Genomic DNA, 125,744 nt, shown 5'->3' with positions numbered 1-125,744 from the left:
TTCGTTCTGGGGCTTGCCCTGGCTGGGCTGCAGCCTGCGCCGTTCTTTCCGCGGTCAGGACCACTGGTCTTCGGGCTAAGCGGGAACGGACAGAGTGGGCCGCCGCTCCGGCCCTGAGGTAGCTGGGAAGAACAGAGGAGCCGGCTTCCCACGCTCTATAAATCATTCCTCTGAACTGGTGTTACTCAGACTGTGATGTGTTCATCCCTGGGATACCTTAAGACTAAAGTTAAGAGCGGGACTAGGCATTATAAGTGTGTTTTGGCCTCTATTGGGCTGTTCTGAATTCAGGCATATTAGAGAGTGGGTAATGAGTTTAGTTTTTGTTTTGAACCCCTCGTGCAGCTTGCAGGTCTTAGTTCCCCCACCAGGGATTGAACCCGGGGCCGCGGTAGTGAAAGCCCAGAGTCCTAACCACTGGACCTCCAGGGAAGTCCCGTAGGCAACATTTTTTGTTTACTGAAATGGCAGGCAGCATTTTTTTTTTGTCCACAAAACCAAAGAATTGATTAGTATTCTAACAAAACTACAAGTATTATCATACATTAATGTGAGTAATATTTCTCGGCACCGTATCTACTAAAACAAAATAATAAAATTGAAAGTGGACCCTGCTTATCTAACAGTAAGAAATAGTCATTCAGATACATGAATTAATTGGTGGAGAGGCCCCATCTGTCTCACTGAGAGATGCATTTCCAGTAGAATTTTACCTTTTATATTTATGTATTATCGAATTTGTAATCGTGTCAAAAGAGCAGCCACATGTTAAAAGGTAATTGTAAAATTACTTAGTTCAGAGGAATTCTAATATGTGGAGCCATACAATTACAGGAAAAAATTTTAAATTTTACTTTAATACATTTTTATTGCAAAGATGTGATCAATAAAATGTTTTTCAAACATAAAAAGTGTTACATTTGGATAACATTTTATGGGGAAGTGGAACATAAGTATAAGTTATAAAGGAACAGTGTAGAATTATCGAATGTTAAAGAGCTCATTCATGTACTTTTAAATGGGTGATGGTTATTCAATTGTTATGTAGATTCTGTTGGACACACTATGAAGAATGATTTAACAGTTTTATCTTAAATTGTCATTATTTACAATTTGCGAGAATTTACATCCATTGCAACTATTTCAATTTATGATGAAAACTTTTAGATACCAACTTAAAAATATGAGGGGATAAACATTTTTTCAGAATGCTCACTTGGACTATCACTGCTATGTCCTCTTCAGTCTTGTCTTCTCCTATCTGGGTCCATCCAGCCTGCTGCAGTTGGTCCAAATCCTCACAAAGCCCCTGCCACCCAAACTGTGTGGCTAAGGGCACAGGTTTAGAGTCATTGTTTACGTTCTAGTCACAGCTGCACCACATATTAACAGCTTAACCCCTCTGTGCATCACTTCCTCATCAGTAAAATGAGAATAATAGTATTTACCCCCTCACACTGTGAGGATCAAATGAGAAAAATCATATAAAACTCTTAGTCATGTGTCTGGCTCTGAATAAGTGCCCAATAAAGATGAGCTACTAGCTCACCATACTTGGGAAAATTGCACCATAGTTGATCTGTCACCATGTGTCTGAGGAGATAAGGGATCAGGAAGCTGGTATGAGGTTTCTAAAAGTCAAAACTGGAATTCACTCATTTATTCAACAAATACTGTGTGTCTGCTAAGTACCAGACAGGGTTCTAGGTGCTGGGGATATAGCAGTGAACCAAAGCCCCTTCCTCTCCTGAAACTTAACATTCATAGTGGGCTAGGGTGGATGAGGAGTTGACAGATAAGAAGCATATATGTAACAGTAAAAGCGGAGGACGTGACAAGTGCTATGAAGAAAAAGCAGGGAAAGAGGGATGCAGTGTGTTGGCAGGGGCACTGTAAGGTGGTCAAGGAAGACCTCTCAGGTTGTTACTCAGAGACTGGGTCACCTCTTGGTGGGTATCGAGCCACAAAACACAACCAATGGGAATTCCCTGGCGGTCCAGTGGTTAGGACTCCGTGCTTTCACTGCCGAGGGCCTGGGTTCAGTCCCTAGTCGGGGAACTAAGATATTGCAAGCCGCATGGCACAGCCAAAAACAAAAACAAAAGACACAACCTAGCCAAAGAGTGGGAGAAGGAAGGATTTACTACTTGCAGCAAGTAAGGAGAACACCAAGGATCTTTCCCAAAGCAGTCTCCCCGAACAGCAAAATTGGGGGAGTTTAAGCATATTCATGAAGGAGCTTGAGCAGAGGAGAATTCAGCATAGAATTGGGGCAAAGGTTGCCAGAGCCCGAGCTCTAGTTGACTGAAGTCATGAGGGTCAGAAAAGGTCAGCACCATCATTCCTTAGGTTCCACCCAGTTTGGGATCTTTGCATGTAGTTACCATCCTTCACCTGGGTGGGAACTTAAGTTCCTGAAGAACAGCTCAAAGATATGTACCAGATTGTTATAGGACTCTGTTTTAGCGCTGAACTATTGTTTCTTTTCTTTCTTTCTTTCTTTTTTTTTTTACTGGTGTATAGTTGTTTTACAATGTTGTATTAGTTTCTACTGGACAGCAAAGTGGAGTTCCCTGTGCTATACAGCAGGTTCTCATTAATTATCTGTTTTATACATATTAGTGTATATACGTCAATCCCAATCTCCCAATTCATCCCACCTCTCTTTTCCCCCATTGGTGTCCATACGTTTGTTCTCTACGTCTGCATCTCTATTTCTGCCTTGCAAACCAGTTCATCTGTACCATTTTTCTATATTCCACAAATATGCGTTAATATACGATATTTTGAACTATTGCTTCTTGACTGCTTTTCCTTTGTTCCTGCCTTCTTTTGTTCCCTTAAGCTCATTAATTACTGAGACCTGTTCAAGGGCAAGCATTGTGGCCAGGCTTAGATCACAAAATGGCATAGGCCTAAAATGGCTTCTCTTCTATCAAGAAAGCCATGCCTGGTTCTTTTTCTCTGGGGACCCCTACCCTATCTGCTTACAAGATTAGCTGACAGTTGAGTACAGACCCAAAGAAAGTAAGAGAAGAAGCCAAGGCGTGTCGGCCTGGGAAAAGTATGCCATGCACAGTGAACAGCAAGAGCAAAGGCCCTGAGGTGTGACGATGCTTAGCATATTTGAGGAGTAGTTAGAGAGTGGGGAAAGAGTGGAAAAAATAAGAAGGAGGGGTATGCAGATCATACCGTAATGCAAAGTCTTTTAGTTAAGAACTTGACCTTTACTCAGAGGGAAATAATAAGCCATTGGAAGGTTTTGAACAGAGAAGTAAAATGATCTTTTCAGCTACTCTGTAGAGAATAAATTGAAAGGGGACACAGATGGAAGCAGGGAGTCCAGTTAGGAGGCCAATTCATAAATCCAGGTGAGACATGCTGGTGGCTTGGACTAGGGTGGTAGGGGTGGAGGGAGAAGGGAATCATGGAAAGTGAGTAATAACTTGTTCCCCTTTGCAGAAAGATAGTGTTAATAGATGGGCTGGTCCATGTGGAGACTGACATGAGAGCCTCAAAACAGGGTATTGTCAGGGTTTTGCCAAAGAAGAGGATAAGGATGCTTCTCCCTAGAGTGGTGGCCACTGGTGTAAGGTAGTTCATCTATCGCATCTAACCTGAATGATAAAATGGCTCTCAAACCCTTTCCCTATTTTGCCTTGATTCTCTGTTCGCCAGGCATCCAAGATCGCTTAATTGATGCCTTGGACATAAGTGATCTGATCAAGAAAATAATGACCCCCCCACTAGGAATGAATACTTGGTATCAATCTCTTATGATTGTGGTGAGAATCATGTATCTTTTCTGGGGAACTGAGGGCCAGGAACAAGGTGACCCCGAAACCGTGTAACAGATTGGGACTTGAACCCACGGTCTTTTAACTGAGATCACACCTGGTCTCAGGACTTAATGAAGCTCAGGTTCTTGATGTCTCATCACAGCAAGAATTCAGTGAGAGACAAAGTGATAGGTAAGAAGTGGATTTATTTAGGGAGAAACACGCTCCACAGACAGTGTGGGCCATCTCAGAAGGTGAGAGTGGCCCCAGGGTATGGGGTTGTCAGTTGTTATAGGGGTGGGTAATTTCATAGGCTAATGAGTGGGAGGAGTATTCCAGCTATTTTGGGGAAGGGGTGGGGATTTTCAGGAATTGGGCCACTGCCCACTTTTTAAAAAAATTTTTTAATTTAATTTTTTTATACAGCAGGTTCTTATTAGTCATCATTTTATACACATCAGTATATACATGTCAATCCCAATCTCCCAATTCATCACATCACCACCACCCACCCACACCACTTTCCCCCCTTGGTGTCCCTACGTTTGTCCTCTACATCTGTCTCTCTATTTCTGCCCTGCAAACTGGTTCATTTTTCTAGGTTCCACATATATGCATTAATATACGATATTTGTTTTTCTCTTTCTGACTTACTTCATTCTGTATGACAGTCTCTAGATCCATCCACGTCTCAACAAATGACCCAATTTCGTTCCTTTTTATGGTTGAGTAATATTCCATTGTATATATGTACCACATCTTCTTTATCCATTCGTTTGTTGATGGGCATTTAGGTTGCTTCCATGACCTGGCTATTGTAAATAGTGCTGCAATGAACATTGGGGTACATGTGTCTTTTTGAATTATGGTTTTCTCTGGGTATATGTCCAGTAGTGGGATTGCTGGGTCATATGGTAATTCTATTTTTAGTTTTTTAAGGAACCTCCATACTGTTCTCCATAGTGGCTGTATCAATTTACATTCCCACCAACAGTGCAAGAGGGTTCCCTTTTCTCCACACCCTCTCCAGCATTTGTTGTTTGTAGATTTTCTGATGATGCCCATTCTAACTGGTGTGAGGCAATACCTCATTGTAGTTTTATTTTTTAATTAATTAATTTATTTATTTATTTATTTTTATTTTTGGCTGTGTTGGGTCTTCGTTGCTGCATGCGGGCTTTCTCTGGTTGTGGCGAGCAGGGGCTACTGTTCGTTGAGGTGCACGGGCTTCTTATTGCGGTGGCTTCTCTTGTTGTGGAGCACTTTTTGACCTTTATGGTCGGCCTTGGAATGGTCATGGTGCCTCTGGGTGTGTCATTTAGCGCGCTGTATTACAATGAGTGTATACTGAGGCTCAAGGTCTAGTGGAAGTCGACTTGTCTGCCATCTTGGACCTATTTGCTTCTAATCAGTTTATGTCGTGTCCTCAGACTATGTCATTCTTTTAAAGGTTGTGCCCTGCCCCCTTCCCTCCTGTTTCAACCCCATCAGTTTCTTTTGCATCTAACTCATTCTATCCTCTGTCTCGCACACAAACTACCAAATCTATGTTACTCCCCTGTTTAAAAACCTTCACTGGGCCATTACCAACAGTATGGCATGAACTTTAAGGCCCTTCATTACCTGACATCACGCTACTCTTCTAGACCTTCTTCTGATACTTTCCTTTTTTTTTTGCGGTACGCGGGCCTCTCACTGTTGTGGCCTCTCCCGTTGCAGAGCACAGGCTCCGGATGCGCAGGCTCAGCGGCCATGGCTCACGGGCCTAGCCGCTCCGCGGCATGTGGGATCTTCCCGGACCGGGGCACGAACCCGTGTCCCCTGCATCGGCAGGCGGACCCTCAACCACTGCGCCCAGGGAAGCCCTGACACTTTCCTTTGATATATCCCAGAGCGGTAACCAAGACAAGAAGACTGGAACTATGCATGAAGGCACTGAAATTTAGCACAAAAAATTGAGACACTGACTTTAAAAGATTGCATGGCACTCCTTCAGCAGCACAGTTAAAAAACTTCCCACCTACACTGTCAGATAATGCACATTGTTGATAACTCCCATCTGTTCTGTTCACATCATAAATTAAAGCTGATTTGAGGATGAGGTTAGTGTGTCCTTCCCTGAGGCCAAAATCCTTCATTGTCGCTCTGGAAATAGGCAGTTCTCAGTCACCCTGAAACTCTCCTTGCCCTCCAAGTAGGCCATCCTCTTTTTCACATGGCTCTGTGGTAAGCCCACCAGCAGGAATACTTTCCATTTCAGTGTCTGCCTGTGTAACCCCTTATGGGACAACTCAGTGTCACCTCCTCTGCCAAGGCTTTCCTGGCCCCGCCCTGTATTCACCAGCCTGTTTTTGCACTACACAGTGAAGTCTCATCTTTATTCAGGAGCTGCATTTTAACTCCCATGCACTGGACAATAATTATGATCAGAATTACCTGCAGCAATCCCTTAGGAAGATGTCACTTGTCATGCCAAAACCTTGGTTCTCTGTACACTGATGCCAAACAGAAATATAGAGACAGAGTTATGGAGGAGAAAGAAAGAGTGGCTTTATTTCTTTGCCAGGCAAAGAGGGAACACAGCAGGCCAGTGCCTCAAGAACTGTGTCCCCCCTCGTCCGGGGTAGTGGTCAGAGGTATGTGATAAGGATCAAGGCAGCGACAGTCTTGCATTCTTTCTTCAGCAAAGTTGCAAAAGGGTGGGGTTGCTGACAGGATTAGGGTGTGTGCAGGGTCTCTGGTGGTCTCCTAATCTTGATGAGCTTCTCTGGCCCCTTTAATCCTGCCTCAGATGGTTTCCTGGCTGCTCCTCCCTAGATTAGCAACTGTTCGAATCTGCCCTTTGGAACTCAGGGAAGGTCATGGAGGCTGGAATCTTGCCTACAAGAAATGGGGGACAAAAAACCCTCCATGCCCGGGAACCCCACAGGGCCCTGCTCGGCATCACTTGGGAGACGGCTGTGTTGTCTCCTGTGGAACAAGGCAGCCAGTTTTCCTCCAGCATGGCAACAAACCACTGTTTATAAAGTATTTCATTTAGGTGTCAGATGGTTACAAACTGTTTCAATGACTGTAATCACATTTACTGTGGCAAAATGCACACACTATAAGGTTTGTGCAATCTGAGACACACTGAGACGACCATCTACCACCATCTCCCCAGTATGCCATCTTTCTCAGCAGGGGACACACTCATTGAGTGGAATGGCAGGTAGGTGCCTCCTTCCCTTCTTCCCTCCCTGCTAAGCTAGGATTCACATGAGGAGAATTCACCTAAGCTAAGATATGACCCTTGTTCTGTATTATCTTTTTTTTTTTTTTTTTTTTGGCTGCACAGCTTGCGGGATCTTAGTTCCCTGACCAGAGATTGAACCCACGACCTCGGCAGTGAAAGCGCGGAGTCCTAACCACTGGACGGCCAGGGAATTCCCTGTATTATTTTATTTATTTATTTATTTTGCGGTACGCGGGCCTCTCACTGTTGTGGCCTCTCCCGTTGCAGAGCACAGGCTCCGGACGCGCAGGCTCAGCGGCCATGGCTCACAGGCCTAGCCGCTCCGCAGCATGTGGGATCTTCCCGGACCGGGGCACAAACCCGTGTCCCCTGCATCGGCAGGTGGACTCTCAACCACGGTGCCACCAGGGAAGCCCTCCCGGTATTATTTTTATAATTCTTTGTTCTGAAATGACCTGTCCAACCAACCAGAGTGCTCCAGAAGCACTCAGAACAGATTCCCAAGGATGATCACAATGCTTTCTTAGCACAGAATAAGAATTAGTAAAAGTTGGATAAAATCAAACAATCTCCTTTATGTCCAGCCCCACCCTTGCCCACCTCTGAATAATTAATGCAGGGAGACTCCAGGCCACATATTTATCTTTAGGCCAAAAACCAGCACAAGAGCCAGCCTCCCTCTCTATAGGACAGTCCACAGCATCACCCTTAACAGCACTTTCTTGCTGTTTTTATTATATCAAATCCAACCTCTTCAGCATGGAGCTCAAGGCCACATCGCTGACCACTCTCCCTTCTTTTCCCACTCCCATGATTCCTTTTCTATATGGCTGCTTAGGGTCTCCACCCTGCCAAGTGGGCACCACAATCTCAGATATTTTTAACCACCACGATCCCCCACGTAACCCCACCACACACACAAGTGGAAGCTGGGCCCTGCTGAATAGAGAGCCAGTCCTGGCTGGGTAATTTCAATATAGTTCTCTGTCTTTATTGATACACCACTGCACACATGAGGGAAACAGTGCTTTTCTAGAAAAGATTGGAGTCCATCACATTTCAGATGTGGATGTAAACCCTGATGTAAGCAAGGGACTCTGTCAGTCAGAGCAGCTGCAGTAGCGCTCAGAGGAGCAATCCCTCTCTGTGGCAGGTTTTTGGGAAATGATCATCCTTTCCAGGTCCTTCATTTTGTCTTCCACTGTCTGAAGTTTCTTCAGAATTTTCTCTTGCAGATCCAAAGATAGGAAGATATTATTGTCTTGAAATGGGAGACCATTCCCTTCTGGGTTGACCAGCAAAGCCTGAAAAAAATCTGAGCCTTTCTTGTAAAGTTTGTAGAGTGTGATTGCAAACAACAATATTTTCTAAAATAAAACAACAGAAGTTGAATGTTACTTGTTTGTTCATGTGAAATGCCACAGTTTACTGTAGATGCAAAAGCAAAAGATGACTCTAAAAGTAATAATAATCCCTTATTCCTATGCCAAGGCTTCTGTCTAACAAAACATCTTCACACCTATTTTGTCTTTTGATCTTTATCACAAAATGGAGTGGTAGGCAGGTCAGGGATTATTATAATTAATATAATTAATAAAGATTATAACAGTAGATACTGTTTGCTGAAAGTCTGCCTCATGCAAGGCTCTGTGCTAGGAGTTTCCTTCCCTATGCAGGACCTATTTATGTAGTAAAAAACAGAGCTGGATAACCATTTAGATGCCTTCCAGTTTGGACTTGGTCATTGTCCAAGGTCATATACTTGGAAATGGTAGAGCCAGGACTGGAATCCAGGAATTCTGATTTCCATGTATATTCTCTTAGGACACAGTGGTCTGAAACACTGGATTTCCTGGTCATAGAAAAAAAAATTTTTTAATGTTCTAGGACAGAGTCCTGGTAGGAAAAGAAAAAAAAATCATCCTTTTTCCTTATAATAACTAGCACTGCTTATTGAGTACTACTGTGTGCTAAGCTTTATACATACAAGATCTCCTTTAATCCTCACCAAAACCTGAGGGAGACACTGTTAGCAAACCGATTTCACAGATAAGGAAACCGGGGTTTACAGGCTAAGTAACTGCTCTCAGATCACACAGCAAGTGACAGAATGAAGAAGCCCCCGTAGTCTGACTCCAGAGCTTATTAACCACTCTGTTATACTACCTCTTTTTCTTGGCTGAGGTGTCTGGAGGGCTGCGAATTTATCTTTCTGATTGAATTAAACAATAACCAAACAAGAGCAGAACCCGGAAGTACAGATAAGAGTTTGGTGTTTTGCCTTCTATTCTTCTATATTCTAATTGAAATACATGTATATGAACATGTAGACACACAAATCCCTGTTGGGGATTTAGGTCAGTTGCACTATATTAAATGAGATTTTTGGAGAAGAATTTAATTTAGAATCCTAAAAATTGGGTTCAAATCTCAGCTTTGCCAGCTTTTACAATCTATGTCACCTTGGGTCAGTGATAACCAAGTTCCCTCACCTACAAAATGGAGATAATAATCCCTGCCCTGCCTACCATGCAAGGTTTTGAGAGGTTAAGAGAATGCATGTGACTGATTTCTCAACAGTAGTGACATGAAAATAAGTGAATGCTACAAAATAATCCAGTAATAACTTATCTCAGCATTTACCAAGTAAACCAGTCACCCTTTAACAAAGCCCTCTTTAAATCCTGTCTCCTTAAATTTAGGCTGAACTTCAATGCACCTCAGTTTCCTTGTTCGTCATATGAAAATAACCTCTATTTCATGGAATTGTTGGGATTCTCAAAGCATTTTAACTATATTGTCAATATAGCTATTATTGGTAATTAAACAGAGGTATGTATGTAAAATCCTAAATGTTTTTCATAATCCTAGCTAATTGTACTCCTATTCCCAAAAAGAGCCCCTGTATATTCATTGTGATGTCTAAATAAATATACATGCTTCCTCATCAGTTACAGAGCAAAGGCACAGTAAGAACAGAAAGGCGAAACCCAAGATCCCAGTTATACTTGCAGTGCTATTCTATAAGAGGTACTCCACACGGTGTCTGGCACACGGTTAGACATTCAAAGATGAATACAAATATATGATCAAATAAATTTGGAGGTAAGGCTGCCTTCTCAGATTATGAACTTCTTTAATGTGTTTTATTATAAGACAAGCCAAAGATCATTGTGAGAAAGACCATTTTTATGCCAAAAACCTAACTGATGGAAGTTTTTAAGGATAACATAGTTTCAACCAACTTCAGAGACAAAGGTTCACTCTGCTTTATCTGCGTGGTCTTAAAACTGGGTGGCAGCAATATGGGAGAGAACTGACCAAATTTCAATGTAAAACTATTTAAATTTCTCTGTAACAAAAGAGTATAACCTGAATTGACTGAACACTTCGTTTCCATAAGGCATATACTCCTATTCCGAACAAAATCCAAAAGGAAATCCCCAGGATAACTTGCACAGCCGGAGCAAGATTATCTAGTAGCCCCAAATTTGTTTGCTGAGGCACACTAGTCTCTCCCAGAAAAGTTGCTTGTAGATAATTCCATATCGAGCTCAGAGAGAGATAATCTATTATGATGTCCCACATAGAAGACAAAGATGACATTTTAATATAACAGCAGCTCCAGGAACTGCATGTGCGGAGACTTTAGGAACCTAGATACAAGTTAGGAAGAGTGGTCTGGGAGTCCAGTTCTGAAGCCATTGTGAGCTGTGCTTTGTGATATCACTGTTCTGAAGCTCAGCTTGTTTCCCACTCACCCACCGAACCTTCTCACTCAAAACCAAGCAGACAGTGGCCTGAGTTTTCAGTTCAGTCATAGCACTCTCTCTAATCTTCGGCAAGTCCTAGCTCTAACACAGCACTGTCCAACAGAACTTTCTGCAATGATGGAAATGTTCTCTATTTGCTCTGTCCAACATGGAAGCCACTAGTCACTTGAAATGTGGACAGTGTGGCTGAGGAACTGAATTATATATATATATATATATATATATATATATATATATAAATTTTTTTTTTTTTTTTTTTTTTTTGCAGTACGCGGGCCTCTCACTGTTGTGGCCTCTCCCGTTGCAGAGAACAGGCTCCGGACGCGCAGGCTCAGCAACCATGGCGCACGGGCCCAGCCGCTCCACGGCATGTGGGGTCCTCCCGGACCGGGGCATGAACCCGTGTCCCCTGCATCGGCAGGCGGATTCTCAACCACTGCGCCACCAGGGAAGCCCCTGAATTTTATATTTTATTAAATGTAAATTTAAGTAGTCACATGTGGCTAGTGGTTACCCTCTTAAACAGTGTATAGAACATTTCCAACAATCCATGGGATGGAGAGCAATTATTTTCACATTTCAACTGAGAAAACTGAGGTTAAGTGGAGATGAGAGGAGACAGGATTTGAATGACTTTTTTCTTTTTGGCCACATTGCACAGCATGTGGGATCCTAGTTCCCCAACCAGGGATTGAACCCAAGCCCCCTGCTTTGGAAGCATGGAGTCTTAACCAGTGGACCACCAGGGAAGTCCCGAGGAGACAGGATTTGAAAAGGACTTTCCTAAAGAGTGAATAGTTTACTCGGTAAATGTGGAGGGAGGTTATTACTGGATCATTTTGTAGCATTTCCTTTTTCATATGTCACTACTGCTTAGAAATCGTGATCTTTGGAAAAGCTTTTGACATATTTGAGCCTCATTTTGCTCATCTGTTTACATCTCCTTCATAAGATTTATATTAGGAACAAATGATATAATTTCCTAAGCACTTTGTAAACAGGAGCATGCTGTACCATAACCTCTATGCCATGTTATCAAATCCATTATTTACTGACTAGTACCTATCTACTCAACAAGGAGGTATGAAAGTATAAAATATAAGGTCTGTTCCCAAAAATCTTACATGAAAAAAGGTAGTTCACACACAAGCATATAATATAAATTGTGAGATCATTTACCAAGACAGCAAGAATCCAAAAGAGGGTTTGCACCAAGAGGAGGGGAGGGGCATGATAAGTAAGGAGAGAAAGGGTCAGTTATGACAACTTTTAGAAAAATATCATCTGACACTATTCTGATTTGTTCATCTGGTTGACTGAAAGAAAGAAAATGAATAGGGAAGCCTGGTGGAGAAAGAATAACTGTTTTGTTCTTGTAGGAAACAGAGGTATGGCAAGTTGCTTGAGGTGTCAGGGACACGTCCAGAAAGAGGAGTCTAGAATGTTGTTGGATATATAGTACCATGTCGGGGTGAAATGATCTACTGATTTAGGAGCGACTACTAATGATGTTAAACCCATAGTCTGCTAGTGACTGACCACAACCAGAATCTTTTCTAGAAAGGAATACAAATTACTCAGATAAGACTTGGGATTTTACTATAACAAGTTAAACATATGTCAGAAACCATTAAAGAATGATAACCAAAAACTTTTTGGAGAAAAATATGGTTGTGACAACTGAATCATTACCCAAGACTTCCTATACTAGAGGAGATCTCCCTGTTACATGACACCTTAGACTTTACTTTCAAAGCACTTAACATGATTAAGGTTATTTGTGCAATTTTGGGTTTAATATATCTTTGCTGACTATTGTAAACTCAAGGAAGACAGGGACCATGTCCATTTTATTGACTACTGTATCCCTAGTGCTTAGTATTTAGCAGGCATTCGAATATTTTTAAGTAAATACAAAGTCCCCTAGAAGAATTCCAAATATCTTTATAGCCTAAACTGTTCAATCATCAAGTGCCTATTACCATATTTGTGTACTCGTTTCTATAGAAGCTTTATAGAGTAGCTGTTAAGAGGATAGGCCTTTGGGAGTATAATGGATCTGGGTTCAAATTTTGGCTGTACTATTCACTAACTTTGTTACCTTGGGCAGGTTACTTAACTTGAGGCTCAATATCTTCATTGGTAAAGTGAGAGTAATTCCTACCTTGTAGGGCTACTGTAATGAGAATTTGATAATTTGTGTAAAAGAGGGCAACTATTATTTATAGTGATGTTTATGACCAAATGCAAGGTATTGTGGATCTCAATAGTATAAAGTCCCTCAAAGAGAATCTAGTCTGAAAACCCATTTATTGTTTGACTCCCCTCTTGGACACCTGAACACCTCCAGTGATGAATTTATCACCATGCAAGCTATCTCAGCCCACCTTTAGTTTCATCCATCCATCCCTCAGTCACTTCCACATTGTGCCCTGTTAGGACTTCTTGACTTACTCTGCAACTTATGATTTATGCAGTGCCTACTTTCAAACCTTCACTAGGTTCTTCACTTTCAAACAAAATCCAAAATCTAGACCATGGTTACAGGCACTAAAATACCTGGCTCCTGCTGACCTATCCAATCCTCTCTCCTACCCCTTTCCCTTTTATTCTCTTAACTCTATTGCTCTACTAGATTTGTCAATGTCACTAACACAACAAGCTGTTGTACCACAAAGCCTTGGCACATAATTGGATTATCCTAACTCCTATTATTTCTTCAGGTTTAAACATTGCTTCCTTTAAGGAAGATTTTCCTGTCCTCTTTTTTGGTTCCCTCAGTCAGGGCATCTTTTGTAGCACTTTTATTTAACTAATTATTTGTAGTGTTTTGTTTAATGTCTGTCTTCCTGACTAGACTCTAATCTCCAGGATGCAGGAAACTTACCCTGTCATGTTCAACATTCTCCCCAGGAGCTGGCAGAAGGTGTGTGCCTAGTAAATATTTGGCTATAGCTTTCCCATGCCTCTTGTCTTCTCTTTTCCAGCTAAACCTGCCAAATACAGGTTGACAGGTTTTTAAATCTCCTGACTATCCCAGTTACTTCCTCAGAGAGGTTCAGGGCTCCAAATGCAGGCCGTCACAGACTATATTTCTGCAAGTGTAGACAAAGCAGGCCTGCTAGCACAGTGGGCCACTCTTTGCAGACTCAGCTGTACAGAATAGGAGGCTGTGTCCCGAATCAGGAGTATAAAGCCGCGAGGCCTCACGGTCTACCATGGGGGTGAAGAGGGGACCAAGCAACTTTTCTGACTTTCAGAAGTTTCTTTCCGAAAGAAAAACTGACTTTTTCATAGGTCACACGATATTCAGAGAAACAAGTTTCTCCTTTCCACCTCTTTCTCAAATGAGTAACTGTCAACACTGGACATATGACTGGAGTTGTATTTGCATGACCTGGCTTTTACCTATGCTTCAAACTTTATTTCCCACTACTCACTTTCACAAAAAATACAGCTTAATTACAGAACTGTGGTATTTTTGGTACTTTAAATACCACCTGCCACTTTCCACCTTTCTTCCTTCACATTACGTTCCCCTCCCTGATATTTTTCCAGTCAGATGAGATTGGAAACTGGGCTCCACCTCTTCCTAGCCTTTATCAGCTAGGCAAGACACTTCATCCCTCTCAAGTTTTTATCTGTCAAATAAGCATACTAACAGTACTGACTTCATGGAGTTATGAAAATTCAACAAGATAATTTTATGTAAAGTGCTAAAAAAAAGTGTAATTATCCTGCATTCTCACAGCACTTCCCACTTCGTATTCTGGGCCACTGCTTCTGTAACTTTTCTGTGCCTATGAATCATCTGGAGATCTTACTGAAAAGCAGATTTTGGACCAGGAGGTCTGGACTTGACATTCTACATTTTGAACAAGCTCCTAGGTGATGCCCATGCTGCTGATCCATGACACTTTGATTAAAATGTTTAAGCTACCCCAGCTCTCACATTAAAGCTCCATGATAGCAGATCCTGTAACAAATCTGCTTTGTAACTTTTATCTCCCCAAACATCTGGAATTATCTTTAAATATTTGGCTAATGACTAACTCTGTTCTCCAGTGACTGTCCTTCGCAGTGCAGGTCAAAAGTAGGTAACCTGGGACCTAGAGGATAGATTAGGGATGAAATCCCTAGGAAGGCTCATCAAAACCTTTCTTCTCCATCATTCCCCGCTCGCTCTCTTTCACACATGTGCTCATGAACATGGGGAAACATGGAAGCAAGAGAATTCTGGGTAAAATTCAAGAATCAAAGTGTCTGGCATTCTTGACTTCCACCTATCATTTTAGGGGGCACAAACTCAGTGCTTCCAGGTCTGTGTCAGGGGCTGGGGACAAACCCCAAAGAGACATCAAGTAAAAATGACAGTACTAAAAACTTCAAAAATAACCCTCTGATCTTCTGTATTATCATATAATCACACATGCTGGTTTTTAACAGAACACTGTCTTCAATAAAGATCAAAGGAAGCAAGCCGCTACAACTGGAACAGAAAATGATCTTAGGGTCATCTTAAAGCAAACTTTCAATTGGGTTCTGAAAATTAGGGTTTGGTTCCACTGCAAATGGACTCACTTGGTCCTTCCAGGAGGTAGGAGTTAGAGGTGGTTGAATGGATATAGTTGAGTCTATTTTATTTTGGCCGAACTGGGCGGCATGCGGGATCTTAGTTCCCTGACCAGGGATCGAAACTGCCCCCTGCAGCTGGAGTGCAGAGCCCTACCCACTGGATGACCAGGGAATTCCCCTATATTTTTATTATTTATTTATTTATTTTAAAAATTCGTTTTATTTTTGGCTGCGTTGAGTCTTCGTTGCTGCGTGCAGGCTTTCTCTAGTTGCAGCGAGCCGAAGCTACTCTTTGTTGCGGTGTGCAGGCTTCTCATTGTGGTGGCTTCTCGTTGCAGAGCACAGGCTCCAGGTGTGCGGGCTCAGTAGTTGTGGCTCGCGGGCTCTAGGGCACAGGCTCTGTAGTTGTGGCTCACTGGCTTAGTTGCTCCGCGGCATGTGGGATCTTCCTGGACCAGGGCTCGAACCCATGTCCCCTGAACTGGCAGGCGGATTCTTAACCATTGTGCCACCAGGGAAGCCCTCCCCTTTATTTTTAAATTTTTACAATTTGTTTTTGGCTGGATATAGTTGAGTCTTAAACAAATTAGCAGCTTTCTCTTGGTCTGATCTAAAAATCTCTAGTATTAGGAATTTTAACAATGAGGCCACTGGTTATTTCTCATGCTCAGATCACAGATAAGGACCTTTCAAAATGATCACCTACACCTCCTCACTTCATAAGTGAGGAAACTGAAGGTCACAGAAGAAATTAGCCAAAGATCCCAAAGGAGTCAGTAGTGACCTCAACCTCTAAGATGTTCCACTCTGTCACTTTTTCTTTCAACAGAATCTTGTTTGAGAATCCTGTTACCTACTAGGATCTGAGCCAAGAAATGACTTGGGCTTGGGGGGTGCTTTAGACTCTTAGGGTGAGGAGGTGGCAGAATGAAATCCCTGAAGAGCTGATAAAACAAGGTTTAAGGGTCAGAGAAAAGATCTTAAAATCTTAACCAGAGGCATAAGAAAGGGATATTAGGAGTATGAGTCGTTTCATTGCTAGCTAATGAAAGTGGCTGAAAACTTTAAAAGGAACAGAGAATAAAGCTGCTGTATTTATAAGAATACATTCCATCCTCTTCCCCCAAATCCATTTCTTCCTTTTGTAGTCCCACCTCAATTGGTTGTATCACTACTGAACCTTAAGATTTCCTCAAAACGTTTTCTTCACCCTCCAACATCCAATAATCCTCTTGAATTTTGCAATTTCATCTACTCACCCCTCTGCTGCAGTTGTCAGTACAGACTCTCACCAAGTTTGCCTCAATTACTTCAATAGTCTTAATATCTACTGTTTCCATTCTCAGCCCCTCAAATCACACTCATTTCAAGTGATCTATAGATTAATATGAATGTTTTGTTTAAAATTCTTCAAAGGCTCTCAGCTGCCTATGGACTCAAGTCCAAAGTCCTTAGTGTTCACAGTTTGGTTCCTGCCTATCTCTACAATAATCTCATCCGCTCCAGTGCTCCCCTTTTACTGCCAGCCTATCAAATTATTTGTAGTTGCCTGGAAACATGACTTTACATCTCTGAATTTGCTGTGCCCTTCACATTATGCTCGGCATACGCTCTCCTTTCTACCTGGACAACTCCCGGCCATCCTCTTCTGGGAGCTATCTTGACTCCCAGAGCTAATTATTCTATCTCAGAATTTTCTTTCCACAAAAATTTTAAGACAATAGTCATTCAAAAGGAAGCTTCATCTGAATGGTTTGGTTAATAAGAAACAAAAAACTACTGGGGTAAAATATAAGTGCACATTCCAGAAAATATAAGTGCAATTCCAATTTATGTGTGGCATGAAAACTCATTATGACTAAACAAAAAATGGGTGAAAAATTGTAATTTATTGAAACTCAACTCAAAAAATATAAGATGCTGTAGTGTACAATATATTACACAGAGCACCCTCAGGTGCACATTCAAGTCAAGTAAGAACATATCCCTTTCCCTAGCCCTCCCACCCTGGGATCTTAGTATTTGTTCCATATACAATCATGCACACTTAATTTGAAAAAGGAAGCCCCAATATATTTTGATGTATTAATTAGCACCAAACAAGAATACAGTTCCATTTTTTTAATAAACAAACAAAAAAACCCCAATCAATAAACCAACTGGAGAGCTAATGGACTCAGCCAATACTGCTGACATAGATATTATACATTCATGTAAATACACAGCCTATTCTACCCTAAACAATGGTGTGGCTGGTTCTCAGCCTTTGTTCGAGTTGGCAATTGTCCCCATGTTGCAGTGTTGGAGCCAGTCTGTTTCTAAAACAAAATATTTAGGAACTTCCTACACAAAGCTCATCTGTCTTTTTTGTTGGAAACAACTCTAAAATTGGTGTGGAAAACTTAGATCTTTCAAGGACAACCACTGGCCGAAGATAATGAAGCTGTTTTAAGGCAAGTTCTCCACAGTCTGTTAATGCTTTGTCCAATACGACCCTCAGGTTTTCCAAGGGAGGAACTGCTGTCGTCTCAGCTACTATTAAAGGTGGGATTGCAGTCAGGTTCTCATGAATTGCAGAGTCACTGGAAGAATGAGGTATGTCAACTTCAGGGTCATTGTCATTCACCATATTATTTGCCATAACACTCCCTGTTAAGTCATTACTGGGTTGTGAAGAATTACTTAATGGTAAGTGCTCTGAAGGCTCCCAATCATCAAAATCATCTTCTTTCTCTTCACTTTCCTGAATAAATTTCAGAAATGAAGATTCAAATCCCATAGGTTTGTAAGTCTTCAAATCAAATGACCTGGGATGTGGATGCTTCCTAAAATTCTCTTTTGGGACATGGGTTGAATTTTTTACAGTGTTTTCTTGCCCTGAACTTTGCTGCCCCGTTTCTGAGTCCTTGATCCTTGGTAAAGGCAGCTGGAAACTTGTGAAATAAGTCCCACTTTCAGTCCCATCAGGATTAGGTATGGAATTTTCTATTTTACAAGGAGGAGGCTGAACTGTATTACATTGTTCCAAAGAAGTGGTTTCTGAACTATGGTTACATTTCAAAGTTCCTCTGTAGAGCAGAGTATCTGCATCAAAAACTGGGTTGCTTTCTGTACATCCTTTCTGACCTCCATCCCTTTCACCTGGATAAAGGGAATCGGCGGCCTGGACAGGTATGCTACTGTCACCTGGGGAATGGCTGTGCTTTGTGAGCTCTGATTCACAGCTTCTATCTTCTTCTTTCTTTATACAGGGCTCTACTTCAGAAGGGGGCTCCTCCTTAATTTTGGTACCGTACTTAACACAAACAACAAGATTTTCCATCTGTTGCTCTAAATAGGCACTACTCATCTGATGGGTACGTTTGTAATGCCTCACTATGCTGCTCTCCAACTTCACCACAGATAAGCATCCTTGAACCATGCAAGGGTACTGCGTGTGCTCAGAATGCTCCACACACATATGGAGGGCTTCAGCTCTTGTTTTGAAACTAATCGGAGCTTTCTTTTCTTTGATTAAGCTACATTTTTTAGCCTTAGCATTAAACGATCTCCTGGTAGTCTGATGTTCATGCCCCTGAGTGTGAGTTGTCTGACACACCTTTTCACTCCTTAGTAGCCTTTCATTTGCCACTTTCTGGCTTCTAAACAGATCATCATAATAGTCCTTATGTCGATAATATACATGTTGAGAATAATTACTGCGATGGGTGAAAATCTGGCCACAGCCATTAAGATCACAATGAATTTCATAATCTGAATGTATTTCTCCTTCAATATTATGCTGTTCCATCAAGTGGTGCTTCAACTTGCTGAATGTATAAAAAACAGCAGGGCACTGAGGCTGGTTACAGGAAAACCTGGCCGCTGACTCAGCTTCAGAAAGCACTTTCGGCTCTTCAACGTGGTCTAGGTTATGAGAGTCACTACAGTGCTTAGCAAGAGCTTTGGAACACAGGAAACGCTTGTTACATTCCTTATATTTGCAAGCAAATATCTTTTTGCATTTGACAAGTTCCCTTTTGGTTCTCGCTTTGTCTTTCTCTAAACATAACTGTTCTTTGTTGTATTGATGTACAGTCCTGTAATGGCGAATCAAGCCTTTTAGATTGGTGAATGAGGAGTTGCAAGTTTTATGGATACAATGGAATGGTTTGTGGTATTTATTCAAAATATAGCAGAGATTTCCTTTAGCAACAGTTCTCCTGCTACCTCTCCCCTCTCTTCCTTCTCCTTCTTCTCTATGGCTACCTATTGGTGATGAAATATCAGATGTTTTACTTTCTGTTTCTTCGCAGGATGACTCCAAATCTGTTTCTGAACTGCATTCATCCTTTTTAGAATGACAGTGTGGCTTCTCAGAGTTACTGTTGGGATCACGTCCAAGTTCCACGGAACAATCACCTTTCAACCTGTCTACTGAGCATGGGCCTTCATGACCACATTTTTCATTATCTAATAGTTTTTGAGTTACTCTGTCGCTGCCAATTTGATGTTTATTTTTATAATGAATCCTAAGGTGTGTTTTTCTCGTAAATGACCTTTGGCAGATATGACACTGGAACGGGGAATACCGATGTTGAAACATGGTTAGCTGAAGGACTTTTTCTTTTGAATAATTATGTTTTTTAAGATAATGCATTAACAAAGCCTCTCTGGTCACAAATTCATATTTGCATCCTTGAAGTTCACAGAAAAAAGGCTTGGCTGCCAGCTGTGCCAGGTACTGACTTGGCATATTTTCATCTTGATTCTGAAAATTAAGGTCTGAGATGGTAGATGACACCGCTTGAAGAGACTTAGCACCACTGGATGGGTACCCCTGCAATGACCCTGAGAAAGATCCATGTGTTATTGAGTTTTTCAAGCTTAAATGCTTCAAGCGTAACAGAAGTTCCAACATGGTATCCTCTGTACAAGGCCTTTTAGAAGCACAAATGGAGGCTTCTGAGGAATAACCCTGATGTTCTCGTTTACATTTAGTATGAATATTGTGATCTAGACCTTCATCTGGGGAGTCACTGTTTGTATCCGAGATAGGTTTAGGTTCTGTATCAAACTTTTCAGTTGTCGGATTATGTTCATTACCCAAACAGGGAAAGAGATCTTTTGTCTTTACCTTTTTGGGTTTGAAATGGTATGGATGAACCTTCCTTAGATGCTTCTGCATGCCTCTTGCGTTTTTGTATGTGGAACCACAGCCATCAAAACCACAGGTAAACTTAGTCCCATCAAAACAAACTGCCACATTGGAACATTTTTCTTTTAAACTGGAGGGCACAAAGACTTTCTCGTGAGACAATAATATATCCTGCATGGTTTCAGAGTGATCCAGTGTGTCAATTAACTCTTCATTCATGGAAGCTGGAGAGCTATGACTTAACTGATCACTAGAATTACTGTCACTGTTTTCTTTCAGATTTTCTGCAGTTTCTATTTGAGAACTAGCTGATCCTGCACAGAAAAGAAGATCCTCTGGTAAATGTGATTTATCAGTTTGGTCAAGTAGATGGGGCTGACCAATATAACCTTGCTTTTCTCCTGCTGCAGGCTCAAGTTTCACTGATTTCTTCACATCTCCATTTGAACTTTCAACATTATGCATTGAGAGGTGATTCTGGTATTCAATTTTGGAATAATAGAACTTTTTACAGCCAACGAAGTTGCATGTGTAAGATGCATCCCTAAAGTGTTGTGCTTCATGGTGGTAAAGCTGTCCCAAGTCACTGAAAACAATATTACAGCCATTTAATTCACATTTATAACGCAGATCATCATGTTTTTGTTTATGGTTAAGCAGTTCATTCACTGATCCAAACCTAGCATAGCAATCTATAGATACACACATATAAGGCTGAGGACCACAATGCACTTGTTCATGCTCTCGCAGGTGAAAAGCAGACATGAAATGTCGTCGACAGTAAGTACACTTCTCTCTTCTATTTTTCATATCTAAGTAGTGCTTGGCATTTTCATCATTATTTTGGTGTTCAGCTTTAAGATGCACACTTAAGTATTTAAACTGCTTAAACACACGGGAACAGTCTGTGCCAGGACATGGGTACAAATCTCTGTCTTGCAGGTGGCAATCTTCTAATTTGCTGAATGTGACATATTCATGTGACTCTCCTTTGGCTTGTTCATTCAATGACTGACCTTGCTCCAGGGTTGCAGAAGGGCTCTTGGGACAAACTCCCTTTTGAGAGCCTTTCAACAGTAACTTCTTTCTAGAGCGGTCCCTTCTGCTTGGTGGCATTTTAACATGTTCCATCACATGAGGAACAAATATTTCTTTTCTCTTGAATTTTTTAATACAAACCGGACAGGTGTAAATTCCATCTTCCATATGCATCTTAGAATGATGAAGAATCCTGGCCTCTATACATTCCCGCTTACATAACAAACAGAAAAATTTATACTGAAGCCATCTCTGGTATCTTTCAGAAGAACCAATGGGTTTTTTGTCTCTTTTCTCTTTATGCTGATCTGTCAAATCTCTTCTTCTATATTGTTTATCTTCTTTACTTTCCTCATAATCACTAAGAAATGACTCTAAAACATCGGTGTCATTGATAGACAGTTCATAGCCACTTAGGTCATCATCAGAATCTGAGGCTTCTTGTCCTAGAAGTTGGTGGCAGTGTCGTTTTAAAGTTTTCCAGTCCCAAAATTCAGGATCAAAAGGCCAGTGGGCTTTTAAAGCTAGTAAAAGCTCACATCGGAGAGAATTCGGAACTGGTGCATTTTCTTCATCAAATTTTTGATCTGGTTGGGAATACAGTTCTTCCAACATATTAAATCCATCCAAACTGGGTTCAATTAAGAATTCTGTAAGCTGACAGGCTCGTCTAACTTCTAAATCTTCTGGTAAAAGACAAGCAATTGTTTTACAAACTGATGCCTTCATTTCTTCATCCTCACTTGATCTGAGTTGAAGAGCTCTGACACATAGTAAAATCGACACCCCAAGACCAGCATCTTGTGCCTGTTAAGAAAAATAGGGAAGAAAAGGTTTTTTTTCCCCAGTTTGGAAACATTACATAACTTTCACTGATAAGATACATACACACACACACACACACACACACACACACACACACACACACACACACACACACACTTACTTCTTAAAGTTCTTAAATCTTTCTTCCTGCAAGTTACATTTAGATCCTCCTTCTTTCAACATGCAAAGGACTGGATTAGAGGTTACAACCATGAACAACAACAATGTACATTTATAGAGTATCCAACTTTATAAGGCACTGCATATTAAAGCAGTCCTTAACCCTCAAGGAATTTATCTGTGTGCCAAATGTATAAAGGCACATAAATTCAAAGGAGCTCAGTCAGGATAAATAAGGTCACTGAAGGATTCAAAAAAGAATTGTCTCAAGCTGGGCAGCAAGGATAGGGCCTAAATAAATGGGTGCAAGAGGAAACACATGTATAAAAGTGAGTCTAAGACTGAATTCAATTTAAAAAACTCATATGTCTATGTCATGAACAGTTGGGTGTTTTCAAAACCTCAAGGCTTAGAATAAATGATCCTTTCCACTTCCTCCTAAAAGAATTAATACTCACTCTATAGTTACAGGTGTACTGAAATCTCAGTTTCCCACAGGAAAACAACAGAAAATTTCTTTATAGCAGCAGGTTCTCAGAAATCGTCAAAAATCACAAAAAAGATCTGGTCGTATATGATAAAAGGCAAGTGCATTTAAGATGATTCTTTCATGTGAGAGGCTGAAAGGGTGCGTGAAAATAATATAAACCAAGAAAAGCAGGATCTTATGGCAGAGTGGCTTAAAATACGGTACTTAAGAGCGCAGAATTTTGAGTATGACTTTGAATCCCAGCTTCACTACAGTGAGAAGTTTTTAACTCCTCTAAGCCTCAGTTTCCTCATCTGTACAATGATAATTATAGTGGCAGTACTGGATTTTCCTCCTAATGCTGTTGTAAAAATGAAATAAGGTAACACAAAATGAGTATTACAATGTTGGCACATAGTAAAAATTCAACAGAACCCCATGTAAAATATTTGAGGATAAATTCCACTGTTCAAACATCAATTTGCTAAGCAATTATTCCCGTTGGGCACCATTCTAAATGCTGAGAACACAAAGAAATAACTGCCATCAATTTACAGACTCCTTACTACATCCTAGGCACTATTCTAAATAAACTTTTTGCATACATCATCCTCATTTTATAGATGAAGAAACCAAGGCTCAGAAAATTAGTTGCCAGTGTCACCAGCTAGTGAGCAGAGGAGCAAGAATTTAAACTTAAAGCATCTTTTCCCAGCGTCTGAGTCTTAACCACTTTACACTCTATACCAACTCCAAAGTTAATTGACTTGGCTATATGCCATGTGCCCTTGATACAATATGCCAAGGTACTTCTTCAGCTTCCTGGTTTAAAACCTATCAAATTATTCATATCTATCAGTTTCTTCAAAATTCAGCTCCACATTCCATATCCTAATTCTAATTTATTCATCACTCCTTTAACAAGTAACTTCTTGGTATATCTGTTCAGAATGTATAATGGTAGTTATTTTTTTTTGAAAAGTGTTCTTAATGATTTCACAAATTTTACCATTTCAACTAGATTATGGTGTTTAAGAAAGAACATTCTTTGCTGTTTATCTCACAGAGTCTTCCAAAGGGGTTAAGTAACTTGTTAAGAACCTATGATTTTAAAACTTAACAGACTTTCTCCAAGTCCTCTGTGCTCTGACTTACAAATGATAACCTTACATCACATTATGCCATTTGTCAAGATACCCATGGTCTAGATCCTTACAAGTCAAGCATCTCTAATATTCAGCTTCTTTATTACTAAAGAGAAGGGATTAAACTAAACAAAGTCATGTTTTGCAAAACAGTACTACTTATATGTTCCACCAAAAAGGGCCCTAAGGCCAAATAAACTGGCTTCAAGGTTATCCCTCTTCTTATGCCTTCTACTTCAAATATAACCACAGCCACATCTTTTCTTCTGTCGTACTATTTTTGAAGTCTTGAGAGAGACCCTGGATTTTTTAAAGTTATCCCTTCCAATATGACTTTCTCAAGTCACAGAATCAAAATTTAACAACTCTGAGCACTTTTTTTTTTTTTTTTTTTTTGCGGTACGCGGGTCTCTCACTGCTGTGGCCTCTCTCGTTGCGGAGCACAGGCTCCAGACGCGCAGGCTCAGCGGCCATGGCTCATGGGCCCAGCCGCTCCACGGCATGTGGGATCTTCCCGGACCGGGGCACGAACCCGTGTCCCCTGCATCGGCAGGCGGACTCTCAACCACTGCGCCCCCAGGGAAGCCCCTGAGCACTTTTAATTGATCATTTGGTTTAAGCTCTTTGTTTATAGGAAACTGAAGCCCAGAAAATAAGGAGGTTCTATTACAAGGCCCTCCTTCCGCAAGAGACCCAACGCCCACAAAAGCTTTTCAGCATCATTAACCTTTTCCTTCCCAAGGGCTATGTGACTGGTTGCTAGTTGTGCTAATATCGTTTCACCTCTTCTTTTATAAAAACAGAACACCTGGTTTTATCTGGTTACAAAGTCACCTGGAATAATCAAATAATCAACATATCTCCTAGCTCTCCCCTGCAGCAGCTAGATGTAACCGCGCGCGCGCGCACGTGTGTGTGTGTGTGTGTGTGTGTGTGTGTGTGTGTGTGTTGGAAGGAGTGGGGGAAAAGGTGTGTCGTAGTGTGGTTTGCTCTCCACTCCACTTCTCGCTATCTGGAATGGAGACATTATAGCTGGGATTGGAATATGAGATGGAAGCTAAGTGTTAACAGCAGATAAAAGGAACCTGGGTTTCTGATATGTGGAGCCATGACAGCAACCCTGGCCTGTCTACCTGGGTTATCTACCTGTATAGGAGAGGGAGAAACTTCTATCTTCTTTACACCACTATCACTGTGGGATATCTACCATTCACAGTAGAACTAGATCCCAACTGATACAGGTTAGATCACCTCTCTTTTAAAAAGCTAGAGGTAAGTCTCTCAATTTGAAAAGAATTCCACATTCACTCCCCTTCCACCTACCAGTCCATAACTTTCCTACCCTTCAGGACAAATATAAACAAGGATTACAGTGGAAAATGTCCTAGACTGAGATGAGAAAGAAATGGGTTCTGGTTATACAAATGGACAGCAAATTCCTTGTCTGTGTCAGAAGCCCACCTTTCCTAATCCTCTAGCAGCTTTCCCATTTTTTGTGGTTCCTTGAGGTAAACAGAAATCTAAGATGACCCCCACTGACCTTCACTTTTGTATAATCCCCTTGCTTTGAGTATAAGCAGAACCTATAAACATCATTCCTATAATTATGTTACGTTACATGGCAAAAGGGGCTTTGCAGATGTAATTAAAGCCTCAAATCCACTGATCTTAAGACAAGTGGATTACCTAGACCTGACCTAATCACTCAAGCCCTTTAAACCTAGATCTGGAAGTCAGAGGTAGAGGAGGTCAGATTTGAAGAATTCCTAGTGCCTTTGCTGGATTGAAAATGAAGGCATGGCATGAGGGTGGCTTCTAGGAGCTGAAAACAGACCGTGGCTGACAGCCAGCAAGAAAATGAGGACTTCAGCTCTACAACTGAAAGGAACTGAATTCTGTCAACAATAAAAATGAGCTTAGAAGTGGATTTTCCACAGAGCCTCCAGATAAAAACTCAGCCTGGCCAACACCTCAATTTCAGCCTTGTGATACTGAGCAGTGAACCGTGCCATACTGTGCTGGACTTCTGCCCTACAAAACTGTGAGCTAATAAATGGGTGTTAACTGAAGTGCTAAGTTGTGGTAATCTGTTATGCAGCAACAGAAAACTCATACTTCCCTTAAAGATTGGAAAAAAAAAACACACAACTTTTTAAAGGCCAGTTGTACTAATTTTTTTTAAACAAGGCAAGTTCTGTAATTACTTGAACATGTTCCCTATGAGATAGGAGACACAACTTCATTTGCAGTGATTAGAAATAATTATCACCTAGCTTATCTGACCATGAATTTGCTTCAGACAACTTTTACCTTTTCCTATCTTCACTGGAGAAGACTAGATACACGTATTTCAAATAAAGTATAGGATATGGAAGGTTACATTAAAGGAGATGGGAGGTATCAAAGATACAACTGTGCCTTGACTTTAGTATAAACAATCCCTGGATGCTGTCAAAGATGTAACCCATAAAACATACGCATAAACCATTATAGATATGGGTATATAGAGATCTCAGTCATGAGTAGGTATTAAAAACAAAACAGAAACAGAACATAGCATAAGAATCATCTCAAATCTCCAGGCTGGCAGTCTTAGCATACATTTATGGGGCTGAACTAAAAAAACAAGGCACTTCATTTCATTTTAGGAAATATTTATTTCTTTAAGAAAAACAAAAAATGAAAAAAACCTAACTTGTTTCCTAATTTGCACAGAAGTTTATAATTTGTGTACAGTCGATTCTGGAACTGTTCTGTTACTCCAAAACCTAATCTATCACTCCATCCTGAAGGAGATGAAAAATACAATTTTACTTTCTTTATTTATAATTATTATGTTAACTTGCAAACAAACATGCCTGTATAAAATACAGAACACTGTTCTAGGAAAAGCAGATATAGGGTGGTTGAGGTAACAACCAAGAAACATAATCTTTCCCTCCTCCAGTGGTCTGTCAAGTCAATCACTATTTCCCATGAAAAAATATTGTAGATTCCTAGGAAGTAAGTCTGTAGAAACAGCTAGATATGTCCCATTCCATAACCTTATTAAACCCCATTATTTCTCATTTTCCCTTATTTAAAAGGAGTTGCCTGAGAAGTTATCTGCCCACTCATTTCTTCCCTCCAAAACAATCAGCATAAAAAGCATAAATTACTCACTTCAGTTTGTATAACTCTAATCAGGCAAAATAAATGCTGCTGTGTTTTAGCTATGACACCAAACTGACGACAGCGCTCCAAAAAAGTGTCTACAGAAGGATCAATTCTTCTTTGCAGTTTACTCCAAAAGAGAGTCAATTCCCTATAAAAAGAAAGATTACGGTAAAACATTTAAAGCAACTGGTATTTGCTACCCCAATTTTTTGGTTTGTGACAAAAAGGTGACAGTAAGTAAAAACTAGAAGAAAAAAAACTGTCTATATTCTGCTTCCTCTCAAACTAGTAAAATTATTAAGAAGAATCCTCCTTGAAAATTCCCCCACTTCTTTCTTCTTTGTACCTGGGCAAAAATAAAAACAACAAAAGACTACTTCCTTTATGCTGACCTTTTCAAAGACTTACTTAGATCCCATCTTGTTCCAAAAGGTTTTACCCCCTACATTGGTAATTATACTGACTGAATTAAGCCCTGTCCTAGTGGGCAAGGATCATCAGACATCAATACGCTGCCAACAAAGTGTATACAACTATGAAATATTCTAATGGTATAGTACTTCACCACGTTAATCTCATGGGCCCTTTCCATCTCTAAAATGTCATGATGCTACTTAGGCCTGTATCTTGGAATGATAATATCTTAAATATTACTAATAAAACTATTAAAATGGCACTCTTGGAAATGGCTAAAATACAAGAAATCCCCACAAATATTCATTATCCCCACAAATGGCTAAAATACAAGAAATATCCCACAAATATTCATTATGAAAACAAAGAAAAGCTTGAAAAGAATAAGTTGAATAAAAGTACTGAATGGGCTAAGAGAAAACTCTAAAGGAAAAGCACTAGAAACTCAACAAATGCCCAGAATAGAAATGCTAATGTTAATATGAAATGTGAATTCAAGGAAAGTTCCTTAGCAAAACAGAAGAGAATGTTATCACTTTAAAAAATGTGACTGGGGACTTCCCTGGTGGGGCAGTGGTTAAGAATCCACCTGCCAATGAAGGCGACACGGTTCGAGCACTGGTCTGGGAAGATCCCACATGCCACGGAGCAACCAAGCTTGTGCGCCACAACTACTGAAGCCTGCACACCTAGAGCCCGCGCTCTGCAACAAGAGAAGCCACCGCAATGAGAAGCCCGCGCACTGCAGCCCAGAGTAGCGCCCGCTCGCTGCAACTAGAGAAAGCCCTTGCACAGCAACGAAGACCCAACGCAGCCAAAAATAAATAAATAAATTTATTAAAAAAATTTTTTAAGTGACTCTTTTCTGTACAACCTCAATGGATACTGTGTATTTGTTAAATGACTTCCATTAAAAAATAATATTATTTTCACGAGCCAGTTTTAGAACACTAATATCCTAGATTTGCTATTAACACAGACTATTCCAGGAAACAATACAAATCCAAAGCTTAAGAAATGAATACACCTCTTTTTATAATAGATTTAAAAACAAACATATTTAACAGAACGTATTTTCTTATACTTTTAAGGAGGTAACTGGGATTCTCATATGGTAAAATTCTTACGTAGATATAAAACTTGCTTCAAAGATTGAAATAAATATATGTCTCAAGACATATATGATTAAAGCTTACAATATTTAATGATGGAAAATTTGAGCTATATATAACAAGTAAAATTAACTTAAAATGCCTTTAAATATTTGTGTTTGGTGACTAGCATTGCTTTCCTAACCAGAAAAAGTAAAAACTGAGAACAGCTACCAGGCAGGCAAGTAACTGGGATGACTGTTCATTTCTAAACTTAGAAGACTGCTTCATTCACATGTAAGCATGTTACTAATAAAACTTTAGAGAATAATGCAAAATTCTGAATAACAAAGGAAATGGAGAATTACATATGCTCTGAGATAAAATAAGTACCTACCAAAATATATGTGAAATCTATGCTATTTGAAAAGAATAAAATTATCAAAGCTAGTAAAACCTGATTATGAAGATAAAAGGGTAAAGGATATCTACTATCTAAAATTCACCAACTAGCTACAAGTTTAAAGTTAGGTAAATCTGATAAAGTGATAAAAGGCAGGTTGAGAATTAAAGTCTCTCAAAATTATTTTTTAAAAAAAATCAGAATGTCTAGGGCTTGATTTATTCCAAATTAAATATTTCAAACTCTAGTTACCTTAACTCCAAATAAACATGATCAAAAAAGAACATTTCTATCATGTATTTTATATTTGTACACTTATTTCCACAGTTACAATTGAGTGATTTAAAACTATTACCAATACAAACTAAAACTACTATTACCCACCCAAACATACAAACATGCCTGACACCATGAAAACCGGTGGATTACTAGTGAGAATGCCAAGATGTCACTTTAATCATCCATTCAAATCTGCACACTGGAACAATGAAACCACCAACAGCAACTTATAGCCTCCTGGATCATACATGCACTAGGACAATACTTCTTCAACCACTACAATGATGTGATTTTTTAAAAAATGGACAACGATTAAAGAATGTACTGAAAATGATTCTACTATATGGATGCTTCCAATGTTCAGATGATTTACTGCACCCTCAAATTAGCCCACCGCCTACCTCAAGACAACAAATTATGTACAAATTCATAAAAATTGGAAAGGAAATTTAGTTCTATTAATAATAGGAAACACATTTTGGCAGACATCTAGCTACCAAGCAAGAACCTTAAACTGCACTGTTTCTGCAAAGCAGGAGGCCCACAATGTCACACTGTGATCCACAATTTAGGTATTTTAGAAATGAGGCAAAGGGGCTTCCCTGGTGGCGCAGTGGTTGAGAGTCCGCCTGCCGATGCAGGGGACATGGGTTCATGCCCCGGGCCGGGAGGATCCCACATGCCGCAGAGCGGCTGGGCCCGTGAGCCATGGCCGCTGAGCCTGCGCGTCCGGAGCCTGTGCTCCGCAACGGGAGAGGCCACAACAGTGAGAGGCCTGCGTACCGCAAAAAAAAGAAGAAATGAGGCAAAGAAAACTTTGTGGAGTTAAGGAATGACCATTCCCTAAAGAGGGCTCCTGCAAATATAGATGATTCTCATGACTTCATTTTTCCTCTAAAAAATTCAGTTAAATAAAACATGAATGGATATCTGGATCTGGTCTTTGCCAGGTGCTGGGGACTGAACTGTAAATTAGACAACATACATGACGACCCTGGTATATCACAGTCTAGTTGGGAGAGAAGAGACACGAAATTACATCTGAAGAAACACAAATATACAACATAAAAGATTTAAAGCTCAGAGGTGTTACAGAAACCAAACGTCAACCTATCAAATACTCACTGAAAGCTTAGTGTGGAGGTTTAACGTTCAACTGTATCATTTTATTTTAAAGAAGCAGCAACTACACATCTGTATGTACACTGTCCCATTCAAAAGGGTTATCTTTCTTACTTGCATGGCTACTCTAATTATGTTACCATTGCTAGACATATATAGGGAACTCATTCCTCCAGCACTTCTTTGATTTTTGCAAATAGCCAAAAATCTTTTGGGGTTAAGCTTAATGAATAAGCTGAGTGATATACCTTTTGAGATCAGTAATATGGTAATTGCTATAAAGTAATGATATATTTTATTGTAATTTGTAAATGTCTCTGAAGGAAATTTAAAAGAATAAAAAACTGTTTTGGGTGACAGTTACATAGTTTACCTTTCAAATATCTTCAATGGTGACCAAATTCGAGAATGACACTTAATAAATTCTAATATGTGTATTTAAAATAAGTGCCTGCTTTTATTATCATATTCCAACTTTATTGTCATCAATAAAATACCAATTAATAAAATTTTTTTTCTTTTCTAGACAAATACTCCCATATAGCCTACTATCTTCAACACAGGACACCTCTAGCACAACAAAAGAATCTATCCTATTTGAACAGAATTCCTGGGACTCATTTTCCTCAGTAAAATTAACTGTTTTTATGTTATGGCTATGCTAACTCCAATATCCCACTACCACCGCCTCCCCACCCACCCAACCCCAAAGCCTTTGAAAACAACAGAAGGGTGAAAAGAAATGTTTTAAAATTCTAAAATTTTATATTCTATTTCCCTCTGAATTGCTTGGAAGAAGCTTACTTTTAACAAAGTGTGAAGTGATTTAAGATTTTCTTTCCTCTCCTTTACTCATTATAGCTCCTCAGGAGGCCAATAAGAGGGAAATCCCTTTTAATCCTTTCCTGCTGCAGAACAACATTAATCCTAGACTCACTAAAAAAAAGGGAAGCTATATCAAGAATATTAAAAGAACTGTGTGACTGTAGTTTGAAAAACACTTTATAATCCGTAACACATCCCATATGTGATTTAATGTATTCTTTGCACTAAAAACCTCGCTATAGCTACCAGATATTTTCTCATTATAGGCAAAGAAAACAACTGTAAAAAGAAAAAAATGGGGGTTATTCCACAAGTAAATACATCTGCTTTACTGAGGTTAAATCTCTAATTTCTAATGCATGAAAAACAAATTCTTCTACTTGATAGTGATTGAAAATCTCACTGCTCTGCTAAAATTCTTTTTACTTATAGCACCTTTTTTTTTTTTTTTGGTTAGCTAACAAAATGCCCACAATGATATTTAAGCCCCTATCCCAGTATCTCCTTTCTCAGAGGAGATATAAGTCTGGCACAGAGGACTTGGTAGAAGACTGTGATGTGAATTCTGTCCCTGTACCAAGAAAACAACTGCACAGAAGAAAAGCACTGTATTAGGGGTCAAAACGCCTGGGCTTTACTCTCTACCACTTTAGCTCTGAGACTGTGGGCAATTATAAGACTTCTCAGATCCTCCACTGCTTTATCTGTACAATGATTATTAGGAGGATTGGGAGAGATAATTTAAGGAACTCAAATAGTATTTCTATAAAAAGCAGTAAATAAAAAGAAATACAGCAACATAAAAAATGCTAATAACTATAAAACTTTATAGATATACACCGATGCTCCAAAGGAAGATCAATAAGGGCTGAAGTATATGAAAGGTTTTATTAGGTTTTCCTATAAACAAAATGCTTACTTCCAACTTCAAGCCATTCTTACAAGCTCCTCTAATCAAGGTTATGCAAATCCAACCCATTCTTTGAAATAAAGCTCAAATACTACCTCCTCCCTGACATCTTCCTTAAACACTGGTGTACAGTGAGCCCCCTTCTCTAATCTCTTACAGTGTTTTCCATACCACTAATCTGATACTTATCGATAGAGTCTTGCATTTTAAAGGTTTCCTGTGTACCACATTTGTTCTGCTGTCCTAAATAGTTTCAATACAGTTAGGATGAAAGAACCAAGGGTTACACTTACTGTGACCTTTTTAGCAACTAAGTACTCTGTAGGCAAACAAGATATAAATTGAATTAAAACCAAATAATGCAATTGTGCTAAATAGTACCAAAGTTGCAAAAAAAGATTACAATTCAAATGGGTTTCCTTCTCTAGTGCAAGTTTGACCTAGAAACCTAGATAATTAGTGAGTTTCCAAATAAGAGGGGAAAAGTGACTATCAGAAGATGTAATAAATGTAAAGGAAAACAACCTAACAACAATTTGGTTTATACTGCCATAATTTTATCTTCAAAGAAGATATATATTGAAGTTAACAGACAACTCTCCATGGAATAATCGAGAGGAGCTCAGACTTTTTACTCTTTCTTTATTTTTGGACTCTCCTGGAAAAGACTAAACCAATAATATTTTTAATTAAATGGTTTAGCTTTTAAGAAAGATTTAATTCTCATGTCATCATTTAATCTGCTTAGTCTTCAAGTTTGAAATAAACCAACATTACATAAACCCTAAATGCTATATACTATGTACTAACAAATAAAGGGAATAAAAACTAAATATACTTACCAAGAACAATATACACTTGCAGTTTGGAGCTGCTGGGTAAGGTAAGTCGTACAAAGAACAAATGCTGTGTTATCCTGACCTTCGGATTCCAGATTACATATGATGTCTAGTACCTCCTTGCAGTCGACCTTTGCAATCTATCAAAAATGAGATGACTAAGTCAAAAAGAAAATGGTGACTTTTCTGTAAACTTTGTTATATAACATGAAACTTCTTTATAAACATTTTCTATCTTTGGTAATTGATGAGGCAAGAATTAGGGAGATATAATTTTCTTCTACTAACTAATAGCTGAGTCTTCTGGAATAAAAATTTCATATAAGAAAGTATTAAACAGAGAAGAGAACAGATGCTATGAGGAAGTTCCACTGCAGTCCCAACACAGATAAAACATTTTTGTACAGTTAAAAAAATTACTCATGAACATTGTTACTATATAAAAGAATCAAATTATGTATAACTTCAGGTTATTTTCAGCTGAAGTACCATCAACTTTTTTCCCGTTTTTTGTTTCTTTTTTTCTTTTTCAATTTAATTCAAGTCCCTCTAGTTATAGACAGAAAACTAACAAGCTTACCCTTACTCCCAGTAGGGCTAAAGGAGGCCAGATGAGAAACTGTTTTAAATATAAATACTATATCAACGTATCATTTTCTCATGTAATTAAGGAAAAACTATTTTGTATAACTGAGTTTTTCACACAACTAAAACACTTATAGAAACACATCTTTTTCATTTACACTATTTATAGGAATCTTAAAAAAAAACAAAAACAACCAACCTCTGGGCAAATCAGTAGAATTTTCCGGGGCTCTTTTTGTATAGTGGTAAAATAGTAGATTAAGACTTCTGAAGACCCTTTCTCACTCTCTATTTTATCATTTCCCTGTCTTAATAAACAGACTATGAAGAACATAGTCTATTTCATGACTGTCAGCATTATAAATGTCAATTATACTAGGCACCAAATATACAAAACAGTGATACTTTCAGGACAAATGAAGTGTGTGTAAGGGCAAATGAGGCATATAGAGTTTAGCTCATCTCCTTCCAGAGTGCTATGCAGAACCACTCTGGTGGTTCTAAGTCTCTAATTTTAGTTATACCCTCAGGTAGGCACAGAAAGGCTCCTTTCTCAGCTTAGCTCAAATGCCATTTTCTCACTGAATCCTTCCCTAACTGCTAAAAGCACGTTAGAATCCCTGGCAAAAACTCTACTCTCAAATTCTCCTTTGTAGCATTTACCACACTGCAATTCAATCATTAGTTGAACAACTTATTAGCATGTCTTCTCTGCTAGAATATAAAATCCATGTGGTCAGGATTATGTACATCTTGTTCAAAACTCAGCACTTATCACAGTGTCTGGAACATAGAAGACACTCAGTAAATACATGCTGCTAAATGGAATAAATGAATCAAGTTTAACTTAAAGATAAAAAGTTCGTGTTTAAAAAGCGCAACTTATTTAATACTGTGTTTTCTAATCTTTGGAAAGGCAACGCAATGACATAATAAGCAGTGTAGTGCAGTGGTTAAAAGCAATTATTGTAGAACCAGACTGTATACATTCTCTTCCCAGCTCTATAGCTACTAGCTATGTGATCCTGGAGAAGTTACGTAACTTCTCAGTAACTTAGTGCCTCAGTTTCCTCATCTTTAAAATGGGAATAACAGAACCTTCCTCATAGTTATTATAAGAATTTTTAACATGTTTCAGTACAGCACAGTGACTATAGTTAATAATACCATATTGCATATCTGAAAGTTGCTGAGAGTTTATCTTAAAAGTTCTCATCACAAGAAAAAAATTTTTTGTAACTATGTATGGTGACAGATGTTATCTAGCTTTATTGTGATGATCATTTCACAATATATACAAGTACTGAATCACGATGCACACTTAAAACTAATATATGTCAATTATACCTCAATTTCTAAAAAATGTGCTATGTGTACCTATTAGAGCTAAGTTAAAAAAAAATATGTTTTAAAAGGGATTGGCAGGGCTTCCCTAGTGGTGCAGTGGTTAAGAATCCACCTGCCGGGCTTCCCTGGTGGCACAGTGGTTGGGAGCCCGCCTGCCGATGCAGGGGACACGGGTTCGTGCCCCGGTCTGGGAGGATCCCACATGCCGCGGAGCGGCTGGGCCCGTGAGCCATGGCCGCTGAGCCTGTGCGTCCGGAGCCTGTGCTCCACCACAGGAGAGGCCACAACGGTGAGAGGCCCGCGTACCGCAAAAAAAAAAAAGAAAAAAAAAGAATCCACCTGCCAATGCAGGGGACACGGGTTCCAGCCCTGGTCCGGGATGATCCCACATGCCGTGGAGCAACTAAGCCCGTGCGCTACAACCACTGAGCCTGCGCTCTAGAGTCCGCGAGCCACAACTACTGAAGCCCACATGCCTAGAGCCCACGCTCCGCAACAAGAGAAGCCACCGCAATGAGAAGCTGGCGCACCACAACGAAGAATAACCCCCGTTTGCTGCAACTAGAGAAAGCCCGTGCGCAGCAACGAAGACCCAGCACAGCCAAAAATAAATAAAATTAAATTTTAAAAAAAGGGATTGGCAGAAAGGAAGCACTTTAAAAGTGCTGTTAAAAATTGTTTTCATTAAAAGTAATAAATAAAATGCTAGACAAAAGAATTGTTTTCACAAAATATATAAATTTTAAAAAGAAAAAATAAAAAAGAAAGTGAACCTTAAGAATACTAGAAAGTATTTCACAAGATCACTCTCAGATGCAAAATCACTCGATGTAAATTTGTATCTAACGAGTATTGGGAGGGAAAGTTAAGTTGTTAAAGCCTAAACATAATTAAAGTTAAACTCAGGTTTCAGGGAAAAAAATAAAATCATACATTATGAAGATGGAATTTTACTGATGCCCTAAACAACCATATCCTCATCCATAGCTGAATGAATCAGAAGGGTCATCCAGAGAGGAAATGCTCACCACAGAGCCACTTAAAATTGTACTGATTGAAAGACCAAAGTGAGAATTCCACAGCAAGTAAAACCAGCTGTTCCAGAACCACCACCACCTACCATCCACACCATGTTAAAGCTTCTGCTGAAAACCAAGAATTCTAAAATTCAATTTTGGCAGCAATATAACATCTCCAAGCTGAGAAATAGCATGAGAAGCTCTCTATGCCAGACATAGAAATCAGAATGGAAATAACACACAACTTATATTTCTAGAATATTTTTTATCCATTTCAAATAACTTTTATTGTATTTTCTCATTTTATCAACATGGTAAGGTCTGTAAGACTGGCAAGGCTTTCTGGATATATATCTGAAAGGAATGACTTGAAATCAGTATAGTTTTTAGTTTGATTAACTTCTATTTATTAGATTTCTCCTGATTATAAAAATGTTTATAATAGAAAACCTGAAAAATATAGAGAATAAAAATTAGCCTTAGATCTTACAACTCAATAATAACCAATGTGAGTTTTACTCCAGTATTCTGTCTATACACACTAACTGTATAGCAAACAATACATGACTACTACAAATATGTACCTATTTTAAAGAAAGGTTGGATTGTGTTGATTGTATATCTGTTCTTTTACCCTAATATTCTGGTGTGACTTAAGCAAGAGTTTTTATCAGTCCACAAGATAGACAGGAGAGGGTAAGCTGATTGTCGAGGCAGAGAGAGCAATAAGGAGATGTGAAGAAGAAAAAAAAAGGCAGTGAAAAAGTAATAATAATGATAATAATACTTCTAAATCTTATACAGCATTACTATATGTCAGGTACTGTTCTACAAATTTACATAAACATCCCCAGATCTACCCCAGATGGTCTGGCTCCAGAGTCCATACTCTTAGCCACTATGCTACAGTGAGATGCTCTAACAGTGGAAATGATAATACCTTATTACTGTGTGCTCTTTGAAGGCTAGGAATATGGTGACTGTTTTATGTCCAAAGGTAGTCAATAAACGTTTACTGAATTGAAATGAATAGATAGTGAGCAGAACCAGCCAAGAACTCAGAAGCATGTGAAAGACTATTCAGGCTCATTCATTCCACACCATGTTCTCACCTTAAGCCTCTTTCAAATCCTCACCAGTCCCCTCAGATCTTTCCTTATCAAGGTCTACCTCATAACGAAAGTCTGATAAACTTAATGATACAAAAATATAAATCATGCATAAGCACTATCAGTGACATTTGAATTTACCAGAATCAAAAATTTTTAGGATAGGGCTTCCCTGGTGGCGCCGTGGTTGAGAGTCCGCCTGCCAATGCAGGGGACACGGGTTCGTGCCCTGGTCGGGGAAGATCCCGCATGCCGCGGAGCGGCTGGGCCCGTGAGCCATGGACGCTGGGCCTGTGCGTCCGGAGCCTGTGCTCCGCAACGGGAGAGGCCACAGCAGTGAGAGGTCCGCGTAACGAAGGAAAAAAAAAATTTTTAGGATAAAGACAAGAAGTGGCTAATGCTGGGAACTCAGGTATCAAAGATGAAAACATACCATCTTACCCTATGAATTTTATATATAATGGTTACATACTTTCCTGCCAGCCCTGGTGCTGAACAGGGAATAAAAACAAAGAGCTGGACTTAATAAGAATAATGGCTTAAAATTCTCCTGTGGCAAAGCACTTAGAAATCCTGGATAAAACACAACAAATACAAATATTTCCTAAATACATAGCTGAAAACTCAAGAAAGAAGTTTAAGTGTGAATGGACAACTGCCTTAACTTGCTGGGTTGTAGAATTTCACGAAGAGGCTTGGGTTTTACAAGTCGTGGTTAGGAGATGATAAAGCCTGAACCTGAGAAGTTGGCACTGAGCCCTTTGGCATAAAGTTGGAACCCCTGAAGAGCTAAAAACTCAGAGAAAGTGTAGACTAAAAAAAAGGTGGGCAGGGGGGCAGGGATATAACAGGAAAATGTATTTGTCCATTGCAACCTGGGTTCTTGTGGGATCAAAAACATTCTGAGAATTTATAATCTTTCCTCGTTCAAACTTGGAGTCTGATATAATACTATTCTATTGTCTAAAAAACCCAAACTGAGAAAAACAAATAAAATAAAAAGAAGATTCTGGCTGGTAATATCTTTAAATCGCCTGGCAGAAGCAAACGTAAACATGATTTATACAGATATATGCTAACTAAGGCCTATGAGAATTCTCAGACATAAAGTATTCCCTACCCCCACTCAACTCGCCAAAACTGAGGCTCACAATCCCAAACTATAAAAAGCACAAATAAACAAGCCACTCCAGAAAATGTCAGCACACACAATAAACAGCAGTATTAGACTCCTGAGAATTCCAGGTTACAGAATGCACAGCACAAAGATTGAACCAACCATGGACTTTGGTTGGTTTAAAAAAATTAAATAAGGGCAATATGAGTTTGATAATAACTCGGGAAAAAGAGAGAGAGAGACAAAAACATGGAGGAACTTTTAATGCCAATCTGAAGCCAATCTGAAAAGGCTACGTACTATATGATTCCAACTACGTAATATTCTGGAAAAGGTAAAACTATGGAAGCAGTAAAAAGATCAGTGGTTGCCAGGGGCCTGAGAGGAGAGAGTGAGGGATGAATAGGCAGAGCATAGGAAATCTTTAGGGCAGTGACACTATTCTATATGATACTGTGATGGTAGATACATGTCATTATACGTTTGTCAAAAGCCATAGAATGTACAACACCAAGAGTGAAGCCTAATGTAAACTACGGATTTTAGTAAATAATAATGTACTGGCTCACCTACTGTAACAAATCTAACACACCAACCGCAAGACGTCAATAGGTGACTCTGGGGTGAGGGAGAACATATGGGAACTCCGTACTTTCCACTCAATTTTTCTGTAAACCTAAAACTGCTCAAAAAAAAAAAAAAATCTAACGATTAAAAAAACACTTTGATCATTTAAAAAATTAAATTATTTGTCTTTTGATTACTGATTTTTAAAGAGCTCTACATGTATTCTGGGCTCAAGTCCTTTATCAGATTATATTACATATATATGGTTTGCAAATATTTTCTCCCCTTCTGTGGATCAACTTTTCACTTTCTTGACTTTGACACACAAAGTTGGATGAAGTCCTATTTACTTTTCCTTTTGTCACCTGTGTTTTTGGTGTCACATATAAGAAACAACTGCCTAATCCAGGGTCTTAAAGATTTATTCCTATATTTCCTTCTAACATGTTACAGTTTTAGCTATTACATTTAAGTCTATGATTCATTTGGAGTTAATCTCTACGTGTGGTATTAAGGGTCAAACTTCATTCTGTTACAAATAGATATCCATTTGTTAAAGAACCAACTACTGAAAAGATTATCCTTTCCCCCACTGAATTATCTTGGCATCCATGTAGAAAATCAACTGGCTGTAAGTGTGAGGGCTTATTTTTGGACTCTCTCTCTTTTGTTCTTTGGCTGCGCCACACAGTACGTGGAACTTCCTCGACCAGGGATCAAACCCATGCCCCCTGCATTGGAAGCACAGAGTCTTAACCACTGGACCACCAAGGAAGTCCTATTTCTGGACTTTCATTTTTTTTTTTTTTTTTGCGGTACGCGGGCCTCTCACTGCCGTGGCCTCTCCCGTTGCAGAGCACAGGCTCCGGACGCACAGGCTCAGCGGCCATGGCTCACGGGCCCAGCCGCTCCGCGGCATGTGGGATCTTCCCGGACCGGGGCACGAACCCGTGTCCCCCGCATCGGCAGGCGGACTCTCAACCACTGCACCACCAGGGAAGCCCTGGACTTTCAATTTTAGTCTATTGATCTTTTCGCTTACCCTTTTGCCGGGAAAACACCGGCTTGATTACTGAAAATTTTTAGTGAGCTTTGAAATAAAGAAGTGAGTCCTCCTACTTTGTTCTTTTTACAATATTGTTTTGGCTATCCAGGGTCCCTTGAATTTCCACATGAATTTTAGCATCATCTTATCAATTTCTGCAAGAGAGGAAGGTAGAATTTTGACAGAGATGTCACTGAATCTGAGGATCAATTTGGGGAATACTGCCATTTAACAATACTGTCTTCTGGACCAACAACATGGGATGTTGTTCCATTTACTTAGTTTCTTTCAACAATGTTTTAAAGTCTTCAGTATACAAACAAGTCTTGTACTTCTTTTAAAAAATTTATTCTAAATATTTTATTCTTTATGATGCTATTGTACACCGAATTGTTTCCTTAATTACATTTTTTGTACTGTTCATTGCTAGATGTATATAAATAAAAATGATTTTTGTATATTGATCTTATTAGGATCATTTATATACAAGATCATGATATATGCAATTAGAAATACTTATACATCTTGCTTTCCAATCTAGATGCCTTTTAACTATTTTCTTGCCTAACTGCTCTGGCTAAACCTTCCAGCACAATATTGAATAGAAATGTCAAAAGCAGACATTCTTGTTTTGTCCCTGATCTTTGGGGAAAACCACTCAATCTTTCATCACTAAGTATTATGTCAGCCGTGGGTTTCCACAAATGCTCTTAATCAGGGTGAGGAAGTTTCCAGCTTATTCCTAGTTTGCTGAGTGCTTTTAACACGAAAGGGTGTAGGATCTAGTTAAATGCTTTTTCTGTCTCTTGTGACAAACATGTAGCTTTTGTCCTTTATTCTATGGCACAGCATTTACATATAACCTACGCACATCCTCTGTATACTTTAAATCACTTCAAGAGTACTTATAATACCTAATACAATGTAAATGCTATATAAATAGTTGTTGCAGGGGGCAAATTCAAGTTTTGCTTTCTGGAACTTTCTGGAAATTTTTCCCCTGAATATTTTCAATCCACAGTTGGAGGCGGAACCCATGGATACAGAGGGCAGACAGCACTCCTTTTTCTATATTGCTGGATTTGTTTTGCTGGATTTTGTTGAGGATTTTTGCATCCATATTTGTTACAGATATTGGTCTGTACCTCTCTTTCTCTTGATATCTTAGTCTGGTTGTGGTTATTGGATAATAATGGCCTCACTGCATGAGTTTGGAAGGATTCCCTCCTCTTTTATTTTCTGGAAGACGTTGCGAGGGACTGGTGTAAATTCTTCTGTATATGTTTTGTACAATTGACCAGTGAAGCCATGTGGGTGTGGGCTTCTCTTGGTGGGAAGTTTTTAAATTACCTACTCGATCTCTTTACTAGTCATAGGTATATTCAGTTTTTCTATTTCTTCGTGAGTTAATTTCAGTAGTTTGTTTCATTCTAAGATTTGTCCATTTCATCTAAGTAAATATAACATTTTGGTGTATAGTTGTTCATGGTATGCTCTTATAATCCTTTTTATTCCTGTAATATCAGTAGTCATGTCCTCTCTTTCATTCCTGATTTTAGTAATTTGAGTATTCTTTTTTTCATGTTCAGCCTAACTAAAAGTTTATCAATTTTGTCGATCTTTAAAAACAAACTTTTATTAGTTTTTGCTATTGATTTTGTATTCTCTATTTCATTTATTTATACTCTAATCATTATTATCTCCTTCCTTCTGCTAGCTTTGGGTTTAGTTTGCTCTTCTTTCTAGTCTTTTAGGGTAGATGGTTAAGTTATTAATTTGAGATCTTTTTTTTTTTTTTTTTTTGGCCACACTGCACAGCTTGCAGGGGGATCTTAGTTCTCCGACCAGGGGGATCTTAGTTCTCCGACCAGGGATTGAACCTGGGCCACAGCAGTAAAAGCCCAGAATCTTAATCACTACGCCACCAGGGAACTCCCAAGATCCTTCTCTTTTTAAGATTGACATTTTACAACCGTAAATTTCCCCTAAATGCTGCTTTAGTTGCATCCCATAAATTTCAGTATGTTGTGTTTTCATCATTCATCCCAATGTGTTTTCTAACTTCTCATTTTTTTTCTTTGATCAATTGCTTATTCTGAGGTGTTGTTTAATCTCCACATATCTGTGACTTTCCCAAATTTCCTTCTGCTACTAATTTCTAATTTCATTCCATTGTGGCCGAAAAACATACTTTGTATGATTTCAATCCTTTTAAATTTATCAGTTTGTTTTATGGCCTAACATATGTCTATCCTGGAGAACGTTCCATGTGCATTTGAGAAGAAATGTATATTCTGCTGCTCTTGGATATTCTATAAACGTCTGCTAGGTCCAGTTGGTTTATAGTACTGCTCAAGCCTTCCATTTCCTTGTTGTCTAGTTGGTTTATCCACTATTGAAAGTGGGGTATTAAAGTCTCCAACTATTGTATTTGAATTGTCTATTTCCCCCTTCAATGCTGCCAGCTCATGTATTTTGGGGCTCTTCTGTTCCTCAGATTGAGTAATCTCAATCGACTTCTTTTAAGTTTGCTAATTCTTTCTTCTGTTAATTCAAATCTGATGTTGAGCCTCTTCAGTGAATTAATTTCAATTATTGTACTTTTTCACTCCACAGTCTCTATTTGGTTCTTTTTTTCTATTTCTTTACTTCTATTGTCTACATCTTGAGACACTTTTCTCATACTTTTCTTTAGTTGCTTTAGTTCTTTGAATATACAGTTAATCTTCATTATTTGCAGATTCTGTACTTACAAATTAGCCTACTTGATGAAATTTATTTTTAACCCCCAAATTCAATACTCACAGTGCTCTCCCAGTCATTCATGAACATGCATATAATGGCAAAAAATTTGAATCCTCTCTTGAGCAGGTTCCCAGCTAAGGTCAAACAAGGTGTTGCTCTTTTTGTTTCAGTTCTCATACTGTAACAACTATCTTTTTCATGTTCTATTTATTGCCACTCTTCAATGTTTTTGTATTTTTCATTGGTGATTTCACTGTTTAGAATAGCCCCTAGTTGTAGTGCCGAAGTGCTGCCTAATTTCCTAAGTGCAAGAGACTGTGATGTGCCTTATGGAGAAAATACATGTGTTAAATAAGTTTCATGCAGGCATGAGTTACACTGCTGTTGGCTATGAGTTCAATGTTAATAAATCAGTAATATAAATTAAATAAGGTATCTTTAAACAGAAGCACACATAAAACAAGGTTATGTATTGATCAGTTGACAAAAATTATGTGACCAGAGGCTTGAAGGAACCTAACCTTGTATTTCCCCTAGGAGCAATGGATTCAGTATAAGCTAATTCAGTGTTTGCAGTGACTCTATAGAACATAACTACCACGAATTGAGTGTATTTGCAATAACTGATTTAAAGTTCCTTTTCTAGTAAGTCCAGCACCTGGGCATCCTAAGTTTCTGTTGGCTGCCTTTTTCCCTGTGTATGGACTACCATATTTCTTTATAATGATAAGTGGATATTTTAAATAATATATTGTGGCAACTCTGGAAATCAGAATCTTTCACCTCTTTGGGGTTTATTATTGTTACTGTTTGTTTAGTGACTTTCTTGGAATAATTCTGTAAAGCCTGTATTCTTTGTCATGTGTGGCCACTACAATCTCTGCTTGGTTAGCTTAATTCAAGATGTTGAATATGTTGCGTAAATGCCTTGAACAAGAAAGTCTCTCTGCTTTTGCCAAGCAGCTGTGTGTGTGTGTTGGGGAATCCTTTCAGTATTTCAGTAGGCAGTTTACAGCTCTAACCTGTCCTTCATTTCCTACTTGTGCGAAGCCTCAAGGTAACCAAGAGGTGAGGGATTAGAGCCTTCTCAGGTCATTCCTTGGCAGACATACAGCACTATACATTTGTGTTACCTTCCAGAGTACTAGGAATATATCAGAGGTTTTCAAAGTCCTCTATGGACATCTTATATCCCAGTTTTTCTTTTTAATTTTTGTCAGTCTTTTGTTAAGCCCAACTGGCAATTCCTCCTCAGACAACTGTCATGTTAAACAATTACCAATCATTATTTTTGATAAATGCCCCAGGACAGAACTTTTGGTGGAGTGAGCTCTGAGTCAAATAAAGACAAATCCTGAGAACACAGCTTTTCAGAAAGTTGCCAAGTAGGTCAAATAGTGACAATTCTGTGGGGATGGGCTTTTGCAGAGTTCCAAAACCATTCTGCTTCCTCGGTGGCTGCTAGACTGCTGGTTTTCAAGGTTACTGTGAAGCTAGGGAGAGGGAAATGAGAAGTAGGGCAAGTTAAAATGCCACCAAGCTCACTGTTCTGAGATTCATGCGTTTTTCTTGAATAAAACTTCCTAGGATTACAGTAAGCCTTTAGTTAATTTCCAGAGTTCTGAAAAAGTTAATGCCCTCCACTCTCTGGTTTCAAATGCTGATAACTTGGAACTCAATTTCCAGCACAGACCTTTCCCCAAGCCTCACGTTGTGTGAATACTGTCTGCTGTTGCTCTCCCTTGTGTCTTTTCACCTCTGTATTCCCAGTGCCTAACACAGTCTCCAGTGAATATATATTAAATGACTGGAAGGCAGGACTGTATTATTTCTTACAGTAACATCTGAATCTAATATTATTTCAAAATAAAATGCCTAATTTTATTTAAAGAAGAAAAAAGATCACCTCGGCTATTGCAGAGAATGAATTTTGGGGACAAGAACAGATGCAGGGCTTCCCTGGTGGCGCAGTGGTTGAGAGTCCGCCTGCCGATGCAGGGGACATGGGTTCGTGCCCCAGTCCGGGAAGATCCCACATGCCGCGGAGCGGCTAGGCCCGTGAGCCACGGCCACTTAGCCTGCGCGTCCGGAGCCTGTGCTCCACAACGGGAGAGGCCACAACAGTGAGAGGCCCGCATACCGCAAAAAAAAAAAAAAAAAAGAACAGATGCAATTAGAAGGCTTTCATAATAATCAGCGAATTAAACAGCAATGGTACGACAGGTAGTCAACTGGCACAAGAGAAGGTGGGTAGAGATGGCTTATTTGCCTTCTTAAGTTATCTTCACGCTTAGGCTAACCAAGGTAAACTAGTATTCTGGCCAGTGCCATTACTGGAATATTTTAACATTTATCTTTCTCTAGAACTATGGTTTTCAATCTAGTATTTTCCTGATCAGTTCTGGGATATAATGCAAATAATTTGTTCCTAATAATGGATTTTAAAAAACAAGCTGGTAAATGGTTTTTTCAAAAAGGAATCAAAGTGGAAGTTATCCACATAATAAGATTTCTCTCACTTGCATCCCCAAGTAGGAGAAAGGGAGGAGTCAGTTAGCAAGCCTCCATTTCATGTAACCCTGGGTCTACTTTTGAGAGAATCATCCCTGTTAGGTTCATAGACATCACCTGGAAAAAAGGTTGTGCTTCTAAAAACCAGGTTTCTTTTAAACTGCAGCAATACCACAGACCAATACTATGATACTGAGTGGTCACTTGTATGTTTCCTAAAGAAATAAATGGTCACTGATGCTTCTAGTTAAATCCTATGACTCTGAGTATCTGAGAGAAGCCTGAATTGTCCTACTGAATTCTTGAAAATGACTGTGTCTGACTAACTCTCCATGATGACCCCTCCAATATAATCACATATCAACCAAAATACCCACACATAACCCATGAAAGTAACAGCAGAGGTGAGATCCAAATATATACTAAGTTTTAGGAAGATGTCTCTTCAAAGCTATTTAAAAGAACTCTGCTTTCGGAGATAAGATATTTAAATAGGCAAATCTTCCAGTTCTTCATACAGGCTTCTACCTTTAGTGTATTTTCTGAAAGTACATCTCATTCACCATATGACCATAAGGATACATAAAGTAATATTATCGATTTTAATTTTAATTATACACTTTATTATTCCTCGTTCAGGATCCATCTTAATCTTCTTATTTAAGGTACATCTGGGGACTTCTCCAGTGGTGCATTGATTAAGAATCCGCCTGCCAGGGCTTCCCTGGTGGCGCAGTGGTTGAGAGTCTGCCTGCCAATGCAGGGGGCATGGGTTCATGCCCCGGTCCGGGAAGATCCCACATGCCGCAGAGTGGCTGGGCCCGTGAGCCATGGCCACTGAGCCTGCGCGTCCGGAGCCTGTGCTCCGCAACGCGAGAGGCCACAACAGTGAGAGGCCCACATACTGCAAAAAAAAAAAAAAAAAAAAAAAAAAAAAGAATCTGCCTGCCAATGCAGGGGACATGGGTTTGAGCCCTGGTCCGGGAAGATCCCGCATGCCGCGGAGCAACTAAGCCCGTGCACCACAACTACTGAAGCCTGCGGGCCTAGAGCCCTTGCTCTGCAACAAGAGAAGCCACCGCAATGAGAAGCCCGTGCACCGCAACAAAGAGTAGCCCCCTCTAGCCGCAACTAGAGGAAGCCCGCGCGCAGCAACGAAGACCCAACGCAGCCAAAAATCAATACATAAATAAAAAATTTTTTAAAAAGGTACATCTGGAATCTCTATGCTGTTGTTTACTGTTTCTTCTACTCCCAAACTGGATTCCTAATGGGTCCTGTTTAAGTGTATTTGCTCTGTTTATCATTTATATACCTAGTGACTGTGTCAATTCCCAACAGTGTTAGACTGGTGAGTAAATCGGGTCCTGTTTGTCTTTTCCTTTCCTCATCAAGAGAAGAAGCAAGCCTTGTAACCACATCAGACACTGAAGATGCAGTTCACTCAGGGATCAAGACTGAAATGAACCACTTCTTTATCTGTGCCAAGAACTCTGCAGACAGATTTCTTGCTCTTCATAATAACAGAAGTGCTTCATGTTTAAAACATCGTTATCCTTTATACTATATGTGGGAAACTTGACCTTTGCAAAGATTTCCTCTTTCAGTAATAAAAAATATACACATAGGAAACATCCACTTGCGACACTAGGCCATGGCCAAGTCTGTAACTTTCCTTAAAATCCTTCCATATGTAGGGACTTCCCTGGCGGTCAGTGGTTAAAGACTCCACACTCCCAATGCAGGGGGCCGGGGATGGATCCCTGGTCGGGGAACTAGATCCCGCGTGCCACAACTAGGAGCTGGCACGCTGCAGCTGGGGATCCCACACACCACAGTGAAGATCCTTCACGCAGCAACAAAGATCACCTATGCTACGGCTAAGACCTGGTGCAGCCAAATGAATGAATAAATAAATATTTTTTAAAAAATCCTTTCATATGTAAAATTAATAACAGTGTCATCTCATCCAATTCTAAATACGGTATTTACAACCTAGAACTTGAGGATTCCATGGAGTTCTAAATTTTGGGTTCTGAATTCTGGCTTTCAAGTTGACCCCATCAATTAATCTTAATTGTACATGTCTGGCTAAATCTTCCCCAGCAGAGGTTTCCTATTACACACACCCATTATTGTGATACCTACAGGTGCCAAAATATAAGTACTTTTATTCAAGTTAATTTGACTCTTCTCCTGAACTCAGCTGAAGTAGATGGCAAATGTTGTGTGTAAGTTTGCTGCCTTAGAACATGTGCTGATTTTAAACTCCAATTAAAGAACATCTAGTGATTCACTGGTCCTTTCCCAAAGCAAATTTTGAAAGATTTCTTTAATTCTGCTCTCACTTGCAAAAGAAAGCATCACTGGATAAGAGACTAATTATGATGGTACCTGTGTTCCTTTTAGAATAATTTTATGATGTGTGCCAAATGTTGTCACATTGACATATTTAACAAATGAATCCCAATCATTATAAAAATATTTTAAGTTGCACCTATACATAAATGTATAACTATGAATGGAATGAAAATACCACCAAAATGTTTCCTGTTAGAACATGACTCATCAGTGTTTACCAGCTAGAAGTAAGTTGTACAGTGTAAAGAGAGCTGGCCAGGGAGCCAGGAGATCTGTGTTCTAGCCTGGGCTTGGACTTAATAATTAGCTTAATGAAGGCAGGGCCTTGGAAACATTACCTCTTGGCCTCAGTCTCACCATTGGTAAATCATGGAAGGTTAGACTAAATGATATTTAATGGTTGTAATACACTAGGAAATCTGAATCTTGCATAGCAAAGGTCAGCAAACATTTTTTGTAAACACCCAGACAGAAAATATTTTCAACTTTGCGGGCCAGATGGTCTTGGTTACAGCTATTCAGCTCTGCCATAGTAGAGCAAGACCAGTCATAAACAATAAACAAATAGGCGTGACTGTGTTCCAGTAAAACTTTATTTATAAAAACAAGTAGCCGGATGGATTTGATCCACAGACCATAGTAAATCAGATCACATTTCCAATAACCCAGTTCCTTGCATTCTCCACAAACTTGTTGAAAGGAATTAATTCTATAACTTCAGGAAGAAATCCTGTTTTCTTGATTTGTTATTAATAAACCAGGAAAGATCCCATATCCTCCCTGTTCTCCCATACCCCTCTCTTCTTTGCCATTCTTGTCAGTAGCAGAGCACCCCCATTCTTCCAGTCTCCCAAGTCTTATGAGTCTCTTAAAGGGATCTCTGCACATTATCCCTTATTTTTGTCCTGTCACCAAGTCCCATCCTTTCTCCTCTTGCTAACTCCAATCTCTTCTCCTAAATCTAATATATACTCTTTCTGTCTATGCTTCCTAAAACACTGTTTCAGTCATTTCACTTCCTATCTTCAAAACCTTCCTAATTTCTACTGCACTGAATCTAAGTTCAAATGCACTGGAGTTTCCAAGGCCTTACTTTTCCCTACGCAACAGGTCTTATTTCTCACAAGACCTAAACATCCACTCTCTGCTCCAGGCAAGGTGTTCCCTAGTGGTTCCCTACAAAGTGCATATTCATTTCTTTGCCTTTACTACCAGAGTCAGTTATCCCCAAACCATTCTTTATACCCACCCAAACCCCACCATTATTTCAAGGTCCAACTCAAGGATCAATTTTTATAAAGCCTTATATGCCAGTCCACAACGATATTCTCTACCTCTACACTTTTACGGAATTTAGAGGCACTATCATATGGCTTAGTACTTATCTTCCTGTTACTGTTTCTGGCAACCAAACTAGGCCATGTACACCATTATGTATTTGCCAATGCCTAATACAATGCTAAAAACAAAATAGGTTTTAAATAAGCAAAGATTGAGAGATAGAGGAATCAAATCCAAGGTCTAGCAGTTTTGCTTCTTCTGAATTCTTTTGGTATATATTAGGTGCTGAGTATAACCATTACTCCATCTTATTCTGATTAAGCTTCCCAAACACATGATATTGCAGCTGTTATTAGAGGTAAGCAGTCTCCCATCTCCTTACCCTTCCCAACATTGCAAACAAATAAATTTACAGGCTTATGTTTGGTTCCTACTATGTGGCTACGTATTTGTCTAGGATGTAGAGATACAGCAATGGGCAAACTTATGTCCCTGTCCTTACAATGTTTTCAATCTAGTGGGAGGAAACAGAGAATAAACAAATATTATGTCCAGAACTAGTGGTATGTACTATAAATAAAAAAATAGGTAGGTAAGGGGGCAGAGAGTGATGGGGGCCATTTTAGATGGATTTGTATATATTTATAATAATTGACAGGAGATATTTATTAAAGAAAAACAAGACTGAGTAGGGGGAGATAGGGTATTACTTCAGGTGGGACAGTGAGGAAGGCCTCTTTGATACGGCAATATTAAGGAGAGATGTGAATGATGTAAGGGAATGAGCTATCCAAACTATCTTGTGGCAAGGCATTCCAGGGAGTGATCTAAGACAAAACTCTAAGGTAGGAATATGTTTGGCTTGTTCAAAAAACAGCAAAGACAAGAGGGCTGGAGAGGAGTGAGCATTAAGCTGTAGAAGATATAGTCAGAGATGGTTAGACAAGTAGCCAGGGGCCATGGCACACAGAATATAAAGACTTCTGGATTTATTCTGAGCAAGACAGAAAGCTATTGAGTGGTTCTGATCAAGGAAGTGACATGGCCTGATTTAAGTTTTACAGATTATTCTGGCTACTTTGTGGAAAAATAAAATGTAGAAGAGTGAAAGCAAGTACACCAGTTCAAAGGCTTCTAGATTCATCTTTGTATCTCCAATGCCTAAGACACCATATGACATATAGACACTTAGGTATATACCACATAGAATAGTATTTATCATCCTATATCTTTAATATAATATTAGTGGTAGTACACCAAAGTCAGGTTTGAATCTCAGCTTATCTACATTAAGTTCTGTAACCATGAACATATTACTTAATCTGAGCCTCACTTCCTTACCAAAATGGAGCTACCTAAGAGTTGTGAGAACTAAATGTGACAGTGTATACATAGCATTTAGCATAGTGCCTAATACATAGTAAAAGCTCAAAAAAGTGGTAGCTGGTTATTCTCTACCCGCCTCCTCCCCCTCCAACAATGAGAACACAGTTGGAATGCAATTGGCTTCATTTATATTTATTCTTATTCTTTCATTAATTTTTATTTCTTAACTATTGTCTCTTTTTTAAATTAATTTTTATTGGAGTACAGTTGTTTTACAATTGACTTCATTTAGAGGAAAGCTCATAAAAACAAAACAAAGCCCTAATACCAGGAATATCAGGAGCTTAGGTATGGACATGTTAAGTTTAAGATGCCATTAGCCATGCAAGTCGAGATAGTGATTAGGCAGTTGAATATATGAGTCTGGAGCTCAGAGGAGAGGACTGAGCTGGAGATAAAACATCTGGGATTCAGGCCATAACTGGTTAAGACCGTGAGCCTAAATGAGATCACCAAGGGAATACGTGTAAATAGAAAAGAGAGGACACAAAAAGAGTCCTAGAGTAATATAACATTCAATCATCAGAGAGAGGAGGAGGAAGAGCAAGTAGAAATGAGAAAGATCAATCAGCCAGGTAGATAGAAAACAAAGAGAGTATAGTACCCTAGAAGCCAAGTGGAAAAATCTGTTAAAAGTTTAAAAGACAGAGTTAATAAGTCAGATGGAGTAAGGTGAAAACTGGGAAGTCATCGTGGATTTTCTTCTTCTAGTTGTATTGAGATAATATTGACATACAGCACATGAGTTTAAGGTGTACAGCTTAATGATTTGGCTTACATACATCTTGAGACCATTATCACAATAAGTTTAGTGAGCATCCATCATCTCTCTTGAGACCATTATCACAATAAGTTTAGTGAGCATCCATCATCTCATATAGACACAAAATTAAAGAGATAGAAAAAAAACTTTTTTCTTGTGATGGGAACTCTTAGGACTGACTCTTTTAACAACTTTCATATGTAACCTAGAGCAGTGTTAACTATATTTATCATGTTGTACATTACAATCCCGGTACTTACTTATCTTACTAACTAGAAGTTTGTACTTTCTGACTGCTTTCATCCAACTCCCCGTCACTCCACTCCTCACCTCTGGTAACCACAAATCTGATCTCTTTTTCTATGAGATTGTTTGCTTTTGAAGTATAATTGACCTACAACAGTATGTTAGTTCCTGTTTCACAACACAGTGATTCAATGTTTCTATACATTTCAAACTGATCACCACAATAAGTCTAGTTATGCTATGTCACTATACAAAGATATTACATAGTTATTGACTATATTCCCCATACTATATATTTCTTACACATGACTCATATATTTGCAACTGGAAGTCTGTACCTCTTAATCTCACCCATCTATTTCTTTCCTCCTCCCTGCCCACTCTCCTCTGGCAAACACCTGTTTGTTCTCTGCAACTAGAACTCTGTTTCTATTTTAAGTTTGTTCACTTGTTTTGTTTATTTAGACTTCACATATAAATGAAATCATACAGTATTTGTCTTTCTCTATCTGATTTATTTCACTTAGCATAATGCCCTCTAGGTCCATCCATGCTGCAAAAGGCAAGATTTCATTCCTTTTTATGGCTGAGTAATATTCCATTGCATATATGTATACGTATATGTATACATACACAATGTGAGATATATATATATATCTCACATCTTCTTTATCCATTCATCAACTTAGGCTGCTTCACATCTTGGCTATTGTAAATAATGCTGCTATGAACATAGGGGTGCATATTCTTTTCTAATTAGTGTTTTGGTTTTCTTCAGATAAATACCCAGGAGTAGAACTGCTGGATCGTATGGTAGTTCTATTTTTAGTTTTTTGAGGAACCTCCACACTGACTCCATAGTGACTGTGCCAATTTACATTCCCACCACCAGTGCATGAGGGTTCCCTTTTCTCCACATCCTCGCCAACACTTGTTATTTGTTGTCTTTTTGATAACAGCCATTCTGACAGGTGTGAGGTTATACCTCATTGTAGTTTTTTTGTTTTGTTTTTTTTGCGGTACGCGGGCCTCTCACCGCCGCGGCCCCTCCGACTGCGGAGCACAGGCTCCAGATGCGCAGGCCCAGCAACCACGGGTCATGAGCCCAGCCGCTCCGTGGCATGTGGGATCCCCCCGGACCGGGGCACGAACCCGCGCCCCCCGCATCAGCAGGCGGACTCCCAACCACTGCGCCACCAGGGAAGCCCCCCTCATTGTAGTTTTGATTCAAAGTTCCCTGATGGGGCTTCCCTGGTGGCGCAGTGGTTAAGAATCCACCTGCTAATGCAGGGGACATGGTTTGAGCCCTGGTCTGGGAAGATCCCACATGCCACGGAGCAACTAAGCCCATGCGCCACAACATCATTTACTGAAGAGGCTGTCTTTTCCCCACTGTATATTTTTGCCTCCTTTGTCATAGATTAATTGACCATATAAGTGTGGGTTAATTTGTGGGCTCTCTATTCTGCTCCATTGATTTAGGTGTCTTTTTTTGTGCCAGTACCACACTGTTTCGATTACTGTGGCTTTGTACTATAGTCTGAAGTCAGGGAACATGATACCTCCAGCTTTGTTCTTCTTTCTCAAGATTGGTTTGGCTACTCGGGAATCTTTCATGTTTCCATACAAATTTTAGAATTCTTTGTTCTAGTTCTATGAAAAGTGCCACTGGCATTTGATAGGGTTTGCACTTTATCTGTAGATTGCCTTGGGTATAGTCATTTTAACAATATTAATTCTTCCAATCCATGAACACAGTATATCTTTCCACCTGTTTGTGTCATCTTCAATTTCTTTCATTGGTGTCTTACAGTTTTTGGAGTACAGGTATTTTCTTCCATAGTTAGATTTATTCCTAGGTACTTTACTCTTTTTTTTTTTTTTTTTTTTTTTTTTTTTTTTTGCGGTATGTGGGCCTCTCACTGCTGCAGAGCACAGGCTCCGGATGTGCAGGCTCAACAGCCATGGCTCAAGGGCCCACCTGCTCCACAGCATGTGGGATCCTTCCAGACCGGAGCAAGAACCCACGTCCCCTGCATTGGCAGGCAGACTCTCAACCACTGCACCACCAGGGAAGCCCAACTCTTTTTGATGCAATTGTAAATAGGATTGTTTTCTTAATTTCTCTGATAGTTCACGTTAGTGTACAGAAGTGCAACAGATTTTGTATCCTGCAACTTTACCAAACTCACTGATGAGCTCTTCTAGGTTTTTGGTGGTGTCTTTAGGATTTTCTACATATAATATCATGTCATCTGCAAACAGTGACAGTTTTACTTCTTCCTTTCCAATTTGGATTCTTTTTATTTCTTTTTCTTATCTGACTGCCTTGGCTAGAACTTCCAATACTATGTTGAATAAAAGTGGTGAGAGTGAACATCCTTGTCTTGTTCGTGATCTTAGAGGAAATGCTTTCAGCTTTCCAACACTGAGTATGATGTTAGCTGTAGGCTTGTCAGATATGGCCCTTGTTATGTTGAGGTATGTTCCCTCTATACACACTTTTTGAGAGTTTTTATCATACATGGATGTTGAATTCTGTCAAAAGCCTTTTCTGCATCTATTGAGATAAACATATAATTTTTATTCTTCAATTTAATGTTGTGTGTCACACTGATTGATTCGTGAATATTGAACCATACGTGCATCCCTGGGATAAATCCCACTTCATCATGGCGCATGATCCTTTTAATGTATTGTTGAATTCAGTTTGCTAATGTTTTGCTGGGAATTTTTACATGTATGTTCATCAGTGGTATTAGCCTGTAATTTTCTTTTTTCGTGGTGTCTTTATCTGATTTTAGTATCAGGGTGATGCTGGCCTCATGTAATGAGTTTGAAGTATTCTTTCCTCTACAAGTTTTTGGAACAGTTTGAGAAGGACAGGTATTAACTCTTCTCTAAATGTTTGGTAAATTCAACTGTGAAGCCATCCGGTACTGAACTTTTGTTTGTTAGGAGTTTTTTAAATTACTGATTCAATTTCATTACTGGTAATTGGTCTGTTCATATTTTCTATTTCTTCCTGGTTCAGTCTTGGGAGATGGTAAATTTCTAGGAATTTGTCCATTTCTTCCAGGTTGTCCATTTTATTGGCATATAGCTGTCTGTAGTAATTTTTTATGATCTTTTGTATTTCTCTGGTGTCAGTTGTGACTTCTTTTCCATATCTGAATTTATTGATTTGGGCCCTCTTTTTTTCTTGATGAGTCTGGCTAAAAGTTATCAATTTTGTTTATTTTTTCAAAGAACCAGCTCTTTGAAAGTTTCACTGATCTTTTCTATTGTTTTTTTAATCTCCATTTCATTTATTTATTTATTTTTATTTTGGTTGTGCCAGGTCTTAATTGCTGCAGGTGGGCTCCTTAGTTTCAGCTCGTGGGCTTCTTAGCTGCAGCACATGAACTCTTAGTTGTGGCATGCATGTGGGATCTAGATCCCTGACCAGGGATCAAACCTGCGTCCCCTGCATTTGAAGGCAGATTCTTAACCACTATGCCACCACGGAAGTGCCTCATTTATTTCTCCTCTGATTCTTTACGATTTCTTCCCTACTAACTTTGTGCTTTGTTGGTTTCTGTTTTTGTTTTAGTTCCTTTAGGTGTATGGTTAGGTTGTTTATTTGAGATTTTTCTTGTTTCCTGAGGATGTTATAAACCTCCCTCTTAGAACTGCTTTTGCAGGTGGATTTAGTGATGTGGTGGACTGGCACAAGTCAATGCCATGTTAGAATATGTTCAAGGAGAAAAATGTTCAACAGTAAATTCAGACAATGGTTCAAGAAATTACACTGAAAGGGCAGTACAGAAATGGGGTGGTAGCTGGAAGAAGTCTTTCTCTTTTAAAAATGGAAGAAATAACAGCATAAATGCTGATGAGATAGTTACAGCAGAGGGGGAAATTGATAAATGCAGTAGAGAAAGGGAAAACTGCTGCAGCATTATACTTGAGGGGGCAAGTGCAGATGGGATCTGACACTGAAGTCAAGGGGATTGTTGGCCTTAGCAGGGGAAAACAGATATAGTTTATCCTTAGTAACAGAAGAGAAGGTATAAATGCATAAATACAGGTAGGTGAATAGATGTCATGGAAATTCTCTTCCAACTGTCCCAGTTTCCTCAGAGAAACAGGAAGAAAGTTCATCAGTGGAGACGGAGATGGGACAGAAGGTATTGTAGCATAGGTTTAAAAAAAAAGGAAAAAGTATGAAATAGTAATCTAAGAGAGTGGGAGAGTGAATGAACTAAAGAAACACAGTGTGACTGAATTAAAGTAAAATCAGTTGCCAGGTTATTCTCCACCTAAGTTTGGCCCCACTGGTGCAGGTAAAGATACAAAACAGGTGGAGATGAAGGGATAATGAGGATACAGGTTAGTCAAATAAGTACAATTAAGAGAGAGACCAGGAGAGGAATTGAGGGTGTATGCAAAGGAGTGCTAATAATGATTGACCATGGAAAATCAGAGTAAGGAGAGTGAAAAGCTGATCAGACTGATAGACTGTTGGTCCTGGTGGAGTCTGAATATTAAAGGGAGTGAAGTGGAAAGGTGGAGAGTTTCATTTGGAGAGTAAGATATTTACAGCTAAAATTGTCATAAAAGGTTAAGAATTACTACAGCATAGAACCAGATCCTTGGGATTCCTACATTTAATAAGAAAGTTCAGTGTAGAGGTAAAATGAGAATCCATATGTAAGGTCTGAATGGCAGGTAAGAGAATTAAAGGTAGATGATGGAATACAGCCTTGGAATTCCTCATTTTCTCTGTATAATTTATCAAAAACTCTTAGAGAAAACTAATTCCAACTTTTCTAAGGAAAACAATGGTTCAGGTTTAAAAAAAAACAACCCTGTTTGTCTGCTTAATCGTTGTTCAAAATGTATTCATGGTTTCTAAAGTCCTACACCTCTCTGCTTACAAAGTTAAATATATAAACTAACTTAAATTAAATAAAGTTAACTGCCATTCTCTTTAGTTTATCTCTTGACACCAGTATTAATAATTTCCACATTTCCCAGAGAGAAATCATTAGTTTAAGAGGAAAAAGCATCTTTCATATTTAAAGATTTCAAAGCAAACCATCACCCAAATACATAAACATTCATCTGCATATTCTTTAATTATCTACTTTTCAAATCCACCTACAAGACATAACTTTATATCCAATCTGTTGAACAGTTAAATATATAATTAAAATGGTACTTTTCATAGCCTGAAAAAAAATGAGTCTGGGTTTCAGCCTGGCATACAATTATTAAAATCTATTAAATTCATAGTTAGTGTGAATGACAACAGCAGTTATTTGCTTTACTTACCTCCTTAATAGCATCTTCATTAGGAAGAATGGAACATAAGCACGTGATATAGGCTTGCTGAAAAGATGACACATTTGAAATTTCTTTAGATTCTGCACATAGTTTTGATAAAGCAGTAGCCTGGGGGATGCAGTTAGATTTCAACAAATGTTTTATTCGCATTTGCAGAAAGAAAGGTCCTTCTTGTGCAATCAATTTATTGACTAGAAAAAAGGAAAAATAAAACAGTTTGATAACATACCACATAACACGTCAAGGTTGTAAAGATGAAAGTTTGATATCTTTTGTTGTTGCTTGTTTTTAGTGGACAAAAAGTCAGCTGATATAATTGGAAGTTTATTCTGATCTCAGTACTCATCTAACAGAGCAAAGAGCAAAATAAATTAATGTTGCTAATTATTCCCACATTACTTAGTAGTTTTATTTTGAACACCATACCTTTTAATAAAGCTACTATTAACATTTCATCAAAATTTATTCTTTCACCTTCTCCTCCCTCACTTTCTGATAAGGATAGTAAGGAACAATGAAATGAACTATAAACTTAAGTACCAGGCAAAAAGGCAAGTATCCTATGTAATATTAACAACTACCACTTGTACACTTATGAGGTACCAAGCTTTAAACTGACTGTTTTTATATACCTCTCATTTATTCTTCACACCACCACCAAGGCAAGTATTGTTATCCCCAGTTTAAGGTTAGGAAAATTAATACTCAGAGAAATTAGGTAACTTGCCAAGGATTCCAAAGCCAGTGGTGGTCTTTCCTCTAAACCAGGCATTTCTCAAAGTGTGTTCCACCGACCAAAAGACCTGAGAGATAGTCCTAGAAAAAAAAAGGATTCCTTGGTCAAATCTCTGAACAGTCCTGCAATGAAGAAAACTGTTCACTTTTATTTAACCCAATGTTTCCCAAACTGATTTGACCAGAGAACCCTTTTACACATATCATTAGCACAACGTAAAATCTACGTTCCTGGTTCAGTACACACTTTGGAAAATGCTGCTCTGAGCAGTACTCAATATTAAGCACCTGAACACCAATTTGTACAGTGTTCTGGACAAGCCCTCGATTTACAAATAGTAAATACTTAACAAGTGTGTGGCATCGTTACACAGTATTATTTAAAGAACAGAGGGGGGAATATACATGTCAAGATGAGTGGCAAGCAAACAACCTGCTTTAGGTGGTTCACCTAAAACAGTGTTTCTTTTTTTAAAAAATTAATTAATTTATTTATATTTGGCTGTGTTGGGTCTTCGTTTCTGTGCGAGGGTTTCCTCTAGTTGCGCGAGCGGGGGCCACTCGTCATCACGGTGCACGGGCCTCTCACTGTCGAGACCTTCTCTTATTGCGGAGCACAGGCTCCAGACGTGCAGGCTCAGTAGCTGTGGCACACGGGCTTAGTTGCTCTGTGGCATGTGGGATCTTCCTAGACCAGGGCTCGAACCCGTGTCCCCTGCATTGGCAGGCAGATTCTCAACCACTGCGCCACCAGGGAAGCCCTAAAACAGTGTTTCTTAAACTTGAAAGTGCCTTCTGAACCACTGGGGGAACTGTAGTAAAATGCAGATGCTAATTCAGTAGGTCTGGGATGGGACCTGAGACTGTGCTTTTCTAATAAGCCTCTCAGGTAACAGCCATGCTACTAGGTCTACAGGCCACATGTGGAATAGAAATCATTAATATTAATGATAAACCACCGGGATGGTGGGATGGGGAGGGAGAGACCACTGGCCCAATCTTAACTACATATCAGAATCAACTGTAGAGATTTTTAAATTCTTTTTTAAAAAATAGGTAACACCATATACGCAAACGACACAAAATTCAAAAGGCACACCAAAAGGTATACAGTTAAAAGTTGTCTCCCTTCTACTCTGACTCCAGTCCCCTAGTCTCTCTCCCCAAGAAACAATAATCATTTCCAATTTTTTGTTTATCCTTCCAGAAACATTCTTAGTACAGAAGACATATTTCTTTTCCCACTTACTATATCATACGGGTCATTCTATCACATCACTGTACATTGAGAGCTACCTCAATACTTTTAACAAATAAGTACTGTTCCACTGTAGGGATATAACTAATTTAACCAATCCCCTCCTGATACACTTGCAAGTTGTTTCCAATCTTTGACAACCGTCAATAAGGCTACAATTTACAGTCCTGTACAGAGGCCATTTCACACATGCACGACTGTATCTATAGCAAAAATTCCTAGAAGTGAAATTACTGCCAAATTAATCTCCACAGATTGTACCAATTTACACTCCCAGCACTTATAGGTGGAAGCTGCCTGTTTCCTGTGGCACTTCAAAAAGGTCTGTATTCCAGAGCTCCAACCCTGGAGATTTTGATTTAGCAGGTAGAGCCTGGACCTTGGGTGGTGTGTGTGTGTGTTCTGGTTTTAAATTCCATAGATACTAATACACAGTCAAGGTCAAAAGGCATGGACAGAAAATAGATCATTTGCATTTGGACTTTTCTCTATTTTAGTCCCACAAGCACTAAATTCCACAAAATGAACTCACAATCATATCTCAAATAGCTCCTCGTTCCTTACTTCTATTTTCAGTAATGGTATTCTCTCAATCATAAAGAAATGAAATTTTGGCATTATCCTTCCTTGCCAAATCCTTTCCTAAGGAAATCAACTTAGTTACTGTGTCCTGGCAATTCTTTTTTAAATTCTCTCCAACCTAGCTCCTCCATATTATTTCCTGCCACATCTGTCCCCTACATCCTAAACTGCCTAATATCAGATTATGCTCTATTTATCTGCTCTACCAAGTTGTATGCATTTTCACAAATCTCACACCTGAAAACAGGCATGTTATCTATACAACCCACCCCCTTCTAAATTCCCACAGCATTTTACTTCTTTTACCACACTTAGTTTTCTCTTTAAGTACAATAATAAATGATTAGAGTGTAAGATCTCAGGTTGTGGAATCACAAAACTGAGGTTGAATCATGACTCTCACATATACTAGCTGTGAGGCCCTTGGACAAATTAGTAGACCTGTCTGAGCCTCAAGTTTCTTCATCTATGAAAAGGTTAGTAATATCTACCCCAAAGAGATGAAAGAATCATAAATGAAATACCAGAATGCAAGTAAGACACAGAGCACAGGGCCAGGCAGAGTAAATGCTCAATACTACTTGCTATTATTTGTCCCTGATATCCCCCTTATTACACTGTCAGCAATTTGTGTACGAATACCATGCCTTGTTAACTTTTGTATCCCCTACAGCACTAAGCACAATGCTTTATATATTACAGATGTTCAATAAAACCATATATTTAGCAACCAATGGTTATCACTTTAATCAATCAAAAACTTTTAGATATCTCCGTATCTGGGCTCAGATCCTGCCTCCACAGTTTTAACTACACGGCCTTGGGCATGTGTAATCTCTTGCCTGTTTAATGGATTACAGGAGATAGAAAGCACTAATACTGTGCCCATCACATAGCAGGCATTCTATAAATCGTAGCTATTATTTCTATGAGGTAAAACTATTTTACTCAACATATTACAGCCACAGTTAAACCACTGTAACAATTTTTAACACACAGATCAAACTTGCATTTTAAAAATCATTTTAAGTTATGTTAAAATCAATACTTAACTGTATTTTTAAAAAGGAAATCCATCCATAGATTTCAAAATATATATATATATATTTTTTGCAGTACACGGGCATCTCACTGTTGTGGCCTCTCCCGTTGCGGAGCACAGGCTCCGGACGCGCAGGCCCAGTGGCCATGGCTCATGGGCCCAGCTGCTCCGTGGCATGTGGGATCTTCCCGGACCGGGGCACGAACCCGTGTCCCCTGCATCGGCAGGTAGACTCTCAACCACTGCGCCACCAGGGAAGCTCACATTTCAATATTTAAAATGACATAATGAAGTGTACACTAAGATGTCTCACTCCCAACTGTGATCCCTTCTGTATATTATTTTTTTCTAAACATTTTAATACAAAATAAAAATGTTTAATCATATACCCTCTCCTCCATCTAGGTTCAACAACTGAACTGTTTTGCCATATTTCTTTATCTAGCTTTTCTTTTTCTCAGCCACTTAAAAGTAAGGTGCAAACATCATGGCAGTTTACCTCATATATACTTCAACATGTAAAAAATGGTAACATTTAAGGTCCAGCTAAAAATTTTGTTCTTTTCTAACAGAAAAGAGTGTTTTTGTTTTTACTGAAGGCTCAGGTGGCACATGACAATTCATAAAATGGCTTCAGAGGTAGGTGGTAGAAGGGAAAAAGTGAACTGGGGTGGGAAAGAAAAACAACCAGGAAGAAGTAAGAGCTGGCTGGTTCCTTCTCAGCTTGATTTAGGGGAGGAAGTTAGTACCTCTGAACAATTAGGATGGATCTCTTCCCTCAACCCTTGGTAGGGGAGAGAAAAAAAAAGAACAAAAGGCTGCTGCTTTGGCTCTCCTGAGTCTCAAGGAAAATGGGGAAAAGCCAGTGCTTTAGGCTTCCCTGGTGGCGCAGTGGTTGAGAGTCCGCCTGCCGATGCAGCAGACGCAGGTTCGTGCCCTGGTCCGGGAGGATTCCACATGCCGCGGAGCAGCTGGGCCTGTAAGCCATGGCCGCTGAGCCTGCACGTCCGGAGCCTGTGCTCCGCAACAGGAGAGGCCACAACAGTGAGAGGCCCACGTACTGCAAAAAAAAAAAAAAAAAAAAGAATCCACCTGCCAATGCAGGGGACACGAGTTCAAGCCCTGGTCCGGGAAGATCCCACATGCCATGGAGCAACTAAGCCCGTGCACCACAACTACTGAGCTTGCGCTCTAGAGCCCGCAAGCCGCAACTGCTGAGCCTCCGTGCCACAACTACTGAAGCCCGCAGGCCTAGAGCCCATGCTCTGCAACAAGAGAAGCCACCACAATGAGAAGCCCATGCACCATAACGAAGAGTAGCCCCTGCTCGCTGCAACTAGAGAAAGCCCGCGTGCAGCAACAATGATCCAATGCAGCCAAAAATAAATTTTAAAAAATGTTTTAAATAAAATAAAAATTAAAAAAAGATCTATCTAAAGTGTAAATAAAAACTGTTCTGAAACTCATTATTATTCCAGAAACATACTTAACAGAACGTGATCCTTTTTAACTTTCCACTAACTTAAAGCAAATGAAATCATAATTGTTGGACATATGAGACATTTTGTGTGTCTAAAATGCAAATGTCAACTATGTCAACTCAAACCCATAAATCTTCTGGACTTAAACTGACAACTTTGTAAGAATTTTTTCTTTGCATATCTCTATAAAAACGCTAAATTCCAATGTTTCATAAATTTAAAATAAGAAGTAATTTTTTTTCATAATCCTCAGCTGTAGTAACCAGTAAACAAAATATCATTATAAGCAAAGCTCTATTATATACCAAGGACTGGAAGCAGATTATTAATTTCTATCTCAGGAACTCTGTATAAACATTGTCAGTCAATGCAACATTGAAAAACAAGTATAAAGGGATACTTTTAAAACACTACATAAATATTCAAGAATCCTTAAGCAAAACATTAAGTGCTAATGGTTAGTTTTTACTATTCAAAGGATACGAGAATGATTGGTTATAGATACACAGGTGAAATTCACAAAATTTTAACCCAGAAAAAATTTTTAATTCTCTTAGAACTAAATCCTCCTTCAATAGTCAGTATAGTTTTAAGCTTACCTTCTTCTGTTTCTACTGGCTGTTGAGACAGAATTTTAAGAAGAACAGGGTTTTTCCACACCCCCTCCTTGGTAACATGAACCAGTATTTGTAGGTTATTATTCCCAAATTCCAATAATGCATCATGTGACTCCTTAAAAAAAAAAAAAAAGCATATCCAGAAAACAGCCAATATAAAGTCATTTTTCCCTTTCAATATATCTGAATGTCTATGAAAAGACCCGTATCTTGGATTTCCTAGAAATAAATAAGCAGAAAAAAAACTATCCTCAAAGTTTTGTGAAATTCTGTTGCTGCTTTTTAAAACATGAAACTAGGGCATTTTCACTAAGTTAAAGAGTACCTATAAAATATTTTCCTGAATTCTCCTAGGTAAAATTATCACAATTCAATTTACATCCTTGAATTACTCAATTATTTTAAGGCCACTGGCACAGATTTCTTTTAAAAAGATTCTGCAGTATTCACACAGGCAACCTATTCCTTCTAAGAGAAGTATGACTTAATGACATCTATTGTTATATATCTTTTTAATTGTTTAAATTCTTCTATCAAAGAACTTTTAAAATGATAGATGGCTCCAGGGACTTCCTTGGCGGTCCAGCAGTTGGGACTCTGTGCTTCCAATGCAGGGGGCGCAGTTCAGTCCCTGGTGGGGGAACTGTGATCTCACATGCTGCACAGACAAAAAATTTTAAAAAGTACACAAAAAAATGATAGATAGCTCTAGTTAAACGTCATGGAAATGTATGTTATTAGCTGTCATTCTATTTCCTCAGAAAACAAAACGTAATTGCCAATAGTTTATTCTTTAAAATACTTATAAACACAAGGGGCGGGGAGGTAAGGGGTCAGAAATTTAACTTGACATAAATGATTAAGCATATATCTCACTGTCTTTTATTACTAGTGAGGATTATTGGTTGTTTCCATATTCTAAACTTTTGTTTTCCCTTATTTTAGACTGCTGAAATTCTCAAGGAACATAAGCTTTGACTGGTAGCAGTATTTCTTTGGAAAATAAAATATAGGTTAAAAATGTTCACAGACCTAAGACTATAATCTTATATTCACCTAAGTGAAATATAAAAAATAAAGTTCGCTTTTTTTCCCCTTAATTTTCATGTCAGAATGACAGAGTTTTTTTTTTTTTTTTTTTGCATTACGTGGGCTTCTCACTGCTGTGGCCTCTCCCGTTGCGGAGCACAGGCTCTGGACGCGCAGGCCCAGCAGCCATGGCTCACGGGCCTAGCCGCTCCGCGGCATGTGGGATCTTCCCAGACCGGGGCACGAACCCGTGTCCCCTGCATCGGCAGGCGGACTCTCAACCACTGCGCCACCAGGGAAGCCCCAGAATGACAGAGTTTTAATACACACACACACACACACACACACACACACACACACACACACACACACACACACACACACCCATATACTGAGTTATCTTCTGCTAAGAAAGGTTTTAAAACTGACACAGAAAGTGATATTTCCAATTGACAGTTAACTAACAGCAATATTTAAATGCTATAATTTTCCTTTAATGGCTTGAAATGGCTTGACCTGTCCTCAGGCTTCTTTGTCCTTAACTTAGGACAACAGGCATTTACTTTGCAGTGAAGATGAAGATTCTATGTCAGAATGTGCTGTGTGTGGTTAACATATTTGTAATACCTAACAGCCCTATACCATTACACTTTAGCAGAACACTGTCACCCCCATGATACATAGTAACTAAAATAAAAAGCCACTGTTTGGGTTAAAAACAAAAACAATTTTCTAATTTTTCATCTGTTCAAAATACAGTTTATTCTGAGTAAGAATGATGTGTAATCCTTTATTACATATATATACACATACACACACACATATATATATATATATATATTATAGCAAAGTTACTTTTAAAAAATAACATTAGGTGGTCCAGTGGTTAGGACTCTGCGTTTCCACTGCAGGGGGCATGGGTTCAATCCCTGGTCAGGGCAGTAAGATCCCACAAGCCTCACAGTGCAGCCAATGAATGAATAAATGAATGAATGAATGAAGAGAGAAGAAGGAAGGAATGAAGGGAGGGAGGGAGGCAGGGAGGAAGGCACTTTAAAAAAATAAAAAATAACATTAAATAGAGTCCTTAAAAACTATGGTGGAATTTTAAAAGTAATTAAAAAACTTAGATCTGTTTCTCTTTTAAGGTAAAACTATCCATATCTTGAAATCTACAATACAGAAATACTAGCACAAGATGTTCACTCTAGCACTGTTTACAATAAACAGCAAAGAGATTTGGCCAAATAATTTATGGTGCAACCACATAACAGAATCCCAGGCAGTCATCAAGGGAGAGCTACATATGCAATCCTAGATACATGTCCATGTTAAAATCATTAAGTTAAAAAAAGTTGCAAAAAAACAGGATCTCATTTTTCTTTATTTAAAATTTCATTTCAGAACATATTTTTATATCCATAATGAAAAGGTCTGGAGGTGTTACACAAGCTGTAAACAGTGGTTGAGAATGCTCTCTGTGGCCTGCTCTTGTAAAACTATTCTCTTACCAAAGTATCCTCAAAACTACCTGCTGCCTTATCCATTTATCACCTAAAATAAGAAAACCTCAAGGTTTTATGTTTCAGATTTCTACAGGGACCATGTCTTATATTTATCTGTACCTCTACTGCATTTATTAAACACATATTCAGAAATGTGAATATATATATCCTAAATGTCTGATAAACACCGGGCAAAGTTACACAGGTCGGAGGGAAGGCAAATATTTTATTCAGGCATACAATCTAAGAAAAGAACAAAGAAATATGAGAGTATTCTCTCTTCAAAGGATACTACTAATAATAATAGTAACAGCCTTAATAAGAATAAGAACACTTGCCCTTCTAGAATGTCGTATGCCAGGACAAAACTACTGGCAGGCAGAATGACAAAATCAATATGCTTTGTATGAAAGATGATTTTAACAGCAGCTGTATGAATATGTGAAGAGTTAGGACATTATAGGGATTAAATCAGGCCAAGAACATGACAAAGAATTCTTCTCCTCAAACAGAAAATCTAAAGATTAACATTATATCATTTCATTTTGGATTTTTTATCCTAGAGGAAAGAAATTTCCAGATAACGAGGTGTGTCTGTTAACATGCAAATCTTTACTTATGCCTTCATGAAACAGGTGCAGGCTACTATGGAGTTTGTGTCCTTGAGGAAGCAGTTAAACAAAGCAAGCTCTAGGTATAAATCTAGGTGTAACTTTGGGCAAGCTAATTCACCTCTCTATGCCTGTCTCCCCATTTATAAATGGAGATTCAAATGATCTCTATGGTATAAGGTTTGCAATTTGATTAAAAGATACAAAATGTAAAAACAATGTAGAGTACTGTTTGGTACATAATTAATGATAATAAATGAATGGTAGCTATTTACTTATTATGTCTATTTTCTTTAAATAGTTTTTCTATCTCTACTGGTAACAGGCAAATTTGCCTCCTGTTGTTTTTCCTCCTACCTTACTCCCCCTTCCCCAACTTGCTACTTTCTGATCTGCTCATCTAAGAATTCTGATAATCAAGCCAATATAAGAGCCAACATAGCTCTCCTGTAAGAAAAATGCATGCACAGAATCTCTGATGACTATTTTTTTTTTTTTTTTTTTTTTTTTTTTGCATTACGTGGGCTTCTCACTGCTGTGGCCTCTCCCGTTGCGGAGCACAGGCTCTGGACGCGCAGGCCCAGTAGCCATGGCTCACGGGCCCAGCCGCTCCGCGGCATGTGGGATCCTCCCAGACCGGGGCACGAACCTGCGTCCCCTGCATCGGCAGGCGGACCCTCAACCACTGCGCCACCAGGGAAGCCCCTCTGATGACTATTTTGATGGTTTAAGAGACGTAGTTAGCATTTTAAGTCCCTGAAGTGTTAGGGGGAAATTACTAGATAAGTGTACTATCAATGAAGCAAATACTGCTACCTTATAAACATATACAATTTTACATTTTTAATAGCTTTATTCTGCCTAAAACTTTGTTTCTGAAGAATGAAAACTTTTTTTGTTGATTTCTAAGCTATGTAAAGGCTAACAAAACCAAATGATAGAAAAAAACAACAACTTTTAGCACACTCCCTTCATCTGGAAGGCCTCCTTCTCATTTCATGAACTTATGACCAATATATTATGAATTTGTTTTTGTTCTAAGTTTCCAATTTTGGTTTGCTGGGAGAAATTAACTACGTGTCTTGAATACCTAAACAGAGACCTTTTTTGAGGCCACATCAACTCACCTGTAAAGACTGAAGGAAGAGTACCCAGGCTTCACATGGCAGTTCACTTTCAGACACTGAAAGCAGTAATTCAAAACAACTCCTGGAATATGAATAACTAAGTCAGTATATAACGGTGGTTATAGTCATAATCAAGTACAGTATGACAGTGATACTGAATATACATTTTACATTTATTTAGACTATTTTAAATTTGTTTTTCACTCTTCAAAATTGCATTCAACATTGTTATATTAACTTTTCAACTTAAGAGAAAAAAGAAAAACTATGAGGCTTTAGAGGAGGAATAATGGGATTATAAAACCAGGAATGTTTATCTTGCAAAAAAAAAGTATAAAGTTAGAGGTTTGGGGTTTGGGAAAATAGGAAGGAAAACAGGTAAGACCAGAGAAAAATAAAATGGACCACCACCCAGACTAGAATTTATCCCACCAAACAATCTGCAAACTGAATCAAGGTGATTCCACAACTAAAAACTAACAGCTGTTGTATTTTTTCAATTTGCAAATAAATACATTAAAGGTGTAACTCTGTCTGCTATTAGGCGGCCAAATATTAAAATAGCAGCTAGATTACCATGGACCCTTGGGGTGGTAATCTTATACTGTACCCTGATATTTTCTGGTAGTATAATTCTTATTTCAAATAATATAATTATATTGCAGAATTTCACAGTGTTTCCCCCCAAAGTGTTCCTCAAAGACCACCACAGCTTCCAGATACTCTTGTCACTTCACTTGATCTATTCTTAAGGACAGAGAGAAAATGCATCATTCTAAGCCTGAGTAGGAAAAGAGACTCGAGGCAATTAAAGATTATGTTGCTTGGCCGGAGCTTCACTTATACTTCATCTCCTGAAAATGTGAATATAAAGGCTCAGAGCAAAGGAAATTTCATTCAAAGGTATGACCCTGATGTTGCTTTGAACAATGTGATACCACAGTAAAGAGAAGTCAGGCAAACATTACAACCAAAAATACTCAATTTTAAGAGGGATTTAAGTTCTTAAACTTACAGTACTAATCTGCCAAGCACTAAGAGGACATCTTCGCATTCAGTAGTTAAATACGGGCGAGCACTGGCAAAGCTTTGGATGGCAAGTCGATATACCTCCAGAAGATACACAATATGTTCTGATGCATTCTTGCTGCTTGCATATTGCAATAAGGTCTAAAAAATAAAGTTAGAGTTTTAATTATTTAAAAAAAAATAAGGACAATGAAACAAACAAGACTATCTTTGTTCTCAAATGCACTACCCCTTCCTTTTTGTGTAACAGATGCATACACCTTTTATTTGCCTTTTTTTTCAACATCTTTATTGGAGTATAATTGCTTTACAATGGTGTGTTAGTTTCTGTTTTATAACAAAGTGAATCAGTTATACATATACATATGTTCCCATATCTCTTCCCTCTTGTGTCTCCCTCCCTCCCACCCTCCCTATCCCACCCCTCTAGGTGGTCACAAACCACAGAGCTGATCTCCCTGTGTTATGCGGCTGGTTCCCACTAGCTATCTATTTTACGTTTGGTAGTGTATGTATGTCCATGCCACTCTCTCACTTTGTCACAGCTTACCCTTCCCCCTCCCCATATCCTCAAGTTCATTCTCTAGTAGGTCTGTGTCTTTATTCCCGTCTTACCCTTAGGTTCTTCATGACCTTTTTTTTTTCTTCTTAGATTCTATATATATGTGTTAGCATACGGTGTTTGTTTTTCTCTTTCTGGCTTACTTCACTCTGTATGACAGACTCTAGGTCCATCCACCTCACTACAAATAACTCAATTTCATTTCTTTTGATGGATGAGTAATATTCCATTGTATATATGTGCCACATCTTCTTTATCCATTCATCTGTCAATGGACACTTAGGTTGCTTCCATGTCCTGGCTATTGTAAATAGAGCTGCAATGAACATATTGGTACATGACTCTTTTAGAATTATGGTTTGCTCAGGGTATATGCCCAGTAGTGGGATTGCTAGGTCGTATGGTTCTATTTGTAGTTTTTTAAGGAACCTCCATACTGTTCTCCATAGTGGCTGCATCAATTTACATACCCACCAACAGTGCAAGAGTGTTCCCTTTTCTCCACACCCTCTCCAGCATTTATTGTTTCTAGATTTTTTTTTTTTTCTTTTTTTGCGGTACGCAGGCCTCTCACTGTTGTGGCCTCTCCCGTTGCGGAGCACAGGCTCCGGACACGCAGGCTCAGCGGCCATGGCTCACGGGCCCAGCTGCTCCGCGGCATGTGGGATCTTCCGGGACTGGGTCACAAACCCGTGTCCCCTGCAACGGCAGGCGGGCTCCCAACCACTGCGTCACCAGGGAAGCCCTGTTTCTAGATTTTTTGATGATGGCCATTCTGACCGGTGTGAGATGATATCTCACTGTAGTTTTGATTTGCATTTGGTTTGTTTAGAGGATTCTATTTTCATCACTTAATGAATTGTTTCTGCTGAGTTAAAGAAAAGGCAGAACTGCTCTTTTGACATGAGAATAAATCTAAGAATAAAGCCATAAAACGCCTATAGTTGTTCTCACTAGAGGTCTGGAGTTACCATCTCTGAAATTCAGTAATGTTTCATTAATACAACATTAAATTGAACACCAACCATGTGCCAATACACTGGGTATACAAGGATAAGAATATGATCCCTGACTTACACAAGAGACTTATTGCTGAGTGTAGCCCTCTCAGCTCTTTTTTCTACACACGTAGAACTTATTAGGCTTAATTTATACTTACCAATTTATAAAAGGTTGAGGTTTTTATTTTTAATGAAGTTTATTTCAAAAACTAATATAATGCCAAATGCCAGTTTATTTGTTTACAATGGGGGACAGTCATATTACCACCTAGGGTCCCCATTCCCCGTACTTTGATATAAGAGGTTATCTGGTGAGTTTAAAATCTAAAACAAAGGAAAACACAACCACAATAAAGCCTGATAAATTACATGTGTTCAAATGACGACAGAAAGCTGGCTTCTATTCTCTCTGGACAGTGTGGAAAATCTGCCAAATTCTGGTTTGGGGTCTCTCTTTCTAGGTTCCACAAAGTTGCTCTCCCTACTATTAATATATTTCTTTCCTCTAACAACTGAATAGGTTTTGCTTATGCTTAACTGATACATCTCATTAGGTTAAGACTTGAATTGTGCAAGTTTCCCCCCCCCCCCCAGAACACACATTCTGACTGGGCTAGGGAGTTAAGGCTACTTCAATAATAATTTCTTCTAACTTCCTGTCTTCTGATTTTTCTGCTTAGTAAACTACAAATAGCTGTGGTGGCACTGCAGGATTCCACTGATCTGCAGTTTTTTTCTGCAGTTTTCACAATAACAGTCCCTATATCTGTTCTGATAATTAAGAACTGACTGGTCTTGATTATTTAAAACAAACAAACTTAACAGGGAAATAAATATATGATCAACCATTATACCATATACAGTAAAAGCTCTCTTAACTAACACATTGGATTATCTGATCTTTGCATACTTGAATGATCAAGCCAGTTAAGCTATTTTAGTACACCCATTTCAATTCAGTATCTTGCTGCTTTATCACAGTCACTTTAGAGAAGTGGGCTCTTTCTGTATTTTCAGAAAAGCATTATGTCCCCATCTAATCAAATCCCAAATTTTAGTAAAATAAGAAAAAAAAACAATAATAACAGAGGATCATAAAACTGAGCCCACAAAAATCCTTTCTAGCTAAAACAGTGAAGAGAAAGAACGCAGAATCGTGTGCTTATCAGTTACATAAATAAGATTTCACATAACCTCTCTGAAGAAATTTATTAAAATCTATGTCAGAAAGAAATTGTTTTAGGTCAGCAAATTACTTACTGTCTGCATTGGTTAATCTGAAAACCAGAGGGCTTTACAAATTTATATTCAGTAGCAGATTTTATGCTCCTGAGGTCAGATTTATCTTATCAATCTTTACAGGCCTAACACTCTTCTACCCCCTTCCATCTCCATAGGACATTCAAGTCTCAATAAATGTTTACTGAATAAATTTACCATTTTACTGAATAAACTCATCATTCTATTCATTTAACAAATATTTTTTGATAGCCTACTCTAGTAAGGAGCTAGGTACTGGGGGGAAAGAGGTGGGGGCCTATCTTCGTGGAGCTTTCAGAATGAGTCAACACAGCATGACAGTTGAAACCACACATACAAATTAACCAACTACTGGCTAAAGTATGCAAAGAGAAGGGCATAGTGCATACAGATGAGGTTATTCTTTCCACAGTCCACCTTCCCACTCAGAAGCTCCTTCCACCAATCTCGTATCTTCTGACACAGACATTCCATTAAGACTCCCAACAAGTTACACAATTTCAAAGATTCAATACCCCATGACTATTTATGTTTACGTTTTTCCCTATACTGATTTATATATTTTTTATATTCCTAAATCTTTTCCCCCTTACATGTTAATCACATTAAGGAGGTGTCCTTAACATGTCCACTATGAGCATACTCTGGACATTGGAAGAATCACTGGAACAATCTTCATTATCATCTTTTTTTAAAATGCAAGGTTAAACTGAATGAATTATAGCCACCCAAATGACATTTTAAGTACCTCATGTAAACAAAGTTCCATCAGAAGCAGAAAAGAAAAATGGAAGTCTCTTATTTTTCTTTAGACATTTAAATTTTAGACACCAACAAAATTGAATAAGAAAGGGGCAATAAATGGTAACTATGATTCCCTCAAGTTCACTGGCATTCTTCAGAGACCAAATTAATGGCCTCTTCTCTTTGTTTCAGAAATTCATTTACGCTACAAAAGCTTACTATGTGGCAATACTGTGCTGGGTACTAGAGATGAAGGCTCTTATCCTGCCCTTAAAGAACTAAATACACTGAGAGGTCAGATAAATTAGCCCAATCAGGTACCATCTTTGATTATTTTAAACATTCTTACTGGGGTGCTCTCATTCATATCCCAGGCAGATTATCTCTCAAGTCCTTGCTATATACCTCAAATGCCTGTTAGACATTTCCATCTGGATGTCCTAGTCAAATCTAAAATTCAACATGTTGAAAACAAACATCTTCCCCAGCAAATATGTTCTTCCTCCTATGTTCCATCTGCTTCTTTTCAGGAGCCAGAGCTAAAAAAACCTGTCCTTGAAACCACCACACCAAAGTTTGCTGATTCAACTGCAGAAATACCTTTGTCTGTGATCTTATGCTTTATTTCTACAGCCAGTAACCTAGACCAGGCCCCCAACATCCCTCACCTGGAATGCTACAACAGTTTACTTCTCTAGGCTAAATATCCTCCAGTTCTGTGTATGTGTTGTAGTCATAACGTATCTGTACACACAAAAAATTAATGCACAGGGGAAAAAACGAGAAGGAACTCAGCTAATATGGTTATTAGCACTGGAGTAGTAGTAGGATTATAAACAATTTTCTATCATTTTTATAATTTTCTGAAATTCTTCCCAAATTTTCTTTAATAAGTATTATTATGTTTACAGTGAAGGAAAGAATCTCTTCCCTATCCCAATTCTATCTATATTCCTCACTACATGGTTTCATACATTCCTTACTACATGGTTTCAAACAGGTTGGTAGCATCCTGACTATTCTCTGAAACTATCAAGGAAGGAGAATTTTTTTCTTCATGATGGTCATATTTTATGCAGGGAGGCATTCCAATTTAAAAGTCAAATGGTTCAAGACTAATTTTTCCAATGGAATAACCATAGTTAATTTTTTTTTTTTTTTTTTTTGCGGTACGCATGCTTCTCACTGTTGTGGCCTCTCCCGTTGCGGAGCACAGGCTCCGGACGCGCAGCCTCAGCGGCCAAGGCTCACAGGCCTAGCCGCTCCGCGGCATGTGGGATCTTCCCAGACTGGGGCACGAACCCGTGTCCCCTGCATCGGCAGGCGGACTCAACCACTGCACCACCAGGGAAGCCCCATAGTTAATATTTTTGAGCACACAGTATGCACTAGGTATCTTCCTAAGAGCTTTACATGCTACGAACATTTAATACAACAACCTGAAGAGCTGGGTGATTTATCATCGGCTCATTTTTAAAATGGGGAAACCAAAGCACAGAGAGATTAAGTTATTTTCCAAAAGACACCTGGTAGTAAATGTTAGGATTCGAACTAAGGTCATCTGACTCCAGAGCCCACACTTACTTACTGTGCTACAAGACTTTTCAGAATGCACAATTCTACAACTATTTTAGGTGTGTTTTAAAACTCTACTTTCCCCACCAGGTGTTAACTTTAATCTTTTACAGCAAGTAGTATCATGGTCATCACTTGGCCTTCTTCCTGAGAGTTTACAACATTTAATTTCCATTTAAAGTGACTGCTTCTGGGGAAAGTTTTCCAGCAATAGTGCTGATTGACACTCCACAGTTCAGAATGCTGGTGGTTCACAAAGAAATGACAAAAAATATCTGGTACTTGTTAAAGCTGCACGTCCTATGGCAACAGGAAATTATGTGACTTTTCATAGATGAGGATTTTCATTATTTCAAATTTTGCACATAAAGCGAGAAATCTTATTGATTTTAATTTCTCAATTCATGAAATTCCCAGAATTACACAAATTTGAGTAAAATGTGATTGCACTACGATAGACAGACTTTCAGCAGGAGGTAGCACTTGAGCTGGATTTCTGAGGTACGGGTCAAGTTTGAAAATGCAAAAGTGAGGGAAACAGGACTCCAAGTAGACAGTAACTTAAACAAAGTCAGATAAGACCAATAGAACAGATAGGGCAAACAGTGACAAGACTTTACATCCGTTGGTGAGGAAGCACGGGAGGTTTCCCTAGAAGAGACTAAGCTGGGTATAAGATGGAATGGGAAGAGAACAGCTGACTGCTTACATTCAGAAAGTGGCTAGAGTAAATTACAACTTTTAAGTCTTTTACATATGTTGCTATTAGGCCCCACCTCACACTTTCTATATTGGTTATAGTTGTTTTTTTAAAATCCAGAAATATGACTTACTTATTACTCTATCTACCTACCTATTCATCTATCCTGGATTCAGTTCATCATCCCAGCCTACCAAGATTATTTTTAGATAGTGATTCTGTCATGGGATTTAACTATGCTATCTAACTTCATTTCATTTTCAAAAATATCTTTTGCTGTTTTTTCATACAATTAATATCCTTTATTGTTTAAGAAATATAGATCAACAGAGAAGTAAAAATAAAAATGTCAACAATCTACACTATCACTACCCAAAAACAGACCACTGTTAACAGGTAATATTAAGCTTGAGGGGTTTTTAATGCCTAAATAGCAGTATTTTAATGGACTCAAACTATACATTGTTTTGTAAAATTTTCTTCAACATCAGTATTTTTATAGTTCACGTGTGTATCACAGTTTATTACTCAAGTCCCTGTTTCTGGGCATGATGGTTTCTAACACTGCATTATTATATATAATATTTAGGACAATGTTCTATAAATGGAATTGCTGGGTCAAAGGATGCATAATTCTTAAGACTTCACATAGTGCCAAATTCTGCACCAGAAAATTTGTTCCAATTTACATTCCTATTATTTATGGAAGATAGTAACAGATTGAGGAACTGTCACAATTATTGTACATTACAACCTAAATACAACTGTTTGAGGGTCAACTGGATAAGGGAAATACATTATTTTGTTTATTCAATTTATAATCTTTTCATTACTACTGCGGTTGAATAAAAATTTTCATGTTTCTTTTACAGCACCCATATGGTACCTTCATTTCAGTTATCAATAACAGTAAGGAAGAGAGCTTGGATGAGAACAGCATCAACAGTTAATCTTCCCAAAAAACTGAAGAGGGAATACATCCTAACTCATTCTATGAGGCCAGCATTACCTTGGTACAAAAGCCAGACAAAGACTACAAGTAAAGAAAACTACAGATCTATATGCCTTATGAACACTGATACAAAAATCATCAACAAAATACTAGCAAACTGAATTCAATGGCATATTAAAATGGATTATACACTATGACCAAGTGGGATTTATTCCTGGAATGCAAGGATGGTAAAGCATATAAAAATCAATTAGTGTACTACACCACATTAAGAGCATGAAGGGAAAAAACCTCACACGATCACCTCCACTGATGCAGAAAGAGTGTTTGAAAAATTCAACAACCTTTCATGCATGATTAAAAAAAAAAAAAAAGGCAAGAAACACTCAACAAACTAGGAGTAGAAGAAAATTACCTCCACATAATATAGACCATGAATGAAAAACCCTCACATTACACTCAATGGTGAAACACTAAAAGCTTTTCCTTTAAGGTCAGGAAGAAGGATATCCACATTCACCACTTCTATTCAATACAGCACTGGAAGTCTCAGTGAGAGAAATTAGGCAAGAAAAAGAAATAAAAGGCATCCAAATTGGAAAGAAAAATACAAGTATCACTGTTTGCAGATGACATGATTTTACATATACAGAATATTAAATATTCCACACCAAAAAAACTATTCATATAAACAAGTTAAGCAACAAAGTTGCAGGATACAAAATCAACATACAAAAACCAGTTGTGGGGCCTCCCTGGTGGCGCAGTGGTTGAGAGTCCGCCTGCCGATGCAGGGGATACGGGTTTGTGCCCCGGTCCGGGGGGATCCCATATGCCGCGGAGCGGCTGGGCCCGTGAGCCATGGCCACTGAGCCTGCACGTCCGGAGCCTGTGCTCCGCAATGGGAGAGGCCACAGCAGTGAGAGGCCTGCGTACCGCAAAAAAAAAAAAAAAAAAAAAAAAAAAAAACCAACCAGTTGTGTTTTTTGTTTTTGGCCACACCACACAGCTTGCAGGATCTTAGTTCCACAACAGGGATCAAACCTGGGCCCACAGCAGTGAAACCACAGAGTCCTGACCACTAGACTGCCAGGGAATTCCCTCAGTTGTGGTTTTATACACTAACAATAAATAATCTGAAAAGGAAGTTAACTATTCCATTTACAATCGCATCAAAAAAAAACAGGAATAAACCAAGGAAGTGAAAGACTTGCACACTGAAAACTATTAAAACTTGATGAGAGGGCTTCCCTGGTGGCACAGTGGTTAAGAATCCGCCTGCCAATGCAGGGACACAGGTTCGAGCCCTGGTCCGGGAAGATCCCACATGCTGCGGAGCAACTAAGCCCATGCACCACAACTACTGAGCCTGTGCTCTAGAGTCCGCGAGCCACAACTACTGAGCCTGAGTGTCATAACTACTGAAGCCCGCGTGCCTAGAGCGTGTGCTCCGCAACAACAAAAGCCACTGCAAGGAGAAGCCAACACACCACAATGAAGAGTAGCCCCCGCTTGCAGCAACTAGAGAAAGCCCGTGCACAGCCACAAAGACCCAGTGCAGCAGCAATCAATCAATCGATAAATAAATTTATATATTAAAAAAACTTGATGAGTGATATTAAAGAAGACACAAATAAATGGCAAGACATGTCATAAAAATGTCCACGGATTCAAAGACAATATTGTTAAGATGTCAATACTATACAAAGCAACCCACAGATTCAATGCAATCCCTATCAAAATCCCAATGACTTTTTTGGGGGGCAGAAATAGAAAAATCCATCCTAAAATTAACACAGAATCTCAAGGGACCTTGAACTGCCAAAACAAACTTGAAAAAGAAGAATGAAGTTGTAAATCTGATACTTTCCGATTTCAAAATTTACTACAAAGCTACAGTAATCAAAGCAGTGTGTACTTGAGTAAAGACGGACACACAGACCAAGGAAATAGAAGACTCCAGAAATAAACCCTCGCATATATGGTCAAATGATTTTCCAGGGTGCCAAGACCATTCAGTGGGGGAAATGACAGTCTTTTCAACAAACGGTGTTGGGAAAATGGAATATCCATATGCAAAAGAATTAGACTCTTACCTTATACCATAAATTAGCTCAAAATAGATCTAAGGTCAGACTGCAAAGGCAAAAGAAATAAAAGCAAAAATAAACAAATGGGACCTAACGAAACTTAAAAACTTTTGCACAGCAAACAAAACCATCAACAAAACGAAAAGACAACCTATGGAACGGGAAAAAATATTTGCAAATGATGTGACTGACAAGAGGTTAATATCCAAAATGTACCAACAACTCCTACAACTCAGTATCAAAAAATCAAACAACAATGGGCTTCCCTGGTGGCGCAGTGGCTGGGAGTCCGCCTGCCGATGTAGGGGACATGGGTTCATGCCCCGGTTGGGGAAGATCCCACATGCCGCGGAGCGGCTAGGCCCGTGAGCCATGGCCGCTGAGGCTGCGCGTCCGGAGCCTGTGCTCTGCAACGGGAGAGGCCCGCCGAAAAAAACCAAAAAACCAAACAACCCGATCAGTATATGGGCAGAAGACCTAAACAGACATCTCTCCAAAAAGACACACAGATGACCAACAGGCACATGAAAAGATACTCAACATCACTAATTATCAGAGAAACGCAAATCAAAACCACAAAATCACTTCACATCAGTCAGAATGGCTATCATCAAAAAGTCTACAAATAACAAATGCTGGACAGAACATGGAGAAAAAGGAACCCTCCTACACTGTTGGTGGGAACGTAAACTGGTGCAGCCACTATGGAAAAAAGTATGAAGATTCCTTTAAAAACTAAAAATAAAGCTACCATATCATCCAGCAACTCCACCTCTGGGCATATATCCTGAAAAGACAAAAACTGTGATTTGAAAAGATACATGTACCCCAATGTTCACAGCAGCATTATTCACACTACCCAAGATGGAAATAACCCAAACGCCCACCAAGAGACAATTGGCTTAAGAAGATGTGGTGTGTGTGTGTGTGTGTACACACACACACACCCCCCACACACAACAGAATATTACACAGTCATAAAATAGAATGAAATATTGCCATTTGCAGCAACATGGATGGACCTAGAGAATATCATACTAAATGAAGTCAGTCAGACAGAGAAAGACAAATATCATATGATATCACTTATATGGGGAATCTAAAAAATAATAAAAATGAATCTATATACGAAACAGAAACAGACTCACAGACATAGAAAACAAACTTATGGTTACCAAAGGGGAAGGGGGGGATAAATTAGGAGTACTATGGGATTAACAGATACAAACTGCTACATATAAAACAGATAAGCAGGGCTTCCCTGGTGGCACAGTGGTTAAGAATCCACCTGCCAATGCAGGGGACACTGGTTCGAGCCCTGGTCCAGGAAGATCCCACATGCCACGAGGCAAGTAAGCCCATGTGCCACAAGTACTGAGCCTGCACTCTAGACCCTACGAGCCACAACTACTGAAGCCCGTGGGCTTAGAGCCCGGGCTCCGCAACAAGAGAAGCCACTGCAATGAGAAGCCTGCACACTGCAACAAAGACCCAACGCAGCCAAAAAAAATAAATTAAATAAATTAAAAAACAAAACAAAACAAAAACAGAGAAGCAGCAAGGATTTACTGTATATCACAGGAAACTATGCAATATCTTGTAATAATCTATAATGGAAAATAATCTGAAAAATATATGTATAACAATAATTTTGCTGTATACCTGAAACTAACACAATATTGTAAATCAACTACACTTCAATTAAAAAAAGAAAAGAAAAAAGGAAAAAATAGATCTAAGAGCTAAAATCATAAAACTCTTGGAAGAAAACAGTGGAAAAGCTTCATGATATTGGACTTGGAAATGATTTCTTAGTCATGATACTGAGAGCACACGTAACAAAAGTAAAAACAGATAAACTGAGCTACATCAAAATTAAAAACTTTTGTACCCTGAAGTTTGGATACTGTCCATGTGGTAAAAAGAAAACCTGAAAAACAGGTGAAAATATCTGCAAGTCATCTATCTGTTAATGGATTAATATCCAAAATATATAAAGCTTTAAAACTCAACAACAACAAAACCCAATTCATAATGGGCAAAGGACTTAAACAGACATTTCTCCAGAGAAGATACACAAATGGCCAATAAGCACATGAAAAGATGTTCAACATCAGTAAGTAGGAAATGCAAATCAAAATCACAATGAGATACCATTTCACACTCACTAGGATAGTTATTATCAAAAACAAACAAACAGAAAATAACAATTGTTTGCAAAAATGTGGAGAATTTGGAACCCCTGTGCATTGTTGGTGGGAATGTAAAATGGTTCAGCCACTGTGCAAAATGTATGATGGTTTCTCCAAAAATTAAACAGAATTACCATATGATCTAGTAATTTCACTTCTGGATATACACCCAAAAGAACTGAAAGCAGGGACCTGAAGAGCTATTTGTTCCCATATTCATAGCAGCATTATTTACAACAGGTGGACGCAATCAAAGAATCCATCAAGGGATGGATGAACAAATTGTGGTATATAAACACAGTGGAATATTATTCAGCCTTAAAGAGAAAGGAAATTTGACACATGCTACAACCTCGATGAATCTTAAAGCCATTATGCTAAGTGAAATAAGCAAGTCACAAAGAGACATATGTTTCCACTTCTAAGAATGCACCATAGTCAAATTCATAGAGGCAGAAAGCAGAATGGTGGTTACCAGAGGCAGGGGAGAGGGACGAACGGAGAATTAATGTCTGATGAGTTCAGAGGTTCAGTGTGGGAAGATGAAAATGTTCTGAAGATGAATGGTGGTGATAGTTGCATAACAACATAATATACTTAATGCCACTGTGAACTGTATGCTTAAAAATAGCTAAAGTGGCAAATTTTATATTATGCATACTTTACCACAATATTAAAAAATACCCAAAAAAGTTAACTTCATGTCTTGAGATTTAAGAAGAGCAATTTTCAAGAAACAGAAGTGTGTGAGCATGATTAGGAAGACTGGGGAAAGAGAAGGATAAATTCAAATACCTCACATTTCTGTTTTAGTAAGTCACTAGTACTAAAGAGATTGATCTAGAATACCTCTTAAATCTTGAGGTTTTTAAATCCAAGCTTTATCACACTGGGGAAAAGGATCACAATTCTGAGGCGGTTGTGTAATAGAGTGAAATAACATGCCTTTTGGCTGTGGATTCAAACCTCTAGCACCATCATTTGCCAGCTAACCTCTTTAGGTCTTGATTATTAAAAAATCACTTAACTGAAATGACTGAGTACTCATTTTGCACCAGACATTGTGCAATATAGCTTTAAAAACTGTGGCAAAATACACATAATAAAACTTACTATCTTAACCACTTTTTTAAGTGTACAGTTCCGTGACATTAAGTATATTTACACTGCCGTGCTACCATCACCAACATCCATCCACAGAACTTGTTTCATCTTGCAAAACTGAAACTGACCCATTAAACAATAACTCCCCATTTCCCCTTCCCTCCAGCCCCTGGCAACCACCATTCTACTTCCTGTCTCTATGTGTAATATAGTTTTCATAACATTGTATTTTCTGTTTGAAAAAAGCAACACAGAGTGTGGTAATGGCATCAGGGTATACAAATAGATCAACAGAACAGAATAAAGTCCAGAAACACACCTACATACATATGGCTAATTGATTTTCAGCAAAGCGCAAAGGCAATTCTCAATTCAATGGGAAAGCAGTCTTTTCAACAAATGATTCTGGAACATTCAGATGTTCATATTTTTAGAAAAAGAACTTCCACCCATCACTCACACAATACACAAAAATTAACTCCAAATGGATCATAGATCTAAATGTAAAACCTAAAACAGTAACATTTATAGAAGAGAACATAGAAAGCCTTTGTGCTCTTGGGTTGGGCAGATTTCTCAGACATAACATGAAAAATACAATCAATAAAAGAACAAGTTGGGCTTCCCTGGTGGCTCAGTGGTTAAGAATCCGCCTGCCAATGCAGGAGACACGGGTTCGAGCCCTGGTCAGGGAAGATCCCACGTGCCGCAGAGCAACAAAGTCTGTGCGCCACAACTACTGAGCCTGTGCTCTAGGGCCCACGAGCCACAACTACTGAGCCCATGTGCCACAACTACTGAAGCCCGTGCGCCCTAGAGGCCACGCTCTGCAACAAGAGAAGCCACCTCAATGAGAAGCCTGTGCACCGCAACAAAGAGTAGCCCCTGCTCACCACAACTAGAGAAAACCCGTGCGCAGCAACGAAGACCCAACACAGCCAGAAATAAATAAAATTAATTAATTAATAAAAAAATAAAAGAACAAGTTAATAAACTCAACTTTATCAAAATTAAGAACTTGTGTCCTTCAAAAGACACTGTTAAGAGAATAAAAAGACAAACCACAGCCTAGGAGAATACATGCCAACAAGCCATGGCTTGGCTGCTCTTATGCCCATCTAGTAATGCAGGACTTTTCGTTCCTGTTAATGTCTCACCCAGTTTTTCCTTAAAGTTCCTGATAGTGTCTCTCATGAGTTTAGAACAGTTCTGTCCACAATGTGTGTCTGCCACCATGTTGTTCTGCCTCAGTTCATCCTTGTCATGACCTACTCCTTCTAAGCTGGTAGAGAGCACCTCAGGCTTTCTCCATGCCCACATCAACACAATGGAATCTGTGTCACAGCCAAGGGTGTTCCCTCTAGAGATCCCAAGTGAACCAGAGGCAGAATGTGTGTAACTTAAAAGTGATACAAATCACCATCCCCAATCTGTCTACCCTTTGCCATCTAAGTCACAACATTTAAAAAAGGAAAAAAAGAAGAATACATTGCATAAAGGACTTGGGTCCAGAAACACACACACACACACCCCTCAAAACTCACAGTAAGAAAACAAACAATCCAATTTTTTCAAATGAGCAAGAGTTGAAAAGATACATTCCCAAAGAAGATATGTGGTTGGTAACTAAGCACATGAAAAGATACTCAACAGAAGTCATTAGGGAAAGGCAAATGAGAACCACAATGAGCTGCCACTAATTTCAGAACGGCTAGAACTAAAAAGACTGGCCACACCAAGTGTTGATCAGGAGGTGGAAAACTAGAACTCTCATACATTGTTGGTAGGAATGTAAAATGATACAACTACTCTCAAAAACCTGACATGTGACCCAGCCATTCCAGATATTTACCCAAGAGAAAGAGAAGGCGTTTGTTCACACAAAGACTTACACATGAATGTTCATAGCAGCTTTGTCTGTATTAGCTGAAAACTGGAAACAAGCCAAATATACCAACAGGTGAATAAACAAATCATGATAAAGCCATACAATGAATACTCAGCAATGAAAGGAATTAATTATTAATATATACAACAACATAAAAGAATTTCAAAATAATTATACTGCAAGACACCAAAAAGAGACTTATAGATTTATTTATGTAAAATTCTAAAAATGCAATATAATCTATACAGAGAGAAAGCAGCATAGCTGAGTGAGGATGTTATGGTTATGTACAGGAGGAAAGTAAGAAAGAGGAAACACAATAGGAGTAGAAAGAAAGTTCTAGGAGTGACGGATATATTTGTTATCTTTTTTTTTTTTTTTTTTTTTGGCGGTATGCAGGCCTCTCACTGTTGTGGCCTCTCCGGTTGTGGAACCTGTGGTTGCGGAGCACAGGCTCCGGATGTGCAGGCTCAGCGGCCATGGCTCACGGGCCCAGCCGCTCCGCGGCATGTGGGATCTTCCCGGACTGGGGCACGAACCCATGTCCTCTGCATCAGCAGGCGGACTCTCAACCACTGCGCCACCAGGGAAGCCCCTTTGTTATCTTGATTGTGGTTTCATGGGTATACAGATATGCCAAAGCTTATCACATTGTTCATTTTAAATATAAACAGTTTACTGTATGTCAATTATACCTCAATAAACCTTTTTTTAAAAAAAAACACAATGCTCCACAAAATGCACAAAATCATAAAAGGAATTTAAATAAATTTTACATTTCACTTGTCGGATTTACTATTTTTACTGCAATAAAGTGTAAAAATTCTGTGCATAAAAATAATATAAGGGACTTCCCTGGTGGCACAGTGGTTAAGAATCCTCCTGCCAATGCATGGGACACAGGTTCAAGCCCTGGTCTGGGAAGATCCCACATGCCGCAGAGCAACTAAGCCCGCGAGCCACAACTACTGAGCCTGTGTGCCACAACTACTGAAGCCCGCATGCCTAGAGCCCGTGCTCCACAACAAGGGGAAGCCACTGCATTGCAACGAATAGCCCCCACTCACCGCAACTAGAGAAAGCCTGCGTGCAACAATGAAGACCAATGCAGCCAAAAATAAATAAATAAAATAAAATTTAAGAAAAAGTTTAAAAATTACATTAAAAATAATAATATAAAAAGTGAAAAGATAAACAGAAGAAAAGATAATTCCAAAGTAATGACCAACAAAAATTTCATGTCTAGAATATAATTTCATAAAAACTGTTAAGAAAACCCAAATGAAAAATGAGCAAAAAATGGGAAAAAGTAATTCAGAAAAGAGGAAATCTGAATAGCAATAAATATAACTAAAAAGATAAGCAACTCCTCACAAGTAAACAGAAAAAAAAAATTAAAACCACAATGAGATACCACAGTCTACCCATCAGAACGGCTACAATTAAACTGTCGACTATACCAAGTGTTGGCAAGAATGAAGGGCAATGGTAACTTTCATACACTGGTGACTGCATAAACTGCTACAAATACTTTGGAGAGTAACTTGGCAGTATTTATTATAGTTGAAGATAGGCTTATATATGAAGCTAGCAATTCCACTGTAAGCATATACCCTAAAAGAAATTCTTGCACCCATGTATAAACATATAAGGAAAAGATATCCTCCCCAGCAGTTAATGTAAATGCCTCTAAATCCATCAGTAAAAGAATGGACAAATGAACTGTGATATATTTACATAATGAAATACTACACACCAGTGAAAAATGAATGTATCAAGACTATACATACCAAAAAGTATACAAACATACTAGATACACCTTAGAAACATTATGTTGAATTCAGAAAGCTTCAGAAGAATACATACAGTACATCATTTAAGCAAAGCTGGAAAACATAATTCTTAATATTACACATTATATTAAAATACACAAATACAAACTAAAGAGATGGAGGAGAGATTAAATACCAAAATCAGGATGATGGTGGGAGGTAAATGATGTCTGTAACAGGGTACATAGGTAGCTTCAATTATTTTACTTCTTAGGTTGTGTTCATTTTAGTACACACTTTACTACCTGTATGTTGGAAATATTTGATTTTTTTGAAAAGTAACATACCATTCAAAGTTCTGAGCAAAACGGGTTTTCAACCTAGATTCCTATACCCAGCCTAACTAACACAAAACAGAGGGGAAACCTCCTCAGGAAGCTACTGGAGGGTAACTCCTCACACCCCAAATAGGGGAGTAAAACAAGACAAAGACAGAGGGCCAGGAAACGGTATCTAACAAAGGAAAGAAGCAAAGACAAGTACTGAAACAATAGTTGATAAAATGAAAATTAATTTTAAAGGGTAATATATAAGTATAAACCATACAAAAACACAAGAAACATAAAGTGAATGTCCCACTTATTCTTCACTGAAATGTAACAAATGATAACACTTTAGTAACTGTCTTCCAAAACTTTTTCTATACATCATTGCTTTATAAAATGGGATACTATATAGTTTTCTAACTGTTTCTAAAACAACAGATCTTGGATATCTTTTCATACCAATACATATAGTACTACCTTTTTGCCTGTTTAAATTTTATTTGAAAAAATACTGAAATACACTGAAATAAAAATACTGAAATACACTGAAATAAAAAGGGAAAATCCACTCATAATTCCACCACTTTAAAATTTTCTATGCAACAAAGAAGTGAAAGACCACACCAGTGTTCCATCTAATTCTACCCCTACTCTCTATCACCAAATAACCCTGATAAATACAATTTGGTACATATGCCTTATATACATAAACAAAAGCTTTCTAATTCTTTGTAATAATCTCCTGTGCTCAAATGTTTTATGGCTCTGGGGTGTTCAAAGGGTACTTATTTTTTGGCATTTCCAAATCTAAAATATCTTATAAAAGCCCTCATCTAGTCCAAGACAGATTCCTGGCATTCCTGCTCTCCCTTAAATTAGTAGGGTTTTCCCTTCTTAACCATGCACTTGCTTCAAATTTTCAGTTTGGCAACAAACACTAATGAAGCCGATTATAGAAAAGTGGCACGGAAAATCATTTCTTTATAATCTATACCAACTGGAAAGAGCAATAATGTTGCTTACTCAAAACCATTTATGTTAGATCTAAAAATTATTGTGCAATAGTTAGGCAAGGGAATTGTTTTGCTTATGTTCATGTTACCTAAGGACAAACTAGTAGAAAGGTAGATAAATACATATAACCGTCAAACACTGACTACTGCTCTTTTGTACCAATAAGCATATTTAACAGGAAAAACTGCTTAATATTTACCTTCTCCACTAGACAATAAGCTCACTGCAGACCAGAACCCCAAGTAGCACATAACAGGTATTTTGTAATTATTTGCTTTTGATTCTTTGCCCAATTATTAAAGGATATGCCAACTTATTTTTGACGTTTGATTAAGACAATTTTTCCGATACACATCTTTGATTAGCATGAAATATGCCTGTATACTAAAACAAATTCAACTAAGTAGATTGGACTCCAAATTCTCACTGCTTCCTTCAAACCCTGTAAAGGAGGAGAGCAGCATAATGTTGACCAAACTGCACTTGTGGGAATTTTAAAAAGAAAATGCTTAAGATCACAGTATTTTTCAGAAAGGTACTCACATCAGATTACAATGATAATCCTCAATTTTGCTTGATAGTAAATAGATATGTCAAAGTTCAGAACTTTACTGATATTACAGCTGTCATATAATATCACACAATACTGATATAATTATTCTGATCCTCAGCTAACATCCTCGACTGAGAGGGAGTTTCTAACTTACAAGTTTTAAGCTGGAAAGGGAATGGGGCAGATAACCTCCAAAGTTCTTCCCCCAAACATAAGATTCTACAATTTTATGAAAACATGGCCAACTTTTTCCCAAGAACTCAAATCCAACATGTTACAAATTCAAATCACTTTTGATATATGCACATTTCAATAAAATGAAACACATAATTTAAATGCCAAACAATAAACCAAGTTAAAGCCAACAGCCAAATGAATAAAAAATATGTCATATACAATGATCTATCAGTTGCAACAGGTCAAACGCATTATACCTACTATAAACCCCAAAAGGCATCCATATTGCTTCAATGTAATAGAAATTTACTGTAAATTACACTTCCAGTCTGCAAAACTCATCATAGGCTCTCTGAATCTAAAACTATGTTAGCAAATGCTCTGAAAGCATTTAGGAAACTTTTTTCTTTCAGTGAGCTCTACATTGACAGGAAAATGGAGGAAAACCACGCTACATGAAATACTTCTCTAAAACAATATTCAGTATAGAAAGGAAATAAAGAAACAGGGGCTTCCCTGGTGGCGGAGTGGTTGAGAGTCCGCCTGCCAATGCAGGGGACACGGGTTCGTGCCCTGGTCCGGGAGGATCCCACATGCCGCGGAGCGGCTGGGCCCGTGAGCCATGGCCGCTGAGCCTGCGCATCTGGAGCCTGTGCTCCACACGCTGGGTACCTATCTGCTACTACCAAAAGCTATGCTAAGGGTACTGTAATATTGTCCCATTTGATCCTCACAACCACCTACGGGGTAGCTTTCTATTACCCCCAATTTTATAGACAAGAATATAGACCCACAGCAAGGTTTAAGATCACAAAAGTGTTGGAATGAGGATTTAAAGCAAAACCTCTTAACTTCAAATGTACTTTCTATTGTAATGTTCTCCATTTCATAAGACAATAAAACATAATATTGACGAAACATGATGTTTTACCCACATTTACTGTTAGAACTTCATGGGATAATTTACTCTAGGTTTAACATTTTCATTTACCAAAATCAAGCTTTCATTATGAAGAAAAGAGCCAAATAAGGATAGTGAGCATAACAACTAGTGTAAACAAATAATTTCAGCTCAAATTAGTAGAGTGGTTTCCACTGGGATGGGCATTTACCCTAAAGGTGTAAATGATAACCCATCAAGGAGTAGAAATATAATATTGAAACTTTTATTTAAATTAGTTTTAAAAGTCTCATCCATTTTACACTTCTGTGTTTGCTTGTAATTTATATATTGGTACTGCATAAATAGAACATTTAAAATTTATTTATTTCAATAAGGATACACAAGGCAAATGTTTGGAGATGACTTAGAAAATAATCCTTAGCAAATGTTTCCCAATAGACTTATGTAGTTTTAGAGGAGAATCACATCTAAAAAGTCATCTCATTTAAGCAGCAATTTGAGGCCCCATAACAAACCGATTTGGTGCAAGGTAATACATCCATTCAGTGACACTTTATTTGAAAACATATAAAGATAACAACATAAGAAAAACTTGGCTAACGTAAAGCACTAGGGTCTTTCCATTTATTCAGCTATGACTCAGTCTTCCCAAAGATTCCCAAATCTCCCCAAAGTAGTAACGATCAATAAATGTTTGTTGGAAATGAGTACACTGACAAATCTCTCACAGCAACAATCAATCACTAAATTGTATGATACATTCTGATGGCCTCAGGTTAGGCTGCAACTAACGCTCTGTAGTATGTTCTGCTTCTTGAGAACCTCAAAGCAACTTGGAATCTTAAGATTACAAGGTCACACTCGATGATTAGACACAACCAAATTTTAATGACTTTTAAATAATAACATTTTAAAACAGAAGTATGTTAAAAAAATAAAGGTAAAGACAAACCTCACAGGGAAAAAAAAAGTAAATATCTAATACACGTGAAAAAATAACAAGGACTTCCCTGGTGGTCCAGTGGGTAAGACTCCGTGCTCCCAATGCAGGGGTCCAGGTTCAATCCCTGGTTGGGGAACTAGATCCCGCATGCATGCCGCAACTAAGTGTTCACATGCTGCAACTAAGAAGCATGTATGCCGCAACTATGAAGCCAACATGCCACAACTAAAGATCCTGCATGCCACAACAAAGATCCCGTGTGCCACAACTAAGACCCGGCGCAGCCAAAATAAATGAATATATAAATATTTTCTTAAATGCTTTTAAAATACAAATTAATAGTGTGATAGCAATTATCTGCCACTATCAGATGGGCAAATATTAAAAAGTTTAGTAATACCAGGGTTGGCAAGGATATAGTGAAACAGGGACTCCATAACACTATTGGTGGAAGTACATACTCAAATTCTCGTAGGCCAGTAGCTATCAAAATTTTAAAAAAACATTCTCTTTAGTCCAGTACTGTAATGTCAATGCCAGGAATTTATGTTATGGATATAAGTAACTAATGCTTAATGTTTAAGGTTGTTCACTTCAACCTTATTTGTGGTAACAACAAAAAATTATTTAATTATGGTAATGTTCAACATGTACTGATTCAGAAAGTTGTCCTCAGTATATTAAATCAAAATGTAGGGACTTCCCTGGTGGTCCAGTGATAAAGAATCCGCCTTACAATCAATGCAGGGGATGCGAGTTCTATTCCTAGTCAGGGAGCTAAGATCCCACATGCCGCGGGGCAACTAAGCCCATGCGCCACAACTACCGAGCTCATGTGCCTCAACTAGAGCCTGCATGCTGCAAACTACAGAGCCCATGCGCCCTGGAGACTGCGCACCACAACTAGAGAAGAGAAAACCCGCACACCTCAACTAGAGAGACGCTTGTGCACCACAACGAAGAGCCCATGCGCCGCAACAAAAGATCCTGCATGTCTCAAGGAAGATCCCAAGTGCTACAACTATGACCCGACGCAGCCAAAAATAAATTAAATAAAAAAATAATAACTCTTTTCAAAAATTAATTAATTAAAATGTAAATTGCAGAAGAGTGTGCATTTTAATTTTTAAGAACACACAAGACACCGTTCACCGTTAACTGCTCTGGGGAGTGACTGGAGGAACTGAAGGCAAAAAAGGGCTTCTACTTTTCCCTTAAACCTTTCTGTAGCTTCATATATTCTGCCTTGAGCATAGCTTTTACAGTTTTAAAATTTTTTTAATTAAGAGCATTGAAGGTTTTGGGACTTCCCGGATGGCGCAGTGGTTAAGAATCCGCCTGCCCGTGCACAGGACATAGGTTCGAGCCCTGGTCCGGGAAGATCCCACATGCCGCGGAACAACTAAGCACATGTGCCACAACTACTGAGCCTGCACTCTAGAGCCCATGAGCCACAACTACTGAAGCCTGCACACCTAGAGCCCATGCTCCACAAGAGAAGCCACCGCAATGAGAAGCCCACGCACAGTGATGAAGAGTAGCCCCTGCTCAGCCCCCGCTCACCGCCAACTAGAGAAAGACCTGTGCACAGCAATGAAGACCCAACGCAGCCAAAAATAAATTAATTAAAAAATAAAAGTAAAATCAATGCAGTTTTCAATGGAATACTATGCAGTTTTTTTAACGTAGTTAATATGTGTGTGTTCCATATGAAAAGATATCTACAATATAGTAAATGAAATAAACAAGTTTTAGTATATAAACTTGACACTATTTTTCTAAAAATAATACATATCACGTGGAAAAATTCTGTAAGTATACATTCCCAAACTGTTAACCTAAGAAAACGTAGTACTGAAGTATAGGGAGTATATGGTAGTTTTCATCTTAACTTTCTCTTCTTTTACGTTATTCTAAATTTTTACAATTAGAATGTGTTCATGAGTTGCTTGGGCAACTAAAACTTTTAGTATTTATATACACACATATACTATATGTGCTTTTCCAAAAATCAGAATAATACATCAAGTTATTAACAGTGAGACTACATGGTACTTTCACTTTTTACTTTATGCATTTATACATCTTGTCTTAAGCTTCTGGAATGAGCATGTATCAGTTTGGAGTCACAAAAAACAAAAAATATATATAATTAGTTTTATTTCTTTAAGATACCTTATATATTTTAAACATACATATGGAAAAAAGAAAATGAAATCCCAAATTAAAATATGCCTATTTTATACAACCACATATCATAAAAATACAATTCCCAAGCTAAGTCATTCATTCTATCATATCTGGTAATAATTCTTATAAGTGTCCATATTAGAAGGCATTACTGTGCTGGCTAATGTGACACACTCAGGTTATTTCTTTGGAAGTAAAAATACTATGAGATCAAATGTCAGCACAATAAGCTACTAGATCCCTCCAAAAAGGATAAGAAAAGTCCTCTAAAAAACACATTAGAGAAATCTGGCACAGCACAAAAGTGAGGAGAAAAGACAAATACATCAGTAGTTTCGAAGCTTCCTATGTGCAGAAATATAGGTAAACCTAGATGAATAAATAAACTTGAACTCAAAATATGTCTGAAATGTAATTCATTCTCAACTTCCAAAAAATTATAATACATTAAAATATTTTTCCTTTGGGACAATAAGTATAATCTAACACCTGCAAAAACTTTGGAGGGAAATATGTTTTATAAAAAGCTCTCAGTCAGGACTTCCCTGGTGGCACAGTGGTTAAGAATCCGCCTGCCAATTCAGGAGACATGGGTTCGATCCCTGGTCCGGGAAGATCCCACATGCCACGGGGCAACTAAGCCCGTGTGCCACAACTACTGAGCCCGCACTCTAGGGCCCAAGAACCGCAACTACTGAGCCCGCATGCCACAACTACTGAGCCCACATGCCACAACTACTGAAGCCCATGCGCCTAAAGCCCGTGCTCCACAACGAGAAGCCACCGCAATAAGCTCGCACACTGCAACAAAGAGTAGCCTCTGCTCGCCGCAACTAGAGAAAGCCCACGCACAGCAACAAAGACCCAATGCAGCCAAAAAGAAAAAAAAAAAACTCACAGTCATGTTTAGGCTAACACCAGGAAATCAGAACTCGGTGGTGTGCAGAAACATAAAGCAATCAACTCTTCACCACACTAATTTGCTTTACTATAATGAAAGTAAAGCATGTGATTTGGGGGCTGACATAAGGTTTAGAACATGGCAAAATGTTTCATTTATTTTTTTAAATTAATTTTTATTGGAGTATAGTTGCTTTACAATATTGTGCTAGTTTCCACTGTACAGCAAAATGAATCAGCTATACATATACACATATCCCCTCTTTTTTGGATTTCCTTCCCATTTAGGTCACCACAGCGCATTAAGTAGAGTTCCTTGGGCTATACAGTATGTTCTCATTAGTTATCTATTTTATACATGGTATAAATAGTGTACATGTGTCAATCCCTATCTCCCAAATGTTAAATGTTTTAGACACCTTAATTTTGGCAAATATTGTACAATATTTAAATGTCTCTCTAGAAGAGTCACAATGTGTCATATTAAAAAAACGTTTAGGGACTGCTCTGGTGGTGCAGTGGTTCAGAGTCCACCTGCTAATGCAGGGGACACGGGTTCGGTCCCTGGTCCGGGAAGGTCCCACATGCCGTGGAGCAGCTGGGCCCGTGCGCCACAACTACTGAGCCTGTGCCCACGACTACTGAGCCCTCCTGCCTGGAGACCGTGCTCCGTAATGGGAGAAGCCACCTCACTGAGGGGCCCACACACTGCGGCAAAGACACCGCAGCTAGAGGGGGACCGTGTGCAGCAACGAGGATCCAATGCAGCCAAAAATAAATTAATTAATTAAAAAACAACAACAAAAAACGTTTATCCCAATGTTTTCCCAACTTACATGAACAAATAATCCTTATTTCAAGAAGTGCTTATGGGCTTCCCTGGTGGTGCAGTGGTTGAGAGTCCGCCTGCTGATGCAGGGGACACGGGTTCGTGCCCTGGTCCAGGAAGATCCCACATGCCGTGGAGCGGCTGGGCCCGTGAGCCATGGCCACTGGGCCTGCGCGTCCGGAGCCTGTGCTCCGCAACGGGAGAGGCCACAACTGTGAGGGGCCCGCGTATCGCAAAAAAAAAAAAAAAAAAAAAAAAGAAGTGCTTACGAATACATATATTTCATGGAACAAAACATAATTTAGGAAATGCTGATATAAGAAAAACAGCATGGGCTCTGGAGTCAAAGACTTCGCCACAGCTGTGTGATCCTGGGAAAGTTTCGTAATTTCCCTGGATCTGTTTTCTACCTGTAAAAGGAAAATACCACCACCTACTCAAGTGCCTGGCACACAAAAGATGCTCAATAAATTAAATATCCCTCTATTTTTTCATATGGTTTCTATGTTGGCTTATGTCAGCAATGAAAGTTTTAGGAATCTATTTTTTATACCATCTTGCAATCTATGTTTGGGTTTTAAAGTATGGTGTCAATCATATCCAAAATAAATGCTTCAATCTGGCTAAGAAAGCTTGCTGAAAAATTCATTACTTTAAATATTTGTGGAATATAAGCAACCAGGGGAAGTTCTTAGAAAATATAAATAAAATTAAAATGAGGTTCTACTCTTAGTTAATCAAGATACAAAGGACAATAAGACCTGATCCCTACTAGGAAGCAGCATAAACCTGTTGACAAGAAAAGTTCCTATTTCTTGATAAAGATAAGCTAAGTCTTGCTTGTTACTCTTAAGAAGTCTAGTCAGGGATTTATGGAAGGAAGGAGATAAAAGATCAATAAATATTGATTGAGTAGCCATTAAGTGCCAGGGACTATCTAGGCACTGGGTAAACAAAACAATAAACACCCTCATGATGCTTACATTCCAGGTGGGGATACAGACAAATACACATATCAGACAGAGTCAGTGATTAAAAAGAAATATAAAGCAGTGTTAAGGAGTCCAAAGAAGATGGGGAAGTGCTGTTTTAGATAAGAGAGTCAAAGAAGACCTCTGGGAGAGATGACAGATGTCTAGAACTGAACGAAAACAAAGCACATTTTAGTTTGCCAATGCCTTTGCAGTTTTGAAATAAGCGGTGTGTTCTTTCTAGATTTCTTAACTAACATTGTTCAGAAGAGTATGATCCACAGGTAGACACAGAAGTCACTAGGGACCACAGTACAAGAGACTGGGTGGTACCACAGTAAATAACAGCACCCAAAGTTCTCACTGCTTCACAGGTCACATTTATAGTAATATGTTTTGGTTACACACACTGAAAAGCTAGCTCTTGCTGTTATAACTAACTGTCATTTAGTTCCTATTTAGACATCTCTCAGGAGAAGGCAGCACAAGAAGAAAAGCTAATGCATTTAATAAAAGCCCTTTAAAATAAATAATTGAAAAAGGTAAAAATAAATGAAAGAGGTAATACTCAAGGTCTTCATGGCCACCAACCTCAAGGAGTTAGGAAGACTGATCCTCCCTATCTTAACATCTCTAAACTGTTGTCCTATTAGACTGGTAACTCTTCCTCAATACTATATAATGCCTCCTATTTTCTCCCTCCATCAACACTAGCCCTCAATCCACACATGTAAATGTGTATTTTATTATATTTATTATATGAATGTAAGCTAAGTTGACAAGTATTGTCTCTAAGAAATGACCAAAATCTCCTATCCTGTTCCTTTACAGGAATTTCTTATGGTAAAACTGCCTTTTAACATACTAGATTTTACATTAGGTGTTTCTTTTTTTTTTTTTTGACCCCCCCCCCCCCGTACGTGGGCCTCTCACGGTTGTGGCCTCTCCCATTGAGGAGCACAGGCTCCGGAGGTGCAGGCTCAGCGGCCATGGCTCACGGGCCCAGCCGCTCCGCAGCATATGGGATCCTCCCGGACCGGGGCATGAACCCGTGTCCCCTGCATCGGCAGGTGGACTCTCAACCACTGCGCCACCAGGGAAGCCCTAGGTGTTTCTTTTGAAGTACTCATCTCTTGAGTATATTATGAAGTTCCTACAATATAATTCATTCAACAGATTAGTTTTGTGGGCCAGGCATTGTATTAATTGCTAGGTACCAGGTATACAACAAAGACTTGTTGGCTTACTAGTCAATACAAGAGATAAACATGGATAAAAACATTCAGGTACCAGGCCGATGTACAAGATGCTACTGGAGTACATATTCTAAGTGAAAGAATCACCTCATTCTGTCTGCTGAAATCAGAAAATGCTCTAAAAAAACTTATTATGTGAGCCAGGTCTTAAAGGATAAATAAGCAGATGAGGAAGGGGTGACCCTGGGGTTAATCAAGTGAACTGAGAGATGAACACTGGGATGAAGGTAGACAAAAAAAAAAAAAAAAAAAAGGTTGGGTGTAAGGGGTGGAGCAAGTCCAGATCCTAAAAGGCTTTGCATGCCAGGCTGATAAGTGTGAATTTTATCTTGCCTTTTGGGAAAAAACCATTGAAGAATTTTAGGGAATAAAGTGACTAATAAGATAATGTTTATAATTTAAAAGGAACATCAAAATGCATTGCTGATAAGGCCAGTAAGAAGGCAAGAAAGATTAGTGAAGAGTTGCTGCAAAAGGACATTATGAAGCCTGAACTAAGACGGTGACAGCAAGGAAAGGAGTTAAAACCACAGGTATGTGCAAAGTGTCAAAAGAACACAAACAACTAAGAGGAAATCTATCTAGTAAAATCAAAGAAAGCTTCACAGACAAGGTGACATTTGCACTGGGCCCTAGAGAAGGAAAACTTGCCATGCAGAAAATGAGAGAACAGGATAGAACAGCACAATGAAAGGGAAAGACATAAAAATGCTTAACGAGCTGAGCTTTTGTTAAAGTAGTAATTCCATCCTTTTGTAGATCAGTCACTTGGGAAATATTTACTGAAAACCTAACATGTGTCTTGGATCTTGAAGAATCCAATGAAAATTAAGATCATCTTTTCCAAAATAATGCATCTGGAAATTCACAGGCAAAATTTTAATCATAGGAGTAACTGAGATCCCACTTTGATCCACGAACTCCAACTAAAGTACTCCTGAATAAGTAACAGTAGAACTGGGGTGATGGGATAGGCTAGGTAAGAGCTGAAAAGTAAGCTGGGGGCAAGGCTGTTAAGACTTTTTATTCCAAGAAATCTGGATAACTCAGATAATTCTAGGGCCATTGTTTTTTACAGAGATTGTTTTATTTAGTCCACACAACAGTGTATTTACATAGAGAACAGTAAGTACTGTTATTATTCCATTTGCCAATGAGAAAACTAAGGTTTAAAGAAAATAACATGCGCCAAGGTCACACAGCTAGTTTAAATGGTAAAGCCAGTATGCCCATCTCATTTAGGCCCTTTGAACTCAATCACTAATCTAGGGGAAAATGAAATACATTCAGTACTTACCTAATTTAACATTTAAAAATCTACAAAGTCACTGTTAGTTCCAGAACTCAAAGTGTCTCATAAACAAGGTTTACTCATAAAACTACTCTGCTTGATAGTCTCAAAGTATAATTTCAAGTTATTAATGAAGTCTACTTTAAAAGTGTTCAAAATTTGTGTTACAAATACAACAACCAGTTGGAAAACTTCAGGAATCTGGGTTCCCAAAATATAGCAAGAATTTGAGAGGATATCATCAATTTTTCAGCAAAACAAAGAAAGACTGTTTTCTGGAGTTAATCTTATCCACACTGTCTGTCTGGCAGACAATGTTTTCAGAAAAGGAACTGAGGGAAGGGGAAAACACACACACACACACACACACACACACACACATCCCATAATCACTGAATACAAATTTTCACTGACTACAACTTCATCTAAATATCATTTTCTTAGTAACTATTACTTCTGAAGTTTCATTTTGATCATCTTCACAAACTTCTGAAAATTGAAAACATGCCCAGAATGAAACAAGCTTCTCTATCCTTTCATATGTTAGTTTATTTCTTGATTTGGTGCAATTCCAAAGACAGAGCCATTTCTTTTAAGTGCTGCAAGAGCTAGAGAGAATACGGTCCCAGCCTGTTGCAGGAGGGATCTACTTGGCACAGTATAAGTCCTTAAGACAATATCTCTAAACTAAACACATGATGGAAATAATTTTGTGGCAGTTAAGCATCCCAGAGAGCACAGGTCAGGCCTTTATGATAATGTAATACAACTACATCTCTCTACACATTCATTAGGTGCTCCTGCAGGGCAGGCTCCTATCTCCAGCACTTAATGCAATGTCAGGCACACACACACAATCAGTAGATGAATAAATTTTATTCTGCCTTTCAAATGTGAAACCAAAAGCTATTCAATCAAATTTGGATAGTGAAATTATTCCTACTTCATCATAAAATTTTAAAAAACTTTTCTGTATCTGGTAAGAAAGGATACCCTATTGATTTTATCTGGGGGGAAAAATGTGACAAAAATATTGTGATAAATACTGTGAAGGGTTGAACATAAACTTTCTGTCTACTGTTCGTATAAAGCACTACAAGATAAAGGTCAGAAAACAAAACATAATCTCACAGTCATAGTTTGCCCCAGGTTATTAGCTAGTAAGTAGTAGAGTCACAATTAAGACCCAACTAACTCGAAATCCAATGTGCTTTCTATTACAATATACCGTCACAGATACTCCTTTTATTTTATTAGTGCAAAAAATTGTTTTGGGAAAATTTAAGGCCAAAAAAAAGAACTTCATAAAAAAGACAAATTACAAAAGTACTTTCTTTTTAAAATTCTTCTGTGCCCTCACATATCTAAGTATCACTAATACTCAATACATTAAAATTCAGTTAAAATGATATCAGAGCTGCCAGCAGTTGGCATAAAGCAGAATGAATACATATATATATATATATATATATATATATATATATATATATATATATATGTATGTTATCCTCTGACAAGCTTCAATTTGATGGGTTATATCCATTCTTGCTATTCTTCTAGGAAAACAACGCAAGCTTAGGAGGCTTACCCAAAACCAACAGTGTTTCTGCTCTCCTCCTCACTAATCCGGGTCCAATTAGCTCTCTCTTCTCCCAAAGCACTGTTTTCCTTCTCATCTCTACCTTTGACACTGGAATACCATCCCCTTCCCCGATATTCAAGACTCATTTTCATCCCTTCAGCCATAGGGCCTTCCCAGCCCACCCCATCTAAACTGGCCTCTCCCAGGATTTCTACAACGCCTCCTCTTCCATCATTACCAAAACTGCATTGGCAATAATGTTATTTCTACTACCGCCTCCCAACCGTAAGCTCATCAAGGGTAAGTGCAGTCTTGTTTATGTTTCCTCAGCCCTTGGTAAAGTGTTTGGCACCATCCTATGGAGTCAGTAAAACTCTGTAAAGTAAATATGTGTCCTAAGAATGTTCACTGCTGGTGAAGAAGCAAAGAACACCTTAGTACTTCAGAGTTCAGGGAAAGGCTGAGGGTTGTAGGCATAAAAACTGGAGTGATACAACGTATGGAAAAGATTAGCAAGGACAAAACCCATTCAGAGATGAAGTGCTTCTGGCTCAGCAGAGAGGAGGGAGAAAAACATTCAATCAAGTCCATTTTTGATTCTTCTCCGGACCAACAGAGCAAATTGTCCCTCAAAATTATAACTTTGGAACACCGCAATTTATTCAGCACACTCAACTACTCATTAAGAGCCCAAGTGCCAACGATTATTTTGCATTTTCTAAGGTGCACCAGGTGAGAAGCAGAGGGGCGGCTCCAAAACCTGATTAGAACAAACAAGCAGACGTAGAAATAATAATGGCACATCTTTAAATTTATAAAGAAAAATCTTGGCGTGATCCTGGAAACGAAACTAAGCATACCAAGAAATATGTAATCATAGGTTTAGGACTTACTACGGCACAGAAATGGTCACAGAACTGCCAAAAGAGACCACACTCCTCATCTTTCCCAATCCTCTTCTACTCAAAGAGCCTAATAACCACTACAAGGATCACGAGCCTTATTTCTGGCAGCACAATTCTCAAAGGAATATAGAAGAGGAGAAAGAACAGCTTTGATGCCCCCCCCCAAAAAAGGCAGTAAAAACCAACCAGCCAACCAGCTCCACAATCCTTAAGCAGAAAGCCCTAGACGCCTTTCAAAGCCAACTGTCATATCTTTTAGGGGCCCAGAAGACGTTGACTCCAAACATAAGTCTCTGGCCCCAACATATATCTCCGGATTATCTAGGAAAACCCAGGTTTTCCAATTTGGAGATCTGCACTCTACTCAAAAAAACATCTCCGGGAAGGAACGAGCGAGCAATCAATCCCTCAGGAGGCAATGGCGCTCCAACCACCAGCCGGGGGGACAGGCAACGACGACAGGGCACGGCCCTTCCAGGGAGCTGCCGGCGCCCTTCGGGCTCTCAGTCTAACCCAGCGCAACCCGCCCTGGCGGTGGCCGAAGTCGGGCAGTGGCCGAAGTCGGGCAGTGGCTGAGGGGGGCCAGCGGTCGGGCTTCCGAACTGGGCCTTCCCGGCCCGGGGGCGCGGCAAGACATGGAGGTGGCGCCTTTCAGTCCGGCCCCGGCTGCAGCAACGGGTCCGGGGCCTCTTCCCCTGGCCTCCCCGCCCTGCCGCCCTCAGCCAGCCAGTCCGCCCCTCACCTGGCAGAAGCTCCGGCAGTAGTTCAAAGATGAGACCTCCGACACCTCCTGCTCCCTCAGCTCTGTCTCCAGCTGCCATAGACACGGTCGCAGCCCGGAGGCTCCTGGCGCCGGAGATGTAGGGCTATGACCCCGAGCCATGGACTCTGTCTCGGTTCCGTCTCCGGCTCCGACTCCCGCCGGAGCCTCAGCCCCAGCCCCGGCGGCGGCGGCGCCGTCTCCCTTTCCGTCCGCCATCTTCCCACGGCCCAGCAGCGCGTAGGCAACCAAGCCACGTGACTCAGACCTGGCCCCGCCCCCGGTCAACCGCGCTCTGTGACGCACCCCTGGGCGACGCCGACGCCCTCTGGATTCCGTCACTGGAACTCGGGATGCTCCTCCCCTCCGCGGCCTCCCCGACAGACTCCCGGGGAACGGCCTGGCAGCAGTTGACCAGGGGCTCCTGCCCACTGCAGTCCTTCCAGACCTTTTGGAGTCGTGGGGTCACCGAGACAGACATACCTGTAGATATAATCTAGATATGGGGGAATGACATTTGAGCTGCGATCTGAAGAACGGGAGAGATGCAGCCCTGAGAAGAGCGTTAAAGGAAAGCATCCCCAGTAGAAGAAAAATAAGCAAGCCTGTGGAGGTTGTGAGGCCGAAATGAAGACTAGCCCATGGGAAAGTGGTTTATAATAGAGAGGGCATTACAAGTCAGTAGGTAAAGGGTGAACTTTTCAATAAATGGCGCTGGAACATTTTTTTCCAAAAGGGGAAAAAAAAAATTAAATTGGATTTTTACTTCAAAGCATATCCAAAAAATAAATGCTGGATGGAGTAAAGAAAATATAAATATCTTTATGTTATCAAAATAGAGAAGAATTTCTTAAATAAGATCCAAAAAGCACACACCATAAGGCAAAATATTGTTAGCATTACTGCATTAAAATTTGTTAATTCTGTAATAACACAAGTTTTAAAAGATGGCACACAACGACAAGCCAAAGATTAGACAATATTCACCATATATATAGCCATCAAAGGATTAATATCCCAAGAAGTTCCCAAAATCAAAAGGAAAAAAGCAAACAATCCAATAGAAAAGTAGAGAAAGGATATTGAGGTAGATCACCAAAAAAAGAAACCCAAATGGCCAATAAACCCATGACAAGATATTTAACTTTACTATAACTATCAAAGTACAAATTAAAACAACAGTGAGATATACTTTCATACCCATCAGATTGGCAGAAATTTTAAATTAGTACCATGTGTTAGGAGTTAGGAAAATAGAACTTATGTACTGCTGGTGGAAGTATAAATTGGTACATCATTTAGGAGAAGAATGTGTAATACTTAGTCAAGTTAAAGATGCACATGGACTTCCCTGGTGGCGCCATGGTTAAGAATCCACCTGCCAATGCAGGGGACACGAGTTTGAGCCCTGGTCCGGGAAGATCCCACACGCCGTGGAGCAACTAAGCCCATGTGCCACAACTACTGAGCCTGTGCTCTAGAGTCTGCGAGCCACAACTACTGAGCCCACGTGCCACAACTACTGAAGCCCGCGCGCCTAGAGCCCGTGCTTCGCAACAAGAGAAGCCACCGCAATGAGGAGCCCACGCACCACTACCAAGAGTAGCCCCTGCTCGCTGCAACTAGAGAAAGCCCACTCGCAGCAAGCCAATGCAGCCAAAAATAAATAAATAAAATAAATAAATTTATTTTAGAAAAATCCCTGGCCCATCAATAGAGCGCCCAGAAATGTATAAAAATTAAATTCAGTCATCTTTGATATTTTGCCAATTTTCAGTCACACACACAAAAATATTACAGTTTTGTAATGTATCTTTTATAATTTCATGGTTGTAAAGGTGCATTTATTAAGTTAGAAGGATAGAACGCGTTTTATCTAACAGTGTGTTGTTAGCTTGGTTATAACTCTAAATAGTTAGACGTATGGTGTGTGTGCCTCCATTTATGCTCATGCTTCCAGGCCCTACAAATAATAAAGGTGGACATGCTATCACCACTGCCCTGAAATCCAGCCTCTTCCCCCTAACTATCTCCTTTGGCAATCTAGTAGTCATCTCACAAGAAAACATGTCAAAACTGCTCCTCTCTCAGTAAGTGACCCCTCTATTCATTCAGGTACTTAAGCCAAAGACATTGGATTCATGCTCAACTCCATTTTCTCACACTCCATAGCTAATCCCAGCTCTAAATTGAAAATATATTCTCAAATCTGACCCTTTTTCACCTCCTCAAGATCTAGCACCCTAGACCCCTCCACTAATACCTCCCATCTAAACTTAGGTAATAACCTTTTCAGTGAGCTAGCTATTTCTATTCTTGCCCTCCTCCAGTCAGTTCTCCACAGGATAGCCACATAACTCCTTTTAAAACATAGTTCAGGGACTTCCCTGGTGGTACAGTGGTGAAGAATCCACCTTCCAATACACGGGACACGGGTTCGATCCCCGGTCAGGGAACTAGATCCCATATGCATGCTGCAACTAAGAGTTCGCATGCCACAACTAAGGAACCCACGAGCCGCAACTAAGGAGCACACATGCTGCAACTAGAGGAGCTGGTGAGCCACAACTAAGGAGCCCGCCGGACACAACTAAGACCTGGCGCAACCAAAATAAATTCAAAACAAAACAAAACAAAACATAGTTCAGATCACATCACTCACCCCTGCTCAGAACATTCTCGTGGCTCCCCGTCATCCTTACCAGAGCCTACAAAGTCCTATCTGTATTTGCCCTGTTACCTCTCCAAATGCTCTTCCCACCACTTCATCTCATTCATTGGGCTCCAGCCACACTGACCTTGCCATTCTTAAACAAGACAGACAAGCTCCAAGACTTTTTTTTTTTTTTTTTTTTTTTTGCAGTATGCGGGCCTCTTCACTGTTGTGGCCTCTCCCGTTGCGGAGCACAGTCTCTGGATGCGCAGGCTCAGCAGCCATGGCTCACGGGCCCAGCCGCTCCACGGCATGTGGGATCTTCCTGGACCGGGGCACGAACCCGTGTCCCCTGCATCAGCAGGCGGACTCTCAACCACCGCGCCACCAAGGAAGCCCACTCCATGACTTTTGTACTTACTGTTTCCTCTCTCTGGCGAATCCTTCCTTTTTTCATTTCATTCAGGTTCAACTATGACCTCACAGGGGCAGATGACCCTGTCTAAAATAGCCTTCTCTATCCCTTGCTGTCTTTTCATTTTGTTCATATTAATTGGCTTTACATTATCACTATTTTGTGTGTCTCACCTGCTAGAAGGTAAGTTCTTTGAAAGTAGGGTGACTTATTTTACTCAATGCCCTATCCCTAGTGTCTGGTAAGGCAGTTCCTGGCATGTGGGCAATCAATATTTGTTAAACAAAAGAAGAAAATGTAAAAGTTTATGGTATTTAAGTGGGACTAGATGAGATTACCTGGGGAAAGGTAAATCAGGCGTCATAAACTCATATTCTTACATGACATAGACAGGTGACCTAAATGAGTAAAGCTGGCTGGATATTAGATGTTTGGAAGTAGTGAACTGGTTAAGGAATGACCCAGGCACGCCAGGGAATTCCCAAGTTTGGTAACTTTTAAAGAGAAATATAAAATCTTTAACTTACCAACTTTAACATTAAAAATGAGGAACGCGTCTTTATTCAAAAATTACAACAGGGCTTCGCTGGTGGCGCAGTGGTTGAGAGTCTGCCTGCCGATGCAGTGGACATGGGTTCGTGCCCCGGTCTGGGAAGATCCCACATGCCGCGGAGCGGCTGGGCCCGTGAGCCATGGCCGCTGAGCCTGTGCATCCGGAGCCTGTGCTCCGCAACGGGAGAGGCCACAACAGTGAGAGGCCTGCGTACCACACACACACAAAAAAAATTGCAACAAATATAAAAAAGGAGTAGCATAAGATAGTAGAAGGAATGTTGGATGAGAAATTAGTAGAACTGGGTATAGTTCGCTTTTTTTTTAATGTATTTTATTTAGTTATTTTTTGGCTGTGTTGGGTCTTCGTTGCTGTGCGTGGGCTTTCTCTAGTTGTGGCGAGCAGGGGCTACTCTTTGCTGCAGCGCATGAGCTTCTCATTGCAGTGGCTTCTCTTGTTGCGGAGCACCGGTTCTAGGTGCTCAGGCTTCGGTAGTTGTGGCGCGCAGGCTAAGTAGTTGTGGCGAATGGGCTTAGTTGCATTGCGGCATGTGGGATGCCCCAGACCAGGGCTCGAACAGAATCCAGCAGGTGGATTCTTAACCACTGCGCCACCAGGGAAGTCCTGGTTCTCTTTTCATTAACTAGTTTTATAACCTAGAAAAAGTTGCTTAGCCTCTTTGGTGCCTCATTTTTTTCAGGTGTAATATGAAGCCCACCCCATGCTCACTCACTCATTCTTTCAAGAAACATTGATTACGCCTAACTGTTGGGAGATATTGTCATGAGAAGTGAGATGACAGGAGACTTTGACTTTCTACTTACACATTTCTGTATAATTTGATTTTTTAAAAAGCATAGATTACTTTTATAATCAACAAAGATCATAAAGATGTTATGGGCTGAATTTTGCCCCCTAAAATTGATAATGTTGAAACCCTAACCCCCAGTAACTCAGAATGTTACTGTTTTTGGAGACAGAGCCTTTAAAGAGACAATTAAGTTAAAGTGAGGTTGTTAGGGTACTAATTCAATCTGACTGTTACAAAGCATGATATTAACCCAATCTGACCAGTGTCTTTATAAGAGAGGAAATTTGGATGCACAGGCACCAGGGATCCATGTGCACAGACGAAAGACCATGTGAGGACACAGTGAGAAGGTGACTATCTGGAAGCCAAGGAGAGAGGCCTCAGAAGAAACCAATCCTGCTGACATCTTGATCTTGGGTTTAAAGACTCTATAACTGTGAGAAAATAAATTGCTGCTGTTTAAACCACACACACAAAAAGAAATGACCCAGGCAGAATGTACTCAGTTCCAGCAAATTACAGTGGTGTGAGAATGCAAACCCTATTTTGCTAGATCTTCTAATTCTCCAAGAGAAATTGGAAATATGGGCTTGTTTTTTTAAAAAAAAAAACACACAATTTCACATTGTAAAAACTGCATGACATATAATACCCACCTGTGAGTTCAGTTTGGGTGATGAGTTGACAGTTTGTGACCTCAAACAGAAAAAAGAGGAGAGTCCTGGACCACTCCAAGATCGACATGTCAGAAGAATAGGATCCAGCCAGCAAAGAATGTTGAGAAGAAGCAACCAAAGAGGTGGAGGGAAAACCAGAAGAATGTGATATTTCTGAGGACAAAAGAATAAAGTAGCAGGAAAAGAATAGTCAGCAGTGTAGACCGTTAACAAGCGTTTGGGTAAGATGAAGACAGAAAGTGATCATTTGATATGATCCCATGAGTATTGTTCATAACCTTAACTACAGAAGTTTCTGTGGCTGTCTGGTATGGACCCTGACTAGAGAGGGTTGAAGAATTAATTCAAGAAGAAGTGAAAAGCAAAGGGATAGGGTGGGGAGAATTAACCCCTCTGAGAAGATTTTTCTGTGAAAAAGGGCATAGATATGGGGTTGTGCTATAAGGGGATGTGAGGTTGCTGCACTTGTGCTTTCTCTAGTTGCGGCGAGTGGGGGCTACTCTTCGTTGCAGCGCACAGGCTTCTCATTGTGGTGGCTTCTCTTGCTGCAGAACACAGGCTCTAGGTGTGCAGGCTTCAGTAGTTGTGACGCACAGGCTCAGTAGTTGTGGTGCACGGGCTTAGTTGCTCCGTGGCCTGTGGGATCTTCCTGGACCAGGGATCAAACCCGTGTCCCCCACACAGGCAGGCGAACTCTTAACCACTGAGCCACCAGGGAAGTCCCAGGCTAGAATTTCTGACTTGCAAACTCAAGAACTTGATTCTGTCATTTCACCTAGGTGACGATTAAATCACAAGAGCCCAATTTACTAATTTATCCTGAGAAATATAACGGCATACCTATAGAAAAGTTGGCTTGGGAAAAATATTAGCATCAGAAGGTTGCTTACGGAGGGTAAGAATCAGTGTAAAGGCAGCTAGAAGATCTTAAATCACCCCTGTTCCAACACCCAGGCTTCTCTCATAATTATTTTCTATTCTCTCTTTCCTTTCCTCAAAATCTAATCGGGTTAGATGCCAAATCCTACCAATTTGTCCTTAGGAAATTTTCTTCCACCCATGTCTGACCTATTTCCACTTAGCCATGCCCAGGGAAAGAGAACATATCTTCTAAAGGTCTAAGAAGAGTTTGGTGGGAGGGAGTAGCTGCCACGTGAGGTAGCAGTATTTATACCCTAGAACCTCCTTTTGAGTGATTATCCCCCATGACTGTCACCACTCCTTCGCAGGCCCTCTCCTTTGGACTTGCTCTCATCAGCTCACAGGAACCCCAGGAACTTAGGTATTCCTTGCTAGGAGGCTTTGTTTCCGTGTTTTGATGAAGAGTCAGGGGCCTCAAAGGTAGAGAACCCCCAAAGGAGGTGGAAACTCTGAAAACCTCACAGACATTGTTTCAACCTTTTCCCTCCTGCCAGAGATTTCCCCTGGAGGACTCTTCTTTGCTCTTCCTTTTGGGGAATTTTATATCTGTTGGATATAAGGAAGGGGAAGTTCCTTCACTGTACCACCTACCCTTAGGCAAATCTTACTTTCCTCTTGCTTGGGCTATTGCAAGAGAGCTCCAAGGGATATCGCTGTTTCCAGGTCATCCACTTACTCCCTGACCATCTTCTTAAATTTACCTCCATTGTTTAAACATGTTACCCCCTTTTTGCTTCAAATAGAATAAAAATACACAACCTGGCTTTTAAGTTCAACTGCTTGCTACTCCTAAGAGCACAGAGTTGCTTGTTAGCTCCCCAAACATGTCACCACTCCACCGCACTTTATAGTTTTCCTGCCTTTGTGTCTTTGCTCAATCTGTCACCTCTTCCTGGAACTCCCTCCCACATGTACTAAATGGAATTGAGACACAGTATCATCCAGTGATAGTTGAGCAGCCCCAGCTACACTGGCCTTCCTTCAACTCCTCAAGCCCTCATTTTTTTTTTGTTTTTTTTTTTGTGTGTGTGTGTTTTGTTTTGTTTTGTTTTGTTTTGTTTGCGGTACGTGGGCCTCTCACTGTTGTGGCCTCTCCCGTTGCGGAGCACAGGCTCCGGATGCACAGGCTCAGCGGCCATGGCTCACGGGCCCAGCTGCTCCGCGGCATGTGGGATCTTCCTGGACCAGGGCACGAACCCGTGTCCCCTGCATCGGCAGGTGGACTCTCAACCACTGCACTACCAGGGAAGCCCAAGCCCTCATTTTTTATTACTTCAGGGCCTCTGTACTTGCTGTTCTCTCTGAAACATTCTTCACCTGTCCAGTGCCTTCTCAATCTTTGGGGTTCTTCTTTTAAAGTAGGTTCCTTTGGGGCTTCCCTGGTGGCGCAGTGGTTGAGAGTCTGCCTGCTAATGCAGGGGACATGGGTTCGAGCCCTGGTCTGGGAGGATCCCACATGACGCGGAGCGACTAGGCCCGTGAGCCACAACTACCGAGCCTGCACGTCTGGAGCCCGTGCTCCGCAACAAGAGAGGCCGTGATGGTGAGAGGCCCGTGCACTGCGATGAAGAGTGGCCCCCGCTTGCCGCGACTGGAAAAAGCCCTCGCACGGAAACGAAGACCCAACACAGCCAAAAATAAATAAATAAATTAATTAATTAAAAGAAAAAAAAATAAAGTAGGTTCCTTTCTTTTCTCTCTTCTAGCAACCTGTTCTTTTCCCTTCATAGCACTTACCACAATCTGTAATTATACATGTGAGTGTTCATTTATTTTTTTATGCCTCCCCCTCCATGAGACTGTAAACTTGCAGACAGTGTTCATATCTGTTTGTTCCCCACTCCGTCTCAGCACCTAACACAGCCCCAGGCCATTGTGAGCTTGAATATTTCATGAGCAATTGAATGGGTTACAATGCATGGAACTTGTAATTTTTCATCAGCAAAATCCCCTAGAGGATCAGTCTCCTCTCCGCTTTAACTGAGACCCGGTTCTCCCCAAAGAACATTTCTCCTCACAAGTTCTGTCTTTTCTCTTTTGTTCATGTCATAGATTGGGGCCTGGCACAGAGCAGTTGCTCCACATATATTTATTTAATTACTCCTTACTTGCTATGTCCTTTTCCCTTTAGTCTAAAGAATGGTCAGGAAGATAGCCCAACAGAGTGAAAAGCAGTTGTTGTTTGGAAGTCAGACAGATTGAGATTGAATCCTAATTCTGTTGCTGACCAGCTGGTGATCTTGACCAAGATTTTTAACTTCTCTGAGTCTCAAGCTTCATCCTTTACGTGTAACTTGAATTTCAACTTGTGCAGAGCTACCTCCTTAGGTCAGCCCAAGGAGTAAATCTACACCGCCCCCTAGAAGACCTTTGTTTCTGGGATAGTGGATTCAGAATCCCAGGACTACTGGAGAATCTTTGTGAGCAACCCTCAAGCCCTGGAGAGGGAGGAGGGCTCCAGCACAGCCCTGTGGGAGTTGGCTCCAGCATAGACAGTGGGCCAGAGGTGAAACGTTCACTGGTCAAGGAAAGGGCAGCACAGACTTGGACAAGATCAGCAATCCTTGAGCCACAGAGTGACAGTGGTAGTTCTGGTTATTTCTGAGAACTAGGGAGGGCACCCGGTTTAACAGGATTTACTGCTACTTAAGTATGTGGTGGGTTGTTTAGAGCTTGGAGATTTGGGGTATTGTTAAATGTGTGATGCATTTGTGTTAACCATACTTAGTTGAGGTCAGGGGTACTTCTAAACCACACGCAAAATGATTTTAATAATGAATACCCAGCTGTTGGGGTGGCTGTGAGGATGGAATGAGAAAATGGATTCATGTAAAGGGTCAGTATGGTGCCTGGTGCATATTAGGTGCTCAATAAATGGCAATTGCTATTATTGCTCTTGAAAATACAGCAGCCTCTCCACTTTTCCTTCTTATGCCACATGACAAATTTACTCTCTCATAAAGAATGAGAAAAAAATGAATTGAAACAAGAACATGGTCAAACTATGCATTTTTTTTTGGTGGGCCAGCATTTGCTTTTTGATTTAATAGCAAAATACAGACTTTCTGTTAATAAATTAAATGTGTTTAGTTAAATATATTTGAAATCTATTAATAGATGGTGATGTGATTATTCAGTGGTTGCCAGTGGCCAAGGGTGGGAGGTTAAAATTGATTGAGAAGGGGGGACCTAGAACTTTTGGGGGCAACAGAAATTTTTTATCTCTTGATTGTGGTCATTACATGTGTACATACCTTTGTCAGAATTCATCAAACCCACTTAAATGGGTGTTTTATTGTTTGTGTACTATTCCTCAATACAGCTAATTTTTTTAAAATTCCAGTGTTTTTATAGGCTTTATTATTTTAACAGTTATCTCATTTAAATTAGTTTAATAATTGAATTTGAAATTTATCATTTTTATTATTCATTAATTTTTATGTTTGACATTAAGTAATTTAATACAGTTTAATTTAACTGAGGTAATATCAGTAATAACAATGGAAATGAATCAGTGGGGGGAAGGCTATTTTTATATACATATAAAGAGCCAAAATTATGATTCTGACCTAGACACAGTGCTGGGCTCTTGGAGTACAAATTGAAATGGACATGGTCCCTGACCTCAAGCAATAGCTTACTGTCTAAGGAGGGACACACCTACGTAAGCAGATAATTTTGCCTTTAAAAAATTATATATTTCTCTCTTTTTTGGCCTCACCACGCGGCATGCGCGACCTTAGTTCCCTAACCAGGGATCAAACCCATGTCCTCTGCAGTGGAAGTGAGGAGTCCAAACTACTGGATGGCCAGGGAATTCCGCCCCCACCACCCTGCCAAATTAAATATTTTTGAATAATTAAAATATGCACTTAGTTTTTTAAATTAGTACAAAAGAATAGATAGTAAAAGTGTCTCCAGTAAAAGTGTCTCCCTCACATCTCTGTCTCTCAGTCTCATAGTTTCCCTCCTTGAAAGTCACCACTGCAAAACGGGCTTAGCCGCTCCGTGGCATGTGGGATCTTCCCAGACCGGGGCACAAACCCGTGTCCCCTGCATTGGCAGGCGGACTCTCAACCACTGCACCACCAGGGAAGCCCCTTCAGAAATACTTTACACAGCTTTGTATACAGTAGCTTTATTCCCTTTATTCTAGTTCTTCTCCTTATATTATTTTATTTTATTTTTTCACTGAACAGTCTACTCTGGAGATAATTCCACAACAAACATATAAAATAGATAGTTTTCAACATAAGAAGTGATGACAAATTGAAATTATAATGGGGGTAATCACAGTTCAGGCATACAAAAATGAAGTCAGGTGGCCATTGAGGATCTGGTCTCAGACACCTCTCTGCATCACTGAGAACGTGAACTTTCTTTGAACCATACTAGACCCAAGAACACTACCAGCTGTATTCGGAACAACACCTGCCAGCTGCAACCTTATGGTCTCAAGGTCTCCCTTGTAACTATGCAACCATTTCTGATCCCAACCAATCCTTACTTAACAAGCACCCTTACTGCTTGCCAGCTCCAATTATAATTCTTGATAAACAACTCATGTAACTAACTGTAACCTTGCAATTTTGGCCTTTACAAGCCTCCCTCATTCTGTAGTCCGGTGGAACACAATTCAAGTGCTTCTTGAATCTGTGTCTCCTGGGCTGCAGTCCTAATAAAACACAAATAAACACCTTTTCATTTCAATCGGGTCTTTGTTTCTAAAATTTTGGTTAACAGAAGATAAAAATACTGGTAGAGGAATGAAAAGAATGCCGTGGGTGTACAAATTACTGGCTAACTATGTAAAGCTTTCTGGAGGATGGCATCTCCTTTATGAGTATTCTGAGATAAAAACACATGAACTAATTAGTAAACTAAACCCTCTAGTTGTAGACTAAACTGCGTGCAACTGTCTGTAACTCTGACAGCTCTTTGGAGGGGAACAAAAGCAATATGTGCAGGTCAAGGGTAGAGAAAAGGTGTGGTACAGAAAGTAAGCGTAGAAAGGGGCACACCTTGTGCCTTTGAAGCAGAAGTGTGAGGTGGAAAGAACTCAGTACAGGAAGAGCTAGGAGTCCAGCGAGGGCAGGGAAGTCTTGAGTTATAGATGGTATTTCAGGATTAAAGGAAGCTTATTTGTAGTTCTCTCTAACTAAGATTGCCAGATTTTGGCAAATAAAAATGCAGGACATCAGTTAGATTTCCAGTTCAGATAAATAATAAATAATGTTTTATTATTTATAAGCATGTCCCAGATGACAACCCACATGACTGAGTCAAATTGATGGCTTGTCACCATGTACTTAAAAACAACAGGGAAATAAGCATTTTTAATGGGAAGTGTAGACAAAGAAGGAAATATGAAGAGCTAAGGTCAAGATTTGGCTGGTGACTTTAGGGCACGTGGGGCCCAGGCCAAGGAGGCAATTCCGATGGCCTGGGCTGGCAGGGCTGGGGCTTAGGTATAGCTTGAAAGGTCTGTCAGGACCAGTAGGTCCAGGGCCAGATAAATGGCCCTCATGTTCAGGGCAAAGGAGGCAGTTCTCTTGGTCAGGGTCAGTGGAGACAGAGCCAAGGAGATGGTTCATGCAGTCAGGAAAGTGAGTAAGTAAGTCAATATATTGAGAATAATGGGAGTCAGGTTTCTTACTACTGGAGAAGATAGTTACAAATATAGAAACAGGAAAGACTAGAACAAACTGTGTGATGTTGGACTAGAATTAGAAGTAGAGGTGTGAGCCCAATGGGTGTATGTATGTGTGTGTGTATCTGTGTGTGTGTATACTTATATATATAATATTAAATATTACGTATAAAGAGAGAGAGAGGGGGTATATGTCTGTGATACATATGTAGTAGTGTGCTGGTAAAGTGGCTTTCTCATTTTAAAAAAACATTGATTTTAAAGAAAAAAGAATAAACCCCACTGATTTGTAATGTTTGCTGATTTCCATGGTGTAAATATTCCCACCATAGCTTATTCAAACTGCCATTAGTTTAACAGTCACTCACAGAATTCCTGAATATTTAACTATTGGCTTTTGCAAGCCCATACAAGCTGACTCCAGCCCAACACTTCAGAATGCACACAATATGTATGTGTGTATGTGTGTGTATGTGTGTGTGTGTACCCATACGTTATTTCCTAGTTGGTGTCCTATTTCCTAGTCCTAGTGAAAGGATGTACAAGAATGACACCCTAGTAGCAATAAGCCCACCTAGCATCTACATTTTGATTTTCAAATATCATTCTTCACTAAAAAGGAACAAAAACTTCTGGAGAAACAGCTGATCCCATGACTGGGGCAGTAAAGCATGTTACTGGTTCCTCTTTAGAGAAAGGAAGTGGTCAAAGAATGAGGAGGTAGTAAGCTAAATAATGGCCCCCACAGATATCAGGTTCTAATCTTTGGAACCTGTAAATGTTACTGTATATGGCAAAAAGATCTTTGCAGATGTGATTAAGTTATGGATCTTGAGATAGGGAGATTATCCTGGGTTATCTAGGTGGACTGTAAATGCAATCACAAGTGTCCTTTTAAGAAAGAGGTGGAGAAGGATAACATGAAAGAAGATGACAAGGCAGGAAGGAGAGACTGGAGGGGTGTAACCACAAGGCAAGGAATATCAGCAACCACCAGAAGCTGGAAGAGGTAAGGAACAGATTCTCCCCTAGAGCCTCCAGCATGACCTCTCCCCATCCAGTAGACTTGCCAATCTTATCAAAAATCATTTGACCATATATGCAAGGGTTTTTTGGGGGGCACTCTATTCTTGTCCATTGGCCCATATGTCTGTCTTTATGCCAGTACCGCACTCTTTTGATTACTGTAGCTTTGGATTAGCTTTGAAATCAGGAACTGTGAGACCTACAACTTTGTTCTTCTTTTTCAAGATTGTTTTAGCTATTGGGGATCCCTTGAGATTCTATATGAATTTCAGGATGATTTTTTAATTAATTAATTAATTATTATTTTAAAAAAAACTTTTGGCTGCGTTGGGTCTTTGTTGCTGCACACGGGCTTTCTCTAGTTGTGGCGAGCTGGGGCTACTCTTCGTTGCAGTGCACAGGCTTCTCACTGCGGTGGCTTCTCTTGTTCTGGAGCATGGGCTCTAGGTGCATGGGCTTCAGTAGTTGTGGCTTTCAGGCTCAGCAGTTGTGGCTCACAGGCTCTAGAGTGCAGGCTCGGTAGTTGTGGCACACAGGCTTAGTTGCTTCGTGGCATGTGGGCTCTTCCCGGACCAGGGCTCGAAGCTGTGTCCCCTGCACTGGCTGGTGGATTCTTAACCACTGCCACCAGGGAAGTCCCCAGGATGATTTTTTTACATAAAAAAATCAGGGCTTCCCTGGTGGTGCAGTGGTTGAGAGTCCGCCTGCCGATGCAGGGGACACGGGTTCGTGCCCTGGTCAGGGAGGATCCCACATGACACGGAGCGGCTAGGCCCGTGAGCCATGGCCACTGGGCCTGCGCGTCCAGAGCCTGTGCTCCGCAATGGGAGAGGCCACAACAGTGAGAGGCCCGCGTACCACAAAAAAAAAAAAAAAAAAAAAAAATCAAAAATATATTTTTCTATGGAAAGAAATTGTACACATTCTTTTTTAAAAATATTTATTTATTTATTTATTTGGCTGTGCTGGGTCTTAGATGCAGCATGCAGGATCTTTAGTTGCGGCATGCGGGTATCTATAATTGAGGCACACGAACTCTTAGTTGCGGCATGTGGGATCTAGTTCCCTGACCAGGGATCACACCCGGGCCCCCTGCATTGGGAGCTCAGAGTCTTAGCCACAGGACCACCAGGGGAGTCTTTTTTTTTTTTTTTTTTTTTTTTTTTGCCATGCCACGCAGCTTGCAGGACCTTAGTTCCCCAGCCAGGGATCAAACCCAGGCGGGCAATGGCAGTGAAAGCACCGAGTCCTAACCACTGGACCGCCAGGGTATTCTCTGGTACACATTCTTATAATTCAAGAGTCTCCTTAGAAAGCTCGTGACTAGCCACACACGTGAAGTTAGGGACCCTTTTGAGACATGCCTTAGTGGTACTGGATCCCTGTAACAAAGAATGTTGAAAAGCCGAAGACAGTATTTTATGAGATCTCCCATCCCTGTTTCTACCCATAAGACATCAGGCTCAATAATCCTCCAGGTCCACTTTCCCCAAGGCTATTACATCAAAAAGAGAGCTTATCTGTCATTGGTGTTTGTTCCAAAGACCTTTTCAGAGCTATGAGGAGTTTAGCGGTTCTTGATAGGATTCCTTTATCCTATTCATGGAGAAAAAATAATTCAACAAATACTATACAGTCACATCTTTAATGACCCAGTATCACTCAGCTGTATAAAATGATCTTTGATTAATTTGCTCAAACAATACATTTGAAATCAAATCATTCAACATGATCCTTCTCTAAGACAAGAAAAATAATAAATAATATATATATTTTAAATATGCATACAAATTCTGGCTCTGCACTTAGATGTCTCTTAATTTCTTTGTGTCTCAGACCTTTAAAATGGAATAATGATAGAAATAGCATCTTGGGGGCTTCTGTGGTTGCGCAGTGGTTAAGAATCCGCCTGCCAATTCAGGGACACGGGTTCGAGCCCTGGTCCAGGAAGATCCCACATACCGCGGAGCAACTAAGCCCGTGCGCCACAACTACTGAGTCTGCGCGCTAGAGCCCAAGTGCCACAACTACTGAAGCCCGCGTGCCTAGAGCCCATACTCTGCAACAAGAGAAGCCACTGAAATAAGAAGCCCGTGCACTGCAAGGAAGAGTAGCCCCCGCTCACCGCAACTAGAAAAAGCCCGCACACAACAACGAAGACCCAATGCAGCCAAAAATAAAGAAATAAAATAAATAAATTTATTAAGAAAAAAAAGAAATAGCATCATGGGATTGCCTAAGGATCAAATGCATTAATATATGCAAAATTTTTAGAACAATATTATATAAATGTCAACCATTATTACTGCCTTATCAAGTATTGTGAAGATTAAAGGAAATGAGATAACCCTTGTGAAGCTCATGGTACAGTGCCTGACACATAGAAAGTGCTAAATAAGTGTTGGCTATCGTTATAAATAGATATTTCTGTGATTTCCTATGAAGTCCACCACTTTATTAGGTACACCTTGCCTTTCTTCACAACTTGGACATATGAGGAATATGTTATCATAGTAAGCATTGATTTTTTTTTTTCACAGTTATTCTTCAGCCAAGCAACTCTTTTTTTTTTTTTTTTTTGCAGTACGCGGGCCTCTCACTGTTGTGGCCTCTCCCGTTGCGGAGCACAGGCTCCGGACGCGCAAGCGCGGCCATGGCTCATGGGCCCAGCTGCTCCGCGGCATGTGGGATCTTCCCAGACCGGGGCACCAACCCGTGTCCCCTGCATCGGCAGGCGAACTCTCAACCACTGCGCCACCAGGGAAGCCCCCAAGGCAATTTTATAGCTTCAACTTGTTCCAGTTGATTACAGTCATTGATTTTCAGTATTCAGCTTGTCGTGCTTGACTGTCCCTGGGTGTGAAAACTTTCTTCTCAAACTGGCCTGTTTGCCTCCTCCAACACTATACATGAAATCTCTAACGAACTGCTGCTTCCCATCAGTAACAAAACGTACCAGGAGTTTCTCTGCCTGGAGATTTGGCACTGGTTGCCTTCCATGAAGCACGGTTTCCTTTTAGTGAGGGATAAACGTGAAGGATTTAGGCCCTAGGGCTGCATTTGTATCATTCTCAGTGACTGTTGGGTGTCAGCTGGCCAAAAATAAACACTAACCATGGGCTTCCCTGGTGACGCAGTGGTTGAGAGTCCGTCTGCCAATTCAGGGGACACGGGTTCGTGCCCCGGTCTGGGAGGATCCCACGTGCCGCGGAGCGGCTGGGCCCGTGAGCCATGGCTGCTGAGCCTGCGCGTCTGGAGCCTGTGCTCCTCAATGGGAGAGGCCACAGCAGTGTAGAGGCCCGCATACCACAAAAAAACAACAACAAAAAAAACCATTAACCATATCACTGGCTGAGTAGAAGCCTTTCAGAGTCATGAATTCAATTTAACCCCAACCTCATTATTTTTATCTTAGTCTAACATAAATAATAATTCTAAATAAAAATTTTAATTCTAATCATTTAACAGTGCAATTCCCCCTCTCCAACATTCCTGATCCCTCCTATCCTGCTCTATTTTTACCATGGTACTTATATTTTCCAACATACCTCTCTCAATTTTCATTTCTTTTCTTACCTAAAATTGTCAGCTTTAAAATTTTTAATACATAATATATTTATATCACAAACATTCTTAATATCGTGAGAAAGTGAAAGCAGTACGTAAATGCTTTCTGGAACTGTCCTGGCACTCACATCTGGACCTTAGCATAGCTAGGAGCTAGCCTGGTACTCACAGCTTGGCCATAGCGTTCTCCTGTTGAACATAAACACAAATGTCAGATAAGGCCACTCTGATTTTGACAGAGGCAGACAAAACAAGACCACTCCATAATCATGTCTGAGCAGATGGAAACAAGAGTGTTGTCTAAACCACAATAAAATATTCCATTTTCCTGGATTATATGAGTGACTACTGCTTCTTTCCCAAGTACAGCTTTAACTCTGCTTTATTCCTCCTGCCTTCTAGGTAAAAACCACAAGAAAGGAGGAACTTCCCTGGCAGTCCAGTGGTTAAGATTCTGCGCTTCCAACACAGGGGACACGGGTCTGATCCCTGGTCAGGAAACTAAGATCCTGCATGCCATGGGGCGTGGCCAAAAAAAAAAATCCCACAAGAAAGGAAATTTATATACATTTATATACATTAGAATTTATGATTTGGCTTTGCTCTGAATAATAATTACATAGTCAAAACAACAGAAGTATTATGTTGTTGATTTCCACTTTTGGAATCAACTTATACACAAAGCACAGAAGACCAGATGTAAGTATTTCCAATCTTGATCATGTAAAAGTGAAAATACAGAGGATAGAAGTTCGGGGGGCGAAAGTGGGAAAGATGCTGAAGGGTAGAGGTTCATGACAAGGGTCAGAGGGGAGGAGGGTTTGTTCCAGGGGACGTTTGACATTGGCTGGAGACATTTTGGGTTGTCTCACTGGCAGGGTGCTACTGGCACCTAGTGGGGAGAAGCCAAGGATGCTGCTTCACATCTTAAAATGCACAGGACAGTTCTCCATAACAAAGAAATATCCAGCCCCAAATGTCAATAGTGCCATATTGATCTAGAGTAAAAAGCAAGGTCCTTACCATGGCTGATACAGCTCTACCTGCCCTGGGCTGGCTGCCTCTATTGTCAGCTCCTTCCACTGTCCTTCAGTCACACTAGTCTATTCTTTCTCACCAGGGACATTTCTGCCTTGGAGGCTTTGCATGTGTTAGTTCCTTTAGTTAGGAGCCTCTTCCCCCACTAACCACATGGCTAAATCTCCCTCCTTCTACAGGTTTTGAACAAATGTCCCTTCTCAATGAGATCTACCTTGACCATGCTACTTAAAATTACAACACCCTCACAGGCACGAGCAATCCTTGCCCAGTTCTATTATTTTTTTAATTCCATTTTACTTACTGCCTACTAACATTATTTACTTTACTTATTTTTTGTATTTATTGCTGGTGTCTGTCTTTCCCATCATAAGCACCACAAGGAACTTTGTCCACTTTGCTCACTGACCTATCCCAAGTGCCTGGAACAGTGCCTGGCATATAGCGGCTGTCAATAAATATTAACTGCATGAATTCAGTGAGTGAACTTGATAATTTCCAAAGCCTTTTAAAGCATATAGGTATTGTCAATGCCATTTGCAGCAACATGGATGGACCTAGAGCTTATCATACTAAGTGAAGTAAGTCAAAAAAGAAAGACAAATACCATATGAGATCACTTATATGTGGAATCTAAAATATGACACAAATGAACTTATCTACGAAGGAGAAACAGATTCACAGACATAGAGAACAGACTTGTGGTTGCCAAGGGGGAGGGGGGCGAGGAAGGGATGGATTGGGAGTTTGGGATTAGTAGATGCAAACTTATATATAAAATGGATAAACAACAAGGTCCTACTGTATAGCACAGGGAATTCAATATCCTGTGATAAACCATAATGGAAAAGAATGTATATATATGTATGAATGAATCACTTTGCTGTACAGCAGAAATTAACACATTGTAAATCAACTATACTTCAATAAAGTGAATTTTAAAAATATATAGGTATTCTCTATTCACTACCAATTCCAAATTTCCAAAAGACTTTTAAAAATCAAGAATTTTCAAAAAATCCATATTACATATTACAAATTATACCTAACAGTACACTCTCACCTGCAGACAAGACTTTTTTGAAAGTCCATGGATTGAAGTAGGAAACGATCAGACTATCTGTGCTGGTCTCCAGGAGATAAATTGCACAGCCAGTTAAACTCTAACTGGGTTCCCAGAATCTCATTGCTTCCTTATTAAGGATTCAAGATAAAATTGCATTCTCGTAAAGCAGTGGGCCAGCCTGCTTACCCCAGCTCTGTCTATTACATTTTGAAAATGCATTGCATTTAGATATTAACAAAATTAAGTCAAACTCTGTTCATTTTTGGTTTTGCCCCCAAATTTTCCAAATAACTGCAGACACAGAAAACACACCCCCTGTACAAACATACACGCACATGCACACAAATTACAGCAAAAGTTTCTCCTTAAAAACAGTAGTTTTTTTTGTTCATAAAAATTATTTCCATGAGTCAGGCAGTTCTTATTTGCCAGTCAGCAACCCCACCGTATCGAATCAAATAATTAATTTGTAACCCATAATAACTTAAAAATTGGTCAGGAAGACAGCTCTTGCTTATTTTTCACTTTGTAATATATTCGGTCAACAAACATATCATTTTATTTTATTTTTATTTATTTATTTTTTTTGCGGTACACGGCCCTCTCAATGTTGTGGCCTCTCCCGTTGCGGAGCACAGACTCCGGACGCGCAGGCTCAGCAGCCATGGCTCACGGGCCCAGCCGCTCCGTGGCATGTGGGATCTTCCCAGACCGGGGCACGAACCCGTGTCCCCTGCATCGGCAGGCGGACTCTCAACCACTGCGCCACCAGGGAAGCCCTTGTTTTTTATTTTTATTTATTTTTAAACATATTTTAAAACTTATATGTTGATAAATTATGAATTTTCTTAAATAATTAAGTTGAAATAAGTTAAACAGTGTGTGTCAGTTGTCAAATTGGAAAAAGTTTATATCTCTGTCATAAATATAATTTAAGGACTGTGCTAAAAATGAACTTTATAATAATAACATATTTAGAAATGCTAAACTAAAAGAAGTTTTACTAGAGTATAGGTTACACTGAAAGGGGTTCAAAAAACAAGAAGGTGTGTTAAATGTTGATCTCTAGCATGAGTATTTTAATATATTTTAATGTTATTTTATTCTATGCTTTGCTCAGTACATGTCTTATAGTTAATAAACTAGCTTGCTAAATTTGTATCGTCTTAAACTGAAATTTAAGAGTATTTTATTTTCATATTAAATATGGAGCTGTTGCCTACAACTTTAAATTCTTAAATATGGTACAATTTTCTTTGCTCTCTTCTTTTTAAAACATGAAGTAGGAAATTACTAAATTAAGGTCTACTGACAAATCTGACCCCATAGAACCCCAGAATCTTGGAGCTGAAAGAATTAAACAGTAACTTAGCCCATTGCACCCCACTCCCAGTTTTATAAGTGAAAAAACTCTGGTAAGAGATGTTGTAGAATGGTCTGGCTCCTTCTCTTGATCTCTTTATACCACATCCACCTCTCATAAGTAAAAAAGGAGTTTCTGTACCAACAATATATGACTTATTAAATAGATTTATTTGCGTTCAAACTCATACAAGATAAAAAAATATTTGAAGCAACTCACAGCCAGAACACATGCAATAAACTAGAAATTGAAATGGAGCACCATATCCATTGAGAAAGCCAGGCACCCAGCTTTGGGTACAAAGGCCTGCCGTCCTTGGACATCTTGACCTGATATCTCTTCCTTTTCTTTGATTCTCTTTCAATAGTATGTTTTACAATCTCCTTTGGAGTGTGGAGAACAGTTGGGAAAATGTTGTCAGGATTTATCTTGTCTTGGTGTATTGCTAGATAAGATGGGGAAGGAATAGCCTTGTTTTGAAAGTATCAGGCCTTCTTGGTGGGCCATCTGAGGGCTTTTAAAGGTTTATGGGAAGGTGCTCTATATCACAACACTCCATGATGCCACAAGAAGATAAGGCAGCAAGAACCCCACACCTCTCCAGAAAAACACCTCTTAATCTGGGCCTAATGGTTTCCTCTTTCTAGCTGTCCCGGTTAAAAATCTGTTCCACCCACCAGGGTTTAAATGCTACTAGTATATAGGATTTGATTTGGATGGATGAGGCGGGACTGGACTGGGGGGAATGGTTTAGCATGTGCAGGCTTAGACCACATAAAATCCTTTATAAAAGTTGATTCCTCAGAAATGTGACTCCAGGATGCCACTGCGCCTTGTGGGTTCATAAGTCTCGTAAGAACTTGGAAGTCGTAGGTAGCAGTGGTTCTCTGGAGTAAAAACTGTTGGCTTCAAATTCTGTTTCTTACCTGCTCTCTCACCTTGACAACTTCACAGCTTGGGTTCTTCATCTGAAAATTGAGGATGATTGGGCTCACTTCATGAGGTTGTTGTTGGCTTAATTAAATAAACTCCATAAACTTCTGTGAAATAATGGAAAAAATATGAATTGTTCTCTGCCCCCCAGTTCTTGGCACACAGCTCCTAAAACCTTTGTAATTTCTTAAGTGATAAGAGCACTTAGGAGCATCTTTTGTTCTAATATTTGGTCTTTGCTTCCTGAAACAGAGCTCCTAAATCCCTTGGAATTTCATGGGCAATAGGAGTGGTTTTTTTGTTCTAATGAGGCAACTCTTTTTTTTTTTTTGCGGTACGCGGGCCTCTCACTGTTGTGGCCTCTCCCGTTGCAGAGCACAGGGCTCCGGACGCGCAGGCTCAGCGGCCATGGCTCACGGGCCTAGCCGCTCGGCGGCACGTGGGATCTTCCCGGACCGGGGCACGAACCCGTGTCCCCTGCATCAGCAGGCGGACTCTCAACCACTGCGCCACCAGGGAAGCCCTAATGAGGCAACTCTTGGTGGGCTCCTGGATGGGGCTGGTCACCAGAAAGAACAAGCCATGATTAGATGCTTAGAACTGTCAGCCCCACCCACCTCCATCCTGTGGGAAGTGGAATGGAGCTAGAAACTGAGTTAAGATCAATCATGCCTACACAATGAAGCCTCCATAAGAATCCCAAATGTACAGGGTTTGGAGAGCTTCTGGATTAGTGAACACATTTACATGCCAGGAATGTGGCACAGCCCAGCTGCATGGACCTGACCCTACCTATCTTTCCATCTCGCTGTTCATTCACATCCTTTATTATAATCTTTACAATAAACCTTTATAATAAACTAGTAAACAAAAGTGTTTCCCTGGGCCTCCCTGCTGGCGCAGTGGTTGAGAGTCCGCCTGCCGATGATTCAGGGGATACGGGTTCGTGCCCCGGTCTGGGAGGATCCCATATGCCGCGGAGCGGCTGGGCCCGTGAGCCATGGCTGCTGAGCCTGCGCATCCGGAGCCTGTGCTCCGCAACGGGAGAGGCCACAACAGTGAGAGGCCCGCGTACCACAAAAAAAAAAAAAAAAAAAAAAAGTGTTTCCCTGAGTTCTGTGAACCATTCTAGCAAATTATTGCACCTAAGGAAAGGGTCATGGGAATCTGGATTTACAGCCGGTTGGTCAGAAGTACAAGTGACAACCTGGGACTTGTGATTAACATCTGAAGGGGGCAGACAGTCTTGTGAGGCTGAGCCCTTGACTTGTGGGATCTGACAAGTTAGTGTCAGAACTGAATTAAACTGTAGGACGTCCAGCTGCTGTTGGAGCATCGCTTGATATGTGGAAAGCCCACACATCTGGTGTCAGAAGCAAAGTGCCATGGAAGTGTGAGAGTAAAGGAGAAAGACACAGGAGGAGTGTAGATTTTCCTTTATGACCTCCTACAAAGTTCATGGCTCATAGCAAGTGCTCCATAAATGTTAGTGTTGTTGACCTTATAATAAAAATAAAACAGTCAGTTCTTTTACCAGCAAAAATCGGTTTATTCAGGAATAGCAGGGGAATTGCATTTGGGACAAACAAGCCATAGCAAAAGCCGTAGGCAAACCCAATAACTAAAGGAGAGGAATGTTACTTTATAGAGAAAAAGGAGGAAGTTGGAAGGGGTTGTTTTGAATGAAAGCCCATTGGAGCAAAGTGAGAGTTCAGGGTGATGATGGTTTCTCATTGACTGAGTTGCTGGTGTAGTCAGTTTCCTGCAGGAGATGCCGTGTACATCTTTTCCTGTTAGGGCCTTTAATTGATGGTTCTTTCCTGTGGATTCTTCCACTGGGGTCTGTAATTGACAGCTTCTCCAGTAATCGTCCTATAGGGCTACTGCAGTGAGAGCTCCCCCTTCTGGCCTTCTGACTTCACATTAGTGAGGTTTCCCTTTATTAATTTGCACAGTGAGAATGACTGGTCTTTGTCTTTTCTCAGGGCCTCCAGGGAGGCTATGGCTACTAACAAATACTAACAAACAAATACATAGCCTTCAGGTGGTTTTGATCCGACCTGTAGATGGTGTTAAGATCCGCCCTTAACATGCTACTGAGCACGTCGGCTCAGTAGTTGTGGTGCACGGACTCAGTAGTTGCACCACACGGGCTAAGCTGCTCCGAGACATGTAGGATCTTCCCGGACCAGGGCTCGAACCCAAGTCCCCTGCATTGGCAGGTGCATTCTTAACCACTGTGCCACCAGGGAAGCCCCATGATGATATTATCTTGTGTGCATTTTTTATTTCACTTAGATAAAAGTTTTCATTTGTTTTAAGCAAATAAATGACCATGTCCACTTGAATAGACTCTGTCTGCCCTGCTGGCTTAGTGTTTCTGGCTAATATCCAATAAAGCTGAGCTTCAAGCATCCCAGTGCTTTTCAGAGCTAACCTGCTGCCTTTTATTTTGCTTTTCAGCAGACAAGAGCAACTCCTCAAAGAGAATAGTTTTTAATAAATTGGGGTCTCTTTTGTTCTGAATGGTTCTCAAGTGAGCCAGAGGAATTAAGAATAGAAGAAATTCCAGTTCTTCCTAATCCATCCACAAGAGGCAATTGAAAGGGTCCCTCTTAATGTGAGGCTATTAATAGACGGGAGAAAGGTGCTTGTTTATTGGGTACCAGCAGACAGAGGCAAAATCATGGCACCAATGGCCTCATTCTCCCTAAGTGCCCATCCTTCTCCCAACAATGCTCTCCCTCGGGACGGAGGTAACTAGAAGTACTGTTCATGGTTCCTCCTGAACCAAGACTATTCCTGGGCTATCGATAAGTTGTGTATTCAGAAGGAGAAAGCCACTGAGTCATCTGTGGTCTCAGGATATCATCTGAGCGAGCAGGATGCACCCAGCAGGAGGCCTACGCCCAGAGCACTCAGTCTTCTTAGAGGGTTTCCAGTCCTCTCTGCCACTGAACTATCTCCCACTTTCCCACATGAACAGACTAACCCCTGTACTCCTTTTCTCATCTCTCAGGGCATGACCATCACAAGCTGAACTTTCACAACTCCTTCATGAAGGCTCCAACTTATACCCACTTAGTTGGCTCTACCCTAAGAACAAAACTTGTAGATGGTACAGGGACACACCATGGTTCAGGAGAAGCTGGCAGTGGGGAAGGGAAGAGTTACATCCCCTCATCCTAGAGTGTTCAAAAGCAGAGCTATATTCCACCCTTACCTAAGACCCATTCATTCAATCATTCTTTCCCTCAACAAATATTGGTTATCTACTTATGCTTTGAATTGTTTTAGGTGTTAGGGATATAGTAGTAAACAAGACAAAATACTTGCTCTTATGTATCTTACAAAGCAAGTAATAAACTAATGTATGTATAATAAGTGGAAATTAAACAGGAAAGGGGATAGATAATTGTATACATATAAACACGTATTATCATTTTTATTTGTTATTTATTTATTTATTTATTTTCGGCTGCGTTGAGTCTTTGTTGCTGCCCACGGGCTTTCTCTAGTTGCGGCGAACAGGGGCTACTCTTTGTTGCGGTGTGCAGGCTTCTCATTGCGGTGGCTTCTCTTGTTGTGGAGCATGGGCTCTAGGCATGCGGGCTTCAGTAGTTGTGGCACGTACACTCAGTAGTTCTGGCTTGCGGGCTGTAGAGCACAGGCTCAGTAGTTGTGACACATGGGCTTACTTGCTCCGCGGCATGTGGGATCTTCCCGGACCAGGGCTCGAACCTGTGTCCCCTGCATTGGCAGGTGGATTCTTAACCACTGCGCCACCATGGAAGCCCTAACACGTATTATTTGCTGAAAGCTTTACAGAGGCGACCATTGGACAGAGATGAGAATGAAGTGAGGTTGTCAGCCATGCAAATATTTGGGGGAAAGAGCATTTCAGGCAGAAGGAATAGCAAGTATCGCTTTCTCTTTTTTTTTTTTTTTTGGCTGCACTGGGCAGCTTGTGGGGTATTAGTTCTCTGACCAGGGACTGAACCTGGGCCATGGCAGTGAAAGTCCAGAATCCGAACCACTAAGCCACCAGGGAACTCCCAATAGCAGGTATCTTGAGGTGGGAGTATGTTTGCTGGGCTCATGGAGTAGCAGAAGGTCAGTGTGCTGGAGCTCAGGGGATAAAGTGAGAGCCTTGAGAGATGCAGCCAGGGACACGAGGCTGGAGGCTGGGTACAGATAACGTAAGGCCTTGCAGACCATCGTAAGGATGTTGGGCTTTATTCTAAGTGCGATGGGACCTTACTGGAAAGTTGAGAGGAAGGATTAACATGATCTGATTCACATTTTCAAAGAATCACTCTGGCTGCTTGTGGAGAACAAAGTGTAGGGGCCAAAGTGGAAGCAAGGGGACTCGTTACAAGGCCTTTGCAGTAGCTCCAGGGAGAAATGACAGACAAGGATGGTAGCAGTGGAGGTGGTGAGAAGTTGTCAGGTTTTGAATGTATTTTGCTGATGGGATTGGATGTGGATTATAAGAGAAAGGGAAGAGTGAAGGATGACTCCAAAGGTTTTGGTATGAGCAGCTCAATATTTAAAAAAACAAACAACCCAATTCAAAAATGGGCAGAAAACCTAAATAGACATTTCTCCAAAGAAGACATACAGATGGCCAAGAAGCACATGAAAAGCTGCTCAACATCACTAATTATTAGAGAAATGCAAATCAAAACTACAATGAGGTATTACCTCACACCAGTTAGAATGGGCATCATCAGAAAATCTACAAACAACAAATGCTGGAGAGGGTGTGAAGAAAAGGGAAACCTCTTGCACTGTTGGTGGGAATGCAAATTGATACAGCCACTATGAAGAACAGTACGGAGGTTCCTTAAAAAACTAAAAATAGAATTACCATATGACCCAGCAATCCCACTACTGGGCATATACCCAGAGAAAACCATAATTCGAAAAGACACATGTGCCTCAATGTTCATTGCAGCACTATTTACAGTAGCCAGGACATGGAAGCAATCTAAATGCCCATCGACAGATGAATGGATAAAGAAGATGTGGTACATATATACAATGGAATATCACTCAGCCATAAAAAGGAACGAAATTGGGTCATTTGTAGAGAGGTGGATGGACCTAGAGACTGTCATACAGAGTGAAGTAAGTCAGAAAGAGAAGAACAAATATCGTATATTAACGCACGTATGTGGAACCTAGAAAAATGGTACAGATGAACCAGTTTGCAGGGCAGAAATAGAGACACAGATGTAGAGAACAAACGTATGGACGCCAAGGGGGGAAAGCAGCTGGGGGGGCGGTGTGTGGTGGTGGGATGAATTGGGAGATTGGGATTGACACTTATACACTAATATGTATAAAATGGATAACTAATAAGAACCTGCTGTATAAAAAAATAAATAAAATAAAATTCAAAAAAACAAATTTAAAAAAAAGGTTTTGGTATGAGCAGCTGGATGAATGTAATGTCATTTACAGAGACAGGAAACCCTGGGAGAGGAAGAGGGTTTTGCGGGGGTGGGGAGGGTGGTGGTAGAGAGGGGGGATGGTCCAGCGCTCATTTTAGACATGTTGAGTTTGAGATGACTGTTAAAGAATCAAGTAGAAATGTTGAATAGGCAGTTGAAAATTCTTGTCTGAAGTTTAGGGGAAAAAAAAGTCAGGGCTTGAAGCATAAATATAGAAGAGTTCAGTATATGGATTGTATTTATTTGCTTGGATTATGGAAAAACATTTTAAGCACATACAAAAGTAGAGAGAATAATATACCCATCACCTATGTACCCATCACCTAGCCTCATCAATTATTAATATTTTGTTAGTCTTGTCCCATCCTCCCCTGCTCCTCCCTGGGTTGGCGTATTTTAAAGCAAACTCTGGATATTTATTGCTTTCCGCATAAATACTTCAGTATGTAATAGATTGTTTTTAAACAAATGACATTACCCAGAGAGTGTGTATAAATAGAGAAGAGGTCAGAGAACTGATCTGTGACTCTGCCTTTAGAGGTTAGGACTAGGAGAAGGAACCAACTAAGGGGGCTGGGAAAGAGCAGCAAGTGAGATAGGAGGGAAAGTGTCGGCAGTGGGGGCTCTCGGAAGCCAAATGAAAGATGGGTTTCAAGAAGGAGGGAATGATCCCTTGTGCCAAATGCTGTTGAGAAGCTGGAGAAAGGTGAGGGCTGAAAAATAACCCTTGGATTTAGCAAAGTGGTAATTACTGGTGACCTTGCTGAGAGCAGTTTAGTGGAGTTACAAGCATAAGAGCTTAATTAAAATGGGTTTAAGAGAAAATGAGGGCTTCCCTGGTGGGGCAGTGGTTAAGAATCCGCCTGCCAGTGCAGGGGACATGGGTTCAAGCGCTGGTCCAAGAAGATCCCACGTGCTGCGGAGCAACTAAGCCCATGCACCGCAACTACTGAGCCTGCGCTCTAGAGCCCATGAGCCACAACTACTGAGCCCACACGGCACAACTACTGAAGCCCGCACGCCTAGAGTCCATGCTCTGCAACAAGAGAAGCCACCGCAATGAGAAGCCCGTGCACCGCAATGAAGAGTAGCCCCCGCTCGCCGCAACTAGAGAAAGCCCACGCGCAGCAACAAAGACCCAACACAGCCAAAAATAAATTAAAAATTAAAAAATTAAAAAAAATCAAGATAAAAATTGGACTATTTTTTAAAAAGAGAGAAAATGAGAGGACAGGCAATAGAGACTTCTAGTACATACAACTTTAAAAGGGACCTTTTTTTCTGTTAAGAGAAGCTGGGAAATGTGGTAATTGCCAGAGGAAGGTGTGAGGTTCAAGGGAGGTACCCTTTTTAAGATAGGAGAAATTACAGCATGTTTGTATGCTCATGGAAACAATCAAATAGAGAAGGAAATTTTGATGCTGTAGAAGTGAGAGGAAATAAATTAGTGAGCTAATTCCTGGAGTAGTTAAGAGGAAGCGGGATCTAGGGTTGTAGATCACTCATTTCAGCAGCTACAGGAAATTCTGAAGACGCAGGCCTTGCCTCTTGTGGGTCAGGTCCTAGGGTAGGTCCAGGGAATGAGTATCTTTGCCCAAAGCATGGTTGGGGCT

General features: G+C 39.8%; 2 protein-coding genes across 2 annotated transcripts; both read right to left on the bottom strand.

Moving 5' to 3' along the window:
* Positions 1–8,066: 8,066 nt before the first annotated feature.
* On the bottom strand, positions 8,067–10,620 carry TMCO2 (transmembrane and coiled-coil domains 2; the record flags this gene model as incomplete). Its single annotated transcript, XM_079720634.1, is given in 3 exon segments — positions 8,067–8,114; positions 8,118–8,381; positions 10,387–10,620. Coding segments are annotated over 3 exon segments (546 nt in total).
* A 6,848-nt stretch (positions 10,621–17,468) lies between these two features.
* On the bottom strand, positions 17,469–98,221 carry RLF (RLF zinc finger; the record flags this gene model as incomplete). The annotated part of the gene is made up of 8 exons (XM_079698211.1): positions 17,469–22,344; positions 27,259–27,400; positions 33,139–33,275; positions 56,534–56,736; positions 62,243–62,375; positions 66,533–66,614; positions 67,548–67,702; positions 97,985–98,221. 8 exons carry the CDS (start codon positions 98,219–98,221, stop codon positions 17,695–17,697), a joined length of 5,739 nt encoding a protein of 1,912 aa, XP_079554337.1. The 3' UTR covers positions 17,469–17,694.
* Between the last annotated feature and the right edge of the window lie 27,523 nt (positions 98,222–125,744).

The sequence above is a fragment of the Hyperoodon ampullatus genome, assembly GCF_949752795.1.
Source record: "Hyperoodon ampullatus genome assembly, chromosome: 2".
NCBI lineage: Eukaryota > Metazoa > Chordata > Mammalia > Artiodactyla > Ziphiidae > Hyperoodon > Hyperoodon ampullatus.
Note: the sequence above shows the minus strand (reverse complement) of the source record. Positions and strands in the feature narration are given on the sequence as shown.